At 34.0% G+C, this 125285-nt stretch overlaps 5 protein-coding genes and 2 long non-coding RNA genes across 9 annotated transcripts; 5 read left to right on the forward strand and 2 right to left on the reverse strand.

Moving 5' to 3' along the window:
• The first annotated feature begins 3934 nt into the window (after window positions 1–3934).
• LOC128550774 (uncharacterized) lies at window positions 3935–4757 on the forward strand. Its single transcript, XR_008368436.1, has 2 exons — window positions 3935–4003; window positions 4428–4757. It is a non-coding gene; the product is annotated as an uncharacterized LOC128550774 (long non-coding RNA).
• An 8599-nt stretch (window positions 4758–13356) lies between these two features.
• On the forward strand, window positions 13357–27044 carry LOC123538513 (uracil-DNA glycosylase-like). Its single transcript, XM_053529706.1, has 8 exons — window positions 13357–13444; window positions 19583–19976; window positions 20207–20367; window positions 20518–20565; window positions 20789–20964; window positions 24157–24458; window positions 26152–26228; window positions 26886–27044. Exons 2-8 carry the CDS (start codon window positions 19730–19732, stop codon window positions 27042–27044), a joined length of 1170 nt encoding a protein of 389 aa, XP_053385681.1. The 5' UTR covers window positions 13357–13444; window positions 19583–19729.
• Window positions 27045–27538: 494 nt separating this feature from the next.
• On the forward strand, window positions 27539–39610 carry LOC123537921 (uncharacterized). 2 transcript variants are annotated; one of them, XM_053530523.1, is made up of 8 exons: window positions 27539–27801; window positions 28143–28334; window positions 31700–31812; window positions 32796–33030; window positions 33496–33602; window positions 34014–34265; window positions 35265–35339; window positions 35842–35972. In XM_053530523.1, the coding sequence occupies exons 1-7, from the start codon at window positions 27564–27566 to the stop codon at window positions 35313–35315; spliced, it is 1188 nt and encodes a 395-aa protein (XP_053386498.1). In that variant the 5' UTR covers window positions 27539–27563; the 3' UTR covers window positions 35316–35339; window positions 35842–35972. The 2 variants fall into 2 exon arrangements, with proteins under 2 accessions (XP_053386498.1, XP_053386499.1); XM_053530524.1 differs by lacking the exons at window positions 27539–27801; window positions 28143–28334; window positions 31700–31812; window positions 32796–33030; window positions 33496–33602 and adding exons at window positions 36461–36570; window positions 37100–37649; window positions 37843–39610 and having other exon boundaries at window positions 34128–34265; window positions 35842–36002.
• A 16026-nt stretch (window positions 39611–55636) lies between these two features.
• On the reverse strand, window positions 55637–67813 carry LOC128550832 (sterile alpha motif domain-containing protein 14-like). The gene is made up of 4 exons (XM_053530670.1): window positions 67634–67813; window positions 64252–64343; window positions 63214–63399; window positions 55637–61357 (listed from the first exon to the last, which is right to left on the reverse strand). The coding sequence occupies exons 1-4, from the start codon at window positions 67740–67742 to the stop codon at window positions 61187–61189; spliced, it is 558 nt and encodes a 185-aa protein (XP_053386645.1). The 5' UTR covers window positions 67743–67813; the 3' UTR covers window positions 55637–61186.
• Window positions 67814–73718: 5905 nt separating this feature from the next.
• LOC128550833 (uncharacterized) lies at window positions 73719–86321 on the forward strand. Its single transcript, XR_008368495.1, has 8 exons — window positions 73719–73839; window positions 74091–74181; window positions 76534–76598; window positions 76870–77004; window positions 77770–77898; window positions 78341–78501; window positions 80298–80433; window positions 81411–86321. It is a non-coding gene; the product is annotated as an uncharacterized LOC128550833 (long non-coding RNA).
• Window positions 86322–93714: 7393 nt separating this feature from the next.
• On the forward strand, window positions 93715–108503 carry LOC128550505 (uracil-DNA glycosylase-like). The gene is made up of 7 exons (XM_053529707.1): window positions 93715–93735; window positions 99502–99671; window positions 99900–100008; window positions 100490–100537; window positions 100763–100950; window positions 103062–103246; window positions 105045–108503. The coding sequence occupies exons 1-7, from the start codon at window positions 93715–93717 to the stop codon at window positions 105149–105151; spliced, it is 828 nt and encodes a 275-aa protein (XP_053385682.1). The 3' UTR covers window positions 105152–108503.
• A 3117-nt stretch (window positions 108504–111620) lies between these two features.
• Window positions 111621–122998, reverse strand: LOC128550834 (sterile alpha motif domain-containing protein 14-like). Of its 2 annotated transcripts, XM_053530671.1 has the most exons (5): window positions 122447–122998; window positions 121328–121342; window positions 118905–118996; window positions 117895–118080; window positions 111621–117352 (listed from the first exon to the last, which is right to left on the reverse strand). In XM_053530671.1, exons 1-5 carry the CDS (start codon window positions 122553–122555, stop codon window positions 117182–117184), a joined length of 573 nt encoding a protein of 190 aa, XP_053386646.1. In that variant the 5' UTR covers window positions 122556–122998; the 3' UTR covers window positions 111621–117181. The 2 variants fall into 2 exon arrangements, with proteins under 2 accessions (XP_053386646.1, XP_053386647.1); XM_053530672.1 differs by lacking the exon at window positions 121328–121342 and having other exon boundaries at window positions 122447–122911.
• Window positions 122999–125285: the final 2287 nt, after the last annotated feature.

The following is a 125285-nucleotide window of genomic DNA, read 5'->3' on the forward strand; positions in this document are numbered from 1 at the left end:
TGCTTCAATTATTTGATAAACAAGTTTACCGTATTTCAAACTTCCTTTTTAAATGCATACAAGTGTGTATAATATAATCGATTTTTCTGTAATAGGTCTGCTTGAAAGAACAAGGTATAAATTTCTCATTTTTAAACAAGTAAATGCATAGAATAGATATCCCCTGCGAAACGGGTGTCACAGACAAAACATAATCAAATGGCAATAATTATTAGTGTGGTGTGAACGGCAGAAACAGACTACATTGACAAAAAACTTATTTCACTTAAAAATTTTAGTTTGAGTTTACATTCGCACCACGTGCATAGGGTAATTCTATTATTTCATCGTAATTATATTTTCCAGCAACCTGTCCGCAGTGGAAAAAATGTACATAAGAAGTTTTATGAAAATTTGTATAAAGTCTTACTTGGCCAAAAATGCTATGTAGACCATATTAGTATTGCCGTTTGTGATTCTGGTGTAAGAAACATTTTATTATTTAATTTCTGAATCTTTTTTTCCTTTATTTAGTAACACTTAATGCCCTGAAAATTTCTTGAACAACGTATCCAATGTATTTTAGGATGTACGTCATTATTCTGATATTTCTATGACACCATTTTTTCCTTGATAAAAAGAGAAGGAAGCCACTGAAAGTTTTTGAATTTTGGTATGTGCCACAAGTCATTAATAAATTAATAAATTAATTGTACACACAATATTATTTCTTTTCACTAGGGCCATGGTTAGTTGTATCTTGTTTTGGAAATAGAAATAACTAAACTGCAGAAATAATCTGGTACAATTTGATAAGCGATATTATTACATGATCTATTATGGTCAAATGAGTAATGTCCTTAAATAGCGCATGTACTTCACTAAATAAAAAATCAAAGTACAATTCAACAAGGTTAGCTGCAAAGTATACCAAGGACAGATTACTCTCAGGCTTTAAGGTAACTGATAACCCGGATTGAAAAGTGCGTTTCTGTTACAACATCCTAATAATATACAAATGAGTAAAATTTTGTGCGGAAGATTTCTGTATTATAAGTATATTTTTAGAAATCTAATGATTTTTGTCATCAATTATTTATTAGAAAAAACATTTCTCCACTAACTAATGTATCATTTCAAACTCAGACTGACCTCATATTTGTTTAATTCTGTGAGACATTGCATGCATTTTCAAGTGATTACAAAGCAACATCCCCGTCTTGCTGAAGTCGTTTTTGCGCTTTCGCATCATGGGTAGTAACCCATGACAATCTAATCAATTACAGATATATCTCCATCTGTCTGAGCAATTTAAATCTGAATTTCCTATATTCAGGTATAGTATCAGATATTCGCAGGTGATTCTATTCAGGTATTAGACCGTTTTCAATTATAGTACTTACCTCTGATTCTTCTGATTCATGCGTACGTGTGACTGTTCCATGTAAACATTTGTTTAATGGGTACACTTTGAACACTTTCATATTTCACTCACAGTTTGACTTATGTGCACCCAGTCAGTTGGTATGTGCACACATAATTTTAGCGTGCACTTTGTTAGTATAAAAGCTACTGTTAGCTTTATTCAAGGACCCCAGACTTAAAATTTACGAGCTACAACTTTTTTGGTCATTATTCTACTTCCTCATTTTAAAATAAATATTTCAAGGTTTTGATTTCACATAAAAACAGATCTTTAGACACAAAGGTAAGATTCTTAGAAACTGTTTTTATCATGTAACTGTAAAATTCAATACCGAGGTTTCTTGGCAGACATATATCAATTTTAAAGGTTTTTGCCGACTTGTTTGCTTCTCACAAAAAGTGATTTGCTGATATTCTTTGCATTTGTCATTCAATAGCAGTATTTTATATGTCTTGTTCCAATTTTAGTTAAGGTTTAAAAAACGTAATTCAATTTACTGCTTTAAATTTATTTAAATACAAAACAAACTAAAGATGAAATCTAAAACTTACCTTAGCCTTGTCAGGGTCATTATGAAATCACTTTTTATTGAAAATATCTAAATAGAATGTCACAGTAAAATGAGCATGTTTAAAAATGCCGTGTCGGTACAATAATCTATATAATGGACGAAATAACAAAGAATTCTTTTTCGATATTAGATAAATGTTATGTCTAAACAAAACTATTGTATAGACTAAAAAAACATAATGTCATCTTGGCAAGGTTTAAAAGGGTTTATAATTATATACAAGTCATTACCTTATGTGCGCAATTCTATCACTGTCTGTACACTGCGAGTAGTGTATGATATAATATACATCAAAGTTAGTTCTGAACGTTCGGATCATTTTTTTCTACAATATAGAATTCGATCAAAGCCTGATTTTTCAAAATTTCAGAATATATTTATAAAATTTGGAAAAATAACAGGGTCTTGTGCTTGATTTTTGCAAGATTGATTTGAAAGATTTGGACCATAAACGCGAGTTTTCATAATGAGCATCTATGTGAAAATCACATTTTCTTTCGCTAATAGAAATTTCCCTACTATGTACAAATTAATGAAACGTCTTATAGTCGTAAATAAACATATGGTATGTAATATGATGAAATAAGATGTGAAGGTCCGTTTGTTTTTAATGAGATACTGGCCCATAATTAAAGAGATCAGAACATTTCACGCCGATTTGGAGACATTATTTGGAACTGTTTAAATGGTCAAACGTTTTGATATTATCTTTTATCATTAGAAAGATAGTAATGTTGCCGTTTTGATTTTTTCGCCTACCGAGTCTAGGCCTTATTCTACGTTATCCAGATAAATGACGTTACGCCATTACTTCCGGTTAATCAAACGTACAGAACTTCCTTACGTAGATCACATAGTTACACATATCACAATCTTTCATTGTATTTATACACTTTTGCAAGAATAGTTAATAGGAACAATGAACAATACTTGGTGATAATTTATTTAATATGAATGCCAATTTTCTCAGGTCTATGTTTTATTTCGAAGTATGATGCGTGATATGTTAAACAATAGTGGATCTAATTTCATTTTATTAGATTTAAAACATTTTCTGATGTCATTATGTGTATCAACATTAAATTTTAAGTAGAGATAGCATGTAAACTTTTAAATCTTTAAAATAACAGGCACAGGGAAAAGATGTGATTAAACGAAATACTATTGAAAAGAATTGTACTAAAGCTATTTTTTAATTACATTATCTTCATGAATATTAATTGATAACTGATCTTTTCTTAACAAAATGCTTTAATAAACCAGTTTATGTCAGAATATTTTGAAAGTTTTTATTAACTTGCTACTAATTTATGAATCAATCAACACAAAGCAAATAAATGTCTCTGGTGACAGAATAACATCTGCAGATTATTGGCAATCTTTTTAACAATGCTGCCAGTGAATCCCTTTGGGACCAAACTTTGTATATATATTTTGGATTTAGTCAAACACACCAGTAAACTTTAAAATAATTGGAGATTTTACTGTTAAGTATAGTTGTTGATATGAATGAAGCTGACATATATATTTAAATATTATTCACTGCCAGAAGTGAAATTTTAGATGACATACGTTTTTGAGAAAATAAACAACCAGATACTTATGCCAAACTCTTGTACTAGTAGTCACTGATGTCAACTACTTTAAAAACTGCAATAACATTTTATACATCGAAAACTATTACCTCTTCTGGCCTGACCCACTCGAAATTGAGCTCTTTAGGTCAGGCCAGGTTGGGCCAGGCAAGGTCAGAAATTAAAAGAAGCCCGTATGACAAAATTGATAACCATTGTATATATCTAAACGAAAGCGAGTTGTTCTTACTGTTGAACATTAAAAAAAGAACACGACGATTATAGGCAATGGTGATGTAAATCTTAGTCGTCGTCCGCTCGCGTTACTTTCGTACATATTTCAAGGTGGTTGAAATAGATTACGTATAATAGCAAGTGTTTCGTAACACTTCAGACATTTAACATTTAACTTTCATCGAACTCGCACGTTAAGTATTTAAACGCCTTTATTTGGTATGAAGAATTTTACATTTTATTTAGAATTCAGCTTTAAGTAAAATGATAATAAATTGCTTTCATTTGCACAATATTTTTACTTAAAAGGAAAAATTATTCTCATTGTATTTTTATATGGTAAATAAACAATTCATTTTACATGCATGTTTAGGCAGCATGTTATTAGTCGTAAAATTAAGTCGGTTTTTAATTTCAAGTCGTTTGTCAATTCGTTTAATTATCATATAATTTTTAGTAATTATAACAAATTAAGACAAGAAAAAATGTTTTATTTTGAGAATGAAGGGGAATGAACCTAGACAAGAAGCAGGTAATTTCACGTATAATTAAAGAGAAGACCACTCCAATATATATGATATACAAAATGGTATGTTTAGACACATGAATGATACACTAATATATGAATTGGTAATTATTTCAGATAAAACATGGACGGTTACCAGGGACAAAGTAATCCTAGTTCTACGTCAGGAAACTTTGCAAAAGAAATTCTATCGAGTTAAAAAAGTAAACATTTTGAAGCAAACACCTATGCCAACGGCCTAACTGGCAGCCAAGGCATCGAGGGTAAATATTGCGGTGGACGGTCTGGTAGACATCAGTTCTGTGCAGGTTTCGACGTCAGTCATTCAACAAATGGGACCAGTGATGTTGGTGCTACGGCTGGATATAGATATAACTTCAAATAAATGAAAGGCAGGAACAGATAATACACAAAGAAAAAAGAACGACATATAAAAATGTTTTGAAGGCATATTACATATAAGATTTACTTTCTACGTTAGTGTAACTTCTGCTTCAAGTATTTCATAACAGTCATCTTCTCTTCAAAAAGTGTTTCTCGTTGTTCAAAAATGCTTCTCGTTTCGTCAGCAAGGATAAAGTACACGTAGGATCCATAAGTTTCCCGTACAAGTCATTTTCTGATATCATAAACCAACAGGTTACGGGCCTCCGCTTGAATTAAATTACATCGCTGCAAATATCCATTTTGCAAACGCAGTTTTGAAGTGAAAACTGGAAATAACCGTTGTTTGTCGTAAAAATCATAACATTTTGCTGTCTGCATTATCTTCAGATTTACTGTTTATATGTTGTTTTTATACATGATCATTCCTCATTCTTTCATTGATTCATTTTGTTGTCATCATTGAATTATAAACGGTCTGAATAGAATTTGAAGTGAAAACTCGAACTCATTGTTTTCTTTTTATGGAAATCATAACATTTTGCTGTCTGTGTGTGCCTTTCAGACCCCTGAATAGAACACAAATTTCCCAAATTATATGATATGAAGGGAGACATTTATAGATGAATTATCAGATATGTTTCTGGACATAACTCCGTTTTTCGTTTATAATTTGCTTAGAACGTTTTTGACAAAAATGAAGATTTAAACTCTCAACAGCATCCTAGTGCTCACATTGGGACATTAAACGAATATTTTTCTCCGTATGGAAAACCAGTTACCGGAAAGGTATCTTGAGAATGATTTATTGCTACAGTGAGATTAAAACATTTTACGTTTCTCTAATAATCCTTCTAACAATGCGCATAAAACATAACCAGTTACGAAAGATAATAGGTAAGGGTAGATTTCTCGGAAGCACAGAGCACCGTAAACACAGCCTCAGAGCAAAGGAAGTCTATCAGCTGTCATTCAAATTTCGTCATACACGAATACTTGAGAAGTCAATTATCTTATAAAAAATTCTTCTCGAATCAGAAATTTATGGTTTAAAGTATGCAGATAAATATTATGCGTATTAACTAAAACAAGGTAAATAATATGAAATGAAACACAAAAACAAAGAAGAACAGAAATGCTTATTATTTTCGGATTCCACAGAAGTTTCTTTAAACATAATAAACAAAAATATCTTCTATATTAAATAACGTATAGCAGATAACGACCAATGGAAGAAACAAGTTTGTTTAACATTTGACATAAGCTCTAAATCTTTTAAAATCAAACTAGCCCATGGCTGAAAAGAAAGGTTACAATATTATTTAGTAGATGTGATAAACTTAATCATGTAACTAAAAGTTCCTTTGAAAGCAATATTTCATTGTTTTATTTTTCATAACGTTTAAAATTACTTGTACTTGTTACACATGTTGAATAATAAAGACAAATATTTAACTTGTATTTCTTACAAGCTGGCTTCGGCTAGGTAAAAACATGGTATAAGAATTTTCAAATTTAAAAATGTCTACACTTTACAGTCTCCTTAGTTTGTATAATGCAACTGTAGCAGCTATAACAGCTATGGACACTTCTATTCCCGAGGAAAAGCCTCCAATGAAAATGCTTTTGTAGTCATCATTTCCTTTACAGTCGTACTGTGTAGATACTTTTGTTTTAATTGTCGTTGCTGTGATATAAATGTTGGTTTCAAAATGTTTCCTCATTTCTTACTATCATTTGAATTAAAAAAAATATAAAAGAAGAAATGTATGGCATTAAGACATATAACTTAATGATCCTTGATATCTTCTTCAAAGTAGCTACGAAGAAATGTAGGCTAATTTCAATGATACCTATAGAGAACAGTTTCCATTATAAATAAATATTCTGGAAGGAATGATTAAAGGTATGCTTAAGAAATGTTGTGTTGATATATGTATCAGACATGCTTCAGATATGATGTACATTCTGTAAGATATATTCAAAAATTATTGTTTTGTTTACGTACTGAATTCAGTTTAGCGTATTAATTGACGTCTGTTGAAATATTCATCACTTGTAAGAGTAGGATTATAATCAACATGAATGAAATTTTTTAAATAAATTGTATTTTCGTTTGTTTATAATATAATCACCTTCATGCTTCACAGTTGTTTTGCTTGTAGCAGCAATCATATCGCATTTGTCTCCATCGTATCCGTCCTTACATCCATGTTTATATGTCCCGTTGCTTCTTTAGCATAATTGTGATAAGCTGCTTTTAATACAACCGCTAGAGCAAGACTGATCACAAACAGGACCCTAGAAATTATGTTCACATCCATTCAAACAATATGCATCGTTTAGTCTACACATTTGTTTACCTTCTTCTTTTATACATGACGGATTGCAAGCCACATTACAATTAACAGGGTAATAGTCACCTTTACATTGTTGACAAATGTCACTATTACTTTTATTGCATGTCAAACATTTATCCGAACACTTCACAGAACATCTTTCACCCGTCCATCCTGCATTGCAGCTTTCTAAACATATTCCATCGTCATCACAATATGTAGAACATTCTTAAGAACAGCTAGTTATATTTAGTATGCATGTATTGCCATTAAACCTGGATCCGTCAGGGCAATCTGTGCATATCGAAGCACCATCATGGACTTCGAACTGATTGCAATTTTGAATAGCACAATAATTTGAACAGATTAATCCTAATGAGCAACTAATACAGTGAAGAAAGGGTATTCCATTTAAATGAAACTGATACAAATGAAAACCGTCATTGCAAATTTGGCATGTGCTTGCGTCATTATAATATCTACAGTCTGTCGGACATGTTGAACAAATTGTTTCAGGCTCATTTTGGTACTCGAAATATCCTTGTTTACATTCGAGCGTACATCTACGTTAATCATATTGTTAAGATATTCCGCACAGTCACTACAATCACGTTGACACAGTAGGCCGTAAAGTCCACGTTTACACTGAACGCAATATCCAGTGTCATATTGGCATTCATTATTATAACAACTATATAAACAGGTGAATTGGCATCGGCTATTTGAACCCCATTTACTTGATATGCACGACGTACTATTATCAATGTCGTTACAACTTGTACACTAGAGTAACCAGAGTAGCCAGAGTTCAGTCAGAGTAGCCAGAGTTCAGCCAGAGAAGTCATAACTCTGGTTACTCTGGATGGCCGGAGTAGCCAGAGTTCAGCCAGAGTAGCCAGAGTTCAGCAAGAGTAGTCAGAATTCATCCAGTATCCAGAACTCCAGTTACTCTGGCCGGCCAGAGTAGCCACAATTCAACCAGAGTAGGCAGAGTTTCTAGATTTTTAACATGTTCTTGCTACTCTGGTCAGTCAAAGAAGCCACAATAGCCCGAGTCACCAGGATATCATTTGCTCTAGTTACTCTGGCTGTTGCTAACAGAGTAGCCAGAGTTCAGCCAGAGTAGCCAGAGTTTCTAGGATTTTAACATGTTCTGGCTACTCTGGTCGGCCAGAGTATCCAGAGTAACCAGGTCCCGTGTTCGCAAAATATTTTCTCTTAGCTGAGTTTAATTATGAAACTCAATATGTCATTTCTATGTAAATAGCATATATAAAACTGAATTTCAAGTTAATAACTATTTTCAAGTGGTTAATTAAAGTAGCTCTTGTTACTCTGGCTGGCCAGAGTAGCCAGAGTTCCTAGGGTTTTAACATGTTCTGGCTATTCTGGTCAGCCAGAGTAGCCAGAGTAGCCAGAGTAACCAGGTCCCGTGTTCGCAAAACATTTTCAGTCTTAGCTGAATTCGATCTTGAAACTTAATATGTTATTTCTTTATAAATAGCATGTTTAAAACTAAATTTCAAGTTAATAACTATTTTCAATTGGCTATTTATAGTAGCCATAGTAGCCAGAACTCTGGTTAATCTGGCTGGACGCTAGAACATAGAAGAATACATGCATCCCGAATAATGTTGTACAAATAACCATTAATCAAATCATTCAGTTTTAGTTTTAATATTGCATATGTCATGTTTTTGTGATTTTCCTACATATCTGCGATATGTCACATGTTTAATTGTTAAGCGCCCTTGAACGTATATTTTATATTAAATGGGCACACAACAAATCTGGATTAATAATAATAATAATAATAATAATAATAATAATAATGATGATGATGATGATGATGATGATGATAATAATAATTATATAGTAATGATAATAATCTCATATGCTATGTTTTTTTTTCTGCAATGGATGCAATACGGTGTTACAGTATTCTAATTGTGAGCGGACGTATGTTTTTAGGCAGTTTCTTTAATATCATTGTTATTACATTGTACATATGATATTGTTTAATAAATCTGCGTTTGAAAATGTAATTTCAATATATGTGTCCAAGTAAAGATATCACTAATAGTAATCCCAAGCTATTTAGCATTTCCTATAGTTTTCAGTTCTTCATTAAGTAATTTATATGGAAAGATGATATTTTTTTCTTTTTTTTGAGAATCCTATTACTTCGCATTTATCAGGATTGAATTCCATAGACCAATTTCATTCCCATTCTTCTAATTTTGTCAAATCATCTTGAACATTGTAAGAGTCTATTAACGAATCTATGTTGAGGTATATGATAGTGTCATCAGCAAAAAAGCGTATTCTACCTTTAACAGAGTCAGAAAGGTCATTGATAAAACAAAGGAAGAGACAAGGACCCAACACTGAACCTTGAGGAACCCCTGATAGAAATGGTAAAGAGTGCGAGCCTTCAACTACTACAGATTAAGAACGGTTACTAAGGAAAGATTAAATCCAGGATAGAGATATTCAGTTGACACAAAGTTTCACGATTTTATAGAGAAGGAGTTGATGATCGATCTTGTCGAAAGCTTTTGAGAAATCCATTACAATGATTTCCTGTTTGTTTCCAGATTGGAGCTTATCAAAAGTTTCTTGTGTAAAGAAATGGAAAACCTTAAGGGTTGTATGGGGCCAAAAAATGGAAAACTCTACTTACACTATTATTATTCTTATTATTACTACTACTATTATTATTATTTTCATCATCATCATCATCATCTTCTTCATCATCATTTATTATTATTTTTATTATTATTATTATTATCATAATCGTCATCATTTATTATTACTATTATTACTATATTAGTATGTCTTTTGCCACACACTATACAGAAAGTCTACATCACTGTTTTTTTGGCACCTGCCATGTGTCAGACTAGGTAGAACAGATTGGATGAACTACGTTAGCATTGTATGGTGCAAAAAAGGGGGAAAACTTCATTCCCAAGTGTTTTAGTGCAACAGACATAGAAAACGTTAAGTGTTGTATGGTGAGAGAAACTGGAAAAATCTACTTACATTATTATTATTATTATTATTATTATTACAACTACTACTATCATCATCATCATCATTATCATCATCATTATCATCATCTTCATCATCATCAATTATTATTATTTTTATTATTAATATTATTACTGTTGTTATTATTATTATCATCATCATCATCATTAACATCATCATCATTTATTAATACTATTATTACAATATTAATATGTCTTTTGCCACACACTATACAGAAAGTGTACAACACTGTTTTTTGGCACCTGCCCAGTGTCAGGCTAGGTAAAACAGATCGGATGAACAACTTTAGCATTGTATGGTGCAAAAAATGTGTGTGTGTGTGTGGGGGGGGGGGACTTTATTCCCAAGTGTTTTAGACATGGAAAACCTTAAGTAATGTATGGGGCCAGAAACTGAAAATTCTACTTACATTATTTTTATTACTATTATTACTACAACTATTATTATTATTTTCAACATCATCATCATTTATTATTATCATTATTATTGTTATTATTAATACTGTTATCATTATCATCATCATCATCATCATCATTTATTATTACTATTATTACTATATTAATATGTCTTTTGGCACACACTATACAGAAAGTCTACATCACTGGTTTTTTGGCACCTGCCCAGTGTCAGGCTAGGGAAAACAGATTGGATGAACAACTTTAGCATTGTATGGTGCAAAAAGGGGGGCAACTTCATTCCCAAGTGTTTAGTGCTACAGACATGGAAAACATTAAGTGCTGTATGGGGCAAGAAACTGGAAAACTCTACTTACATTATTATTATTATTATTATTATTTTGATCATCATCATCATCATCACAATCATTATCATCATCATCATCATCATCATCATCATTTGTTTTTTTTTTTTTTTGGTTGGAATTAACGTTGCACCGACACATGATAGGTCATATGGCGACTTTCCAGCTTTAATGGTGGAGGACGACCCCAGGTGCCCCTCCGTGCATTATTTCATCACGAGCGGGTACCTGGGTAGAACCACCGACCTTCCGTAGCCAGCTGGATGGCTTCTTCACATGAAGAATTCAACGCCCCGATTGAGGCTTGAACCTACATCGATGAGGGGCAAGTGATTTGAAGTCAGCGATCTTAACCACTCGGCCACGGAGGCCCCTCATTTGGTATTACTGTTACTACTATATTAATATGTCTTTTGCCACACACAATACAGAAAGTCTTGACCACTGTTTTTTTTCATCATCATCATCATTTATTATTGTTATTATTACTATTATTATAATCATCGTCATCATCATCATCATTATCGTTTATTTTTACTATAACTACTATATTAATATGTCTTTGCCACACACAATACAGAAAGTCTTCATCACTGTTTTTTATCATCATCATCATCATCATTTATTATTATTATTATTACTATTATTATAATCATCATCATCATCATCATCATCATCATCATCATCAGTTAATATTACTATTATCACTATATTAATATGTCTTTTGCCACACACAATACAGAAAGTCTACATCACTGTTTTTTTTTGGCACCTGCCAAGTGTTAGGCTAGGCAGAACAGATTGAATGAACAACTTTAGCATTGTATGGTGCAAAAAATGGGGGCAACTTCATTCCCAAGTGTTTTATTGCAACAGACATTGAAAAACTTAAGTGTTGTATGGGGCCAGAAACTGGAAAATTCTACTTACATTATTATTATTACTATTATTATTATTTTCACCATCATCATCATCATCATCATCACCGTTTATCATAAATATTATTATTATTACATTTATTATTATCATCATCATCAGCAGCAGCAGCATCATTTCTTATTACTATTATTACTATTATAATATGTCGTTTGTCACACACTATACAGAAAGTCTACAACACTGTTTTTTGGTATCTGCTCATTGTCAGGCTAGGTAGAACAGAGTAGATGAACAACTTTAGCATTGTATGGTGCAATAAAGGCGGGCAACTTCATTCCCAAGTGTTTTAGTACAACAGACATGGAAAACTTTAAGTGTTGTATGGAGTCAGAAACTGGAAAACTCTACTTACATTATTATTATTATTATTAATTTGATCATCATCATCATCATCATCATCATTATCATCATCATTTGGTATTACTATTATTACTACATTAATATGTCTTTTGCCACACACAATACAAAAAGTCTACATAACTGCTTTTTATCAGCATCATTATCATCATCATCATTTAGTTCTATTATTATTATTACCATTATTATAATCATCGTCATCATCATCATCATCATCATCATCATTTATTATTACTATTATGACTATATTAATATGTCTTTTGCCACACACAATACAGGAAGTCTACATCACTGTTTTTTTATCATCATCATTTATTATTATTATTACTATTATTATAATCATAGTCATCATGATCTTCATCATCATCATCATCATTTATTATTACTATCATTACTATATTAATATGTCTTTTGCCACACATTATACAGAAAATCTACATCACTGTTTTCTGGCACCTGCCCAGTGTCAGGCTAAGTAGAACAGATTGGATGAACAACTTTAGCATTGTATGTTGCAAAAAGGGGGGCAACTTCATTCCCAAGTGAAATCCGCGTTATCTTATTGGTCAATATCATAGATAACAATTAGTTTGATTGACAGCCCGGATCCATCCATTATCGCTGCTCCAGATGGTCACCGACCCTATTGGATCATCCACTAACAATAATCCTATCATAATTGGGGATTAAATATTTATCAATGACTTGACAGGCGGGACAATCTGCACGAGGGGCTACATGGAAATTAAATATGAAGCTTCAGAAAGCTTAAACAACATGCTAAAAACTATTTAGTTTATACATAATTTATTTTAGGTCGATTGTGAAAGAAGTTCTACAACTTATATTAATCACCCTCGACACCTCATTCCTGATGGAATCCATCGCCACGAGGGTATGAGAGAAGAGGCCAGTTTCCCTTTTAATGCTGGGCGCCAAGCAAGGGAGCTACTGGTACCATTTTTCTTTGGTATGACGCGGCCGGGGATCGAACCCACGACCTCCCGCACTCGAAGCGGACGTTCTACTAACTAACTAATTAACTAACTCTAAAAACTATTTAGTATTATAATTTGTTTTCAGTGTTATAATATGAACACTCATAATGTAGAATTTTAGGTATTATCTCTATAAAATGTAGTTAAACTTTTATGAAAGGAGGAAATAGGATAGCGCTTTATTTCCCTTCGTCCGGGAAAGCGGAAGTTTTAGTCCCTTGTCATATTTCTTTATTCAAAATTAACAATTAACTGCGCAGTTTACCTCAAGCACAGACGTGAAAAGGATATAAAATATAATTCGTAAGTAAAATATTTTGAAGTCCTTCGTAACTTAAATTGTTGGTTTAATGAAGCACAGAAATTGTTGTCTTAAATAGTACATCAACACATTGCGATATTTTGGTAAAGTCAACAAAGAAACAATAATTAATTAGAATATTAAAACAGGAATCATACACTGATGATAAAGTTTCGACATAAGAACTTACAACTTTACATATGTGAAGGATGTTTAAGATCAGTTTAACTTTTATCAAGTGATGTTCAATCTTCAAATATCTTGTATTCATTTAGTTCATTATGTTGGGTTTAAAATCACGTCCACACAATTTAAGGCCAAATCGCGAATATTCTGCTATAATTGTTAGCGAAGACCCCACTTGTCCCTCCGGTCGTTATTTACGGCACGGACGGACACCTGGATAGAACAAACGAATTCTTTTATGGGGTTTTGTGCATGAAAACATTCTAACCACCGAGTGAGGTTTTCGAGCCCACAACGATGATGAGCGAGGGATTTAAAGTCAGCGGCATTAACCAGTTGGCCACGGAGGCCCATTAAATATATCGATTTATACAAAATCTTTCTAGATGTATTCAGTATCTTCAAGCGTTTTTTTTTTCAATTATTTAGATCGATTTATGACATACGAAGGCTAACAGGTCTTACCTGTCAGTATCACAAACATATCCCACCATCTTTCATAATAAAGACAGAAAAAAACTTGCAAAATAAATGCAACTGTGAATAAGAGGAAGCATAATCTTGCAAAGAAAATTAAATTAATTTACCCTTGAGAAGTGCTTTACTCTTAAATAAATGGCTGCCAAGCATCCCTAGAGTTCCATTTTTAGGTTATGTTCATCAAATTTGAGACCATGGAAAGCCTAAATACATCTTTTAGAACATTTTTTTTACAATTAAGAATGTCTGTCAAACAACTTTTGCATGAAAATAATATTGCCAAGCCCGAAATATTTTACTGAAACAGTTAAAAGTTAAAATATAAGAATTATAATCAATTAAAGGGAGATAATTCACTTCTAATATGTACCAATATTCCAATTCTGATAACTTCTAGATTCAATTCTGACAAACTCACTATTACCAGCACTGAAAATAAGTTATAAAACATTTACATCATGCTGGAAAGCTATTTACATATGTATGAACCTATCCAGAAATCATTTTGTTAAAATGACAAATACTTTTTTCCAGCTCTGTCCAACAAAAACAGCACACCATAGACTATCATTTGATCCTCAGAATGCCCAAATAATGTAACTGGGGCCTGAACACTTAAAAGTACAAGTAAAATAACTATATTTTGTAATATGAATTCCAACTGAACCACACAAACAACACCATTTACAGAATAAGTGATTCTGGGGCAGTGTTTTTTTTTCTTGAGCCTATATTACAAACATTGTGTGTCTCTTCAAGTACTTTTTTGACATATATTTTTGAGCAGGAAGCTTAAAGATAACTTAATATTCAAGTTCAATGTTACCCCTGCTTCCAAATTAGCTTTTGAGCAACTGAATCAGTGAAAAACATCTGAAATGAATTAAACATTATCAGTAGTCACATAAAATGACAAATAAAAAAGACAAAAATGGCATCCCGCAGACTGTCATTGCTTCAAGAAAAAGAGACAAAGTTTCCATAAATAATGTAGAAGGCTGTTTGAGCAAATTTAAAGCTATGCCTGCCTAAAAGAATGTGTTTTTCTGTGTCATACCTTTACTAGTTTCCACCAGTAACCACTCTGGCACTGTCAGTACAAAGTTTATTCTACAATCTTGTCATAAAATCTTCATGGAACCATAACCGGTCAAGTCTGCCCAGAGACCTAAATAAAAGATCTATGAAAAGAACTATTCATTCATCTAACACTCCACTCCACCCCTTCTAATGTCCTACACACAAAGAAGTTACTGCCTCTAAGCAGACACAAAGTACTGCCAGTATCACATGCAATCACCTGTTTGAAATATTTACAATGCCAATATTGAGCACCCCTGATTGTGATAATGACTGAAAATATCTACTTACTGGACTGAATTCCTGTAATTTTATTGCTGAGCAACCCAGGAGGCTTTGATTCTCCCAAAACAATCCAACAGAAGAGTGTACAATAACAAAATCTTTCTTCAGAATCAAGTCTTTCAGTTAATTCACAAGTGTAGGAAAATTCTCTTTAGGTCAGACACTGCTATTGTTTTTTCCATAGACTTCCATTATAAGAAATGCCCCTGTCACATGCCCTAAAACTGAGAGATGACCATTAAAATGTGATTCTTTCAGTAAGACAGCATTTCAGATACATAGAAATAGCAATTTTATATAGGCTTATTCAATCCATTTTCTTACAATTTTTTCTGACAAACCTACCACCTTTGTTGAGTGTAATTTAGAGGCAAAATACCAACTGACACCTACTATTCTAAAGTGATAATTAGAAAGTCATGCATATAGCCATACATTTGTAAAATATTCCATATTTCACAGAAAACATGGTATTGCTTAATTTTAACACAAATTTTATGATTGTAAACATAACCTTTTTATCCAATCAGCTTACGTCTCATTGACTCTTACGGGTTTTCAACCAATCCAAAGCCGGCTTTCAATAACAATGTCTGACCTTTACATTGAGAAGTATGCATCCATTCGTTCTTTCGCAGAATTTTGTACTCAAAAAGTCAAGCTGTATTTCTTCTGCAGAACTCATGCATATTTCTCGGCGTTAACAGATAAATGATTTTAGGAAATGTTTGAGTCACTCTAATGCACAGTTGAATATGACTTTGCATCCTTATTAACATTAGTTCAACACGTTTGGTAAACCGGAAGTAATGGGGTTACTCATTTATCCGGATAATGTAAAAAAAAGCCTGGACTCGACATAAGGGAACAAAAATCATTTTATGAATTAATGGCAATCTGTAAGTAAATCTATTAAAACGGAAACGTAATCATCTTTCTTTAGATAAAACATGCTACAAAACAATTGACACACGTTAATGAATTCCAAATAATGTCTTAAAATCAGCTTGAATGTGTGGATCTCTTTAATCGTGGGCAAATATTAAAAAACACAGTCATATACATTTTATTTCACCATCTTATTATCATGTGTTTATTTATAATTTTGAGAAGTTTTATTAAAATGTTCGTAGCAGAAAAAAATTCTATTCGCGAAAATGTCGTAAAAATTCTGATTTTCCTATAGACTCCCAGTTGTATGAAAATTTGCGTGAGGTAAAAATGTTTCAAACCAATCTAGCAAAAAATCAAGCGCACGACCCTGTCTTTTTATTTGCCATATTTTCTAAGTATATTCTAAAGTTTTGAAAAAAGTCATGACATAATTGAATTTTACATTGTAGGAACTTACAGAACTACCTTTAAGATGTTTATTTATATTTCTTGTTGCTGGATCCGACTACCCCTTGTTCATTATGCCAAAGAAAACTGAGATAAGATGTGGTTGAACATGTCTGACTCAAAGAGTCAGAAGATATCTGACCCACTAAGTCAGACGGTTTATTCTATGAACAACGAAGTAAAATAAATTGCAGTATAAAATTAAATGTAACCAGGGCATAAGTCACCACTCTGACCAACCGACTATTTATCACGCTTCTGTAATCCTCTTATGCTAGTGCATATTTCTCGATACAAAGCTAAAAACGTATCAGTATCGTGAGGAAACCATTTATAATCACTATGGACACTCCATAGATGTCTTAAAATGAGTATCGCACTATGTGACAGTTACATTGTTGAACTAATGCTGAGCAAAAGTTTTCTTTTTATACCTTTTTATCACATGTTTGACGTCGTGGATACACTAGTGTAGGTCAGAGACCACCAATTAAAAAAAGTACAGGGAACTTACTGGGAATGAGGTAAGTGTATACCTGGGAATAAGGTAACGTCTGTGCGTTCTGATTGGTCAGTCATGTAAACAAACCCAGGAAGTGATTATTTTTTCAAAATTGATATTCTTTCACTGCATTTACAGTATTTTATTATACATTTTGACAAAATTTGCTACATTTTATGTGTATTGAAAAAAAGTTTTATCGAACGAATTTCTCCCGCCATGTCAATGATGTAAACAGGGGTCATTTCATTCACACGAAAAGTACTTAAATAAAGTATCACTATTCATATGTTTTCGTCCGATATTTTGGTAGAACTAAGATGGTTCTTGAAAAACTTGTAATTAGATATACATGTATCGATGTATGGAAGGCCGTACACGCCATAATGTTACAATGTAAGTCTATGGGAAAACAATTGGTGGTCTCTAACCTACATGTAATAAAGCTTTGATGTCGACGTCGTTTAAAATATCGGAGGCGTTGGTCAAACTGACTTGTTTATAAAAGTTATAGAAAGTAAATTTTTTTTGTTTCGGCTGGAAAAGCTTACAGGTCAGAGACCACCAATTCAAAAAAAGTACAGGGAATGATGTAAGTGTATACCTGGGAATAAAGTAGCGTCTGTGCTTCTGATTGGTCAGTCATGTAAACAAACCCAAGAAATTTTTTTTTTTTCAAAATTGAATATTTTTACTGCATTTACAGTATTTCATTATACATTTTGACAAAATTTGCTACATTTTATTTGTATTGAAAAAGGGTTTCATCAAATGAATTTTTCACGCCGTTACATGGATGTAAACAGGGGGTCATCTCATTCACACGAAAATTACTTAAATAAAGTATCTCTATTCATATATTTTCGTCCGATATTTTGGTGTACCTAAGATAGTTCTTGAAAAAAATGTGATTGGATATACATGTTTCGATTTATGGAAGGCCGTTCACGCCATGAAGTTATAATGGAAGTCTATGGGAAAACAATTGGTGTTCTCTAACCTTAAACTCGTTGAATAAAATTGATAAAATGCTCGGCAGAACCTCGCACTTTATTATTTTATTCAACTCGCTTAATAAATTCAGTATGAAAAGACACTCATTAATATCCTCTATTTGCAAACAGGCAAAATTGGCTACTATTTATCATTATTGTTTTGGCCTGAAGCCAAATGTCCAGGGTGTATAATGAAAATACCATGGATGTAAAATTTATTTAAAATTTCATTTGAATCAAGTAATCTGACCGGCGGATTTATAATTCGTATGCGTAGATTATATTGGGGAAAAAAGAACAACCGAGATCAGTTTCGTTGTGTTCGTATCACGTCAGTACGAATTTTCCAACAGGCTTTATGTATCTGGAATTAATTGCAGGAATTTTATATTTATATTTTGACTGTTAAAGGGACTAACCCATACATTTTAGACGAAAAAAAAATTCACTCAAAAATCCATAAAAAGTGAGTACTCTGAATATGACTTATTGACATAAGCTTTTTGCAAGATAAATAACCAAATGTATGTGCAGAATGTAGTAAACTGTTGCAACGCTTTTAAAAGAATGCAGAAAATTTACATTCTTCTTGCATTTTAACCAATAACTTCTATTTTCACCAACATTATCATTTGTGTCATGCCAAACTTGGTGGAAATGAACCTATTGGAAAATTTCACCAAAACTGTGGGCGAGTAGCTTTAACATAACTAGACAAATAGAAATCTCTCCCTAAGATTAATATACTGTATTCAATTTAGAAAAATAAAAGATAATTAGGTACTGCGCATTTACTACAAAAATTCTTTCGAGACATATCTTATTTTGTCAAATAATGGATATTATGGACTTCCTTGTCTCATACATCTTATTCAATAGTTTGGCATTTGCTTTGTTACAAACAGAGTGTTATAAATAGGTCAAAAGTATATTATTAATAGCGCAATTTAAGTGTAAATGTGGTAAATATTGATATATCATTTTTGATATGCCTGCAAAATGTTTATAAAGTAACATTTTGTACAGGTGACATGCCATTTTTGATAGACAAAATGTAAATTAAGGTTTTCGCTGTTAATGAATTGCATTGAGGTACACAATAGTTATGGCTTTTATTTTTACTAGTTAACCTTTTAATGATTAGCCGTTCCGCGAAATATTCCACATTGAAATATGTGTATGCTGTATAAAATGGTAATGAGGTACATAAACATCTTAGTGATTTTCAAATAAATACAATATACAGAAAAGTCAAACTCCATTCTTTTCAGACAAAACTAATACAAGTAAATTGTACCAGTAGAAAAAGGAGCAATAGAGGACTGATAACAGAGAGAACCAGATAAGAAAAAATGATGACCCAAACAGTTATGCAACCAGCGATGCAACCAGTGATGTAAACATCGGTGCAGCCAGTGATGCACCCAGCGATGCAAACATCGGTGCAACCAGTGATGCAAACATCTGTGCAACCAGTGATGCAACCAGCGATGCAAACATTGATGCAACCAGTGATGCAACCGGTGATGCAAACATCGATGCAAACAGTGATGCAACCAGCGATGCAACCAGTGATGCAACCAGCGATGCAACCAGTGATGCAACCAGCGATGCAACCAGTGATGCAACCAGCGATGCAACCAGCGATGCCAAATCCCTATGCTAGTTTGTGTTTTGAATATTTGTGTAACTGCAATTGTTTTTACACGTGTATTTTTTCAATATTATAATTAGTAAGTTTATTCTATGTCATAGCTATAATATTATATTTTTACATCAGTAAAGAAATTAAACAAACACAAAGAAAAAATAATTGAATTTTCAGTATTACTGTAATAACACTGATTCTTACTCGGGATATACAAATAAATATCTGATTAATATTATAATTTTAGATTTGTCTGTGTATCTCACGGAACCCTCTTGGGGACCATATATTACCCCTTACGTAGTACAACCTGAGCAGAACTTGACGGCTGCTTTTGCAAACGGGCAACAAATATTTCCTGCACCAACGAAAATATTTACAGCACTGAATTTAACACCTCTTAATAGGGTAAATTTACTTGAATGTTGAATTAAACAATAAAACCTTTTTTTGCAAAATTATCAGTTCTTATAGTATTAAATATGCATATATTTGGTAATATCTTTATCAACCAACGTGAAAAATATTTTCATACGATAACTGTTGATTATGTTGTAGGTGAAAGTGGTTATATTAGGACAAGATCCCTTTACAGATGGAAATAAGGTAATATTCTACCCTCTTTTAAAAGTTTCCACAATTCTATTCTTTTACATTTAAAGACAAAGCAAGTTTGATTATTGAATAGCATGCAGTATATATATATATATTTATATTTAAGTCATTTCTTCGTTTTGGCGATCATGTATAGACAAACTTTATAGTTCAAGTAATTACTTATGAATTGATGAAGCAGTAGGAATATACACAAATTTAAAACGCATTTCAGGCATGTGGTCTTGCCTTTTCTGTACCAGCTGGGTGTCCAATTCCACCGTCACTGAGGAATATAGTCACTTGTTTACAAAATGATCCGGATGTGAACTTCACACAGCCTGATCATGGAGATCTAACTATGTGGGCTGATCAGGGTGTTTTGCTGTTAAACACAATTCTTACAGCTGGGTAAGTAACAAGATTGCTTTTAGTGTTTATGTGTTGAAATGGCCCCTGTCTTTTATCAGAAAGGATTCTGCTTTGAATAAAGGCTCAGATTTGTTCTTGATTTATGTTTATTTCTCATTATACACTGTGAGGCATAAATATCATGATTAAGGTAAAAGTTTTCACAGGATTTCATCCTAGTCATTATATTAGGAAAATATATAAAGCTATACATTTTAGGTAGGGCTAGGACGATTTCAAAATTTTGAAACGGTTAATCATTTGTTTGAAATCGAATCGAACCGGTTAATCGGCCGCCATATTGAAATGCTGTTTTCTTACCTGTCGGCCGTATCAAGGTACTTCCAGCAGCTGACTTCATTAGAAACTTACCGATTTTATCGTTTGCAAACAGTATGACAATTAATAAGTCATATTTTGGTGTATTTTATTTTAAATATATCTTGACATGCAAATCCGAGACTATTGAATATGTTCAGTTGATGTGTTTTAGCGGAAATATACTGCGGATCTATGTGCTGGTCAAAGATATGTATAAAGATAAAGTACGATTCGTGATGTTTATTGTTTCAGAGCGATTACCGGTTTTGCAAAATTGAAACCGGTTTCACCTAGTAATCTAGGAATAAGGTCAGTAATTCGGTCGAAAATGTGCTTCCGTGGTTGAGAAGAAAGAAGTCCATAATAATAGATCCTAATTTTCCCATTTTCTGCGCAAATTCGTGTAGAACGAGTGCTTTAATCACACTTTTTCGCTACTAGAATACATTCTGCATGAAATGAGACGGTTTTCGTGTTCATACAACCCACATGGCAAGTTTTGCAGATCGAAACCGGAAGTAGGTGTTTATTGCGCGAAGGAGAGCAAATATGCGCCATTTTTAGGGTAGCAGACCACAACTGACTGGCATTTCACTAGGAACTATTCAACCCCCTATTTTCTTTTCATTTTTTTTGTTAATTTGTGATAGAACTTTCATGAAAAATTGGTGTAGGAAAAAGTGATGTTCTCTAAAGATACGTAAAGACGACATGAAGTTGTCGTTTTTTATATGAAACAAAGAATGATTTGAATTACTGACCTTTAACCTCTAATCGGATCCGATTAACCGAGTAATCGTCCCAGCCCTAATTTTAGGAAGGTCTTTTGTATTTTCAAATAAGTAAAACAAAACTTATCACTAGTGCGAAGATGTATTTTACTTTGTGCGCGTGCGTGTTTTGAGATGCAGTTTTGGGAGGCTGATTATTTGGAACGTGACTTTCCCTTCCTTATTTTTAAGAAATCAAATTGAATTTGTTTTCAATATTTTTTTACGTTTCTTGTTACACAATAATTTGTATAATTATAATAATTTTTACAAATGTGGGACCCTATAACAGAGAGATTATAAGGTCGCTGACTTAGAATCACCTGCAAAAAGCCACCGCGTTGGCTGGCTTTGGAAAGGTCAGTGGCTCTAGCCAAAACCTCTTCCATGTATGAAATAAATATAATTGCTTTATATAGTGAAAAAGATGTTTAAAGAAATAGAGTCATTCAACTTGCCAGTGTAATTGAATTCAGCACACTACCACTCATGACAAGGCTAAATCAAATTCAGACAGCTACTATTTTGGTTACTTATTTTATCTTTATAAACGATCTTATAGATTTTACAATTGTGCCCCCTCCTCCCGAAAGTTTTAGGGGTGGGTAGTCAGATTTTTCTCTTATCCGTCCGTCCGTTTGATTTTGTGTTGTGCATGTTTCAAAAAGTGTTTGACCTAGTGTTATCAAACCTGACAGGATTCTTACTCAACACATGAAGTACAATGTTTTCATTGGGTGTGCACATTGCCAGACCAGAGTTGTAGCTCTTGACTTGTCATTAAAAGTTTGTATCGTTCGTATCTCTAAATGTATTTGATCTAGGACTCAGTGACTATAAAATATTATAGAAAAAGTATCCAGCATTTGAAGCTGTGAAACTTCGGTGTTGTTTGAGATTTCGACTTAGTCAAAATATGCATAAACGGGCAAAAAAGTTTGTGTCGCACGTATCTGAAAACGTATTTGACCTAAGGTCATTAAAAATAACAGAAGTATTATTCAACATATGAATACTTCTGTTATGTTTAATGACCTTAGGTCAAATACGTTTTCAGATACGTGCGACACAAAATTTATTCAACATATGAAGCCCCATGTGGTTCTGGGACGATCTATGTATGAAAAGAATTGGAAGCACTGCCTTACCCTGGCATGATCGTAAGAGGCGACTAATAGGGTCTTAACATTTGGTTTTGCTGTAACTCCGTGATTCCAGCAGGTATGCAAATTTTGATTCCATACCTCATGTTTTTATTTAGATGTAAATGAGATGTGAAACCAAAATGTGTAGTCCTGTTTGGCGCCATATAACATATACTGTGTTGGTGCGCCGAAAAACCCAAATCAATTACATAAAGCAACATATGAAGTTATGCACCTGTTTTCTTTTTGTTTTGGATTTCTGTCAGACAAATGTTTATTGCCCTTGATTTTAATAAAAAGTAGTCATATTCATAAAGGACAAGTTGCTTCTTGTCGCGTGTATTCCAAAAAGTATTCGACTTATCTCATAAAACATGAGAGGGATGTTATAAAACATTTGAAATTTTGTACATTGTGTTCTGTTTGAGATTTCACTCATCCAAAACAGAGTTTAGGTGACTGACTTAGTGAAAAATATATTCATAAATTTAAAAATATTTCACCTTGAGTCCCGAAACTGTTCAGCATGTAATTTAGTGCACTTGAAGTTTTTTCTTTTGTATATATTTTACTCTGCAGAACCAGAGTTATTTCCCTTGACTTAGTCAAAACATGCATTAAGGGCGTTAAGTTTGTGTCCCACGTATCTCAAAACGTATTTGTTCTATAATTTTACACGTTAGATTATTGTTATATAACAAGTTTTACACCTGGTGTTCTGTTTGGGATTTTACTCGGCCATACCAGAGTTTTGGTCATAGACCAAGTGAAAAACACATAAAGTTCATATATTTTTCACCTAGAGTCATGAAACCCTATACAGTGACGGAAAATAGGGCCACTAATCTAATGTCCTATGGACTTACTTGACATAGAACTATGGCAAGACTGTTATCCAAGTAAAAACTGTTAAGTATGTTTACTTATTTTGTTATGTCCTTAATTTTCCATTTCAGACAAACACCATTAAGCCATGAACACTTTGGATGGGAGATACTTACAGACAATGTTATCAAAACAATCAGTGATACTCAACACCATGTTGTTTTTATTTTGCTCGGTGCGCATGCCAAGTCTAAAATCCCTTTAATAGATTCGTGGAAACACACAATACTGACTGCTTCCCATCCAGCTGCCAGGGGTGAACCGTTTATCAGATCTAACATATTTTCCAGTTGTAATCAGGCTTTACAGTTGCATTGGCAATCACCTATCAATTGGCAAATACCGCCTATCAGTTGGCAAAATGATATTACCGGTATGTGTATGTGTTCGCTGGCCTTCATGACCTTTTTTGTTTAAATAAGAGAACCTTTTGTATTTAGTATTAATTTTCATTGGTTGGAAATACATATTCTAATATTGACAGTTATTAAATGCTGTGTATATTTCTGTTTCTTTATACACTGATAAAAACGTTAACACAAGTTACTATATTAAGAACATATTTCATAGTATATTATAATGACTTTTTCAACACGTTCAGCACTGTTGTAGACTTACGATATTTAGGACACGTAACTAATAAGGCATTTTATTTATCACTGTAATACACAATATGTATCAAAATTTGATTACCAATATATGTGCTTAACTCCTCTATGTATACTTTAAAATAAGGGATTTATTTTAACAAATTACAAGATTGTGGTTTAAGGGTTCTGATTAGTGCGAGTTGATTGAAACAAAAGGAGTTCTTACAGGACTTGAATAGAGAAAACGACAGTTAGTTAACAGTCAGTTTTATTGTCTAATTTTATGAGTTGAAAACTACAATATAGAAGAGCCCTTTTTAGAATATCAGCCTGTAAGGTAAACATAACAGCAAACTTTTAATAAGGTCAGAAGTCTTTTTCCACCTGTCAAATTTTGTCATTAGTTTTCACAAGCTGTTAATTAAAATTAGTTTTATCTCTTACCTCTTCATATGCATCGTTTTTTTTTTTTTGCAAGTTTCTTATCTTGTAATATGTAACATAACGATAAATTTCATAATAATAGTTGCTCTAGAAATTGTTTTGTTAAGCTCATTGAAGTCACATAATAATTTCTATTGCTTTGGTTTATTGTTGGTAAGACACATTCTTGAGGCATTAGAATTGTTCCTTTCTGATTGGTTAGAAAAAAAATCAGTGTGACTCTATCATTACGTTATTATTTTTGTAAACAACTGAAAATTATTTGGTTATTTGTCATTCACCGGAAATTTAAAACTTCCATAAGGCTATATGACGGTCATAAAAGTGTCCCCGTTCCCCTGTTGTCTTTTGGGATCTTGATGTATTATTTGGTTTGGATGCTTTCGATTCTTCCAGCCAATATATTTATGTGCAATGCCTCTGGAGATTAAAAGTACGTATTATAGCCATTATTGATAAAATCTTACACCAAGTATTTCTAATGATAGAGGTCCATATAGCTACAGTTAAACTTATGACACTCTAAATGATATAGATTATCCGATATATTATTCATTCCAACACGATCCGATTTATTTTCCTATTAAACAAAGAAGGCTGAAAACAGTGAATTATTATACAACAATTCACTGTTCTGACGTCACAATTATTACGTCAAACGGCATAGCGGCGTGCTGGAAAAGAAACCGATTGAAAACGGGCAAATTTTTAATGAATGCCGTCAAGGATGTACTTTAAAGTCCTTGGTAACGTGTTAGGATCGAAATAATATATCTCATTTAGTGATTTGCGCTTGAATAAAATCATTGTTTGACGTTCAGATGCGTATTATTATATCACTCTGGCTGCGCCCTCGTGATATAATTCCTTCGCATCTGAACTCCAAACAATGATTTATTCAGCGACAAAACACTAACTGAGATATATTATTTCTTAATTATGTATATAATTAAATTCGGCTTTTTTATCCAGACGTAAAATTTATCTAGCGTATAACAAAGAAATTTTAACACCCTAAGGCATATTTTACAGAAATGAATGTTAGACAAGACGCACAGACTTCATCAACAGCAACTGTTGAGGAACGGTTACATAGCAGTAATGATTCAGTAAGTGTTCAATATGTCTCATTTTACTTACCCTGTTCACACTGAATTTTGCTTTTGGCCGTTGGTAAATCATATGGAAGTATGATCACCATGCACTGTGACAAATATGAGTTAATCATTGAAGTTTCTGTATTATAAAGGTCTTTAAAATTTTCTTTTAAAACAGATTACTAAAAAGATATATAAATGACCTTATGGTTAAATATCTGAAAGAACCACCTTGATAAATCATATACTTGAAAGAATTCTAAATTAGCTGAAGAGACATTGGGAAAAGCAAAACGAAGACTAGGTCGTTAATTTGTCATCGTTAGTGGACCTCTGTGTCTATTACACTTTAAATAGATTATCAGAGACAATTACAGTAATGTCCTGGCCAATTTCTGCGTTTTGTCTCGAGGGTTTTTCGAAAATTGTCTCATAAAACTTTACCATCTCGCATGGGATTTTCTGACATTTTACTTTTCATATGATTCGCAAAACACAATATTACATTTACAAGAAAAAATACATCCTGACGCAAGCTATGGATAAATTAAATGATTTATATCGTAAATAAATAAGTGTGACTTTAAACGTCATTCCTAATCAAGGCGTCAATCAGTATGCGACGTATCACGTATTGCACTCTGTACAAATATATCTAAATTCCTTTAGGTTGACAAGATCATATTTTGTGTATATGATATAGACAACTGGGGATGTTATCAGGAGTTAATGCCAGAAATATTCCCACCAAGCGATGAAATAGACACTTCAGAAGGTGAGAGAATTTTGTTATATTTCCTTCTTTCTCTTCGACGATATGTTTATTAAACTATTTACACAATCTGCAATACAATTAGGATAATATTGCAAAACATATGTGGGGAAGAGCAGTTATATCCGTTTTACATTTCTTCAGATACAATTCCCTTAAATGAATTTTAGGACTGTATATAGAGTGCATTCAAAATATTCTCTATACATAAAAGTATGCCAAACTATATTCTTAAGTAGCGTATAGATTATATTTGGCTATAGTTTGTAGAACATATGAAGTATAGAAACTAAAGATTTTTTTTTTAAATTCTTTAAGCCCGGAGTTCTGCAAGCACGTAGTTCTTTATGTCCGTAGTTTTTAATTTAAAATTAAGAGGAGCTTACCAAATTAAAAAAGAAATAAAACGAAATATGCTCAAACATAATAATAAAATAATTTATATATATTCAAGTTTTCTGAAGTATTGAAAGCAAACTCGTTCTTTTTAAAATTAGATTAGACATTTTCGCACTATTATTTTTAAAGTTGTTGTGTTTTTAACAGCGGGTTTGCTCCCTGTTGAAATCCTACGGATGGACAAGAATTCAATTGAACTTTACAAGCGAGCTTTGAGTGAGGGCCAAGAAGCTGTTCACAACATCCGTGTAATGATTGTCGGACATTATGGAGTTGGGAAGACGACTCTTACTAAACGTTTGTTTGGTGAGGAAGTAGATATAAGCCAGCGAGAGAGTACGAATGGAATAGACGTACATGTGAGAAGATGCAAAGTGTCTCTGGAGACTGGCCAATGGAAAATCTTAGACAAAGGTTAATACAAGTATCTAAATTTTCCATTTGCATTTAAAAATAAATGAAATAATGTTCACTTAAATGTCAGCTGATGTTTTGAATACAGTGTTGCGTGAGTATTTACCATACAATGGTTCATTTGACGTGAGTAAATTACTGAGTTCATACAAATAAATCACTGCTGTGTAGATCAGTTGTAATGACATTACATCCATTTTGAACATTTTAGATTTTTTCCCTTCTACTTCTCAGTTTTAAATCATTTTTAAGATTTAATGTTCTTGGTCATGACTACTATGACAAGAAATACAAATCCAAAGACACAAAATGAAGTAATATCAATACCATTACTATTTAAGATCAAGAAAATGTAACGGTCTTCGACCGTTTGATAAAGTTATTGAAAACGTCTGTTAACGAGAATCGTGATATAAGCGGTAATGAAACAGGGACAGGCATGGACGAAGGAGAGGATGTTGTCAATGGCTCTGTACCACAAGAAGAAATGAGTGAAGACGATAATTCAACGAATGAAACAAATCGAAGACATGGTATATTTTTAAGTATATAGTGTGCAGTCACGTTTCACAAAGCTAGTATAACTAGTTCTTATAGATGTTTTTACACAGAGCTATTTCCTTAGCAACGGGAGACAATTTTCGCGCATGCGCACTCTACGTAGGGCAAACAGACATGACCGAACAACATAAATTACGTTAGAGTTATATTGCATTTCAATCTATTCGCTCAATAATGTGTCTGTTTTATATAGGGCTGGGACGATTTCAAAATTTTGAAACCGATTAATCATTTGTTTGAAATCGAATCGAACTGGTTAATCGGCCGCCATAATGAAAATGCTGTTCCCTTTTCTAACGACGGTATCACGGTATTTCAAGCAGCCGACTTCATTAGAAACTTACCTACTTTATCGTTTGCAAGCACTGTGACAATTAATACGTCATAGTTTGTTGTATTTTTTTTAAAATATATCACGACATGCAAATCCGAGGCTATTGATTATGTTCAGCTGATGTGCATCTATGTGCTGGGCAAAGAAATATAAAGATAAAGTATGACTCCTGGTGTTTTTTGTTTAGGAGCGATTACCGGTTTTGTGAAATTAAAACCGGTTTCACCTTGTAATCGAATCGGATCCGATTAACCGAGTAATCATCCCAGTCCTAATTTTATAGTAAGTATCCACCTCAAGACAAAGGAAAATATATGTAGATCTTTGAAAACCCACAGCTTATACTAATGCGCATTATCATTGATGATTTTGGATTCATAATGAACAGGCAATAAACTATATTTTTCAGCTATTTTGATCTGGACAAATTTAGGTTATGAAAAAAAAAGATATTTTCCAAGAATTAAAAAGTTTTTGTTTGATTTCCTAACAAGATCTCAATCTCAGAACTTACCACCTGTCACAGTTGGCATGATACTTGTAACATAATTTAAAGTCGAAGTTGACAATAAATTGTTCAAATAACGAAGTCCGGCATTTGATTTTGCATCTAATCATACCCAAATTGGGATTAATTCATTCCGTATTTGAAAAAAAATAATCATCTTAAAGTTGTTGTTTTAATTTCTATTGATTCTTTGAATGTTAAGGTTTTATTTGACAATATCAAAGTGGCTCGGATGGTGAATGCAGCGGCCAGATTTCTACATCTACATCTACATCTACGGGGATACTCCCAACAATCAATTTCTGATCATAACTGGGAGGTCGGGGCAGTTGTTAAAAACATGTTTCTATGTTACATGATACATGATATACTTTAAAAGAGAGTAAGAGCAGTAATATGTACAGCTTTGTTAAAAATAAATAAAACAGTATGATGACATTAGTACATATGCGAGTCTAGGTCAGATTTGAAGCACTGAAGGTTCACACTGTCCTTGATGTTATAAGGCAAGGCGTTCCAGTATCTGATCGTGCGGGGGGAAAAGGAGTTCATATGATATTGTGTTCTTGAAGATGGAATGATAAAGTTTAAATTTCTAGAGGCTGTCAGGTGGTTATGATCTACAGAGACGAGGTTGTGTGATATTTTATACAACATAATTAAAGATGCATGTATTCTTCTCTGTTCTAATGTCTGCCATTTGAGAATTTCAAGCATTGATGTTACGCTGCTTTGGTATGAGTAATCATTCATAACATATCTGGCTGCAGCTCTTTGTACCTTTTCTATCTCATATGCTAAGTTTTTCTGCCATGGATGCCATATGGTGTTACAGTATTCTAATTGTGGTCGGACGTATGTTTTATAGGCAGTTTCTTTGATATTACGGTTATTACATTGTTCATTTCTTTTTATGAACCGAGAGTGTTATTAGCTTTTGAAGATGTAGTTTCAATATGTTTTTTCCAACTAAAGTCATCACTGATAGTAATCCCAAGATATTTAGCATTTTCTGTAGTTTTTAGTTCTTGATTATGTAGTTTATATGGAAAAATGATATTTTTTCTTTTTTTTTGAGATTCTTATGATTTCGCATTTATCAGGATTGAATTCCATAGACCATTTACATTCCCATTCTTCTAATTTTGTCAAATCATCTTGAAGTTTGTTAGAGTCTACTAATGAGTCGATGGTGATGATTTAAATAGAGAAGGGGCGGGTAGCGGAAAGGGGTGTTCTACACTTCCATTCTTAAACTGTTGCTAGACGATGTTCTATTTTCTTTGCGGAATTCAAGCTTATCATATTAATCATTCTATTAATTAACGGATAATGACTTCTGCACACGATACATTTTCGATTTGATTTTGATCCAGCATGTAAGAGTTAAGAGATAAATACTGATTGAGATTTATATAAGGTATTTTCCTTCAGTATGTAGTTATAGTCCTGGATTGATCCAGATCTTGCGAATTTAGATTGTTTAACTAAAATTTCATCGTTTCAGAAGGGAAGGTCCATTAAAGTTTCAAAGTATATTATTACATATATATTCTTATTATGTCATTGATGTCTGAAGGGCATTAAAGTAAGTCACATCAGAGCCATCTTACATGCTTCAGTAACTTTTATGATCCGCTCTAATTAGGGGGACATCCCCGAAATTATGTTATATTACTTAAAACAGCAACTTCAGTGACATGGAAACGCGTCCCCTAAGAATGAAGATGTCGTTCAAGTCGGAGAACAATATACACAACAACTACTGAAGTTGTGGGAAAAAAAACTAGATAAAATGAAAGAAAATATGACATTTTTAAATGTAAGGAACAAGTTTTATATTTGTATGATGTGTGGAAATAGACTGGAAATGCTTATTCTTTTCCGGCTTTTCAGGTAAGAAATGATTAATAACATGCATGTCTTTAATCAAAGCATACTGTGCAATAAATTCTTTGATTGAAGTCATCTTTACAGTGGCAAAACAATTCGTAATATGATGATAATTTTATGTAGGTTTACTTATTTTTGAGCGTTCATTAGCCACACGTAAAAAGCGCATGCGCGTTAAAATAAAAACATCCGGGAAAAAGCATATCAAACGATAGCTTTTGTAAAAACGTCTATAGTTTGTTTTTGATAGCATATCTTTACAAGCAAAATTTTACAAGCTGTCTGTAGCTACAAAGAGAATACTCCTCAAAGTTTCCTTGATGTGTGTGTTAATGTAATTTTGTCTAGAGCAAAAAGAAAATTAAGCGTTGTAAAGTCTTCACCAAAGTTTTAGACTTTAAACGTTGATTAATAAAGGCAAATAACCTTTCTAGATATGGCATGTGGGTTTTATTTCATACACTGTCAGATCAGACATTAAAAGATATTGAACAGTTGCAACGATCAAAATGTTGCTAAGTATAAATATGAAAATGAAAGCAAATTATAAAACAAAGACAAACGTCCAACATAAAAAGCTGTAAAAGACACATATGTTCCAGCTGCAGAAGAAAAGATCACTGACGAAGTCCCTAAACCATTACAATCAGAAACTACTGCTTTGGACGAAAATGCAATCAAACCCAAAGAGGAATATATCTTCAATCACTTGAAGGTATTTTCATTTACTATCTAATTTCAGCACTTGTTTTTGGAATGTTGTCTTGAATGTCGTATAGGTATAGCTACTTACAGTTGAATGATAATATTGATATATGCACGTGTACAGTGATACATTTTACAGTGTCAATCTAACTAATGTTCTTGATCTTCCTAAAACTTAGATCTGATGACAGCCCATTCAAATTCATGTTTCTGTATAATCGGACTTCCAATATTGCTATTTTCATTTTCATCAATCTATTTTTATTTGAACCAATCAGACGACTTGTTTCAACGAGAGGTTGGCTAAAACAGACTAGATTTTGGCTAAATAAGTTTTCTTTAGAATAAAAGTTTCGCCATATTATGGACTTTGTCTCTAAGCTATTTTAAAAATATGAAATCAAGAAAAAATCACGCCCAAGTCGGGAATCGAATCCGGGCCAGCGTGGCAATAAATATTTTCCTGCGTTCTTGACCAATACACCACAGAGGAACACGTGCTTGTAGATGGTTAGGTATAAAGCTTCATTATTAACTTATGTAGTGTACCTCCAGTACCCCTTAATTCGCTTTTCAATTTTGAATGGAAACAATAGGAAAAACAACTGATTTTCATGTGTTTCGGTAAGTTTTTTAGAATTATATAACGGTGCGTGATAATCGAAAATTGGAATCCCATGTTAAGCATTGATTTTTTTTAAACTTCAACTTTCACTTTCAAAACGTGATCTTCAATAGCCTGTCCTCAGATCCAATGCGTAGCATTTATAGAAAATGATTTTAATCAGACTGACATAGCTTTAATGTTCATTTCTGGCGTTATTAAGGAAAGTATGTCATTTCACAAGAATGTATTATTGTTTTCTTGAAAAGTCAAATATTCTGGTCCACATACCAAAGACGATAAATTTATCAATTTTTATGTTGATAGCCTCATATTATTTACAGGTCATTTACACGTCTATTGTAAGCTTTACACAAAATGTTATCTAGGAATTTATAAAAGAAGTTCAGCATAAATCAGCGAGTGAAGAGGACACAAACACAGCAGATGTCTCAGTTTGGGATTTCGCAGGACAGCATGTGTTCTATGCAACACACCAGGTGTTCTTGTCTAGGAGAGCCGTATATTTACTAGTCACTGATATATCCAAGCACGCGGAGGATATAGTTCTTGATGATGACTGTTTCCCGGACAGCAAGGGCGCTAACCACTGGAAAATATCAGGTGAGTTGTCAAGCAAAAAGTGAAGACAACAACAACAACACGATATAGTGAAATCCTGTAGAAATAGTCATAAACCTAAGAAAAACTTAAGTATCTGATCTCTTTCAAGTCATCACAGCAAGCACCTTCTAACCTAGTATTACTATAAAACTATGTTGCATTTACATTATTTACACGAGAAATGTATGTTTAAGTAGTGTTACAATGTACAAATGGGCATGACGTTACAAACACAAATTATTCAAAGTACAGACAAATAACAAAGCTAACCGATAATCAATAAGTATCTAAACTAAATTTCATTTTATAGATTTCTCAAAAGATCATAGGTGACTAAGTGTATTAATTGATGGGCGCCATTATAAATAGAATCAAGTTAACTTGAAGGATGAGTAATTATAACAGTGGTCTGCAGGAACATATGACTTAAAAACAGTTGTAAAATACAATAATTTGTACCTTCAGAATTTGTTGACTTTTGGTTGAATTCCATTCACGAGTTTTGCAGTTCAACGAAAAGCAAATGTCCACCAGTCTTGCTTGTAGGCACTTTTGCAGACAGATTAAACCAGGTGAAAACTAAAGTACACCATATTTGTTGATTTAACTGCTTTGTCTTCTTAGCAAAGGGGATGTCTTCCCAGATTACTGCTTTTTGTGTGCCAGCTTCCTTCCTGATACATAGAAAGTCATGTCCAAGTAAGATTTTAAGATGAAAGAATGAAAAAAATGAAAGAAACGCAGTTATGTATTTGTTAGTCAGAAAAGATATTTACCTTTATCAAATGAATGTATTGTACAATCAGACACTTGGCTTAAGTCAAATAATAAACTGTTCTTTCGTTAAATTTGTTGCAAGAAAAGTGAGCGTTTAGTATGTTATCGTTTCACATGTACTTGAAGGTATATTTTTCCTTTCGCAACTACTCACATTTCAAGCTTGTAAAGGCTTTCGATAACAAAAATAATAACTTAAACCACAGGAAAAGAGAGAAGAGACCATAGATGAATTCTTCTATACGTTACGACGTTCACTATTGCATAAAGAAACGAGAAATCATCTTGCTGAAAAAGATTTTGCCTTGGACAATTCTGTCGTTGATAGCAATATTGAAATGCTGAAAGATCAAATTTTTAAAACAGCCGCTGAGCAATCCTACTGGGGAGAGCCGATACCTGCAAAATGGATAACACTTGAAAACATCATAGTCAGTTTAAAAGATCAGGGTTTAAAGGTAACATAATGTATTTTGTAACTAGTTTTTCTTATAACATATTCAAATGTTTTTACATACTAAATGTTACAGTCTAAGGATACACAGAGGGACGATACATTAAGAGTAAAGTATGTTCCTGTGTTCGTATATCTTATTAGATGTAAATGCTGATAATGCTGATAATGCTGATAATTTGTGGTGTTAGAGAAAAAACTGTTCTGTTTAATTCTACAAACTATAAGTTCATAAAATACACAAATTCTCCTGTGGATGTAAATTTCCAATTACTGGCACAGCATTGATCTTATATCGTTGGAATATCTACGGCGTTTACATGTCCAATAGTGCTTGTGTGCATATAACTGTTCAAAGTACTTTGAACAATGCTGCGACTGGAAAACTTGCAATTTTTGGAAAGAGACAGTTTACATTTTACTTGATATATCAATGTCAACTAGACTTTCGGAAAACAGAAATACAACTGCATGTCTCAAAATACCTAGCACTTTGCTAGTAGGAACTTTCAAATGTATGTTTATACTTAAAGAGGAGTAAACGAGGAACCCCTGGGAAACAACTTTTATCTCTTTCAGTAGACAAAACTTGTGGGCTTTACAAATATACCAAATGATTATATACCTTTAATTCTAATAATTGGCATGACTTTGAAAAGTCTAGATGACAAAGGTTATCTCATTTTCTAGTAGCTTGTATTCGTCTAGCAAAAATATTTATTATGAGAAAAGAAAGGAAACCTCTGGAGTAAAAAAACAGATGAACATGTAGTATTCTTTTGAGAGCACTTTGCACAAATCTGACATACAGTTTTGCAGCTGATACCTGTATAAAATTTCTGACCGAAAAACTAAGATATTGAGAAAAAATGCACAGTTTGGATTAATTGTTATTATTTGAACAACTGATTAAAGTTCCTGAAAGTATATTTGTTTTCACCTTCATTTATATGCTAAAAGAAATATTATTTAGATTCATGTTGAAACATTTGCAAATTGACAGGTTCTCCACAAAGGCAAGCTTCATGATCCTGTTTTTAAGGTTTCATCATGAATCTGGAAATTTACTGTATTACAGGTAGTATCATCTGTCTGTTCATTAAACTTCATCTTTACTTATTACAGAATTACAGTGAATTTATTTAGAAACAGGTAGTGTACTTAACATGTCCAAATATCATTGCTGGTTTATTCTATGATCTGTATCGGCTGTGTCGATAAGGGTCTCAATGTTGTTCTATCTGGTCTTTTGGGGATCACGGAGAACATTCATTGGTGGTGTAATAGAGTTACGCTTAGGCGTGAGAGGTGTTGCACATTCCATTACCTCTCATAAACAGACTCAATCAAACCGAGTCTGCTATTATGTTGCGTTGTTGCGTTCTATGCTTCCAAAAGTTCTTTTCACAGATTTTATTCTTTTGCCCAGGTTAACTACCTGACAGAGTTCCTTGCCTATCAACATTATAGGCTAGTGTGTCAGTCACTGTATGCAGATGTTCATTTTTAGCGTATATTATAGCCGCAATATAACATGTTGATGTCAATGTTTATCCAACAAAACGTCTTTCTAATTACAGTGATGCCAATCTGAGTGATAGTATTATCATTGACCCTCAGTGGTTGATAGATGCCTTTAAAAGCCTCATTACCGCCAGAATGTTCTGCTGCAGACAGCCGAAAATATTTGAAAAATGGATCCAATTTGACGAGTCGGCTATCTTGACTAGGGAGATTGTTGGTTTGTATTCGCCAAAACATTCAAATGTCTGCGTTTGGACAAATTTTATATATTTGCCTACTATTCGTTCAGCGTGATTATACTAGAAGTAACTTTTACAATGACCATGCTTATTTGTCTTGGGGTTCGAAAAATTATTGGTATACTCAATACATTGACATTTTGCTATGTATTATATAATATATTTTCTATGCTACATCTTTACGTGTATGTCTATATACCTGTAGAGCTGTTGTTACTCCTGGTCCGATGGGGCAGCCGATGTCAACAGGGATCTTAACACACTTTTATAAATTTTGAAATTTATCATATGACCTAGAGTCTTTCATCCTGACTTTAAATACGAAACAACACAAACACATATAAAGTTTATAAGGCAGGAATGAATAACTTGACAACTATTCATTTCCAAATCAGTTATACACAATGCTAAGTAAAGTTATAAAGGCCTTTTGTAGAAGCAGTTTGGGAAAACTCTATGTTTCACGAGCACATTGAACTCTTACTGGACTACCTTGAGAAGCTGGGAATCATAGCTAAACCTCCGCAACAAATTGACGAAACTGAGGTAACTTTAATAAAAGCAACTTGTTTTTACGTAGTAGTAGTATAAATAAAATATTTGTTCGTAAATGAGTTTAAAATATGTTTATCTTCTATGACAATAAAGCAAAGAGTATATTCTAACTGTTTTACCATGTGTACTGAATTTATATTTGAATAAGTGACTTATCAATGATGTTTTTTCATATTTCATTCGGCTGAGATAATCAGTATGAAATAAAATACCAGCTGGCTAACGCAAGGTTGGTGGTTTTACTCTAGTGTTCAACCACGCTTGAAAAAAGGCCTGAATAAACACCGGTTTTCTGCTCAATAATAAGCTGTTTGGACCCAAATGATAACCTGTTTGATCCCAAACGATGTCTCGGTCGATCATGTCAAACGTCTTAAACCCCAACTTCAGCAACCTGTATAAAAGAATGCAATTTTGGTGTCATGTTACTACTTTAGTGTATATAACTATTGAGGGGTCTCTGTATTTATACTGAAATTTATTACTCTGCCCTTCGTAACGTAAACTGGTTTTATTTTAGGTGACAAATTACTATTTTGCCCCATGTTTTGGAAAAAAGCCTCCACCAGAAGATCTAGCATGTAATGATTGTGAGGACCGAAGGTCAACCAGTAAATTGTGTTTCAAGACGAGGTCAGGATTTCTACCCACAGCTGTTTTCAACAGACTTCTAGCAGCATGCATCAGTAAATGGCCTCTGACCAAAATTAACGGAAAGCGCTCAGTCTTTTGCGGATGTGGTATATTTGATCTCAAAGACAACCATATACTTTATGTGTATTTTTTCGACCATGTTATACAAATTTGGATAACAAAATTAAGCGCTAAAGATCGAGAGCCAAGTACGTCCTTGTGTTTAGATGCGTATGCTTTTGTCTTGGATCTTCTCCAAAACAGGTTACGTTTGACAAGTGCTATGGAGGTTTTTCTAAGAAGTCAGTGTTCAGACCTCCATTCCAATCACAAAATGTGTACATTTGATGAGAAAGCTAAAAAAACGGAGGTAGTATGCAGCTGTAGGTCAGAGAAGCACGTGCTAAGAACAAATGAGCTTACTAAATACTGGCAGCGTACGTATTGATTAATCATACTTTCGATCTAAAACTACACCCTATTTGCTATAATGTTGAGCATCTTTATTATTTTATTTGTATAACAAACGTTGTTTAATTTAATGCGAGTTTACGTAAGTTGAATATTGATATGTTTTATTGTCTTCCAAGATATTTTACATTCAATGTAGTGTCTTATTTTCTTTTGTAGTTTCCAAGGCAGATCCAAAAGTCAAGCCAAAAGTTCTAACTGATAAAGACATCAACCGCATGGCACAGCACATCGGGAAAGAATACAAGTCGTTAGGGTTTGAACTGGGTCTGTCTCAAGTTGAAATTGATCATATTAACCTTGATTCTGAAACAACGACCGATAGGACAAGAGAGATGTTAATGAAATGGAAAAATAAGGAAGAAGGGGAAGTTACTCTAGAAATGTTGAAAAATGCCATGGAAGAGGCTGTCGGTATTGATGCACAAGAGGTGCTACAAAAAGCAGACATATCTATTTAAAGAAATATATCGAATTCAAAAAGTAACAATAAAAGACATAATATATAGCTTCAATGAATACAGTGAAAAACAACTTTTGCTAATTTCTGGGATGCTGTTTTATGCCGTATCGGCAAAACAAAATTATCTTAAACGAGCTCTCTTCTTAATATGTTGTCATAAGTTAAGTGTACATTCTTCAAGATACCTGGAGAAGAAAATTCTAATGTTCCTACCTGGAATAGAAAATTGGACCTCGTGATCCATAAACTTGCACTCTAACCTAGTCACTGAATGGTTAGCAACAGCAAGGCTACTGGAACTGGTTTATTCATGTACTATTCGCAAAACATTCTCTCCCGTTCAGTAACCTTTCCTTGCTCACTAGCTCTTAAGAATGTCCCTGCATGTCCGCCATATGAGTCCGTCAATTAATTCTGACATCATTAGAGTAATGCTAGATGAAGAAAACTCAAAGGTCCATACCAGAGATCGAAACCCGGACCTCGTGATCCGTAGGCGGACACTCTTGTTACGTCACTGAATGGTAACGCAACAGCAGGGCTGTTTTAAAAATGGCGTATAAACTCTATTACTTCTCTTCTCTCTCTAGCTGTATTTACATTATTCTTATTTCATAGAGTCCTCTTATAGCTGAAACCCCAAGATATTCATTCTTTGCATAAACGAGTTTTTGTTGCTAGTATTCACAACAAACTAAATCTTATTTGCTATTTATGAATGTTTATATATAGTCTAATCCTCATTTTAAATCATTGATTCTCAACTTGTTTTCTGAAAAAAACTGTCACTTTTTTAGTTTGAGTGCACACTTATCCTTTGTTTTGCTATATAGATTTTAGAGTGTCTACTATTGTGGCGAGATACCTATGTTGATTTGATTTAGTAGTCACATACCTTAAGATTCGTACCTAAAATATTCATACCACGTTTTCGACCCACCGATGAGCCGTCATAATTCAGTAGACTTAATTAAGTAAACATTAATCTTTCATGAATACATAGAAGAGAGAAAGTTCTATCTACTACTACGATAAAACCAATATATTAAGGCGTTAATAATGGAAAATATACAAAGATTAGTCAAATTACGCACTTAGATGATCATTGTACTAAGGAGCTTGATTTTGTCATTATCATTGAGCGCTCATTAATTACAGTTGGGAAAAAGGTTATAAATACCAGGGCAGCATCACGAAGTGATCAGAATCTGCCAAGCTACCGAGTGAATAACATCGCTGAAAAATAAATAATATAATGAATTGTCAAATACTATCGGGTTCTTGACCCCCTATCATAGTCTGGGTTCTTACTCAGAACATTGCGTTCCGTTTAAGTTCCACGACGATAGGAACTCGACATCTGGTGGTATTTAGGTAAAATCTTAATGTATGGTATTCACCTCAGGCATAGTTTGTTGTGAATCGCCATACTACAAGAGATCCCATCCACGAATTTTGAGTGCTCGTCATTAGTTAAATTGAGATAGATTGATTCACATTAATTATTTTATAGTTCACCAATCATTTTAAGAATCATTTGTTTTCAATCAGTAGGCAAGGAAGCCCATAGGAAAAATTATATTATATTTAATATACTGAGCTAGACCGTGCACGCTACAAAATTTGGCGCCCAACGTGAGGCATATTCATAGCTTCATATAGGCTATCTTATCCACGCTAAAAGAGGCTGAGCACACTTTTGGGTTGCCTCATCACGAACAAACCATGGTTGAAGAAGTTGAGAGGTTGAGGAGACAAAATAGGATTTTGATACTTGAACGAGAGATTTCAAAGTTACAACAAGAAATAGATAAGACCTTGAGTGATATTGGCACCTCGACCCCAATACAGAGTGATAAAAAGTATGTATTTGAAATGATACCACCAGGCAGACCTGATGAAGGGTTATCTGCGATACATAAAGGACCATTGAAGCCTAGACGTCTGTTACCAGAAACACCTACATCAGAAGATAAAGAAGAGTCATTAAAACCAGATAGATTGGTGACGGACGCATAAAAAAGGTTGACCATCCACCAAAAATTGAGGATAAGCAAACTTTAGATTCAAGTGATGATACAAAAATATCAAGCTCTAGTAAGACGACTTTGGTGAAGCCAGCCACATACGACGGGACAAGTGCATGGACAGATTATAAGGCACACTTTGATGCATGTGCTACTTTAAATGGCTGGGATGATAACAAGAAAGGCTTATATCTATCCGTATCACTACGCGGACAAGCCCAGGGAGTTTTTGGCAACCTTAATTCAAAGACCACCGATTATCATGAATTAATAAGAGCTTTAGAAGATAGGTTTTCACCGAGAAATCAAACTGAGTTGTATAGGGTCCAATTGAGAGACAGACAACAGAAAGCTACAGAGTCTATGGCCGACCTGGGACAGGATATCCGACGTCTAGCTAACTTGGCCTATCCTAATGCCCCAGCCGACGTTCGTGAGACCCTGGCTAAGGAACAATTCATCGACGCTCTTGTGAGTTCAGAAATGCGTCTCAAGATTAAACAGGCCAGGCCTACGGATCTAAACGATGCCGTCAGACATGCGGTGGAGCTGGAGGCATTCTATCGTGCAGAAAAGAAGCAACAAGGAATTCTTAGAACTGCAGTAAATGAGGGACAGTCAAAAGATATTGAAAATCTCAAACAGGTAGTTTCAAATCTGAAAGATAGTGTAGATAGTCTGAAACGTCAAGGACAATATAATAAGCCTGAAAATAGGCCTATGCATAGACCTTATGGTTATGATCGACGAAATGCTCAACGAGGACAATACCGACATCCACCTCCTCGGCCATACAGATATGATGATAGATCAAGAAGATACTATCCTTCGAATCCAACAGTTAGAAACCCTCCTCCAAAGGATATGAGACATGACCCATATAATCAATCTAAGTCAGGCATCTCAGAAACAAGATCTGAGACAGACAAAAAGAAGGATAAGAATACCGAACACAGTTGTAAGAGGACGAGCGTGCGATCTTCTGGTTTGTACGTAACAGCTAGCATTAATGGGATGTCAGTTGATTGTCTGATCGATACAGGGGCCACGTTGACAATCATTTCTGAGAAGTTGTGGAGTGTCATTGATCAACAATGTCCAGTTCAACCAATTGACTCCCGGATTGTATCCGCCAGTGGAAACTACTTGAATATCAAAGGAAAAACGGAGATTTCCATTTTGTTTGGTGATAAATATTGCAAAGTTGATGCTATCATTGCAGAAATCGACATAGATGTAGTACTTGGCCTCGATTTCATGCAGAATCACGATGTAAGCATAGACGTTGTCAGCAATACCATGAAACTTCATGATCAAACATTTAACATATTCTGTTCTGGCAAGATAGGGTGTTTTAGGATAGTCTTATCAGAACGAACAAGTTGTGATACCTGCTGAAACTGAGATGATAACCAAAGGGATGGTGACTGAATCAGGTATTAAAAGGATAGGATGGGGTCTTATTGAAGCCAGTGATACATTCAGGGAGCTAGGACAGGGGATGGTCGCAAGAACTCTAGTTCGAGCAGATAAAATTGTTCCTGTAAGAATTGCTAATTTTTCGAAGCAGCCACAAACCTTCTATCCTGGGACTAATGTCGCAACTATATGCAAAATTGATAGGGTAGAAGGAGAAGGGACACACAATAATAAAAACAACATTCTTCCTGAGCACCTTCAAAATCTATCTGAACGTTCAACTTCTGGGATGGCCACCGAAAATAAACAAAAGGTCAAGGAACTTTTAACAAGGTATTCACATATCTTTTCGAAATCTGACAGTGATTTAGGTAGGACAGGAATTATAAAGCATCACATCCCAACAGCCAATGCCCAGCCCATCAAACCACCGATTCGGAGGATACCAGTACATTTGCAGGATGAGGTTGAAAAACAAATTGACCAAATGCTAAAGGATGACGTGATACAACCTTCAACTAGTCCATGGGCCAGTGGGATAGTTCTTGTAAAGAAGAAGGACGGATCTAGAAGGTTTTGTATTGATTATCGTCGTTTAAATGAAGCCACGATCAAGGATGCATATCCACTCCCCAGAATTGATGAGTCCCTTGATCAGCTTTCTGGATCCTCGTGGTTTTCGTGCCTGGATCTAGCTTCTGGATACTGGCAAGTGGAGATGGCGGATAAAGATAAACACAAGACGGCGTTTGCATCAAGGCAGGGTCTTTTCGAGTTTAACAAGATGCCTTTTGGTCTCTGCAACTCGCCTGCCACCTTTGAACGTTTGATGGAATATGTGTTGGCTGGTCTTCATTGGAAAATATGCCTCGTTTACTTGGATGACATTATTGTAGTTGGTAAAACCTTTGAAGATATGATCAAAAATTTACAGCAAGTTTTTGAAAGGTTTGAAGAAGCTGGACTTAAAATGAAACAAAAGAAATGTCAGCTGTTTAAAAAGGAAGTCGAGTTTTTAGGACACATAATTAATGAAAATGGGGTAGGAACAGACCCAAAGAAAATCGAATGCATCAAACAGTGGCCAACACCTCACAATGTTACAGAAATACGCTCGTTTCTTGGACTTTGTGGATACTATCGGAAATTCATCTTGGGATACTCACAGATAGCTAGACCTCTTGTAAGATTGACAGAGAAAAATACTCGTTTTTCTTTGGATACAGATTGCGAAGAAAGTTTCAAAACTCTAAAAATTAAGTTGATCACAGCTCCGATATTGGCGCATCCAGACTTCTCTTTGCCGTTCATCTTAGACACGGATGCTTGTGATTATTCTATCGGAGCAGTGCTTTCACAGAAAATTGATGGACAAGAAAGAGTCATAGCCTATGCTAGTAGAGCACTTAACAAGTCGGAACGAAAATATTGTGTGACCAGGAAAGAGATGTTAGCTGTAGTATATTTTATCAAATATTTCCGCCACTACCATTATGGTCGTGAATTTCTGGTCAGAACAGATCACGGATCGTTACGATGGCTGATGAATTTCAAGAATCCCGAGGGTCAGGTAGCTCGCTGGATGGAGATTTTGTCATCATATCAAATGAAAGTAGAACATAGACCTGGAAGACTGCATGGAAACGCAGATGGCGTTAGTAGGATACCATGTCGACAGTGTGGTTTAACTGATCCAGAGAAAATGCAGATTTCAAATACAGTTCCTATCACTGTAAATCAGGCGGCTTTCATTGGCAAGATATACCAAAACGAAGATACACTAGAAACGTTACAGAAACAAGATTACGACCTAAGTACAGTTATTGAATGGGTCTCTTCAAAGAAAAAGCCTCTTTTCAAGGAAATCGGAGCAGAGGGCTACACTGTAAAATCCTTGTGGAACCAGTTTGACAGACTAGAAATGAAAGATGGTCTTTTGGTGAGACATATGGAAGATACAGAAACAAGAAACCAGTCACTAGTGCCAAGATGTCACAGAAGAAAAGTGCTCACCTGTGCACATGACATAAGGTCGGCCGGACATTTAGGGATCAGAAAAACTCTTTCAAAGGTTAGACAGAACTTTTATTGGCCAGGCATGCAAAATGATGTTCGGTTGTACGTTGCAGGTTGTGAGATATGCATGAAACGCAAGGGACCTAACAAAACCAAGCAAGCCCCAATGCAGGTAGTAAGGAGTGGCTATCCTATGGAGAGGATAGCTATTGATATCCTTGGAGAGTTGCCCGAGACAGAACAAGGAAATCGTTATATTTTAGTGATAGCTGACTACTTCACTAAATGGACAGAATGCTTTCCAATGCGAAACATGGAAGCTGCTACTGTTGCCAGAATTTTAGTAGAAGAAGTTATAACTAGGTTCGGAATACCATCACAGATACACTCAGACCAAGGCAGACAGTTTGAGGGAAAGTTATTTAAGGAGATGTGTGAGGTTTTAGGTGTAGTAAAGACACGAACAACGCCATATCATCCTCAGTCAGATGGAATGGTAGAGAGGTTTAATAGAACACTAACGACGATGTTAAGTGCATTTGTAAATGAGAATCATCGAAATTGGGATGAGCAAATACCATATGTGATGATGGCGTATAGAAGTGCTGAACACGAAACTACTGGGATGAGTCCAAATATGCTTATGCTTGGTCGTGAAGTATCTACACCACTAGATTTGATATTTGAAATGCCATCAGGTATCAAACCAATACCAGATCATGAATGGGTCTGGCAGTTGCGCGAAAGGTTAGAAACTGCTCATAACATTGTAAGGCAGAACACCGAAAAAGCAATAAATAGGCAGAAGCAATTGCATGACAAACGAAATTCTTTCGAACAGTTTCAGATAGGGGATAAGGTATATGTATATTTCCCAGTAAAGAAGGTTGGAACTTCATCAAAGTTCACATCCTTCTGGCGCGGTCCTTATGCAGTGCTTGGGAAGTTATCCCAAGTTCTGTATAATATTGACTGTGGACGAAATCGGGCTCCACAAGTCATTCATTGTGATAGAGTTAGAAAATGTAAGAACCAAATCTTACTTGATGAAACAGAGATCAATTTGGATAAAGATAGTGATGATGAAGGTAGTACTGGCAGAAACTCAGATGTAGATTTACCGGGTACAGATGATATTGATAAAAATAACGATTTGACAGACATCCAGAGTAACACTAGAACTCGTAGGAAACCGGTTTGGGCTAAAGACTATGTCTTTTCTCATTTAAAGTCCAAGATGCCAAAAGTAAAGACTACAGTTTGTATAAATCCACTCTTGCCCATATGTCCTGTATGTAAGACAAGCATACAGAAAAATGAGAAGATTGAAGCTCATGTTGAACAATGTAATAGAAGGGACGAACTAGAAAGGACATGTAAAGTCTGTGACAAAGTAATGATGAAGTATACGTATCTTAAGAAACATATGAAGTTTGTACACAAAGTAGACGGATCTGGACGTATAATGAAAAGGCAGAGTGACAAGGAGGACTGGGATAAGAACCCAGATATAGAATTGGATTTTAAGGACAGTGAAAGTGAGAATGAAGAAAAATGTGATGCAAATTATAATACCGAGAGCGGAAGCAAATGTTATACGGTGAGTGCTCCCGATGATACGGAGAAAATAGATAATAGGAAATCAGTGGATGAGAATACAGATAATGAAGATGAAAATTCAGGACAAAGGGAGGTTGAAGTTAGTATCTGTCGAAGTGATGAAGGAAGTAAGAAGAGACAGAAGATTGTTATAATTGAAGAAGGAGAGGTTAATTATGAATCAAACCTTCTATGCCCAGCAAAGCGATCATTAGCTATGGTGGATCTTAATCTAGGAGATTATCTTGACGAGGGTCATGTGAAGCCTACAGATATAAATATTGCTATCAATCAGAATGGTGAGATGACCATAAAAATGCTGGTAGAGAAGTAATTTGTTGTAAAAAAAATTTGAGGAAAGTCTTAAAAAAATAAATATATGAAATGGCTTTGTTAGCCAGGTTTAACTTATAACAAATGTTACAATGGTAATAGAAAAATGAACTTTTCTGAATACAGTAACTATAAATGTTTCAGTTTATATTTGTGTTTCAGGTTGAAACATTAAAATACTGGTCTCATATTTATATTATACTTTGTTCTATAAATGTTAATCAAGTTTAGTGTGACGATTGTTATATATATATATATATATCATGCGGGACGCATTAATTTGGAGGAGGGAGTAATGTGGCGAGATACCTATGTTGATTTGATTTAGTAGTCACATACCTTAAGATTCGTACCTAAAATATTCATACCACGTTTTCGACCCACCGATGAGCCGTCATAATTCAGTAGATTTAATTAAGTAAACATTAATCTTTCATGAATACATAGAAGAGAGAAAGTTCTATCTACTACTACGATAAAACCAATATATTAAGGCGTTAATAATGGAAAATATACAAAGATTAGTCAAATTACGCACTTAGATGATCATTGTACTAAGGAGCTTGATTTTGTCATTATCATTGAGCGCTCATTAATTACAGTTGGGAAAAGGGTTATAAATACCAGGACAGCATCACGAAGTGATCAGAATCTGCCAAGCTACCGACTGAATAACATCGCTGAAAAATAAATAATATATCGGGTTCTTGACCTCCTATCATAGTCTGGGTTCTTACTCAGAACATTGCGTTCCGTTTAAGTTCCACGACGATAGGAACTCGACATCTGGTGGTATTTAGGTAAAATCTTAATGTATGGTATTCACCTCAGGCATAGTTTGTTGTGAATCGCCATACTACAAGAGATCCCATCCACGAATTTTGAGTGCTCGTCATTAGTTAAATTGAGATAGATTGATTCACATTAATTATTTTATAGTTCACCAATCATTTTAAGAATCATTTGTTTTCAATCAGTAGGCAAGGAAGCCCATAGGAAAAATTATATTATATTTAATATACTGAGCTAGACCGTGCACGCTACACTATTTTAAACCTAATTCATAACACCGTTAATACATATAAAATATATATAAACTAAATAAATATTATGTAGTGATTTTCCATATTTTCAGATATGTAATTTGAGTCTAGTATACCTTTAAAGGTAGATAATGATATTTCCAAAACCATCTTTCTTTTTAGGAAAAAATTGAACCCAAATACAAATGACAAAACGATTAAGGCCTTAAAATTAAATACGAATTGATAATATTAAATTTACCAACAATTTTTAACATTTGTATTATAAATTTTAAGGTAAGCGAGTAATCATATAAATTAAAATTCCAAAATGCACACCACCAAAAATACCATTTTAGTTTGAAAAGCCCACGGAGTGTGTGGACACTAAAATATACAGAAGAGATATGATTGTAGTCTGATTAGTATTTAATTATATGCAACCGTTTGGCGGGCTGATAACCTAACCAGTGTTCCTGGATTTCTTTTGTCTGCGCGTAACTGTTAACATCTCCGCATGGATCAGAACTGGAGGACGAATGAGCTCAGACACCGTGTCTTTTTTTCATGAGTTCTTTTATATTTGTTATTAGACAGAATCTGAATAAACCGCATATGTAATCTTGGTGGATCTCCTTTTCCCTGTATTTATATCCGTATTGTTGAATTACGATACATTTTGGATATATATATAATATACTTTTGTTTTTCACCCTTCCGTAAATGTAGGCAGATTGTTTTCAGTTCCAGTACCGTTAGTCTGCCCGTTTTTACGGGTACATCTGCCCACTTTTTCGGTCTTTAACGGATTGAATCTAAAGATCAAACGTATATCTGCCCACTTCTACGGTATAGTAAAAATAAGAACACAGTGGATGCGCTAAATTCAAATACGAAACAATTATTGTTGCTAAAGCAATAGAGTCATGTTGATCCTTTCAGGAAAAGCCTGTTTGTTTTCTGTCAAGACAGACAATCGCAAATATTAGTTGTTCAAAGTGGGTGAAAAATTACATACGGCAATCTAAAAGTCTTACATCTTAATATTTCAAATATGTCTAAATTCGGCAAAAAAAACCCCACAAAATATGCTAATGCAAATAATAACCTCTACAGCTATATTCTTTTGGGAAAAATGATACTCAGCCCTTACACTTACAGGATCAGTAACAACTACTGCTGATTATCAAGATCGTCTTGTGAGGTTCGTACCTATTTCTTTGCATGTTTTTTTTTTTGGTTGATTCTGGGTACTTTCGCGGGAAATGTGAGTGACAATTTGAACATGTCATGGACAGTCGCGTTCTAAACTCGTCACAGAATCATATATAATCGACCCTTACATGTACGCAAACATCCACAATTATACTGCAGCTATAAGTGGTCATATCAAATATCTAATACCTTTACAAGTTGCAGTCGGTGTATTCAACATAAATTTTAAGAAGCATAGAGCTTAAACACTTCGTACACGGATAATATATTTAAGTAAACTACGTTTAGCACATCAGAAGCAGATAGCTAAAAATAATATATAGTAACCATTCTCTAATTTCTCCGAGAAACTTTGTGAATGGTCGCCATACGTTCTTTGCCGTTGACAGATTTATTTCAAGAAAGACACCTGTAATAGCAAGAACTCTGGAATAGAAATGTGTGAAAATTTTCCAAAATGTTTTAAAATGTTGTTTGACAGCCATTGACAAAATTATCCCAGAACTTCCAATGGCAGACAATGGCAAACGTTTCATTAGAATCATCACTCAGTCGTGATACCCATTATGAAAAGTATCCTTTTTGGCAAATTATTTGCCACAGACTGGGCTAAAATGGCCGACAAAAATGGAAACTGTGAACCGCTCTAATACCCCATTATTGTTCAATATAGCTTTGAGATCCTATGGAAACTATTAATCCTCACTTTTGAAAGGCTTTTATGAATAATCCTAACTTTTGAAAGGCTTTTATGAAAATAAAATGTATCTTCCGGGACCGAATTATTAGAAGAAATGTAGGGGCTTATGTGCAGGAATGCTGATCATTACATTTAATCGAGTGCTGAAATTTGAAATAACTGTGCAGTTCAACGCACCAGCAAATAATATAGGATAATGTTCATGTGTAGCAGAGAGTGATGTTTGTTCAAATACAAGCTACATAAATATCGAAACTGGCATGTTAACATCACTGGCAGATAGTCTAAAACACATTTAAAAATCTACAACACTATTGAAATATGATATTCATATATTTTTATCGTATAGCTTATACAAAACAAATATATAACAAGAAAATAATCTGCTAAAATAAAGTGGGTGGGGTAAGATATATTTTGATTATTTCACATCATCATGTTGTTTATATACTTAAATATTGTTTTAAATATTCTAGGATGGAAAATCAAAGATAATGATATTAAATATTGCTTTGACACTTAACGTAAATTTTAAGATACGCAAAGTTAAATTTCAAATTTGGCCACCATTTTATATTGATGACGTCACGTAGTGACATTGTGAGCTTGAGATCGCCCTTCGTCCGTCGTCCATCCGTCGTCCGTCCACAATTTCTTGTGAGCACGAAAGAGACCACATTTTGCAACCGATTAATCATTTTAATCAAACTTGCACACAACTTGTATTGGCATAATATCTGGATTTCTTTCGAAAACTGGCCAGATCCCATTATGGGTTCCAGAGTTATATCCCCTTAAAGGGCCAAAATTTGCTATTTTGGCTTGTGAACACGATAGAGACCAAATTTTGCAATAGATTTTAATCAAACTTGCTCACGTCAGATCCAATCATAGGTTACCGAATTACGGCCCCTGATTGGCCCCTGAAAGAGCCAAAAGGTGTCAATTTTACCTTGTGGACACGATATAAGTGACATTTTACGTTCGATTTTAACCTCACTTACACACAACTTAAGTCACAATAGATCTCGGTTCCTTTCGAATACCAGCTAGATTCCATCATGGGTTCTAGAGTTACTGCCCCTAAAGGGGCAAAATTTCTATTCTGGCCCTTTCAACCAATATAGAGGTTGGTTTCATTTATGCTTTGATTCGAAATAAACTTGCATAGAATGTTTATCTTGATGATCTATATGCCAAGTTCGAAATTGGATCATGTGGGGTCAAAAACCAGGTCACCAGCTCAAATCAAAGGTAAAGCTTGTTAACACCTAGAGGTCACATTTATGACCCTATCTTCATGAAACTTGGTCAGATCTTGATGCTTCCTATGCTAAGTTCAAAACTGGATCATCTAGGGTCAAAAACTAGATCACCCTTATCAAAGGGAAAGTTTGTTAACACTCTTGAGGCCACATGTATGACCCTATCTACATGAAACTGGTCAGAATGTTTATCTTGATTATTCCAAGGCTAAGTTCGAAACTGGGTCATGTAGGGTCAAAAACTAGGTCACCCGCTCAAATCAAGGGAAAAGCTGGTTAACACTCTAGAGGCCATATTTAAGAACGTATCTTCATGATACTTGCCAAGAGTGTGTATCTTGATGATTCCTAGGCCAAGGTCGAAACTGGATTATGTGGGGGTCAAAAACTAGGTCACCACTCAAATCAAAGGAAACGCTTTTTAACACTTTACAGGCCACATTTATGACTCTATCTTCATTAAACTTGGTCAGAATGTTTATCTTGATGATTCCAAGGCCAAGTTAAACAGGTGAGCGATATAGGGTCATCGTGACTCTCTTGTCAACCCCCAGTTTGAGCGGCTGACACCTTTAATTATCTTTACAAAATTCTATCAAAACAGGTAATTGACGAAAAGAACTTATAACAATTAGTGTATTTGTTTTGTGTAGGAGAATCCACTTGTAAAGACAAAACAATAAGGGTACACTAAGCGTACACCTTTCTGTGATTTCACAGAATATTAGATATTTTTAAGAATATAAAATGTATCGTGTTTTAAAATAAAATTTGTGTAATATTAGGCATTTAAACACGTATTTTTCAAAACAACCGCGATAACAATGCATGAAAAAATACCAATTTCAATTTGACAAAATCAAATTTCATGGTTTTAAAGCTTTTCAGTAACGTATGCTACTGCACTATATTTTCTCCAAAATAGCTGTCGCGACATCATTTATGACCACTTTTCCTTGCTATGGCTTATTTTTGCCATATTTAATCATTTTTACACTAAACTGCACTCAAATCACGCACTTTTACTTAAGAAATAATAAGTTCCCAAACGTGGTTTATCGTAGAATAACCCGAGTATTGAATTGTTATGCGCAAGAATATATCACGAAGGCCGTAGGCCTGAGTGATATATTATTTCGCATAAGAACGAAAAACGAGGGTAATTTTACGATAAATCACACTTGGGAACTTGTTATTTCGATTCTAACACAGGCGCGTCGCGAGGTGTATGACATTGGGGCGACGGGAGACATTAATGGGGTGGGTATGTGAGGGGTGTCCCCTCCCAGACAGTGAGAAAAATTTTGAAATTTGCATCAGAAATAATGTGATTTCTTTGTTTTTAGAGACCATGTAAACATTTTTATCATGGAGGCGTTTACTTCGAAATAACAAAGTGTTTACTGAAATTAATTCAAAATTAGTTCAATGGGATTTTGAGTGTCTGCCGAAACCAGGTGTTCTAATCCTGTTATTTTGAGTTGAACTGTTCTTGTGTCAATACCGTTTAGGAGACTTTGAACGCTTTGAAAATTATTCCCTGATTAGAATTAACTATTTCTGATTCACGACAGATGATCTGTTGATATATTAAATTCATTTTAAAACTTATAGTAATTACTTATTAGCATCGGATTTGGAAACAGCTTTTGTCGGCGCTTAACTTGTATTGAGCAAAACTTCACTCTTTACATTCAAGTAGGGCCTATAACCAGCTCTTTCAATTTCGTAATTGACGTGTCGCCGCCCCTATGTAGACTTTCACACTCAGCAACCTTTTAATTCAATTTAAAAAAAAGTTATTTCATTGGCGGCTTCTTGTTGATTCCCGCCGTTTCGCCCCTCTAACTTTGAGCGTTGGAAGATACTGAAAAAATCTGAATATTTTCAAAATTATTGAATCGCCGTATTGCCGCTCCAGGACGAAATATTGGGCCGGCGGTCGCCGCTGCCGCCCCACTCGCGACGCCTCTGTAACACGACATACCAGTATCAAAAGTGTTAGAAAAAATGGTAACTACTTTTTACAACCGTGCTACGCACCTGGATCGGATGACGTCATTGCTCGCGAGTGGTATATTGCAGAATAACCCGAGTTGATAGAAAAAAATATATAGATGAATATTATTTTAAATTTCCAAATACTCTCAAATTTTCTAACCTTATGAACAATGGCAATAAGAATACTTTGTTAAAACTGGCTGTTTTCTGTAAGAAAATTATGTCTACTTTTAGATAAATAGTTAGTTCTCATCCTCTACATTATCAGTTACTTCTGCAACAATTTGTCATGTTTTACATGCCGTTCTGATTTTGTTACTATGACTGTTATTGTTATAATTGTTGTCAGATGCCCTTATGGGCCTTGACTTGATTAATAAACTGTAAACTGTAAACTGAGATAGATTTTGCTCTACATGTATGTAGGTTATTTGCTGGTCGTATTAGAATGTAAAATATACTCAATCTCAATTTGGTGTAATCAGGCTGTTCCAAAAGCGCACAGGATAGAGCTGTTTTGATATGTCTTTCGATCTGTTTCGACGCGCCCTTTATGGTATGTTCCGTATTGCTTTCCTTTCTGTAAAGGCATTGAATGCATGTGTAGCTAGATTTTATGTGTGTTTGATATACTAGTTTTACACTAGCATTTTTGTGTTTTATATCAGATTCACATGACGAGGATTACTTTAATTACTGGTACTGATGATAAACCCGAACAGAAAATGAGTTTTTTTACCTGTAACTTTTTTTATTTCTGCAAATTGTAATCAATGGTCGGTATCAAAATAAAGCTTAACCTTTGATGAAAACTTTACATAATTCAAACTTAAATTTAGTGAAACAAACTCACACGAAGTGAGGCCCTGAAAGGGGTATGTAAAAAGGGGACTGTATGAACGTTGACTGATGATAAATTCGAACACTTTGTCATTTACAAAATTTTCTTGGTATTATTATATTGAAACTTTCCCCAAAAAGCTGCAACCGCCATTCCTGATGAAGTAATGTCAAGTTACCAAATGCCAGGCCTTCATGTTTCCACAGTGAGCAATGCGCTAAAAACACCCTCTTCCCCAGTAATTTTGGATAAATATTTTTTATACAAATTTATGTAAGTCATTTATTTAAACAGAATATTTACCAATTTTGTTTTTGTTTACACCAGATGGTGTTGTAAGTGGAAACTATTAGATGGTGTATTCAATTTTATAAATAACCGAGTGCAATCGAATATTTCCAAGATGGTCGACTTCATCATCTGTCCGGATTTATCATCAGTACCAGTACACTGTCCTGAAACATAGTGGGGGTTGTGAGTTCGTGTGTACATAATTAGGTGGTTTAATGCCACCGACCGTTTCGAGGCGTGCCACGGTGTCCCTTTGTGCTTTTTTGTCCTATTTTTTTCTATGTAATTATGTGTAAATGTCTATCGTTTACATATCTGTACTTACAAAACACCACAAACACTGTAGTGTTTTGTTATGGGTTCTTACAATTGGATCTTTGTCTCATAAATCATGGCGTGGGTCAATCGAAATTAAAGATAAAATTCATTTTGAAAATAGCATTTGATGAATCAAATGTTGAAAATGTATAAACTTCTTGCACCTAAGGATTCTTGTTTAAGTACTTTAGTTATACATTCCATTCTTATTTCTATACAGAAAAGAGCTCGTAGAACACGAAAAGTTTCGTGATCCTAGACCCAAGCGTTCTCAAGTTATCGTCCGGAAATGGTTTAACTGTTCCGGGTCACTGTGACCATGACCTTTGACCTACGGACCTCTAAACCAATAGGGGTCATCTGCTAGTTACATCAACCTCCCTATCAAGTTTCAGGATCCTAGGCCCATCGGTCTTATGTTGTCGTCCGGAAACGGTTTAACTGTTCCAGGTCACTGTGACCTTGACCTTTGTCCTACGGACCTCAAACCATTAGGGGACATCTGCTTGTCATGACCAGCTTCCCTATCATCTTTCATGATCCTAGGCCCAAGCGTTCTTGAGTCATCATCTGGAAACAGTTTAACTGTTCCGGATCACTGTGGCCTTGACCTTCGACTTACTGACCACAAAATCAATAGAGGTCATTTGCTGATCATTACCAACCTCCCTAACTTTCATAATCCTAGGCCCAAGCGTTCTTGAGTTATAATCAGGAAACCGTTAACTGTTCCGGGACACTGTGACCTTGACCTTCGACCTACTGATCTCAAGATCAATAGAGGTCATCTGCTAGTCATGACTAACCTCCCTATCAACTTTCATGATCCAAGGCCCAAGCGCTCTTGAGTGATCATCCGGAAACTGTTTAACTTTTTCGGGTCACTGTGACCTTGACCTTTGACCTCAAAAATCAATAGGGGTCATCTGCTGGTCATGACCCTAATCCTAAACGTTCTTGAGTAATCATTCAGAAACCGATTGGTCTAAATACCGACCGACGGACATACCCCTCCTTCTTTGAAAGGAGGCATAAAAATCTGACCGCTGTCGATTATTGGCCGGAGGAATATTCTTCAGAATTACTGTGTCCTATTTATTTGTTTTACTATCGCCTGTACACTGCTAGGATTTTGCTTTAAGGGTTTGCGTTCTTGAAACATTTCTTTTCTGTTCTTAAAGTACTACCTATACTTTATTATTCTGAATTTGAGGAACAATTCCAGTTCTGCTACAACAGTGTCACAGCGCTGCTGGAGATGTCAGACACTAATACCTGCTGCAATATCAACAATGTGTAAATAAGAAAAATACTAGACAGATATTTTCATAAACTCTGCCTTAAGCTGATCATGAATTTCCTATTCGATGTGAAACATACAATAGCCTTTAATGTGTCAATGCCTTTTGAAGAGGCAGTCATTCGCTCGTGCTTTTTTTTTTCAATTCGAGAAATGGATTATCGTACATGAAAATGAGATAAGCAACCTGTTTACGTGCCATAGTATATAGATCAAAGTTTAAATGATCGCTTCCTTAACCAGCACAAGTAATACAAAAAGTGATCGTTTCCTCGATGGCATTCTCGCATACCAGAGGTCTACCATGGTTCCCAGGATGAACATTTATCTCGGGATTTTGACGAACCTCAGACGGATGAGAATGGTGATACCATAAATGACTGTTTCCCTTCCCTGCCAAAATGATACCATGATTGTTTCCCTTCCCTGCCAGTGATACCATGATTGTTTCCCTTCCCTGCCAAAGTGATACCATAATTGTTTCCCCTTCCCTGTCAAAGTGATACCATGATTCCCTTCCCTGTCAAAGTGATACCGTAAATGACTGTTTCCCTTCCCTGCCAAAGTAGATCTAACACCATGATTGTTTCCCTTCCCTGCCAAAGTGATACCATGATTGTTTCTCTTCCCTGCCAAAGTGATACCGTAAATGACTGTTTCCCTTCCCTGCCAAAGTGATACCGTAAATGACTGTTTCCCTTCCCTGCCAAAGTGATACCGTAAATGACTGTTTCCCTTCCCTGCCAAAGTAATATACCATGATTGTTTCCCCTTCCCTGCCAAAGTGATACCATGATTGTTTCCCTTCCCTGCCAAAGTGATACCATGATTGTTTCTCTTCCCTGCCAAAGTGATACCGTAAATGACTGTTTCCCTTCCCCTCCAAAGTAATACAGCAACAGTCTGTTTCCTTAAATAAAGTATTTCCGGGCAAAGTTATACAGTAAATAATCGTTTCCTTAAAACGCATTCCTTTCCAAAATTCCAAAAGCTTTACACCCTGTTGTTGACTTTTGTCATTCAGAAACCATGGATCACCTATCTTTCACTAGGTTACTTTTGAATGTTCAGACACATGGTATGTATCTGTTACAGTGTTCTTACAAATATGTGTGTAGAAATTGATGAAACAGAAACAAGCTACATTGTGACATTAGTTTTATTATCACATATTCCCTAAATCCTTTATACATGTAATATGATACAATAATAGTCGTGACAAAAATATACATGGAAAATAAACGACATTTATGATAGACTACATATTCATGCCGATGGAATTACTCTGCATGTGTGTCATCTAGAATATTTCTTGATGAAAATAACTAAACTTTAAAATGTATGCGCTCCGACTTTAAAGTATTTGTCCTATACATCACATACTAGGAATATTCTGTAATATTAAACAGTTCCTGTTCCAAATACATCAAATCTAAATCACCCAAAAAAAAATTTCAGAACATTATATTTTGAAAACATGCTGCAGTTCATAACTCCACATATTTTTTTTTTATACACAAGCCTTAATGTTTTGAATAATACCATCATAAATAAGATTGCTATAGTGTATATCATATTAATTCTTAGTATACTTTTGTATCTTTTTCATATTTTTGAGACAATCGTATAATGTAGAACTTTCTTTCCATTTCAATGTCTTTTCTGTTCAAACGAACAGATATCCTGTATAATGTATATTTTCCTTGAGTATACAACATGTATTTATATATATGAAAATATATAAAAATCAATGAATTTATAAAAACAGAAATATTTATAAATCAATATATTAATGAATTTCATTTCATTATTTATCCATATTTTATAATATATAATACAAATGGAAATTATAAATGCACATATCATTAGTATAGTAGGTTTACGTGTAACTCTAACTATTTTGGTGAAAATCAGTAAATTTTACCTATGCTGCTAAAAAAATTGATTCTCTTTAGCAATTACATTAGATCTATTTTGTTCTTAACTTTCAAACTCCCTTTAAAAATTGGTAAAATAAAAGACATTCTCATGTACATCCAAAGAATAATTCACAGCTTGATTAAAATTGTGCAGAACAGAACTTTTTTGTTACCACAGCCAGAACATTTCCTTATGTCAATACAGTTATCCACTTTTTAAACCGACTGGACAATTTGTACAATAATAAAGTAATAGCTTTCAACTCTGGTTAAGTTTTAATACAAAAGGACATAATGTCTACCATACAGTACAAGTTTACATATGATTAATAATATAATTGAGCCGCGCCATGGGAAAACCAACATAGTGGCTTTGTGACCAGCATGGATCCAGACCAGCCTGCGCATCCACGAAGTCTTGTCAGGATCCATGCTGTTCGCTAACAGTTTCTCTAATTGCAATAGACTTTGACAGCGAACAGCATGGATCCTGACCAGACTGTGCGGATGCACAGGCTGGTCTGGATACATGCTGGTCACAAAGCCACTATGTTGGTTTTCTCATGGTGCGGCTCATATAGACATATAAGGTCAAATAATCCAAACTGCACTTGCAAATTATTTCACTAATCAAGTGCATATAATGCCTAAGATAGCACTGTTTCAAACATCACACTTTTCTGCTTTACCTTCTACCAACCTCAGTGAATAAAGGTGAGAACAGATTTTCAAAACTGATGTTTCTATATTTAGCATGTTACTATTACATCAAGATGAACTTGTTTACAGGACTAAATTTTTGCAACAGGTCACGCATGTTAAAATTTTCTAATACTGTCGTGCATTTGGATAAAATAATATTTGCAATAAATAATTCAACATTAATTCCTTTTTAAGAAAATAAATACACTAACCTAGGAACATCTTTAATTTAAAAAAAAAATCACAACCAAAAGTTCTTTTACAGAGACCATTGTGCTTACAGTACTAAAATCAAGGACTTTTCAAGGATCGGTATGACATTTAAGTGGAGAACTTTTACATATTCCTTGACCAAATATTTAAGCAAACAGAAAGCCACCTGCATTGTAAAGACCACTGCCATACTGAATAAACTCACTTGTTGACTATGTTGCAAAAGCCACTGCCATACTACATAAAATTTACTTCTTAACTAAGTAACAATCACATACTATTTACTGGCACTATCACTACTTTAGACACAGTTTTAGTTTTGAATAAAAACTCAACATTTTACATATAAAATGAGCCGTGCCATGTGAAAACCAACATAGTGGCTTTGCGACCAGCATGGATCCAGACCAGCCTGCGCATCCGCGCAGTCTAGTCAGGATCCATGCTGTTCGCTTTCAAAACCTATTGCAATTAGAGAAATCATTAGCTAACAGCATAGATCCTGACCAGACTGCACGGATGCGCAGGTTGGTCTGGATCCATGCTGGTCGCAAAGCCACTATGTTGATTTTCTCGTGGCACGGCTCAAATACCTCACAGCATCTAACAGCCACTTTAAAATTCTACACAAAATAATTTACATTTACTTGTATGTACACTCATGTGTACATATTTTCATGTGCAAGTGTGTGCATATATAGTATACACACATCTGCACATATTTCCCTGCTGGGAGCCTCCACATATTGTACTCAGGATTTCTAATGTATTACAAACTTTCTTGTAACACTGCCTGAATTGGTCAATTCAATCTTCCTTTATTATCAACTACCATCACTAGTTAACCTAAATAAAACAAATCTCTGTTCCCTGTTATCACCTCCACTTTTCTCAACTATAAGCTGCATTCCTGACAAGCTAGATATTAAAAATAGTCCCCATGACCATTATCAACCCTACTTCTCATTAATGTAATACTACACTACACGTTATCCGTAGAAAAGTAGCTCCGACAAAATAAATAAATTCAGGCTGTTCTTATCATTAACACTACTTAACACAATTCAATACCATTTAACAGTGTATACTGTATTTCGATGTTTCGATATTTCCCACGTGTAGGTCATTTGCAAAGTAATGTTTTGAAAAAAAATATGAATATATGTGAATAAATGATACCGGCTATAAATAATACTTTTTATTATTTATCAATACATATGAACTACTACACCATTAAATTTTACAAATATTTTTTATATACAATTTAAAACGCAACAATGACATCACAGAGGTGAAAATATACAAATTCCCTCTTGACAAAGTACCGAGTTGCAGAACGCACTTTTACACAAAGATTATTAGTTATCATACATGACTATGTACAATCGAAACAAACAAATGACCTACTAAGGAACGAAATTTTTAACTCTTACATAACATTTTTTCCTTATTTAGCAAGTGATCACTTACTTTCACAACCCATTTTAATCATCTTCTTCAATTTTTACAGGAATTATACAAAGACATGTCACTTTTTCCTACCTTCTATCATATCATACATCAACTACCCCTGATTTTCTGAAATGGACTCTCCTTTCTTTTGTTATTGAATGTTCTACTATTTATTAAAGGTATATATACCTTATCTGTTAACAAATCCTTACAGCAACCACTACTACATATAGCAGCCAATAAACTGATCTTGATGATAATAACATATACAGTAATTTTGTTAACTACCTGTTTTGCTTAAATACTTGGCCCATAATACTTTATCCAAAAAAAAAAATCAAATCAAATAGCTGTAAATAATACGGATCAACCAGACCAATCATCATATCTCAGATACAGTGTAAAGTTAGAACTAATAGAAAAATCTGTATAACTGCCATTTACAGGCTATACCTATTTACAACGGCTATAGAAAATCTCAATTAACTACTGCAAATTTAATTGGCACATGTGTTTAACAATTAATAAATCTCGAGTTAAAACTAATGTCAATTTATAGGTAATACATACAATTAGGAAATTCTCTAGTAAAACCATTGCAAGGAAGTGTTCAATTATTTCATATACATTTAAGAAACAAGAATCAGTTTATATATATTTATACTCTCTGTTTAGTTACAATGAAACTGGAAACATCAATATTTTTCCATATTTACATCTTGATTTTCATACTGTGGGCATGACGTCATTCTAATGAGTGTTGTTGTGTTCATTTTTTTTATTCACATCAGTATTTTAAATTTTATTCTGGCTATTCAACAAATTCTGATTTATAACAATTCTATAATATTAACATGTGTAGATACCTATGTAATAAAAAAATTAATAGCACAATCCATACTTAAAAGTCCTATACCAAATCTGGTATAACTTACATACTCTTATATAAAGTCCCACCATTCTATACTTGATAGCACCAACAAAATCTAGCAATATCAATAAAAGTATGAGCTATGTGATCAAAACTCACAAAAAAAGGTTTTCACTGTAATCTGCAGAAAAACCTCTTTAGTTTTTTTTATAGGTAATCTATATATATAAAAAAAATCCATGCATTAAACTTATGTATATATATTTAAACATACAGATGTATTAACCTCAATTTTGCCTGGTTTTGATACTAGGTTGCATTTTCTTCATTTGGTGTGACAATAAACCTATGTCAAGGCAAGATGTGTATAAAATGCATATATGAAATGCCAAGGAAAGGCACAACTTACTATTTGCATATTAGATTTTCAGCTTTTGACAAAAATTAAACAGTTTGCCTGATAGAAAATCGACAGCTACTTAACAACTGACTTTAGATTAGGTAGGCAGCACAACAATCAGTGTTGTCTTCAAAATGTGACTTTTGACAGAACATAAATTACACCCCTGTCCTTGGACCTCCGACAAGAAATTTCCCATATTCTGTAAGTGTTATAACATGCCATGATTTTGCAATAAACTGCTACAAATAGATTATTTATGTTTATTCTGTCTGATTTTTGTTTCAAAAGTTAAAAATCTATAAATTATTTTAACATTTTTTTTTATACAAAAATAAAAATATGCAATTAACATATGATTCATACAGTTTTAGCTTTTTTGATTTAATGCTTTTGTGCAGTATGTCTATATGAAACAACGAACAAACAAGTTTTCATTTTTCAAACAAACTTATATAACTCTATTCAAACGAAGTAAAAAGAATTATTTCATTTTTTTGAAGATATTTTATCCAAAAGAAAAAAAAATATACCCCCTCCCCCCTCTAAAAAAAACTCCAAAACACAAGTTTAAAATTGGTCCAACCTGTTGTGCACACAAATTGTTTATATGTGTTAAGTGCATGTGCACTTGAAAGTACCATATTCAACTATGCATATCAATTATCCCAATTTAGCTACTGCCAATTGGAAAATATTTTTCATGTAAAAGGTTTAAGTACACATATGCCAAATATTCCATTAACTAATATCAGGTACAGTAGCACCTAAAACACAGCATAAAGGTGTGTAGATACTAAACATGTAACCTGTGTAAAATTCTGCTAATTTCATCAGTCAAATGTGTCCTCTAAAAGGAAGTTTTATAATCACATGACCCGACACTGGAACTTTGCTCCAACATTTAAGAAGCACTTGCTGGCACAATAGAAAAATTCAATGTCAAGCATTTGTATAAAAATGTCTATAATTATGTATTTTTCTTATTTCATTTTTGTGCAAAAAAACCCTAATAAATCAATAGCAATTAATAAATGAATGCATACATGAACAATTCCCTTGTTCATTTTTATATATATCACATATTTTTTTTTTCATAAATTTTATTTCCTAATTCGAAAATGTTAAACATCCTCTCATTTCTTCTTAGATAATTTCTTTTGTTCCTTTTCTCGCTGCTTTTGTTCTTTTTCCATTTGTTTTCTTTCTCTCTCCATCTGTTTACGTTCCTTTTCTAGCACTAATTTCAGCTCTTTAACTTTCTTTTTCAAATAGTCCCTGTCTTTTACATTTGATATGCCTAGAGCCTGTAACAAAAATAACTTCTAAGATACATGTACTGAAAAGTAATTTTGATATAAGAGAGACTCTTCAAGGTACCCTTTAATAAAACAAGAGCTGTCACAATTCATGTAAATGTACCAAACTTTCACATACATAACTATACTTCACAAATGCTAACTACTGCAGTGTACAAAAAATAAAACCCATATCTTTGTAACGTTCTTTCCTTCATGGGCAGACAATCATTAAATCAAAGGTCTGAAGGGCCTGAGTCGGCTAATGATTGATGTACTGACAGTATAGTCTACCAGTTTCAGTTTGTTTTTAGTTTTTTTCTTAAAATTTCATAACACAGCTCGATATTTACCCAAAATATTATATCCGGATACGATTACACTTTTCTCCAGTTTCAACAATATATTTTACAAATTGTGATGATACGAAGACATTTAGCAGCAATTGGCAGTATCTGATATTGAAGTTTACGGTTAAATTACCTCTTATTTAAATCTTTTCATAAAAAAGTTGTTTCGTTTCGTGAAAGCAGCCAAACATAGACGATCTACTTTCGATTTCAAAAACTACAAGAAAATACAATTTAATGTTTCGTTGATTTGTTTATTTCTCGAAAAATAAGAATTAAAATCATTTTTAATATCAGTAGTAACTAAACAAACCAGTAAGAGCTTCTTCTTTCGATAATTTATCCGTTTACTGACTCCAAAATTCAACCCACGCACAGTTTATAGAAATCATACGATGCGTGTTTACGTTCAATGTGGGAGAATTAAGGCTGATCGGCTATGTTACCTAACGCATCCAGACGATTCAGATTTTGTTTTTAAAAAAGCATTGTGTGCGTTTCTGTAATTTTATATACGTTTTTATACGCTTAGAAATTATTAGACATGCGTATTTGCATTATTTCTATACGTAATTTACGCTAATACGCATCTTATCTGGAGCCCTGTGGAACTATTTTTTGTCTTTCGCTGGATGTTACCCAAGCTTTGTAAGTCTGCGCAATTCTTAAAATGCACATTTATGCTTAATGAGTTACATTCGAGTATTGCACAATTACAAGTCATAAATATGACAGATTACATCGTATATTGGTCATAGCAAAGGGAATTGACACAACTTAACTTCATTCATGCAGTGAACTGTTTGAAGTTTGAGAAATCTAATGGAAATACATCCCTTCACGTGTTATTCGGTCCATTTAGAGAATCGCTGAACAGCAAGGACTCGTCAAAAGGCTTTCAGCCTTTAGCCGACTCAAAAATGAAAGATTCTTTCAACATGGCACTTTGCTTTTTGGGTTTAACGCCATTTTCCAACAACATTTCAGTTATTTAACGGCAGGCAGTTTACCTAACTAGTGTTCCTAAGCTGGCAGGCTTTCTAACGGCAAACCTGCTTCTCAGACTGGTATCCAGTCTCAAGTTTTACAACCTGGGAACTCGATTTCCTTTAAAGTATTCCACAGTATGCAATCTGTAAGACCAGAACGTACCTTTTGAAAAAGAATTAAATAGCAGACAGATCCTTTAGTAAAATTTTAATTTAAAAAGGGGCCTCCGTGGCCGAGTGGTTAGAGTCGTTGACTTCAAACCATTTGCCCCTCATCGATGTGGGTTCGAAACCTCATTTGGGGCGTAGAATTCTTCACGTGAGGAAGCCATCCAGCTGGCTTACGGAAGGTCGGTGGTTCTACCCAGGTGCCCGCTCGTGATGAAATATGCACGGAGGGGCACCTGGGGTCTTCCTCCACCATTAAAGCTGGAAAGTCGCCATATGACCTAAAATTGTGTCGGTGCGACAATAAACCCAACAAAATAAAAAATAAATTTAATTTAAAAAATGAAAATACATGTACCTTTAATCTATTAGAATCCATGGCTATGAGTTGAGGTCCAGTCACCGACTTTTCGGTAAACAATGGAGCATATCTTTCCATCTCTATACCAATCAACCAATGTCGAACATTCTCATTGTTCCACTCTGTTATCTGACCGGAACTAAACTGGTTTAATGTATGGTGACCTGGTTGTGAAGGATGGTCCTAAAACAGAAAACACAAGTTTGTTTTTCTTTTCATGTCTGTAATTTAAGTTTCTTTATATTTGCAAACTTTCTTCCATACAAATGTTTTGTTCTTTTTGGACGGGGTAGGGTTGCATGTGTTGAAGATAGTGTAGGATTGTGAAGACATAATTCCAACAGCTTTCTCCAATTTACAGGATTTCATTTAAAATCTTGTTCCAAATGAAACAACATTTTAGTTGCAGGCACTTGTAGTATAAGACTTAGCAGGTCTTACTTCTGTACTACATACAGACAGCTTCATTTATTATTAATTTTTTTATTTTTTTTAATTTTTTTTATTTAATGTCACACTGACACATGATAGGTCATATGGCGACTTTCCAGCTTTAATGGTGGAGGAAGACCCCAGGTGCCCCTCCGTGCATTATTTCATCACGAGCGGGCACCTGGGTAGAACCACTGACCTTCCGTAAGCCAGCTGGATGGCTTTATTAAATTTTATTCTTACTGTTCGGGTGTTCAAACTAACTGTTAGGATTCATATGGAAACTAAAATTGGCAGAGATATTTGTTTTACTTCAAACATTGACAAGAAACTGGTTAAAAACAATACAACTTATTAGAGCACTGCAATGTGGAGTAATATATGCCCGAAGGTATGACCTTTGACCCCTAAGTGTGACCTTGATGTGAGCCATCCAGAACATGAGCTCTGCATGACGTCTTGATGAAGTGAACATTTGTGTCAAGTTTCTTCGAAATCCTTCAAGGGGTTCAAGAGTTACAGAGTGGACACACAATTGCTAATGCACAAAAAGACAGATGTATAAAAAGTCTTATCTAACTTTTAAGTAATAGAATAAGGTACCTCATTGGCAGGTGTTCCTGAGAAACTGTACGATGTCTGCTCCATTTCTCCTACCATATATCCTGAAGATGCGTCACTTACAGTACTAGCACCTGAAATATTCATTATTCAATTAACAATATCTCAATTAATTATAGTCCGTTACTTCCAACTTGTATAGCAGTCCTAGCATTGAACCTTGATATAATCAAATTTACCATGTGACATCTCTTCTATTGATCTTCAAATTTATACTAGTTTAAAATTTCCACTGTTCTTTTATTACATATAATTCTAGTATAAGACTTCTTTTTTATCAGACTTCCACTTTATATATGAATATGGAGTTGAAATGTTTCCTGTTTAAAAGAAAAATATATAGCAGTATTTTGCTCCCGGCAACAACTCCTTTGATATAATATATTTTAACTTTGTAGTAGATTCCACATCCGCCATGAATAGAATCAAAGTCTGGAAATGCAAAACTGATGTACTGCAATGTGGTGTCATCTTCTCAGTGTAAAACGAGATGTTCAGTAACTTTTGATATATACTGGGCAAAACTAACTAAGTGTCAGGTATAAAATAGTAAGAAAACTACAGCGCTTGCTAGAGGTGGCTAATACCCGCAGACGCCACTTTGATAAAGGGAAGGGGGTCGGACCTATTGACATATCATATTAATGAGATAAATAATTTATCCTAGTTTATGAAAATTGAAAATTCTTTCTGCAGGTTAGAAGATAAAGAGCAGATATGAAGTAAAGCTATTTGACCTTTGACCTCATGAGACCTTGACCTTGGACCTAATGACCCATGCTTTGCACTCTGCAAATAGTCTTGATGAGGTAAACTACTGACATAAATGCTGTGAAAATCTTTCCAGCTGTTAAGAAGATATGGAGTGCCTCAAAATACAATTTTCTGAAAATTCAAGTTTGACATTAACTTTAAATTTAATGACCTGGTTTTTTTTCATGTTTATCTTAAATTAAGATAATGAAAAAACATTTTTGTGAAGAATTTTGAAAATCTAATCATAAGTCTACCTCTGGAAAGGAATTATGGTAAACAAAATCATCAGTGCATATGAGCTCATTATATCCCCTATATACTTTGTATGTTGAGTTACCATACTTTGGAGAGTTTTTTTTTTTTTTTTTTTTTTGTTCATATTGTTATCAAATTCAGTATCATTATGACATTGTTTTATATGTACACTATAAATGACAGGAAATTGACATGTAAAACTGTATTTCGTAGATTTTCTCAACATTTTGCTCAACTTTTTTTGTTGAGTATAATATATAGAAACTGCTGACTAAGTAAATTGGAACATTTAAGACGGCTTTTGTTTGTAAATAACTTTATCGACCACACCCTTCACTATAACTAAAGGCACTATTAAAGCTAGTGTCTCATGTAGTAGTGTTCTGACTCAGAGGTATATACACCCATAATCCTTAGTAACACTTCTACTTTAAGTATGGTTGTCATAAAATCTAATTCTAGCAGCTATCTCAAGTTAAACCTTAACATCTATAAATGCCTGTCAGTCATTTGTATCCTGTCTTTCTTCTTGTGGTCATTAAACTATCTTGTTTTCAAGTTAATCCTGTAAGTTTTACACTATCTTGTTTTCAACTTATTTTAATAGTCTTACAACTATCTTAGTTTCTAATTATTCCTGTAGACATAAAGGCTGGGGTCGAGGCATTTTGAAAGATGTGTGAGTCAAGGCATTTTAAAAGACATAAAGACTTGGGTATAGGTATTTTAAAAGGCATGAAAGCTACGGTAAAGGTATTTTGAAAAACATAAAGTCTTGGGTAAAGACATTGTTGAAAGAAAAAATAGCTAGGGTAGAAATAAGATGAAGGACATAATGGCTAAGGTAGACATATAAAGGCTGGAACAGAGATATCTTGAAAGAAATAAAGGCTGGAACAGAGGGATTTTGAAAAACATAAAAGGTGTGTGTGTGTGGGGGGGGGGGGGGGGGGTCGAACCCATGCCCTCCTGCACTCTAATTGAATGCTCTTTATCTAGGGATGTGAAAGCAAAGCTGCTGTAGCACTATGATATATTACATGTGTGCAACCATTTTGTTATATCCTCGGAAAAGTATCTATTGACTAAGTTAGGTATATGTTTTCTTTCTAACTGCATTCTTGGGACTGTTTGTGCACTATGGCCCAAGGGTAAAAAGGCACATTGTTGTATACATTGGAAGACTTTAAGTGCAAATACCTTTTGGTTCTTCTTCTTTAAATGAAAAAGTAAAAAAAATATGAAATAATGAAATATACGTTTTAAGTTTACACAGTGTATAAATGTCTTATCTTATTTGCAATGACTGTATTAACTATGCAACTTATAGAACCAGAGCAAAGTAAGATTTTTTAAATAAGTATAATATTAACTATACTTAGTAATTAGTCATTGAAGCTTGACACTTAATTAAAACCCAAGTCAGTGGGTTTAATAACATTTTGATAATTCTTGCCACAGGCACATTTCAAGTAATGCATGATCAAGTTTCTAAACTGCATGTATACTGAGGTTGAGAAATACTTAAAATATTGTAGCATCATGGCATTGAATGTTAGTGTTACTAACCAAACTACTAAAATACTAGTTCATAGACATGCAATTCATGCTGTTATTCATAACAACTGAGATTGTGGGTTTTTTTTTTTTGTTTTTTGTTTTTTTACAGTCATATGTTCAAGTTATAATGGTAGCGAAATACTACAGGAGCACCTCCTGCCATTATTTCAGGTAAGGGCAAACACCCGAGTAAAACACCGACCTTCCCTGAACCAGATGAATGGCTTCTTCACATGAAAGAATTCTATTTCAAACCTATGGAAATAAAAGGCTAGTGGACTAAAGTCAGACCATATCCCCACCACAGAGGCCTCTGTAGTTTTGTTTTTCATATTTTACACTTATGCCTAGAGATTAATGAATGAGTCATAGATCTGTTTGATTCTAGAAAAAGATAAATTACACACTGGTGTATAAATAAACCATTCAGTTTAAATAGTGTATCATTCCAGTGAAGAATGGACCTACAGCCTTATAAAACGCCTATGGATGAGGGTAGATGAAATGCTTAATGTAGTTTTTTGAGTTTTAGTCAAAGGAAAAGTTAGTATTTCCGGATATATAATGCACAGTCATAAGTTTAAAACTTTAATAAAAATTCACCAGATAGGAGCAATAAGACATCTGAATTAGTTAATAATTTTCTTGAAAGAAAACTTTTGTAGCTTAATTAATGAGCATATATATTAATATACTCCCTAGCCAAAGTGGCAACAAGAGTATTCAAAATAGAAAATTGAAGGAAAAGTTGGTATAAATGTGAAGCAGTGTGCACTTCAAACTATCAGCTTACCATCAAAGTCAAGTCCTGTATCAATTTTCTTTTTCGAAATAAGGGTTATTCCCCCTTCACCTGCAAGGGTGGGATCATCTGAACCAATGGAGCGCTGTGAAACAAGCATAACTCCACCCCCTTTATCTCTGCCACTCCCACCAAATTTGAAAGGCAGTTTGGGTAAAATCCCTGTAGCGTATAAAGGTTGTTAGTTCAACAGGTTAGTAACAACTACAACAACAACAACATTCATATATTCATATAAGCATAAAATAGGAGCAGTGCAACAGTGTAACTTATTCAAATATATATATATGCCCATTATTATTCAAAGGTGTGTTCACTGAAAATTTCCTGACTGAATATCAAACAGTGCAGACTAAGATCAGACTGCACAGAGGTGCAGGCTAATCTTGGTCTGCACTGGTGGCAAAGGCAGAATAAGCTAAAGGCTAAATAAATTCAAGCAATTTTGATTTTGCTTTTAATTTTCTTTATGCAATTTTGATTTTTTACAAAATGAATGTGTTAATACCTCATATCAAGCCTGTAAAGAAATGCTGCACTGCTCTATTTTCTACATCATGTTTTCAACCATCAGAACTAGATGTTACTTGTATTTTCATGCCACTATGATTTTCAAAAAATATCTACATTCATCCTTTACTGAAAATAACTAATTTTACATTAACCTTAAAGAAACTGCTCCTAAAGTGCTAGTCCTACATGTAAACATTTTTCATTTTGATTCTCTTCTTTTTGTTAAAGGGACATGCCTCCTGCCATAAACATCACAAAATCAAACCATTTAAAACATGAAGCATTGTCTATAGAATATCAGAATGCATAAATCAGTATCTAGAATATCTGAATCTTAAATCAATGTTCAGAATATCAGAATCCATAAATCAATATCTAGAACATCTGAATCCTTAAATCAGTATCTAGAATATCAGAATCCATACATCAATGTGTAGACTCCAGAATCTATGATAAGTACATATATAGAACATAAGGACCTATAAACTCATATCTAGAATATCAGCTGTCTAGACAATCAAAATCTATAAAATATATAAGTCTAGAATATCAGAATTCAAAACTCAATATCATTTCAGCTGATAGTTTATAAGCGTGATATCAAGCACCTTCTTTATTACATCACTTATTTCACTGAGTGACTAACACAGTCACTCTTCTTTATACTTTTGAGTTTTTGTTTTTTTTTAATTCATCCCGTAATGCTTTTACTCCTTGATTTTTTTTTTTTTTAAATCTTAAAAATTGTTAAAAAATAAATGTTGTAAATTTTACAATAAACTGACATAAATCAGCCCCTTTAATTTCTGTCACTGCTGGGAAACATAGGCAAAACGTAGTGAAAAAAGTAAAAAGAATATCTTACAACATGCATCTATTCATTCACTTGTTCAAACATACAGAAAATATAGCTTTAAAAAAGAACTTTTCAATTTGTGATTCAGCACTTAAACTACCTTAAGCTGAAAAAAATTCTATACATGCTTCTCATGCGACATGTCTGGAGGCTGCAATTTCAGTGTCCATGCACACAGCATAAATGCATTTATGCAAATCAAAAGAGTTCTACATTAAATACAAAGCCTTACGCAAGAACAATCTGACTCCCATGCTTTCATGTACATATATACTAAAACATATTTATGTGTGGCCCAATTAAGGCTTCAAGTTTTCTGTCCCATTCTGTTTGTGCATGTTCACAGAAAAAATATGCTAGAACAGCTGTTAACATGCTTTTTAGGAATTTTTTTTATTTCTCAATAGATTTTGCAAAACTATTTAAAACAAGGGCTGCGTTCAATAAACGCTTGATGCCCCCAGTGGCATCCTTGTTGATAATTTTGCATCTAAGTCCAAAACGAGGTCAAGGTCAAGGTCAAACTGAGGTCAGGTGATGTTTGAAGATGAGGAATGGTCACAGTTTACATATGTATTAGTATCAATTCATTCTTGTAAGGGGTATTGATGCTAGACGAAACGGTCCCATTTGGTGAACCAAGAGATGGCCCAGATAAAGAAACCTAAGTCCAAAATGAGGTCAAGGTCAAGGTCAAACTGAGGTCAGGTGATGTCTGAAGATGAGGAATGGTCACATGTTACACCTGCATTAGTATCAAGTCATTCTAGTAAGGGGTATAGATGCTAAACGAAACGGTCCCATTTGGTTAACCTCGTACGTACAGACAGACGAACAAACGAACGGGTGGAAAGGACAATCACTATTATCGCATAGGAGATGTAAAGAACTACAACGCTGTGCCCAGGTTCTACCTTTAATCGTTGAAACGTATCTTAGAATCATGTAAACAACAACGGATATGACGTAGACGTCACTAGCGCGACGTCGTATGTTAAAGCGCGGTAAATAACGTTATAACATTTTCTACATTTATATGCCTTCCACATCAGTAAAACTGTCTTTGTGCAAAAGATGTTCAAAAATCTCAATACTGCATTCTAAATGAAAAATAAAAGAAATGGACAAAATTGCTTAGTCTACATCAAGAAACCTTACTGAAGGTAGAAAAATCCATTCGGCCAAATAATGCAGACACATGGACCGAGGAAAAATCTGCATAATGGGTAGCAAATAAAAAGAATAAAATTATCAAAACTAACAAGATGTGAAAGCAACATCCATTCATGAAACTTTGCAATCATTTGTCATAAAATGATGACATGCTATTTACCGTACATTCGGGATGTAAGAAAGTCACTTTTTGCCAGTTGTATCGATGTCTTACGTACAGTCAACTATGTCTTTAAGGGTCACCCTTGTAGGAGACAAACATGACTTTATTAGTGGGTGGTCTTTACTCACAGATTAAAATAAACTGTAACTGTTAAAATAGGAAACAAAACCAGCTGTCTTTAAGGCCAGTGGTCTCTCTTCCGAGATTGTCGTTTTCACTGGTTTGACTGTATTTAGTATTCATACACGTATCAATGCAAAGTCTCGTATTTCAGATGATGCGATTCGTGTGCTACTTCAAAGTAAGGACTTCATCAATGCCAATTATATTGATGTAAGCATCATAGTCCTGTTAAAGTCAGAGCTGTTTTTCTGTAGTATAATAGTATTTCAATGCAATGCATATATGTGCAGAAATGTATTCAAATTCAATAAAAGATAATAGGTAAGTGTAGATTTCTCTGAAGCATAGAGCACCAAAAACACAGCCTCAGAGCCACGCATTTGCAAAGTAGGCCCACAACAAAAAGAAGCTGTAATGGAAAAATATACCAGACGGGTTGCTTCAAAAATCTAACAAGTACATATGTTTATGCCAAATATAGATAGAGGGGATGGAAGCGGTAAGGGGCAAAAGGCGGGGATGATGGAGAGGAAGCCGAAGGGTAAAGCAGAACAAGGACGTACACACAAAGGGAACGCCACGTTCCTCAGTCACAGCCACACCACAACGTAAACCACAATAGCGCAGACTTATTCTTTGTTGACATTTTGTCATCAGAAAAAATATATCTAACATGCTTAGAAAATGTAGAGACGGGTTTAATTTTGCTACGACTAAACGAAAAAGGGATACTTGCTTTTAAGAGGATAAATTATTTCTGTTAACAGCAAGTTGTACGACATGAAAGTTGTTTTATGTTTCAGGGACACAAGACGTCGCCAGCAAATATTGCTTCCCTCGGTATGTTACGGTTACCATAGTTAATTTTATGGACATTGATAACCAATGTATGATAGGTGGGAAAAGAAATCCTTTTCAATTAATTCCCCTATCATTATTGTCCGTCAGTTTTGATGTTTATTCTTCTCTTTTTAAGCTACATTTTATATATATTTAAGTTATAATACAACTAATTATTACTGAATTTAAGTCCATTTGTGAGAACAGACCCACGAATTTACAGATATGACATTTAAAAGAAGCTAATCTAGTAAGTTAAATTACTGAAAAAGTTTCTTGGTTTTTTTTTTCTGTTGTTTTTTTTTGTTTAGGACCAACAAAAAATTTAGTGACATTTTGGGAAATGATCTGGCAAGAAAAGACAGATAAAATCATCATGTTGACAAACTTGGAAGAGTTAGAGTTTGTGGTATATTTCTTGAATTTCAGATTAGAAAAATGTGTATCGGCATTTGAGCCGCACCATGAGAAAACCAACATAATGCGTTTGCGACCAGCATGGGTCCAGACCAGAATGGGCATTCATCTACGCAGTCTGGTCAGGATCCATGCTGTTCGCTAACAGTTTCTCTAATTGCAATAGACTTTGAAAGCGAACAGCATGGATCCTGACCAGACTGCGCGGATGCGCAGGCTGGTCTGGATCCATGCTGGTCGCAAAGCTACTATGTTGGTTTTGTCATGGCGCGACTCAGATGAGGTAATAATCCTCCAAAGCCAGATTACAATTGCTACACAAGGCACTGACAAATTAATTAAAAAGATGAGAGGAATAGTGAAATATTAAGGACATGTTCAGTTTCAATATTTGTAGAAATTTAAAGATGTCGATAGCTCAGTAGGTAAATAGATTTCATTAAAAATTAAGCAATTCACCTATAGAAAATGAAATGTGAACAATACTGACCTGAGGAAGGAACTAACAATATATATGGTGGATACAAAGTCACATGTATTGCTGAGAAGAAATTTGCTGAATTCGTGGTTAGGGATTTCACCGTTAAACGGGTAACATATTATCAGATGTACCTGAAATACGTGTTTGTTATATTTGAATGATATCTAAGTATTCTTAGTAAGTTTTGCACATTAATAGACATATGAAAGATTATCCTTCTTTGTACTGCTTGAAAACAACATGTTTGTAGACACGTAAGTTTGTAATATCCCGTTATCGTGTATACTTCTCATTAAATCGGCAATATGCATTCTAAGAAATATTTCTTTCGATAGAAGACAAAGTCTCCTGGTGTCTGACGCACCGTAATATTAGCATATTGTTGACAGGTTAGACAAAATCACAATTTAGTTATAAATAATCTGTGAAACTTAAGGTACATACATGTATATCATTCAGAATTCAGAGATATGAAAAGTGACACAGTATCATTATAATGCATGGCCTGATAAAACGGTCCCACACAATATGTCTTCCTTGATTGAGTGTAGAGACATTGTTGAACGGACTTCTTCAGAAAATGCTGGTCCAACAGTGGTTCATAGCAGGTAAATATTTTTAGCTTGAGTAATTTACTTTTACTACGTTTTATAATATATACTTGGTATATCTTTATAGTCTGAACTAATTGTCATTCGGCAGAATTTTAAGTTGCCGGGTAACGGATCTAATATTAATCGTTTTATTTTCGTAAAACTTTAAAAACAGACTGACCGTTGAATTCGACTCATTTGTGAAAAGTAAAAAGCATAATCTACATAACACAATCAAATTTAAAGCTTAAATCGTAAAACGCGAATAAAATATCAATTAACAAATTGTAAAATAAAATGAAAATAACACGAAAAATATCCATCGTACAATGTAAAATGCGTTTCTTTGGACAATGTTGCATAGTTAGACGAACTTTTTATATACTCGTTCTGTTAATACGCTGTTTGATTTACGTTTATTCTGTTTTCATTTACATTGATTAGTGCTGGAATTGGTCGGACGGGGACCTACATTGCGTTAGATATTCTAATAAGGGAAGGAAAGGAAGAGAACTCAGTTGATACATACGGCTGTGTCATTGCTCTCCGAGGGCAAAGGTACATATGGTACAGAATTTGGTATGTACTATTGATGCTATTAAAGTCGATATAGTAACCCAAATTGTACTTTTGATGATTGTTAGAAATAATACTCTTCAACTTCACCTAAAACCGTCAAATACCTGACAGATCTATTTCTTGTACGGTTTACTTGTCTCACGAAAGGTTGTCCCAAATATATTTCATTGAAATATTAAATTTTCTTTGAAATACATTTGCAAGAACATTATATTTGGGCGAATAGCTTTACATGTATAATTACCAACTACTGCGTTCTACTTTAAATTATTCTTGGAAGAAAGTTTATCAAATAGTCTACTATAAACATGTCAATTTACTCTTGAAATATGTTTATAGGAATAGTATATATGTCTGCATCACTGTGTTCTGTATGCACTGACATGTGACCCTGACTCACATCCTGTCACTGCTATCCCTCATTTCTTCACAGATGAAAGAATATCAACTCAATTTCAGGTATATCTTATCATTATTACCACAAGTATTTAATTACAAATTGTTAACGTATGGTATTCCCATTTTAAAATACCACAAACAGTACGTCAACATAATATGTGGGTCGCACAAAACATGAAATATACAAGGACTAACTGGCCAGTCAAATATACAAAGCAAATACTGTTTCTACTAAGCAACGTGACATTATTGTTACTTCATTGACCGCAGTTTAAATATGAGAAGTTGAGAAATTTATTTTTTCTTTCGAGGCATTTTCCAATGTACAAATGTTGCTGAAGAACAGAATTGATGAAAGAAACAAAAGCAGAAAAGAAGACAGGAAAGCAGACGATATCCCTGGTATAACAATTTATTTTATTCGAAAGTCTAATGTCTTCAAATAAATGATAACTTTCGACAATGCTATTACAGAATAATTTTTGCTATTGATTAAAATTTGAAAAATAATACTTTGAAGATATTCTTTCTGCCTTGCATCCATATAAAATGATAAAGGAAGTATATCCCTTTAATGAATTTAAAATAAGCTAATTCAACACTTTGAGGAAGAATGATACATCTCTTTTACGTTTAAAATGCAATTAAAAATATCAAATGAGGTTTTAACAAGGAAGAGTTTCTCATTCACGTGTCCTTGATCAAGCGTAGAGTGCATACAGTGTACTTCTAACTTCCTACTTCTAATTCACCATCAGTTACATTTCGGTGTACCCATTATAATTCTATCATTGAAAGTAGTACTTTCAGGACAAACTTTTGATATACATTTGTACATTTTGACGGAAACTAAGCTTTTAAAGAAGTCATTTACCTTATTGATAGTAACAAATGTATTATTCAGTAAACGGCTAAATTACCAAAAGCGTCTCAAAACTGATGAATAGTTATAAATTCTTTATGGATCAGTCATGTTCTTCACATTATATTGACCAAGATTATGAAATAACTCACGCTTTTAATTGATGACAGTAGAAAAAATAATAAGTACCTTAATCGCTTACGTGATAGACTTTTTGTATACAGAAGTTAAAACATTGCAACAAATCAGTAATGTCGTTATTTCCTATTATCTATTTTTATATGTTTTCTATAGGAAGTGCGTTCGTCCTAGACCTGAAGTTAATGTATTTTGTATTTTATATTCGTTACGGTATTTTTGTTGATCATGCAATATTATGCATTTATAACATGTATGAAATCCGCAATTCAACGTAAAGTCGTTTCGACGTTACATAACTTCCATTTACTTGTTTATCTGGAAAAGGGCAAATTATTGTTACTATCGTGTTGGTGTTGATCTTTTTTGTATCATGGCTTGTCTGTTAGTATATTGTTGTTCAGGATGCCCGAAGAAAATACAATAAAATTTTGAAAAACTTTCTCCACTGAATCTTAATACAAAAAAAAGATTTCTGCCGACCAAATATTTACTTATTCATTTATGTAGACAGTTTTCTCTATTAATGTCACATATTATCTGGCAAGTATAAAATTTCATTTTATCCAGATGATATATGGCATAACTGCCTGTTAGTGTCCACTACTTCCGCCATGGATTCACATTAATAAGTAGATATTATGATAGCTAAGGTGGCATATTTCTGCCAACCACATATTCACTAATTTATGCTGACAGTTTTCTCTAAAATGTTACATATTCGGTTACTTTCCGGCATATATAAAAGTTACGAATTACCCAGATTATTATCTTATCAGGACAGAATTGCCTGTTAGTGTCCACTCCTGCCGCGACATATGTACATAAATGATTGGATATTTTGTAAGTTTTCCTAATAGCCAGTTGACTAAAAATAGATTATGTTGAGCATTATTTGTTTCTTATCTTTTATCATGGTTACACAAGAAGGACTGAGAAAGTCACTAAATTTCCAGGCGGTTCAATTTACACCTGTTTCGTTTCATCTGTATTGACACTGTGTTGCATAGCATAATGCTATGTATTTTTTGTAAAATAGATATTTTTGACTTCTTAATCTCCGCTTCAAATAATTCGCGAGAACTCAAAATGTATAATAGCTTAATCACATCTTGGTGCTGATTTAGACAAAAAGATTCTTGTTATCAGCAAATAAATGTCTAACTGGAAGAAATCAAGATAATTAGTTAAAGAAAGTGTATATTTTGCATTGTTTATTATCTATAATCATGTTAATACCAAGAGGAACAAAGACAGTTATTCGGACGGATGTATTGTTAATTTCATTTGGGTGGGGACTGAATTTCCAGGCTGTTTTATTCAAACCGGTTTGATTTTATGTGTACTGACACTGTAGCGTAGCCTCATATTACGTATGTTTTCGTAAAATAACTATATTTCACTTGTAAATCTTCTGGTGAAATAATTCATGTGGTCTCAAAATGTGTAGTTTAGTCACATTTTGATTGATGCTGATTTAGATTACAAAATTCTTGTATATCATAACGTTACCGACTAAATGACAGGAATCAAACGATCTAGCTAACGTACTATGTGGATAGTAGTAGTGATCACTAAGAGGCAGTTTTGTCCTGGTAACTAAAGATGCTTGTAAACATGGATAAAACGAAACTTTTCTACTTGCCAGATAATCACTGAATAATTGACATTTTAAAAACCTTCGAGATAAATATGTAGCTATGTAGTTGACAGAAATATGCCAATATATGTACCGAAAACTTTATGTCTTTCAGATGAAGTTCATCGAGTTCGGTTGACTTTGACAAAACACGATAACATAAATGCTGTATATATTAATGTAAGTATGCTTATATACAGATGTAATGATAATGTCTTTCTTCCACGGTTTAAGGAATTCTAGCAGGCAGATAATCTTTTTCAGGTGAAACATATGCACTGACCACCTTTGAATTTTCAAAAAGCTAATAAGTCTTTCCGAAATAAGAGTTAGTAATGAGGTTTAACACATGTAGACACATATTACACATTACACGATAATGGCTATAAGTTTAAAATGGACACAACTTTTACAATTTAAATCTAAAATATAAAACCACTTTCCATTTCAGGGATATATGAAAACTAATAGATTCATCGCAGCTCATACCCCTTTACCGAATTCTATAGAAGACTTCGTATCAATGTTATATCAGGAAAGGTGCCCTTGTGTTGTTTGTCTCGATGAGGAAAATATCAAAGATAAGGTACGACTTATCCTAGAACGTGAAATATTATGCAGCTCTTTTCAGGAAGTCAATTTATACACTTATTTTGTAGAGTGGTATACATGTACATGTTTCATATGCTGTTCAGTTGTCATGTAAAACATCCCTTTCTTTCTATGATTTGGTGTGGGTTTTTTTCTCTCTCTCAAACTACTGGGCTAACCATTAAAATGAAGATGAAGATATAATTGAAAGTGTTCTACGTGAGCATTCAGTATCACTTCGCTGTGAAAATTATACGATTTTTTTCACTGATAGAAAGGCACTAACTTAACGGGTTTTTTTCACAAAAAATATTTATGACCGTTTTGCAACCTATTTTATTATAAATGTACTGGTTAAAATCAATCCCGAAGAAAAAGATTCCGAAAAACTAGACGCTTTAAAAACATTGAGACTTTTATTTTCGTTACATTGTATCAAATAAATAAAACTTTGGTCAATTAATGTTGACTACAACATAAACTTTAAATTACAAAATAATCAGTATCAAGTCATTGGAGAATGAGGGTAGATATTGAAACTTTGTCTAGTAGATATTGAAAACATATATATTTTATATTAATGAATTCGATCGGCATTACATCAGTCCATGCAAAGCAATTTGTGAGGATACATTTTGTATATCATTCCAAACAAAGTTAATTTGTAACATTATGCAAGCACTACTTTAAAGTGGATACAATTTATAAGTTAAATTGATATCCGATGTTTCAATACATTTACCTCATATGTGTTCTTCAGACGGTAGGGCAGTTTCTTCCACCAACCAACAAAGTTTCTATATTTGGTCATTTTCAAGTGTCATGTTTGAAGAGTGACTAGAGAGCAAATTTTGTCATCCGGAAGTTGAAAATCTCGCAAACTGGATCGGTTCGTTGTGATGATTTCTTTTTAAAAATTATTCAGTCGTTCAAATTATGCACATGTTTCCATTAGATATTTTCGATACATTTCGTTTTGATGGTTGTAAAATTGTTTCTGCATTCTATTAGAAATAAACACGATATTGCTGGAGTAGGTAAAATTTGTAAGACGATCCTTTCGAACTATAGAAAGCAATCATAGAATGCAACTTAGCAAAATAAATGCAGACTCGATTTGACGGTTCGATCCTGGGTAATGGAAAGTGCAGCACCCTTCACGCCACCTTACACCGATTCAAACGGAATTATTTTGATATGATATTAAAATTCTCTACCATAAAGCTTTTTCTTCAAACTTTAGATGAGTATATTATATATGCCTATCGATTTATCAAAATACACGTGAACGCTAGATATTTTCTTATTCGGCATTTTGTTCTACATTATAGCCGACAGAGGAGGAATTGTATATCCGGCACTACCAGTTCAAAGGTTGGAGCAACGCTGAAAGTGTCCACTCTAGTGTCAAACCTTTCTTGAATCTTATTTTAGAAATTGAAAACAGTATAAAACGCCATAACTCCAAACAACCCGTCATAGTGCATTGTTTGTAAGTACACTTTGTTACACTTGTCCAATTGTCTTATCCACTTCAAGATTTCAAGATGTTTTTCACCCTGGACCCACTAATGTCATATAATCATAACACGAACATATTAATAAGGAATGCAAACAAAGTGATATGCACAACGAATTAATGAAGAAAGCTATATGATATGTCAGACAAAACACGTTATAATGCATCAAGTAATGGAAAAGTATATATCAGCCAAACACAGACAATATCATCTGACTAAAAGTGTCAGATGTATAGATACACAAATTAGAGTGTGTGTAGAAGTAATGAGGCAAGTATTTTTCATGAGAATCGGAATTATTTCTCTGAAAAAGATAATGCTACTTGTCTCCTAAAAGATTAGACTTGTAAAGATGACAAACGCGTGAACCTCTATCTAGTGACATAAAACGACCTTCGGAAGCTTGCAAAGTGTGTTTCATACACTTCAATGCACATAAAGTAATAGCTTAACAAAAGTGTAATCAATTCAAATACTGTTCAAAACAAGTCTTTTTATTCACATATTCCAAGTATCTTTAGTAAAAACTGATCTTTCAATCTTGTTTTAACAACTAATTTGCAGCTTCGGTAATGAAGCATTTTAATTTTCCAGGTTAATAATTTATACATATTGGTAAATGGCCTTTTGAAGTGTTGCTTTTCATATTTCTTTATAATTTTTCCGAGTTTCTATTGATTGACGTATCATGCCATAATGTGCATGTGTATCTGTATTGTACTTAACGCTAACAAATGTAGGAAAGCATCAAGTATGTCGTAAGCTGAACTCGTCTAACACTCACTGGCACCAAACCAGAACGAAATTGTCGTTGTGCAAGTTATACCTTACCTACTGTGTATGCTTTTGTGTGTGTACGCGTGTATGTGTATGTGTGTGTATGTGCTTGTGGTGTACGCGTCTGCGTGCTGTGGGTTTCGTTTTGTGGAGGCTGCGTGTTTGGTACGTGGCATTCCCTGTTTGATATTTGCCTTTGTTTTTTTTGAGAACCATGGTACACAACAGAAAAAATATGTACAATCATTTCATACGAGTGCTTAAAATAAAACGCGCAGTTCGGCAAATATATCCTATATGCATATTTATCTCTCATCGTCCAGTCATTTTTGCATCGCAGAAACTCTCGGCGGATGTCTTGGATAACCTTCCCTATTGACTTTCCGTATTAGGTGAGAAATGTGCGATTGAAATTGGCAAGCATATTTTCCCGTTGTGTACCATGGTTCTTATAGTATACCCAGTGGTAGATTTTAACAGACTCAATCAAACTAAGTCTGCAATTTTCACTGTTTGCCTTGTTCTCGGTGTTTCCGAGGGATCTACTTTTCAGATTATACACAATATATTTACTTCACAACAGCGGGTGTTAAGTGCTGTGTGGCAGCCGTAAAATGTCGACCCGACTTCATCTCAGTGCTGTTATATTTTCTGGTCATTCGGATCATTGATTTCAACTTATTTAGATTTGAAGACTGAGTACTGCTTAAGCCGGTGCTAGGGGCGTGGGCAGTGTTGCATTTTCCATTACTGCTCATGAATAGACTCAATCAAACCGAGTCTGCAAATTTTCACTGTTTGCCTTGTTCTCGGTGCTTCCGAGGGATCTACTTTTCAGATTATATTTAATATGTACAGTGGCATTTTCTTTCGGGTCTGGTGCCAGTGGGAATACCAGCCGATATATTTGAAGCTGGGTATTTGTGCCTTTGATGTGTAAATGATATTGATGCTTCAAGTGCACTTTTCACTTAACGCATTTCATCTATAGGGATGGAACAAGAAGATGTAGCCTTTTCTGTGTAGTTTCCATACTTATCGAGAAGTTTGCTACCATGGAAGAACTAAGCGTCCTTAATACAATATGTCAAGTTTGCTCGAGACAGCCGTCCTCATTTCAAAACATCGTAAGTAATGTTTGCAGTCAATCCTGTGAGGTTTGATGACTTTATGTCAAATACACTTTTAAGATATGTCCGACACAAATTCGAACGGACGAAATGACGATTTGGTATTATGTGGTCTAAGGATCGCGGGGTCGTGAGTTCGATCCTCGGATGGGGCGTATGTTCTCCGTGACTATTTGATAAACGACATTGTGTCTGAAATCATTAGTCCTCTACCTCTGTTTCATGTGGGAAAGTTGGCAGTTACTGGCGGAGAACAGGTTTGTACTGGTACAAAATCTAGGAACACTGGTTAGGTTAACTGCCCGCCGTTACGTGGCTGAAATACTGTTGAAAAACGGCGTTAAACCCAAAACAAACAAAAAACAAACAAACAAATATATCGTTTCCCGGTCGAAGATTACTTAAATTTTATTTTTTTAATATATTATTATCATTTTTATTATTATTATTATTATTATAACTATATCATCGTTAATCTAAGTTACTTAAATTACTTAAATCCTGCTACAGTTGGGATAACGAGTGAAAGTTATGTACAGATAACCCATTTAAATCTAAAGGACTGGTGCTGTTTTGGCATTGACGTCTAAATAACTTTCTTTTACATATGTATGCCTATAAAACAGTAGTGTTTTGTTTTTGGTCCTGTTTCTACTGGATCTTTGTCTTTCATTTTGTTACCAATATGTGAAACGGATTTACCTGCTTGAAATCATTTTATCTACACTTTCATGCTACAAGATATGATTGATCAGGGGCGGAACTGTATGTTCATTAAATGCATGTATATAATCTCGTAACTTTTATGCCACTCACTGTTCCAAGGCAGTGCACCACTGTGTACTGTTTGTCCCGCCTGTACACTGCCAGAGAATATTACTTTTAGGGGTCGCGTCCTTGGAACTTGTTTTCTGCTGTGGTTTTTTTTTTCAGTACTATCAGTACTACCTGTATATTTTTATGCTAAATTACAGGAACATTTCCAGTTCTGCTACGACTGCGTCACTGAGCTGTTGAAGATGTATGACCGGAATACCTACTGCAATATCAACAACGTGTAAACAAGTCAGACAAATGGTAGACAGATACACTCTGCTTTGAAGCCTTTCATGAATTGTCTATGTGGATTTAATAATTATTTCGATGCACAACATACAATAATCTTTAATGGTGCCAATGCCTTTTGATGTAATAGCCATTTGCTTGTTGTCCTTTGTTTTCCAATGCGAGTAATGGTTTATCGTAAACGAAAATGAGATAGGAAACCTGCTCGCGGACTTGCAGTAGACAGATGCATTAAATGATGCTTCCTTAACTTAAAGTTATGCAGAAAATGATTGTTTCCTTGAACGTTTCCCTTCCCTGACTAAGAGATAATGTAAACGATCGTTTCCCTCCCCTGTCATGTGATAGTGCACAACTTCACATGGTGAATGATATTTCTGTAATGTTTCATGATCCTAGGTTAAATACGTTTTGAGATACATGCGACACAAACTTAAATACAATTTTATGCAAACGTTAATACTAAGTGAAGGGTCATAATTCTGGTATGTCTGAATGAAATTTCTAACAAAGCCCAAGATGATCAACTTCACATGCTAAATAATAGTTCTGTAATGTCATAGTTTTAGGTCAAATACTTCTTGTGATGCATGCGACGCCAAATCTGAGGCCCTTTGTATGCATATTTTACTAAGCGAATGGCCATAACACTGGTTTAGTTGTGAGAAATCCTGATTATAACACCAGGTTTACAATAGAAGCTGTACTTTGTATTGTGACTTTATTGGCCCAAAAAGATTAATTCTTTGGTACATGCCAAAGACATTTGCGCTTTTTAAGGTATCTGATCCACAAATAGGTAAACTTTCTATGCCTGGTGACCCCATATTCACTGCGAAATGATATATTTTACACTGCAATAACTGGATTTCTGTTGGAGTATAATTGAAGGATATAAAGTAAAAAAATATTCTTTTACATATTTTGTCATGTAATATATAATTTCTTTTTCAGTAGGTAATACTTTTTCAAATAATACATAAATTATTTGACCTTACTAAGCGTCAATATATGAACTATTTCAGTAGCACTGTTATATAGAACTTGCTTATTTGTGGATCGGATACCTTAAACAGTCTGGTGTACACCAGGTGTCATATACCTGTTTTGTATTTATATGCCTGTATGTTTGTGTTGTTTTTAATACATCTTACTTGTATGTCATGTACGTACTAACATTGTAAATGAAATGTAACAAGGCAGTCTGAAATACAGCTAGATCCCCCACAACTGCTATGGATAGTGAAAGGGTAAACATTTGACCTTTAGCTGTGACCTTGACCTTGAACTGACATGGCTGACTCATGAATTCTGCACAACGTCTTGTTGAGGTGATCATTTGACCCAAGTTTCATGAAAATCGTCCAAGGGGTTTAGGAGATACAGAGCTCAAACCTTTGACCTTGAGTTGTGACCTTGACCTTGAGTTGACATGGCTGACTCATGAGTTCTTGATGAGGTGATCATTTGACACAAGTTTGATGAAAATCCTTCAAGGGGTTTAGGAGATACAGAGTGGACACAAAATGGAAGGCTAAAAAATTTGACCCTAAGTTATGACCTTGACCTTAAGCCGGCATGGCTGACTCATGGGTTCTGCACATCGTCATGATGAGGTGATCATTTGACCCAAGTTTTATAAAATTCCTTCAAGGGGTTTTGGAGATATAGAGCGGACACAAAATGGAAGGCTCAAATATTTGACCTTGAGTTGTGATCTTGACCTTGAGCCGACAAAGCTGACTCATGGGTTCTGCACATTGTCTTGATGAGGTGATCATTTGACCTAAGTTTCATGAAAATCCTTCAAGGGATTTAGGAGATATCGAGCGGACACGAAAGTGTTACGAACGGACGGAAAGACGGACGGACGGACGGACGGAAGGACGGACGGAGACCATTCCTACAACCCCCACCACTTGTGGCGGGGGATTAAAAATGTGTTGTCTTTTGTTGTTTCCCTTAATAATGGAACACTCATGTTTGAGCTACGTGCCATAGCACCGCCCTTTAAATGCACCAAGATAAAATATATCAAATAATCGGGAGGTAAATAGTAATTTTATACCAAAATAACTATCTTCTGCGGTTAAAATTGTGATGATATGTTTAGGTGTGCCGTTATTTGTCAACATTTACTATAGACACGTGCCAGATTGATAAAGGCACGCGCCTATTACACTACATACCTTATGAATTTAACACTGTTGAACAAAAAAAATTGACTGCTCCCCACCTTATAACCTGTATAGATGTTATCTCGATGGTGTGTATAATTTGATATTGGCAAAACGGATATCAATGTCTAAGATTTAGATAAATGTTGAAATATGAAACGTAAGCTCACGATAAAATGTAAAGATATACATATTTAAACGTTTTGATTGTGAATGTATTAGACTAGCCACTATGATTTTTTCTTTTTTTATGTTCATAGAGACAAAAGTCAGTCTATTCTAGAAATTTTCTAAGACGACTGTTGTTAAAATTATCATATGATATTGGACATATGATATAGACTAGCTCAGTTCACTACATTATATTATAAAAATGTAAAAAGATTTATATCATAGTCTAGGAGCTAGTCTATGAATGTATAATTATGTGAAGTTGTGGTACTAAATAAAACTCTTTTTTTTTCTTGAGATACTTCAAGGAACACATTCTTCTGTACACAGTGCCTAATAATCTATATAATTATGTCTTCTGGTACGCTAAAGAAAACAATAGGAAGCTTTTGCTTTGAGCTTATCGCTGTTTTTCAGTAGCATTTCAGTTATGTGACGGCGGGCAGGCAGTTAACCTAACCAGTTTTCATGATTCTGAACGAGTACTAACCTGGTCTCTGCAAGTAACTGCCAACTTTTCCACGTGAGCCAGAGGTGAACGACGAATGATGTCAGATACAATGTATTTTATCAATCATCATGCAGATAAAAAAAATCGCCTCACCCGAAATGCAATAAATCAACATGAAATAAAAATCAAAAATACTTGTCAAAACAATTGCGAACAAAAACAATATTATGTAAATTTATATTATTGGACGTTTTGGACTTAAACTACATTAATCTTAGTTCGACTCCCAAAATCAGTAGTGTAAGCCTATATTTGTATTGTTTTTTTTTCTTGTTTTTTTTTTATCTGAAAAAACTACAAAATAAATCATGTAAGTTAATTTAATCCTGATAAGATTTGTCATTTCTGATAGAAAATAAACGCACATACTAATGTTTAAGTACATATTGCCGTTGAATACATATACGGATGTCTTGTATTTTGGTTGTTTTAACATGTGCAAATGTTGAGTTCTGCTCAACCCAAGGCTAGAAGACGGGGACAGTAGAATGCGTTTCCAATACTGCCAATCAAGCGGAGCCTGTGACATTTTCACTTTTGTTCTTCCGAGCGATCTGTGCAGTTTTCCTTTTTTGTTTTATATGATTTATAATGTTATTTGTTGTTCTTTTATATTTTAAAGCAAAATCCGGTCATCAACCTCAGTAGTAAAATCTAAAGCTACTGCCGCTTATATACGGAATCAAAGCGCTAAAAGCGTTGATTTTGGCTGCTAATCAATGTGTAAAATATTGGAAAGAAAGTGACATCTGAGGAATTCTTAAGGACACGTCACGGCTGAGATAGTTTAGCATTATTACAATACACAGTCGGTATTGAAATTGTGTTTCCAATACATGTGCTCATTAGATAAATCCTCAATATCTATGTGAAAATAAGGGATGTGTTTTGTATGATTGCAACACTGTGAGTTGCTCTAATTACTGACAAATGACTGAAACAATAGGAATTCGTACGAGACATGGATAGACAAAATGACAGTATATATATTCTTATATAGTTTTAATGTATGAGTTGTAAGCTACAATATAGAATACCCATTTTATGAAAATCAAACTCGAAGTTAATAATAACTGAAAAAAATTAATTAGGTCATGAGTCATCATATACCTGTCAAAAGTTGTCATTAATTTTCACGAGCTGTCAAAATTATTTTTATCTCTCTATTCTACAAATGCATTGTTTTTGAAAGTATCTTGTTCGGATATTGTAGTGTTTAACTTACTTTAAATTCCACATTAATATTTGTGCTTGAAATTGCTTTGTTGAGCTCACCGAAGTCACATATGAATGTCTGTTGTTTTAGTTAATTGTCTGTTATAAAGGTACCAATTCTCAATATCAAGATATAAGAATTGTTCCTTTCTGGTAGACAAAGGAAACTATTTGGTTGAATCATAATATAAAGGTTTATGAAAAGAACTGAATATTTTTTGTTTTTATTTGTTTTTTTTTTGTTTTTTTTTTGTTATTCACCGGAAATTCAAAATGTGACATCACCTTAATATAAACCAGAAAAAAACGTTTTTTTTGCAAAATATCAGCTATTGTTTTGAAATTAATCCTTTTTCACAGCCAGTCATTGTTTACAGACAAACTGATTCAGTCTTGGTCCTTTTTGATTATTTGTGACGAAAAAAAACAAAGACAAATATCAAACAGGGAATGCCGAAAACTACAAGATAAGTTACAACGACGGTGTTTTTACTATTATAAATAAATAATATATATAATTTCTTTCGTTTGAGCAGACGAATTAGAAAGAAATTATTTTTCCTTAAAGCAATTAAAGTCTCCGCTAGGGGTAGCTATATCGCTATATATGTTTCTCACGAAGTTATCGTGCGTATCAAGAACTGATTGTTAGTTAGTTTAGCTTTGGGTTTCTGACAAATCACTACACGGAAAAAGTTTTAATTTTTTTGAATATTTAATGTTATTACTGGTTAGACGGAAACAAAATTGGCTAAATAAGATGTGGTCAAGTTTGTTGATCTGGAATAAAGTTTTCAGTCATTATGTTTTGTATTTAAGTTTGATTGTATATCTACAAATATGTAATGAAGTTTTCTTTTGTTCGTCTGCAGTACATGAGTTTTACAGGTGATTTTTCATGATCGTCCGGTGAACGCAATCTTATTAGACTACACGCTTTTGATGAAATAGTACGAGTTTCGCAGCTCACTGTGCAAAAAACGGTTTATGACAGCAAGAAATGAATGAGAATGTTTTTGTGGATATTTATATTTAACCTTTACCTTGCTAATTTTTTAAAATGGACTGGTTCATCTATCATTTCGGGCAATACCATTTATCATTTGAAGGGGAAAATTTATTGACTGAATAGCGAACATTGAAGACCATGATCAGACTGCACGGATGTTTAGGCTGATCTTGGTCTGAACTGATCGAAAAGACAGAATCACTTGCCGCCAGCAAGCTGTGATGATCGTCCGGTGAACGCGATCTTGTTAGACTACACGTTTTTGATGAAATAGTACGAGTTTCGAAGCTCACGTTGCTAAAACGGTTTATTACAGTAAGAAATGAGAATGCTTTTTGTGGAACCTTATATTTAAGCATTGTAAGGGCGTATTAGCTGGTATTTTAACGTAACAAATGAGACTTTTACAGCAGTTGATAATGACCATATACCAAACATTGCCATTTTGACAGCTGGATCCCTTGTCTATATACAAGGGTTACTATATTCCAGACCACCCCAAACCCTTAATGTGATGTACCCCTTCGTATTTAAATAGCTAGTGTGAATTATTTTTGCCATAATACTAGGGATTCAAATGCTGAGAAGTGGATGAATAACATTGCGAACACGAATGTCACTTTCAGTTGTAAACTGCTAACAATATCGGACAAGAATAAAACGAGGCATGAGGATGTATAATGTTATTGGTTGGTTGTTTTATCTTGATCAACACACATGTGTACAATTTTGTGTCTCATTGCCTAGAGCTTACAAAGAAATGTCGTTTAAAACAGTTTCTATCACTGCTCAGATGATAATGTACTCACTAGAGAAAATAAATAAGTAAGTTCCAGTTATTGCTGATTATGTCAAGGCATGTATTTCTCAAAATTATTCACACGTACAGGAATGACAAGACATTCTCTTTTTACTAGTACTTTAGTACATGGCCAAAGTAAAATACAAGTAGTTGTTTAATAAAATTGTCAATAAATAAATGATTTGATATGTGCCCTGTTATTTGCCCTCGGGACAGTCATATTGGCCCTTGGCCCTCGGCCTCTGGTCAATACGACTGCCCTCTGACAAATAACAAGGCCAATTCCAAATCACTTATATATTAACATATAATATCAAAGCCTGAGGAAATCCATGTCACTGCTGATTATCGATTTTCTGTACATGGCCTAATTAACATGTGGTCATGTTTTCGCCTGTTTAAAATGAAAAATTCGGCAACATTTGTAGATCACTATCAGGGTTGTATTGATACAATATCTTACAATTTGATAGCTATGACGAACATTTAAGTTTATTTTGACATATTTCATCAGAACTTGAATTGTCAGTCTGGATTCCCAAGCTAGGTTTCCACCTTTTCTACGCTATAAGCTACGTGACATCTAGGAAAGTATTATGGTTTGATACGATGATAAGGCTCAAGGTCAGGTGACATGAGATCAACGTTTATTCACGATTTGCATAATCGTATTCATACCCGTGGTTGTAATAATTAAAACGTTGACTTCAGTTTTATGCTGATTTTAGTCACCGAATTTACATTAAAAACGGTATTGAGGCATACATTGTAGCATTGCATATTCTGCACGTTGTGTAGATAATTATTTCCCTGGAAAGCCTGGAACTATATTTGGTTGTTAGGATGGTCTTAAGAACTAACAAGATTTCTCAAACTTAGTATTCTTTTTGACACTGGTGGTAGCAGCCACCAAAATCTAAAAGATAATGAAGACTCAGTGAACAGTGCAAACCAGAAAAAAACTCAGTAACAAAATATATATAATCAAATATAAAAAGTAATATAGATTTACTTCGAACCGTCACAAGGATATACATATATTTCATCATATAGCCCCCATAAAGCCAACTATTGATTTACCCTCGTATATAGATTGTTTATAAACTAGAATACTATACGTAAATAAAATACAAAACACAATAATACCGTACGGAATCTAGTACAGCCTGTTCACTCATGATTATTTCACATGATCAGTACAATAACGCAAAAATAAAAACATAAAACATCAGGGATCAATAACAATGACAATCACGAATGGAATTAGGATGGTTTGATGAATGAATATTAAAAACAATAATATGTAAATACTTTTTACGTCAATGATATGGAAATAATTCCAATACTACGAAATAAAACGTTTTAAAAATAAAACTGACATGGTCTTACAAAATAAACATTACGTATCTAAAGTCTAAGAATATAAACTGATATAAAGTAGCTTGATGGTACAAAATAATAATCATCTCGACTATGTAACCTTAGGTTACTTTATGCCTGATACACACATTTACATTTAATATTATCGAAGAGGAGATCTTTGGATTTTGAACGGTACGTATTAAAAATTGTTATTATATTGTGTTTTGCGATAACTTGACAGTGTCATTTCAATTTAGAAAAAAAAAAAAAAAAAAAAAAAAAAAAAAAAAAAAAAATGTTAGTGTATCAAATATTATTCGAGTTACTGTTTTATATCACAATTAGGCAAAAACTACTATAATAGTGTGACGGTAACGATCACTAATTCAATTTGTCTGTTATATTTATTTTTATATAATTTATAGCCTGTCTGGATTATACGACTGGGGATTTTTGTATCTAATTTGCATCGTTTACAATAGGAATAGCCACAGAACACTTTGACAGAAACGTCAAAGAACAATTTAAGAAGCCAAAAAGATATTGAAAACAAACAGTTTCCCAGCCTCGATTTGAACCTACTACTATATACATTCGCTTTCCAGTAAAGTATAAGGTAAGTTACATTATATATAAATAGGCACATTGTCTGCAAAAATCTTGATGATTACATATAACACTTGGTTTACCTGTGAAAAATTCCGAATTATGTGCAATCAAGTTATCATGAAATCACAGTATTACTGAATTCTATCTTAGTGTGAATACGATCATGTGAATATTGACAGGACTGACACAGTTGCGCTTTGTGTTTGTCTGTCCTCATGACTATCGTAGCTAAAAGGTCCCATGCTTTGATGAAATATTATTAAGGACAGCAGATTATACGCTGCTAGTAAATGATTCGATAAGCATAGGTAGAATGCATATATGTGGTTATTTCAGATCTCATGCGATTCGCTATTGGGTATTCCCGGTGCTATTTCTGCAATCATTCGTAATATTGAGACATTTGGAATGATACCAAATAATGATTATAAATTAAGACCCATTCTTTAGTTCTGTTTCAGTTTAGATTACATTACTACGAGATTATTGTATTTGATTAATTTTGAAAAATACAAAGCGTAAAAATAAGTTCTGTCAACTTATAATACCACTTTCAGTGAAGATATTATTTCATTCATGTGAGTAGTTTTGGATAAGTTTCATTTTAAAATTTGAGAAGGTTTATTAAGTTTGAGTTGTCTATATTAAATGCCAAGTTCAAAACATACGTACTACATTCGTTTTGTAAAGAAACTACAAGAGAGTAATTTTCCCCTTAAACAATGAAAGGTCTATAAATTAGATATATTTACAATATACATCAACAGATGTTTCATTTGAGTACAAATATATATGATAACTGTTCAGTAAAATCAAATACAGAGTTCCTCCAATATATCATTGGACAGATTCAGGTTTAATTAAATCTAGTTTCCTACAAAATAAAGGAAAATGTCAGCTTAACGTTCACGTTGTAAATCTAACTCCAGTTTAAGATTTTCGAGTACGGCACGGAACATAGGATAGTACTAGTATCAGCTTAACAATCAGGTTAAATAATAATTCAAGTTTAAGATAGTTTCCTACAAAATATAGGACACTATGTCTGCTTAATACTCAGGTTGAATAATAGTTTCAGTTTCGAGATAGTGTTATTTATCCTGTCACTTGCAGTATTTTCAACCCGATATCAGGGTGCCGTATATCTTTCTTGATATACTGTCAGTTGACACGTGTCCAGTGATATACGGTCAGTTGATCATGTGACCTTATGATCGATATTGTTGTCATAAGAAATTTTGCATTGAAACCATCACCGTTGTGTTGGAAATGTCCGAACTAAGAAAATGAGTGGTCAAATAATGAGTTTTTATTCAAAAACGAAGAAGTTATTGCGACTTTGTCGGTGATTACGTCATTATATAAGTGACGTCATTACGAATATGACGTCATTAAAACGGTTGTCGCACACTTATTTTTGTCAAATAAATTGCCAAATATCGGAAAATGAAGTAATGACAAGATAAATAGAATAATAGGTTAGTGCCTAAGATGGAGAAAGTTTATCTGGCTCGGCTCCGGACGTTATCAGGTTCGCCTTCGGCCAATCTGACTAAAGTACATATCCTATTACGCTACGCATAGGATCTGAGAACGACCTATTCATGGCCTCGTTCTGACGACCCTTTCGCTAGCCAATCAGAGCCTAGCTTACAACATTTTGCAAATCTACCTGTAGCCTTGACTTTTAATATTTTCAATTCTTATGTCGTATTGTGTCAGATGACCGGTTAGCTCAGTCGGTAGGCCACTTGCTTTGTAAGCGAAGGGTCCCGGGTTCGAGCCCTGAAATAACTGCATATTTTCTTACTCTTTGGCATTCGAACAAGTCGTCTGATTGGTTAAAATAAAAATAGCAATACTGGAAATCCAAAATATACAGAAGACGTATGTGAATGGGTCGTTCTCAGATCTTCGTTTAGAAGATCAAGTACTTCAGTCAGATTGGCCTTCGGCTCACCCGATAACCTCCTCCACCTCGCCAGATAAACTTTCTCATCCACGGCACTAACCTATTATTCTCTATGTATATGTCATTCTCCTTTAAATAGGTTTTACTTTATTAATGAGTCATTGTTTATTGATCTAATTTTGAGACATCATGTAAATAAGTTCTTTTATTTTCTACTAGGTTCCAGAATATTCTTCCATAATACTGATACACAGTGTGTAACATTTATTTTTAGAAAGAATTGTTCTTGATTTTTCCAGAATGTTCTTTTTATTCTTTAGTGTTACATGAAAGTTCTGGAACATTCCATTATATAATAAATAGGGTGCTTTCTGACACAAGGCCAGAACTAAGAGTTACAGTATTATTGAAATCTTTCCTGTATTTCTTAATAACAAAATATTACCAGTTTGGATATTTAACATTTAAAGGATTTAAATTAAATTTTGGATTTAAATAGTTATCTTTGAAGAGAGGATTTATATATTCTTTGGATATACTAAATTCAGTGTTGAACTATTGTAAAATATTGTGGATTTTATACTGATCAGATTTAGATTTTGGACAGCATTTGGACTATTTTTACATATTAGATTGGATTTTACGGCTATTTGACATTTTTAAAAAAAGGGTATTTGATTTTTGCTACTTTCTTGAATAAAAGTTTGTTATTTAAGAAATAATTTATAGCAAAACAGTGCTTTATCACTATTTATACAGGATGGGCGGTTATACGTCGGGCGTAATAATTTCACGAGGGCGCAGCTTGGTGTTGCTTGGTTTGTTTTTTTTTTGTTACTTTTATAAATGATTGTTACCCTTTGACGTTACATTGTTTCCTACAAAACATAGGACAGTGTCAGCTTAACATTCAGGTTGAATGATAATTTCAGACGATAGTTTCCTATCAGAACATAGGACACTGCCAGCTTAACATTAATGTTGAATAATATTTTACGTTTAAGATAGTTTCCCACAAAACATAGGACAGTGTCAGCTTAACAATCAGGTTGAATAATAATTTCACTTTACGATAGTTTTCTACAAAACATAGGACAGTGTCAGTTTAACAACTCGGTTGAATGATAATTTCAGATTAAGCTTAACAATCAGGTTGAATCAAATTCTAGTTTAAAATGGTGTCCTACAAAATAAAGGGCTGTACAAGCTTATCATTCAGATTGAATCCTATATTAGTTTGAATAAGTCTCTTACGAAATACAGGGCAGTGTCAGCTTAACATTCAGGCTGTGAATCTAAATCCTCTTTTAAGATAATCTCCTAAAAAACATAGGACAGTGTTCAGTTGTAAATCTAATCCTAATTTAAGACTCTCCATTATATCATGGTATCACTAAAACGATGAAATTCCTTTACAAATATATCCTGTGAAATTAATATGTATCCAAGGTGTAGCGGGGTGGGGTGGGGGTGGGGGGAGACATTTCGTATTGTCCGTCAATCTGTCAGTTTGCTGAATTTAAGAAAGTGGTGGTTGTTGATGAATTACTTTAATGGAAAGTGACAGTAAGATGCAAGCGGAATTATCGAGTCCATTTCTAAATAAAAACTCGTAATTTGATTTACAATACATAAAAGGTATACTATTTTCCTTTTTTCATTGTTTGATTTTTTGGTATGTATATACTGTAATAATTACTATGCCTATGTTATCTATCAATAGTGAGACCGTGAATAAAAATCAATGTTACCATGGAAACGATTCAATATGTCTAACTTAAAAATTCAAGGGTTTTAATACTGATATATCTCAGGAACATTGTTACAGCTTTTTAACCGTATTTCAGTATGGTCTAGAAACTTTGATAATCAAACTACCAAATTTTATTTGCTTTACACTGAAAAATATGTTATCAACATTGAATAACATTGAATATAGTTATGATAGAGAGAATGAAAGCGGATATTTTCACTGTCTGCTAACTTTTAATTTTTATAATGTTTGTAGTGGTAAAATAGTAAGAATGAGTGAAAACTAGAACTTCTTCCAGTCATCGCGATAGTTGGTCAATTCTATATAGAATAAAGAAGGCCTTTCTTTGTGTATAAATTTCTCACATCTTCCTTGTTTTAGGCTATAGGTAATAGTTTCACCTTTCCAAACTTCTACAAAGCAGCTTTAATTTGTGTGTGTTAAAATTAATCATCCTTGATACAATAACAATGATGGAATACCGATTACCGTTAACTTGTTTTGCAACATTTTAAAGCCAGTCGGTCTAATGGCTTTTGTACATGAATACATTCCACATATCGAGTGAGGTTCCGAGCCCACAGCGGTGAAGGGCAAAGCATTTAAAAAGTCAGCGGCAGAGGCCCCTCAAATATATCAATTGATATAACATCTTCAAGTGTTTGTTTATACGATATAGATCGGTGTAACATATGAAGGCTAACAGTGATAAAGTAGGTGGTCTTAAATGTATATACCCCAGTCTTTCATATTTACTTGTGGATAACTCCTCCGCTATATCTTTCCGCTACAATTTCTGTTTGTGTTTGGCCTACTGTCGATGTGTGGCTCTGGCCGTGTTTGCTGTGCTCAATAATCCTAGGTTAATTTTGTCATTAATTTCACAAATTCTAATGCGTAGATTATTTTTTTTGGGAAAATGAACAACCGAGATAGATCTAGAACAGTTTCATTGTATTCGTTTTCCGTCAGTACAGATTTTTCAACAGGTTTATTAATTGCAGAAATTTTATATTTATATTTTGATTGTTAAACCCATACATTTTAGGCGAAAAATAACTTCACTAAACAAGAGGGTCATGATGACCCTGGATCGCTCACCTGAGCAATATGAGCTACATGTTTCAAATGTCAAACTGATTTTAGAAATTTTTTGGAAGATTTTTCGATGTACAATCAAGTAACCCCTGGGGCGGGGCCAATTTTACCTCGGGGGTCATGATTTGAACAAAGTTTGTAGAAGTCTACTAGGCAATGTAACATATCAAATATCTAAGATCTAGGCCTTCTAGTTTATTTTTAGCAAATTTATGAAGATTTCCCTATGTAAAATCAAGTAACCCCTGGGCCTGGGCCAGTTTGACAATGGAGGGTCAAGATTTGAACAAATTTTGTAGAAGTCTACTAGGCAATGCTACATGTCAAATATCTAAGCTCTAGGCCTTCTGGTTTAATTTTAGAAAATTTTGAAGACTTTTCTATGTACAATCTAGTAACCCCATGGGCGGGGTCAATTTGACCCCGGGGTCATGATTTGAAAATTTTTTGTAGAAGTATACTAGGCAATACTACATGTCAAATATCTAAGCTCTATGCCTTCTGGTTTATTTCTAGAAAATTTTGAAGATTTTTCTATGCACAATCAAGTAATCCGATGGGGCGGGGTCAATTTGACCCCGGGGTCATGATTTGAACAAATTTTGTAGAGGTCCACTAGGCAATGCTACAAGTGAAATATCAAAGCTCTAGACCTTCTGGTTTGTTTTTTTTTTTAATTGAAGATTTTGCTATGTAAAATCAAGTGACCCCTGTGCGGGATCAATTTTATCCCCGGGGTCACGATTTGAACAACTTTAGTAGAGGTCCACTAGGCAATGCTACATGTCAAATATCTAAGTTCTAGGCCTTCTGTTTTTTGGGAAGAAGATTTTTAAAGATTTTCCTATGTAAAATCAAGTGACCCTTGGGCCGGGGTCAATGATTTGAACAAACTTGGTAGAGGTCTACTAGGCAATGCTTAACACTAAATATCTAAGCTCTAGGGCTTCTGGTTTTTGAGGAAAAGATTTTTAAAGTTTTTCCTTTCGGTTGCCATGGTAACCAGAGTTCTGCATGGAATTCAATTCTTTGAACATTTTTTGTAGAGCTTTATCCAAGGAACATTCCTGTGAAGTTTGGATGAAATTGGCCTAGCGGTTTATGAGAAGATGTCGTTTAAAGTAAAAGTTTACGGACGACGGACGCTGGACAGTGAGTGAATAGCTCACCCTAAGCCTTTGGCTCTGGTGAGCTAAAAATTCAAAAACTTAGTACTCTGAATGTGACTAGTGGTACAAACTTATTGACATAAGATTTTTGCAAGATGAATAACCAAACATATTGTGCAGAAGTAAACTGTTGCTACGCTTTTTAAATAATTCAGAAAATTTACATTCTTCTTGCATTTTAACCAATCATTTTTTCTGTTTCAAATATACATAATATGCCACACTTAATTTAAAGGTACCAAATAAATACAAATAAAAAAAATAAATTAAAAAAAAAAAAGACTCCATATTTTAAAATGCATCTAAATATTACGATAGCCGCTCAATCAAAACATGTTCAGAGAAACGAATGATGTTTTTTTGCATTTTCTTAGGTCATTTTGTCCTACTTTCGTGTTTATCGTTTTTCCGTAACCGATCGGAAATTCTTCTGTCCTACTTTTGTGTTTATCGTTTTTCCGTAACCGATCGGAAATTCTTCGGGATCACGTGATTTTATAATTGATTCAAACGAATGTCCGTTTAAAGACGCGTCACAAAATAACTGTATATTTTGTCTATTTCCATGAAAGTAGTTACACATGATTTGCATGAAAAATATGAGATACACTAGCTTTTAGTGACATATATTAGGCCAAGACAATGTGTTTAATGTATAAAATTTTATTGAATTAATATAGCAATATGTACATAAATCAGTGTATGTAGGTAAATTTCAATCACATTTTTCCTAAAGTGTAAGATAGTTATTCATCTATGTTCTTAAAATTATTCTGAAAAAAAGATTGACTAAATAAGTTTGCAGATCAAGTTGTGAAAACACATTTATTCAGGAAGGGCCTAAATTGTCCACCCGAAAACTTGTAGTATTATACAATTATTGATTTTTTCATAGGTTGATATCAGGATTTATCAACCCGAAAAGAGTTATATTCACCGAGCCGAAGGCGAGGTGAATAAAAGTTTTTGAGGGTTGATAAATCTTGAAGGTTGATAAATCTTGATAACAACCTATGAAAAAGTCAATAATTGTTTTATTACATGAATAAATGTAAAGTCAGTCTTGTAACTTTAATAAAGAAATAAGGAATAAATTTAGACCAAATCAGGTTGATATTGGTTTTCCAAGCACCTACTTCGATCTATTTTTATTTTCGTTCTATTTATAACCCAAGAGAAGTTGATATGATATGTACTCATTACTTTTCGAAACGTTTTCAGCCAATCAGAAAAACAATAGAATACAATCATGTAATAAAGCTGTTTACATAACTGTTATATTGTTCTCTGCGGGTTAATAACATATTACCTGTATTATAAGTATGATTTTCAAGTTTTTTTGAGTTACAAAAATGTTGAATTCCCTATGCTATCTTTGTAAACATCACATTATCGTTGGATCTATTTATAAATCATAATCTCGTTTCGGAGCATTCTTCCGAAAAATCCAAAGATGCGCGACGGGTTCGTAAGCAGTCGGAAAACATATACTTTCGGTTTGAAATAGGAGAACAAATTTTGTTTATTTGTTAATTATTCTTGAACATATCCGCGGCTATTTGGTCAGATCCGATACAGTGGATCAAATTTTCAGTAAATATGAAGTCTCAGCTACAAACTCTGGTTTTCATATAATACTCGTTCGCGCTTTAATAGTGGACCTTTAAAAGGTGTTTCGCAGAAAATATACTCACGGTGTATACTGTTAAGCTGAATTGCTTATTATGCTCACTGCTACAAGTAGATACCGTCGTTTATATGACTGAACAATTGTTGAAAAAGACGTTAAACCCGAACACACACACATGAATTGCTTATTCTAGCATAAAACTGCTGTTCTTGTCACATTTCGGGGGTGTTTTAACAGGAGAGAAAACGTGTGTTAACAGAGAGATTCTCGCGCTCGCGTGCTGTTATAACACCTTTTTATATATGCGAGTTCCGTGGCAAAGCGTAAACGTCATTCGGCCCCAAAACGGATAATTCAAAACAAAATGACGTCAACGTAAAAAACAACTCAGACATTCCCGCGCATTTCATGAAAATTTAATGACGTTGAGGTAGGATGTATTCATTTATTAGTATTTTTTCCGCGTTTTATGCTAGAATAGCGTTAGTGCATGTTCATTTCGTGTTACAACATCTGCAGAATCCCTCGGGATACGTTGGTACCCTCGCCCTACGGGCTCGGGCACCAACCAATCCCTCGGGATTCTGCAGACGTTATAACACGAAAAAACATGCGTTATCCCTCAGTCTAGCATAAAACTGCTGTTCTTGTCACTTTTTGGGGGTGTTATAACAGGAGAGAAAACGTGTGTTAACAGAGAGATTCTCGCGCTCACGTGCTGTTATAACACCTTTTCATATATGCGCGTTCCGTTGCAGAACGTAAACGTATTACGGCCACAAAACGGATAATTCAAATGGAAATGACGTCAACGTGAAAAAACAACTCGGATATTCCCGCGCATTTTATGGAAATTTAATGACGTTGAGGGATAATGTATTCATTTATTCGTTTGTTTTTTTTTTTTTTCGCGTTTTATGCTAGAATAGCGTTAACGCATGTTATTTTCGTGTTATAACATCTTCAGAATCCCTCGGGATACGTTGGTACCCTCGCCCTACGGGCTCGGGCACCAACCAATCCCTCGGGATTCTGCAGACGTTATAACACGAAAAAACATGCGTTATCCCTACATTAAGATATAGGTCCAAAGTTCGAACGTCATCAGATCATAGAAAGAAAGAATTGTTTTACATGAAAATTTAACAGCATATAAAACAATAATATTATTCTACAAAACCATTGTCAGTTTACTCATATATGTATTTACTCATATATATTTACTCTGTAGATGCACTGAATTCCGGAAAGGGACTACATGAAGGGGTCACACTTCTGGACAGTTCAGCGCCTTTAAAAACTCACTATTTTTAAAAAGCTGTTCATCAGATCATAGAAAGAAAGCATTGTTTTACATGAAAATTTAACAGCATATAAAACAATAATATTATTCTACAAAACCATTGTCAGTTTACTCATATATGTATTTACTCATATATATTTACTCTGTAGATGCATTGAATTCCGGAAAGGGACTACATGAAGGGGTCACACTTCTGGACAGTTCAGCGCCTTTAAAAACTCACTTTTTTTAAAAAGCTGTTACATGTCTTCGTTTTGATGCATTTGCAACATCGTACGAGTGTTTAAACTTTATATAAGTAGGTAAAACATCGCTTTTGACAATTGCTGACATTTATTTATTTACAAATGGCATTCTTATTTAAAGGGGGACAACTCATTTAGAATATTTTAAGTATCCAACTCTGTGGGACAAAACAGTAAAACAATGTATTGGACAGATAAGTTGTTGGTCAAGATGCTGTTTATTTACTAAAATAAATCTATTGTTTTGTGATATACTGCTAAACCTTAAAGTAAATTATTAATAGATATGATAGTTAGCGTTATTATGTTTCCAACGAATAGCTCTCTTTTCATTTATTTATACATGAAATTTTCTCTGTAATGAAAATATAAATAGTAATAACTTAATAATTACATTTGATCAAGTAGTATAATTTAAATCTGTCCCAATTTACACTGACCATTTAGATTATACAATACCAACCAATGATAAGGTATTCCAGTTCATGATAACATCGCTTTCCAGCTTGTCATTTAAGTAACTTTATATGTGGCCAGTAGAATACATCTTACATTATTTGCTTCACATACATGTACATCTTTTTCAATAGTTTGGCATTTGCTTTGTTACAAATATATTGTTACAAATAGGTCAGAAGTACACCATTAATAGCGCAATTTAAGTGAGATATTTATCAAGTAAATATTGTGTATTTTGATATTTCATAGTGAAGATTTGTTTTTGATATGCCTGCAAAATGTGTACAAAGTTACATAAGACAAAATGTAAATTCAGATAGTCGCAGCTTTATCCCAGCTGTTCATGAATTGCATTGAGGTACACAATAGTTATGGCTTTTATTTTTACTAGTTAAATTACTAGTTACTACTTAAATTGATTAGCCGCCCCGCTACATATTCTGCATAGATTGTTCTCATAAAATGGTAATGAGATACATAAACATCTAAGTGATTTTCAAATAAATACAATACACAGAAAAGTCAAACTTCATTTTCTTTCAGACAAAGCTAATACAGGCAAACTGTACCAATAGAAAAAGGAGCAACAGAGGACTGATAACAGTGAGAACCAGATAAGAAAAAATTATGACCCTACCAACGATGCAACCAGCGATGCCACCATTGATGCAAACAGCGGTGCAACCAGTGATGCCACCAGCGATGCACACAGCGGTGCAAACAGCGACACAAAATCCCTATACTGGTTTGTGTTTTGAATATTTGAGTAGCTGAAATTGTTTTACACGTGTATTTTTTTTTTCAATATTATAATTAGTAAGTTTATTCTGTTTCATAACTATATCATATATTTTTGACTCGTTAAAAGAATTTAACAAACACAAAATAAAAAAATGAATTTCAGTATTGCTGGAATAACACTGATTCTTACTTAGAATATACCAATAAATAAAAGCTGTATTACCCCTGATAGCTTACAGCATTATCAGGAGTGCTTGCAGCTTGCTTATCGAAAAGAGGAACATATATCTCCTGTACCAGATAAAATATTTAGAGCGCTGAACTTGACACCTCTTGATAAGGTAAATTTGTTTGAAAGTTGAATTTAAAACAGAAACGTTCTTTAAGGATTATTAGCTCCATATTCACGTAATATAATCATAATCACTATGTTATGATCTTCCGAATTGTTTTCGCTATGTAGTACAATATGGAAAATGAAAATGCTGTAAAACTTTACATGGAGCTCCGATCCATTTATCTCTAACTGCATTTGAAACCTTTTAGGTCTTTGTAATTCATAGAGTTTGTCTAGTTTTATTATGTATTAAAAAGATATATTTTGTCGTGTTGTTTAACATTGCAAAAATACATTTCAATATAATTATCATTTTGATGGTTTTAAAGCTTATTATTTGTAACAATGAGCATTTTGAGATTAATGTATAGCTCTCATATAGGTCTATCAGTCCTTACAGTATCAAATATTCATGTATTGGGTTATTTCTTTATCAACCAACGTTAAACAATATTTTGATATCAAAATTGTTAATTTTATTGTAGGTGAAAGTGGTTATATTAGGACAAGATCCGTATCCGGATGAAAATTTGGTAATATTTTCTCATCTTTCAAAAAAGTTTCCACAATTTTATTCTTTTACATTTTACAATAAAGACAAATCTGTTACATATGTTACACATATGCATATGTATTCATTTTTAAAGTCATCTATTAGTATAAGCGATCAAAATGTATTGACAAACTTTATGGTTCAAGATGTTATTCATAAATAGATGAAGCAGTCGGAATATACAAAAAATTAAAATACATTTCAGGCATGTGGTCTTGCTTTTTCTGTGCCAACTGGATATCCTGTTGGATTGCCTTTTCCACCGTCACTGAGGAATATATTCACTTGTTTAAAAAATGATCCGTATGTGGACTTCACATGGCCCAGTCATGGAAATCTAAGAAGCTGGGCTTATCAGGGTGTTTTGCTGTTAAACACAATTCTCACAGTTGGGTAAGTAATAAGATTGTTTTAGTGTTTGTGTATTGAAATGGTCCGGTTTTTTTGTTGTTTTATCAGAATGGAAGTCTGCTTTGAACAAAGACCCAGATTTGTTCTTATTTTATGTGCATTTCTCATTATACACTGTGAGGCGACAAAGTCAAGGTTAAAGTAACGACATGAACGTCGTCACACGTTTTCATCCTTGTGATGTTTGGAAAATATATACATCTATGTATTTTGGGAAAGTCATTTGTATCTTCAAACTAATAAAACAAAACAACTCATGATATGTATGACTACAAACATATTTAACTTTATGCATGCTGTGAGTTGCAGTTTGAGGATGCTGCGTGTTCGAAACCTGGCTTTCCCTGTTGGGTTTTCATCCTTGATTTTTAGTACAGTTTTCTTAATATATAATGGTGAAATCTTGTTTTCCGTTAGAATTATAATAATTGTTTCACAGTTGGGGCCCTATAACACAGTGATTAAGGTCCCTGTATAACTAGTGGACACGGGCAAAATATATATAATTGATCTTTGTAGTGAAAAAGTGTTTGAAGAAATGGAGTCATCAACTTGCTTGTATCATGGAATTCAGCTCACTAGTAAGGCGGTATGAGGGGTATTGCCCATTTCACTACCACTCACGACAAGGATAAACCAAATTGAGACAGCTTCTATATTCTGTTTTGCTTTCTAGTTTTTTGCTTATAAATGATCTTATAGATTAATCAGTTGTGCCCCCTCTCAAAAGTTTTAATGATGGGGAGTCACATTTCTGTAATCCGTACGTCTGTCCGTTCGTCCGTCTGACTTTGTGTTGTGCAATTCTCAAATATTGTTTGACCTAGTATTATCCAATGCGATATAATTCTTACTCAACTTTTGAAGTTGTGCTCCTAATGTTTTGATTGGGAGTGCACACAGCCAGACCAGAGTTCTGGTCCTTGACTTTGTCAAAAAATAATCATAAAAAAAATATATCGTACGTATCTCAAAAAGTATTAGATCTAGGACTATGAAACATCGTGGGTATATTATTCAGCATGGGAAGCTGTGAAACTGCGGTTTTGTCTGAGATTTCTGACAACCAGACTAGAATAATACCTTCGACTTAGTCAAAGATATGCATACACGGACAGAAAAGTTTGTGTCGCACATATCTGAAAACGTATTTGACCTAAGGTCAAGAAACCTACTGGAAATATTATTCAGCATATGAAGTTGTGTACTTGGGTTTTTGTTTTGGATTTCTGTCATTTCTGTGAGACCAGTGGTTATCGCCCTTGATCGCAATAAAAAATATTCATATTAATAAATGACATACTGCTTCGTGTCAATGCATTTCAAAAAGTATTCGACTTATCTCATAAAACATGAGAGAAGTGTTATAAGGCAGTTACAGTTTTGCACATTGTGTTCTGTTTGGGATTTCACTAATACAGACCACACTTTAGGTGACTGACTTAGTGAACAATATATTCATATCTCTTAAAATATTGCACTTTCAGTCATGAAACCATTCAGCATTTAAATTTGTGCACCTAAAGGGTTTTTTGTTCTTTTGTATTTATTTCACTTTTTCAAAACCAGAGTTATTGCCCTTAACTAAGTCAAAACATGTATTAAGGGCATACAATTTGTGTCCCATGTATCTCAAAAGGTATTTGATCTATATTCATAAAACGTTAGATCACAGTTATACAGCAAGTTCCGCTTAAGCCGGTGCTAGGGGGCGTGAGAGGTGTTGCACATTTCATTATCTCTCATGAACAGACTCAGTCAAGCCGAGTCTGCTATTATTCTTATTAGTTGCATTCTTTGCTTCCAAAGGATCTTTTTACAGATTTTATTATACCTGGTGTTCTGTTCGGGATTTTACTCAGCCAGACCAGGGTTTTGGTCACTGACCAATGAAAAACACATAATGCATATATTTTTCACCTGTAGTCATAAAACTCTGTACAGTGACAGAAAAGTGGGACACTAGTGTCTAAGGATCAGCATATAGTTATGTCTAACTTGACGTAGAACTATGGCAAAGTAAAAACTGTTTACTGTCAATAAGTATGTTTACTTATTCTTTTTACAGTTATGTCCTCAATTTTTAATTTCAGACAAACACCATTAAGCAATAAAGGCTTTAGATGGGAAATGCTTACAGACAATGTCATCAAGACTGTCGGTGATACTCCACAACATGTTGTATTTATTTTGCTCGGCAAGCATGCCCAGTCTAAGAGACATTTAATAGATTTGTCGAAAAATACAATACTGACTGAATCCCACCCAGCTGCCAGAGGTAATCAAAACACATTTCGTAATTCTAACATATTCTCCGATTGTAATGGATATTTGCAGTCATCTGTCAATTGGCAAATATGACGATCTACTACTATGAAGCTTTACAATAATATGGACAATCACCTATCATTTGACAAGTATGACGATCTGCTACTTTGAACGCAGTGATATGTAAATAATTTTTCAATTGACAAATTGTCTTTGTGAAAATAAGAAAACCTTTTGTATTTAATATCAATTTCATTAAAGCGTAAACAATTGTTTGTTTCCGGTATCCCGACTTACCCTAAATTTTTGGCCCGACCCTAATTGTTTTATGGCCTTGGAGAATATTTTTTCAACTTTTTAACAAAGGTGTGAATTTTCATCTCTATTTCCAAGAAAGATGTAATACCAAACATATTGCCAAGTTTCATTGTGAAATTTCGAGATTTTAAAGAAATATAGACATTTAATAGAAGCCACCATCTATCCATTTACAGGGCTAAATTTTGGCCTTATGGACCTTTTATTGTATATTTTGGTAACAGTTTCACTCTTTTGCATCATTTTTCACCGGGATTCTGAAATATCATTCATTCCGTCATGAATAAGACCCAGAAGGACGCATTTTGTGCATTTTCTGACATTCTGGAGACAAACTATTGGCTTTTTATTCCCAAAAATCGCTGCTGAAATAGGCGCATCTACATAAAATAAGGTCAAAATTCAAAATTTTTCAAATTTAATTATTATTTTGCTCTGGAAACACTCTTTTATATCATATACAACCGATTTATCGCTATAAAGACTAATTGCGATGTGTTTCGAGAATAGTCTTATTTCAGCTCCTTTGATCTGACCTACTGACCTAGTTTTTGACCCCACATGACCCAGTTTCAAACTTCACCTAGAGATCATCAAGACTAATGTACTGACCATGTTTCATAAAGATTAGGTCAAAAATGTGGTCTCTTGAGTGTTCACAAGCTTTTCTATTGATCTGACCTACTGACCTAGTTTTTGACCCCACATGACCCAGTTTCAAACTTGACCTAAAGATCATCAAGACAAACACCCTGACCAAGTTTCATAAAGATTGGGTAAAAAATATGGCCTCTAGAGTGTTCAAAAGCTTTTCCTATGATTTGACCTACTGACCTAGTTTTTGACCCCACATGATCCAGTTTCGAACTTGACCTAGATATTATCATGACAAACATTTTGACCAAGTTTCATAAAGAATGGATCAAAAATGTGGTCTCTAGTGTTCACAAGCTTTTCTATTGATCTGACCTACTGACCTAGTTTTTGATCCCACATGACCCAGTTTCGAACATGACCTAGAGATCATCAAGACAAACATTCTGACCAAGATTCATAAAGATTGGGTCAAAAATGTAGCCGCTAGAGTGTTCACAAGCTTTTCCTATGATTTGACCTACTGACCTAGTTTTTGACCCCACATGACCCAGTTTTAAACTTATCCTAGATATCATCAAAACAAACACTCTGACCAAGTTTCATAAAGATTGGGTCAAAGATGTGGTCTTTAGAGTGTTAACAAGGCAAATGTTGATGGACGACGGACGACGCACGTCGCCGGACGCCGGACAATGGCCGGTGACAATAGCTCACCTTGAGCACTTTATGCTCTGGTGAGCTAAATACTAGACCAACAACAATGCTGAATCGATCAATAATATACTGACAATAGCCACTGGCTGGAAACCACGCCGAACTAAAGACTTAATACTGAAACTCTACAATGTCACAGAAATGCATTTCCTCGATTAAAGGTGTGCTTTACATTGTAGTGGCAGTTACGAACTCTCATCGGTTGAACGTCATTACTTTGTGCAGGATGCTATCTGGCGTTGTAAGAATGAAAAGGAGAAACAGTTACTGTTTTCTAATTTTCTGAAGGATACCAAACGAAAACAGAAATCAAAGTACATATTTTCAAAAGATGGGCAATTCACTGTCATAAACAAGGCTTAGGGCGTTGCAAAGAAGCCTGGGCAAAGAAAACGCCCAATAAATGAAAGGACACAAAAACGCTGATATTAACTGACAGAGTGCTTTAACAAAATGCGTCTTGTTCTAAGTGTGAAAATTGAATTTAAAATACGACCTTGTGGCACCAATCAGGTAGCCGGTCAAAGTGATTACAGATTGCTGTAAAAATTGTGGGTTGTTACAAATGTGTAAATCAATTTCAAAATACGACCTTGTGGCACCAATCGGGTAGCCAGCCAAAGTGATTACAGATTGCTGTAAAAAAATGTTTGTTGCAAGTCTGAGTGATAATACAGTGTACTTGCTTTTGTTGTAGTTTTCTGTTTCTGCAATATTACATGTAGTTATATTTAGAGCCAAGCAAGCTGAAATGATACAGAATAAAACAATTCAATTATTTCATTATTATTTACTTGAACACATTTGTATACACATTAATATACTAAAAAGAAACCTTGCAAGTATTGTCATTAATAACATTTAAAAATGATTAGAAACGATTTGTTTTTTTTCAGCTTGCTTAGTTCTCACATGTGTACAAAAAGATGCATTCTGCAAAAAAAAAAAAAAAAACAAAAAAAAACAGAGCACATTCATTACATGTTTGTATCAATATGTCAACTTATATGTCAAATTTGTACAAAAAGATGCATTCTGCCAATAAAAAAATGTTAAAAAAGCAAATAAAAAAAAAAAAAAAAAAAAAAGGCAGAGCACATTCATTACATCTCTCTATTATCGTTTCTATATGTATCTTATGTATTATCCTTCTTCATTATTTCATAATTTCATATTTGTATAAAAGATGCATTCTGCAAAAAAAAAAAAAAAAAATTAAAAAAAGCAAAAAAAGCAGAGCATATTTATTATGTTTATATAGATCTTATTATTATCTTCATTATTTCATATTTGTATAAAAGATGCATTCTGCAAAAAAAAAAAAAAAAAAAAAAAAAAAAAAAAAAAAAAGCAAAAAAGCAGAGCACATTTATTATGTTTGTATATATCTTATTATTATCTTCATTATTTTAAATTTGTACTAAAAGATGCATTCTGCAATATATGTATATAAAAGAAAAAAACAAAAAGCAGAGCACACTTATTACACTTATTTACAAGAAATATCGTATCTATCTGTATCTTAGGTATTATCTCATTTCTTACTTCATACTTATATTTCATGGGCCACGATTGAAAGCGCCTCCCTGAGGTATGGCCTGGATGTAGTTGAATACAGCTATTCAACCGGATAGGGTTGAATACTGTTATTCAACTATAACAGAACGCTTTCTGTAACTTACATGTATTATACGATGACAACAATATTGCACATAGACATAGACATAGCCTTTTCCTAATTCGAATTTTGATTGTTCCCCTTTGAGTTATTTATGTTTTTGGTTGCGGGTTTATCCCGATACCAAAGTTAAAGTGTATTTCTGACAATCACAGCATCTTTGATTCCAAATCACATCCAAAAGATGTTCATGTGCTACACAAAATTGTCCCATTCGTGAACAATGTGGATGAATTATCAATGAACAAGCAGTTCTTATTCAACCTTTATCCACTAGCACTGACCATTTAGATTATATAAGATCTATCAATGATAAGACATTGGGCTATTCCAGATAATATCTGAAACCCCCCCCCCCACCCATGGAAGGCACTTGTTTTTGTCCAAGGGGGGTATTTCCTGACAGTTGTCCAGGGGGGTCTGTCCAGGGGGGTGTTCTGGAAACGGTTTGTCCAAGGGGATCTTTTCGGGCAAAAATGCCTTCCATAGTCCTGTCCAGCGGGGTCTGGAAACAGTTCGTCCAAGGGGGTCTTTTTGGGCAAAAATGCCTTCCATAGTCTTGTTCAGGGGGGTCTGTCCAAGGGGGGTTCTCGAAAGAGTTTGTCCAAGAGGGTCTTCTTGGGCAAAAATGCCTTCCATAGGCTTGTCCAGGGGGAGGGGTCTGTCCAAGGGGGTTCTGGAAACGGTTTGTCCAAGGGGGTCTTTTCGGGTAAAAATGTCTTCCATAGTCTTGTCCAGGAGGGTCTGTCCAAGTGGAATTTCTCGATAGAGTTTGTCCAAGGGGCTCTTTTTTGGGTCTGCCCAAGCTGGAATTTCCAGCCCATGGTTATACATCACAAGCTGGGTCAAGCAGAGTTCATCTTAGATATGAGGCACATTAAATTTGTATTTGTTTCTCATTCATGTATATTCATAGACTGGCATTTAAATAGAAAATAAGTTTACCAACAACCCGCAACCATCGGACATTTCAAGGCTTTGATTTTTTTCAGTTCTCTTTATCAAAGAAGTATAAAATACATTTATTTTTAGGCAGTGGCTACGATTACGGCACCGTAATCCTAGCCTCTGGTTCTAGTATTACGGAAGTTCCGTATTCCTAGACAACCCTATGAGGATAGGCTAGGATTACGGAAGTATTTAAGAGGCATCAAATATATGTTAGGACATGCATAAATGACGTTGTAAAATTACTTATTTCACTATTATTTCGTGCTATCGATCCACTGTTTTGGGTTAGTATAATCTTAATGGTGGCACGCGGAAATATTATAGAATTATCTATGTTTCATATATACCTGCAATTTTTGTCATCAAATCAACACAAATGGTCTTTAATAACATACATTATTATTCAACTTTACAATATTACACACTGTATTAGATCAATTGCAAACATCATATGAAACAGACAGAGCTAATACAAAACATAACTGAGCCAATATGAGAAAAACAGGGCCAATACGAAAAAACAGGGCCAATACGGAATTCAAGCATTTTGATTGGTTCAAAAGAGAGGGCCAATACGGAGAAGCCACTTCCGTTTGATTTTTAAATGACGCCATTTTGTTTTACATCAGAGTTATAGATTACATCTTTTTTTTCACATTTTGATAAAAAAAGTCATCCAACATGTTTGAATTTAATAACCAAGTATGACTGAGCGGGATGTACGTCTTCGGAGATTACAACGGTACTTTCGCTTATTCGGTATTGTGTAAAATGCAAGTGTTTCCTGTCAGAAATTCTAGCAGTTGTCAAGGAAAATAATAAGAAAATATGGAAACTCAGATTAATTAAAAGGATGAGACTTATCTTTAACAGACATTTTGATAGTGTGGACTATTTGTGCAATGATAAATAGCGATTCAAGTGCTGGAAAGTGGATGAATAAATTGGCGAACAAGAGTGTCAGTTGTGAACTGCAAACAATTTCGGATAAGAATTAAACGAGGCATGGGACTATATAATATGTGCTTGATTGGTTGTATTATCTTGATCAACACATATGTGTATAATTTTGTGTCTCGTTGCTTGCAGCCTAAAAGGAAACGACTTTTAAAGCAGTTTTTATCACAGTTCAAATGGTATGGTACTCGCTAAAGAAAATAAATAGGAATTCCAAAAAATAAGGTATGTTCTAGTTACTCTTGATTTTGTCGCATTAAAAGTATCTTTCAAAATTATTCTCAAGTACCTACATACAACTCATTCTGTTTTACTGGCGAAAATGATCATGATTTCTAAAATACGTCTAAGCTGTAAACAACTTGTCAAAGAATGACACGATCTTTCACCTGAACGTGCATAGCTGTCATAAGGTAACTCACAGAGTTCTTATACTGTTACCGCCAACAGTTGAAAGTTGAATAATAATATTATCATTAATCAAGCGATTTCATATTGGCCTAGTTATTTGTCCTCGGGCAGTCGTATTGGCCCGAGGCCGTAGGCCTCGGGCCAATACGACTACCCTTGGACAAATAACAAGGCCAATATGAAATTGCTTGATTAATAACATTATAATATGGTTATAAATAAAAAGAATCAAAGTATAGAATATTTTTTTAAACCTAACTTTTACCCTCATATTTCTATATTTCCGCGGGCCGCCATTAATATAGCGTTTAAGATTATATTAACCCAAAATGGCGGATAGGTAACACGGAATAATAAGGCAGGCATCAAAAATCGCTATTTTAATAAAGTGAAATAAGAAGTTTACAACATCATTTATGCATATCCTAACATATTTTTGATGTCTCTTAAATACTTCCGTAATCCTAGCCTATCCTCATAGGGTTGTCTAGGAATACGGAACTTCCGTAATCCTAGAACCGGAGGCTAGGATTACGGTACCGTAATCGTAGCCACTGCCTTATTTTTATAGCTCTGTCTTTATGAAAAGAAAGAAAAATTTTCCCAAATAACTTTAATATTTGTATTATTATGACATATTAATACTAAACAATAGGATAATTATTGATTTTTTATGTGTCTTGGGGGGTTGTGGGGTGTCTTGGGGTGAAAAGACCTTCCAAAGACATTCTAATGTTCCGTGTTCTACTTATTTACGAGCAGCATACCTATTATCATGGATGACAGCTCGATTTTCCGCCTCCTCTACCGACCTGGACATTGTTTATAGCAAAGAATAGCCGGTGCCAATGCAAAGAAACCGATGATATAGCAGATTTCGCCGAGTCCGCCGATATGGATATGCACCATGTATTTATAATATATACCCTTGAATAGTCTATAAAACCATACTGAAACAAAATCCATCACGGCCGCCATATGCAAATACAAAACAATCACAAAATATGCCCGTCACTGAACCTGGCCTAATTCAAGGGCCATAATTTATTTATTTATTTATTTTGTTGGGTTTAACGTCGCACCGACACAATTTTAGGTCATATGGCGACTTTCCAGCTTTAATGGTGGAGGAAGACCCCAGGTGCAAGGGCCATAATCAAAGAGTGCCTATGGTGATTTGGCCGTTTATCGAACTTGGCTGAGATATTATGCCCACAAACATTGTCACCAAGTTTGGTGAAGATCGGATGAAAACTGTTGGACTTAGAGAGCGACCAAGGCTAAATTCTCAGTGTTTTCGAGTAATTCAGGGGCCCTAATCCAAGAGTGCCTGGGGTGATTTGGCTGGTTATCGAATTTGACCAAGATATTATGCCCACAAACATTATCACCAAGTTGGTGAAGATCGGATGAAAACTGTTCGACTTAGAGCGCGGACAATGCTAAAATTGCAGATTTCGAGTAATTCAAGGGCCATAACCCAAGTGCCTGGGGCGATTTTGCTGGTTATCGAACTTGGCTGAAATACTATGCCCACAAACATTGTCAGAAAGTTTGGTGAGATCGGATGAAAACTGTTCGAGCGCGAACATGTTTTTGGACGGCGACCACCCGCCACGGGTGTTCACATAATGCACCCTGTTCTTTCAGAGACGGGCGTATACTTGAAAAGTATGGCCAGCACTAGGAATCAATTTATGGAATCATTACTAATATTTATTATATTATTGTTTCCCTTCCCTGTCAAAGCGATACCATAAATGATTGTTTCCCTTCCCTGCCAAAGTGATACCATAAATGATTGTTTCCCTTCCCTGCCAAAGTGATACCATAAATAATTGTTTCCCTTCCCTGCCAAAGTGATACCATAAATGCTCGTTTCCCTTCTCTGCCAAAGTGATACCATAAATGATTGTTTTCCTTCCATGCCAAAGTGATACTGTTAATGACTATTTACCTTTCCAGCAGTAGTGATTCTATGAATGACTCCCTCTCCTACAATAGTGATACCGTAAATGACTGGCAGCCAAAGTGATACCATAACTGTACTATTTCCCCTTCCCACAAAAGTGATACAGTAATTGACTGTAACATTTCCTTCTGCTGCCAAAGTGATACCGTAAATAACTGTATTGTTTCCCTGCCCTGCCAAAGTGATACCGCTAATGATTGTTTCCCTTCCTGCAAAAATGATACTGTAAATGACTGTACTATTTCCCTGCCAAAGTGATACCGTTAATGATTGTTTCCCCTCCTGCAAAAGTGATACTGTAAATGACTGTACTATTTCCCTGTCAAAGTGATACCATTAATGATTGTTTCTCTTTCTGCAAAAGTGATACTATAAATGACTGTACTATTTCCCTGCCAAAGTGATACCATTAATGATTGTTTCCCTTTCTGCGAAAATAATACTGTAAATGACTGTACTGTTTCCCTTCCCTGCCAGAGTGATACCGTTAATGGTTGTTTCCCTTCCTGCAAAAATAATACTGCCAAAGTGACAAAGCAACTAATCTGTTTCCATAGTGTTTCCAGGCAAAGTTATACACTAAATGATAGTTTCCTTCAAATGCATTCTTTTCCTGTAAAAGCATGGCAAGAAATTCCAGAAGCTTTACAGCCTGTTCATTCACAAACAATGGATCACTTTATTTGTCATTAGGTTACTTTTGAATGTTCAGTCAGATGGTATGCAACTATTACAGTGTGTTCTGGAAAATATGCGTGTAGAAATGGATGAAAAAGAAACAAGCTACATTGTGACATTAGTTTTATTATCACATATTCCCTAAATCCTTTATACATGTAATATGATACAATAATAGTCATGACAAAAATATATATGGAAAATTAACGACATTTATGATAGACTACATATTCATGCCGATGGAATTACTCTGCATGTGTGTCATCTAGAATATTTCTTGATGAAAATAACTAAACTTTAAAATGTATGTGCTCCGACTTTAAAGTATTTGTCCAGTTCATCACATACTAGGAATATTCTGTAATATTAAACAGTTCCTGTTCCAAATACATCAAATCTAAATCACCCAAAATTTTTTTTCAAAACATTATATTTTGAAAACATGCTGCAGCTCACAACTCCACATATTTTTTCTATACACAAGCCTTAATGTTTTGAATAATACCGTCATAAATAAGATTGCTATAGTGTATATCATATTAATTCTTAGTATAATTTTGTATCTTTTTCATATTTTGAGACAATCGTATAATGTAGAACTTTCTTTCCATTTCAATGTCTTTTCTGTTCAAACGAACAGATATCCTGTATAATGTATATTTTCCTTGAGTATACAACATGTATTTATATATATGAAAATATATAAAAATCAATGAATTTATAAAAACAGAAATATTTATAAATCAATATATTAATGAATTTCATTTCATTATTTATCCATATTTTATAATATATAATACAAATGGAAATTATAAATGCACATATATCATTAGTATAGTAGGTTTACGTGTAACTCTAAACTATTTTGGTGAAAATCAGTAAATTTTACATATGCTGCTAAAAAAAATTGATTCTCTACAGCAATTACATTAAATCTGTTTTGTTCTTAAATTTCAAACTCCCTTTAAAAATTGGTAAAATAAAAGACATTCTCATGTACATCTAAAGAATAATTCACAGCTTGATTAAAAGTGTGCAGAACAGAACTTTTTTGTTACCACAGCCAGAACATTTCCTTATGTCAATACAGTTATCTACTTTTTAAACCGACTGGACAATTTGTACAATAATAAAGTAACAGCTTTCAACTCTGGTTAAGTTTTAATACAAAAGGACATAATGTCTACCATACAGTACAAGTTTACATATGATTAATAATATATGAGCCGCGCCATGGGAAAACCAACATAGTGGCTTTGTGACCAGCATGGATCCAGACCAGCCTGCGCATCCACGAAGTCTTGTCAGGATCCATGCTGTTCGCTAACAGTTTCTCTAATTGCAATAGACTTTGACAGCGTACAGCATGGATCCTGACCAGACTGCGCGGATGCACAGGCTGGTCTGGATACATGCTGGTCACAAAGCCACTATGTTGGTTTTCTCATGGTGCGGCTCATATAGACATATAAGGTCAAATAATCCAAACTGCACTTGCAAATTATTTCACTAATCAAGTGCATATAATGCCTAAGATAGCACTGTTTCAAACATCACACTTTTCTGCTTTACCTTCTACCAACCTCAGTGAATAAAGGTGAGAACAGATTTTCAAAACTGATGTTTCTATATTTAGCATGTTACTATTACACCAAAAGATGAACTTCTTTACAGGACTAAATTTTTGCAACAGGTCACGCATGTTAAAGTTTTCTAATACTGTCGTGCATTTGGATAAAATAATATTTGCAATAAATAATTCAACATTAATTCCTTTTTAAGAAAATAAATACACTAACCTAGGAACATCTTTAATTAAAAAAAAAATCACAACCAAAAGTTCTTTTACAGAGACCATTGTGCTTACTGTACTAAAATCAAGGACTTTTCAAGGATCGGTATGACATTTAAAAGGAGAACTTTTACATATTCCTTGACCAAATATTTAAGCAAACAGACAGCCATCTGCATTGTAAAGACCACTGCTTTATTGTATAAACTCACTTGTTAACTACATTGTAAAAGCCACTGCCATACTGTATAAAATTCTCTTCTTAACTATGTAACAAACACATACTATTTACTGGCACTATCACTACTTTAGACACAGTTTTAGTTTTGAATAAAAACTCAACATTTCACATATAAAATGAGCCGTGCCATAAGAAAACCAACATAGTGGCTTTGCGACCAGCATGGATCCAGACCAGCCTGGGCATCCGCGCAGTCTAGTCAGGATCCATGCTGTTCACTTTCAAAACCTATTGCAATTAGAGAAATCATTAGCTAACAGCATAGATCCTGACCAGACTGCACGGATGCGCAGGTTGGTCTGGATCCATGCTGGTCGCAAAGCCACTATGTTGATTTTCTCGTGGCACGGCTCAAACACCTCACAGCATCTAACAGCCACTTTAAAATTCTACACAAAAAAATTTACATTTACTTGTATGTACACTCATGTGTACATATTTTCATGTGCAAGTGTGTGCATATATAGTGTACACACATATGCACATATTTCCCTGCTGGGAGCCTCCACATATTATATTCAGGATTTCTAATGTATTACAAACTTTCTTGTAACACTGCCTGAATTGGTCAATTCAATCTTCCTTTATTATCAACTACCATCACTAGTTAACCTAAATAAAACAAATCTCTGTTCCCTGTTATCACCTCCACTTTTCTCAACTATAAGCTGCATTCCTGACAAGCTAGATATTAAAAATAGTCCCCTTGACCATTACCAACCCTACTTCTCATTAATGTAAAACTACACTACACGTTATCCGTAGAAAAGTAGCTCCCACAAAATAAATAAATTCAGGCTGTTCTTATCATTAACACTACTTAACACAATTCAATACCATTTAATAGTGTATACTGTATTTCGATGTTTCGATATTTCCCACGTGTAGGTCATTTGCAAAGTAATGTTTTGAAAAAAAATAATATGAATATATGTGAATAAATGATATCGGCTATAAATAATACTTTTTATTATTTATCAATACATATGAACTACTACACCATTAAATTTTACAAATATTTTTTATATACAATTTAAAACGCAACAATGACATCACAGAGGTGAAAATATACAAATTCCCTCTTGACAAAGTACCGAGTTGCAGAACTCAGTTTTACACAAAGATTATTAGTTATCATACATGACTATGTACAATCGAAACAAACAAATGACCTACTAAGGAACGAAATTTTTAACTCTTACATAACATTTTTTCCTTATTTAGCAAGTGATCACTTACTTTCACAAACCATTTTAATCATCTTCTTCAATTTTTACAGGAATTATACAAAGACATGTCACTTTTTCCTACCCTCTATCATATCATACATCAACTACCCCTGATTTTCTGAAATGGACTCTCCTTTCTTTTGTTATTGAATGTTCTACTATTTATTAAATGCATATACCTTATCTGTTAACAAATCCTTACAGCAACCACTACTACATATAGCAGCCAATGAACTGATCTTGATGATAATAACATATACAGTAATTGTGTTAACTACCTTTTTGCTTAAATACTTGGCCCATAAAACTTTATAAAAAAAAAAAAAAAAAAAAAAAAAAAAAATCAAATTGCTGTAAATAATACGGATCAACCAGACCAATCAACATATCTCAGATACAGTGTAAAGTTAGAACTAATAGAAAAATCTGTATAACTGCCATTTACAGGCTATACCTATTTACAACGGCTATAGAAAATCTCACTAAACTACTGCAAATTTAATTGGCACATGTGTTTAACAATTAATAAATCTCGAGTTAAAACTAATGTCAATCTTTAGGTTTATACATACAATTAGGAAATTCTCTAGTAAAACCATTGCAAGGAAGTGTTCAATTATTTCATATACATTTAAAAAACAAGAATCAGTTTATACATATTTATACTCTCTGTTTAGTTACAATGAAACTGGAAACATCAATATTTTTCCATATTTACATCTTGATTTTCATACTGTGGGCATGATGTCATTCTAATGAGTGTAGTTGTGTTCATTTTTTTTTATTCACATCAGTTTTTTAAATTTTATGCTGGCTATTCAACAAATTCGGATTTATAACAATTCTATAATATTAACATGTGTAGATACCTATGTAATAAAAAAATTAATAGCACAATCCATACTTAAAAGTCCTATATCAAATCTGGTATAACTTACATACTCTTATATAAAGTTCCACCGTTCTATATTTGATAGCACCAACAAAATCTAACAATATCAATAAAGGAATGAGCTATGTGATCAAAACTCACAAAAAAAGTTTTTCACTGTAATCTGCAGAAAAAGTTCTTTAGTTTTTTTTATAGGTAATCTATATATATAAAAAAATTCCATGCATTAAACTTATGTATATATTTAAAAACACAGATGTATTAACCTCAATTTTGCCTGGTTTTGATACTAGGTTGCATTTTCTTCATTTGGTGTGACAATAAACCTATGTCAAGGCAAGATGTGTATAAAATGCATATATGAAATGCCAAGGAAAGGCACAACTTACTATTTGCATATCAGATTTTCAGCTTTTGAAAAAAATTAAACAGTTAGCCTAACAGAAAATCGACAGCTACTTAACAACTGACTTTAGATTATGTAGGCAGCACAGCAATCAGTGTTGTCTTCAAAATGTGACTTTTGACAGAACATAAATTACACCCCTGTCCTTGGACCTCCAACAAGAAATGTCCCATATTCTATAAGTGTTATAACATGCCATGATTTTGCAATAAACTGCTACAAATAGATTATATATGTTAATTCTGTCTGATTTTTGTTTCAAAAGTTAAAAATCTATGAATTATTTTAACATTTTTTTATACAAAAATAAAAATATGCAATTAACATATGATTCATACAGTTTTAGCTTTTTTGATTTAATGCTTTTGTGCAGTATGTCAATATGAAACAACGAACAAACAATTTTTCATTTTTCAAACAAACTTATATAACTCTATTCAAACGAAGTAAAAAGAATTATTTCATTTTTTTTGAAGATATTTTATCCAAAAGAAAAAAAAATATACCCCCTGCCCCCTCTAAAAAAAACTCCAAAACACAAGTTTAAAATTGGTCCAACCTGTTGTGCACACAAATTGTTTATATGTGTTAATTGCATGTGCACTTGAAAGTACCATATTCAACTATACATATCAATTATCCCAATTTAGCTACTGCCAATTGGAAAATATTTTTTCATGTAAAAGGTTTAAGTACACATATGCAAAATATTCCATTAACTAATATCAGGTACAATAGCACCTAAAACACAGCATAAAGGTGTGTAGATACCAAACATGTAACCTGCGTAAAATTCTGCTAATTTCATCAGTCAAATGTGTCCTCTAAAAGGAAGTTTTATAATCACATGACCCGACACTGGAACTTTGCTCCAACATTTAAGAAGCACTTGCTGGCACAATAGAAAAATTCAATGTCAAGCATTTGTATAAAAATGTCTATAATTATGTATTTTTCTTATTTCATTTTTGTGCAAAAAAACCCTAATAAATCAATAGCAATTAATAAATGAATGCATACATGAACAATTCCCTTGTTCATTTTATATATATCACATATTTTTTTTTTCATAAATTTTATTTCCTAATTCGAAAATGTTAAACATCCTCTCATTTCTTCTTAGATAATTTCTTTTGTTCCTTTTCTCGCTGCTTTTGTTCTTTTTCCATTTGTTTTCTTTCTCTCTCCATCTGTTTACGTTCCTTTTCTAGCACTAATTTCAGCTCTTTAACTTTCTTTTTCAAATAGTCCCTGTCTTTTACATTTGATATGCCTAGAGCCTGTAACAAAAATAACTTCTAAGATACATGTACTGAAAAGTAATTTTGATATAAGAGAGACTCTTCAAGGTACCCTTTAATAAAACAAGAGCTGTCACAATTCATGTAAATGTACCAAACTTTCACATACATAACTATACTTCACAAATGCTAACTACTGCAGTGTACAAAAAATAAAACCTATATCTTTGTAACGTTCTTTCCTTCATGGGCAGACAATCATTAAAAAATGAAAGATTCTTTCAACATGGCACTTTGCTTTTTGGGTTTAATGCCATTTTCCAACAACATTTCAGTTATTTAACGGCAGGCAGTTTACCTAACTAGTGTTCCTAAGCTGGCAGGCTTTCTAACGGCAAACCTGCTTCTCAGACTGGTATCCAGTCTCAAGTTTTACAACCTGGGAACTCGATTTCCTTTAAAGTATTCCACAGTATGCAATCTATAAGACCAGAACGTACCTTTTGAAAAAGAATTAAATAGCAGATAGATCCTTTAGTAAAATTTTAATTTAACAAATGAAAATATGAAAATACATATACCTTTAATTTATTAGAATCCATGGCTATGAGTTGAGGTCCAGTCACCGACTTTTCGGTAAACAATGGAGCATATCTTTCCATCTCTATACCAATCAACCAATGTCGAACATTCTCATTGTTCCACTCTGTTATCTGACCGGAACTAAACTGGTTTAATGTATGGTGACCTGGTTGTGAAGGATGGTCCTAAAACAGAAAATACAAGTTTGTTTTTCTTTTCATGTCTGTAATTTAAGTTTTTTTATATCTGCAAACTTTCTTCCATACAAATGTGTTGTTTTTTCTGGGACGGGGTAGGGTTGCATGTGTTGAAGATAGTGTAGGATAGTGAAGACAGGATTTCTTTAAAATCTTGCTCCAAATGAAACAACATTTTAGTTGCAAGTACTTGTAGTATAAGACTTAGCATGTCTTACTTCTGTACTACAGACAGACAGCTTCATGTATTATTAATTTTTTTTTTTTTTTTTTTATTTAATGTCACACCGACACATGATAGGTCATATGGCGACTTTCCAGCTTTAATGGTGGAGGAAGACCCCAGGTGCCCCTCCGTGCATTATTTCATCACGAGCGGGCACCTGGGTAGAACCACTGACCTTCCGTAAGCCAGCTGGATGGCTTTATTAAATTTCATTCTTACTGTTCGGGTGTTCAAACTAACTGTTAGGATTCATATGGAAACTAAAATTGGCAGAGATATTTATTTTACTTCATTTACTTCAAACATTGACAAGAAACTGGTTAAAAACAATACAACTTAAGAGCACTACAATGTGGAGTAATATATGCCCGAAGGTATGACCTTTGACCCCTAAGTGTGACCTTGATGTGAGCCATCCAGAACATGAGCTCTGCATGACGTCTTGATGAAGTGAATATTTGTGTCAAGTTTCTTCAAAATCCTTCAAGGGGTTCAAGAGTTACAGAGTGGACACACAATTGCTAATGCACAAAAAGACAGATGTGTAAAAAGTCTTATCTAACTTTTAAGTAATAGAATAAGGTACCTCATTGGCAGGTGTTCCTGAGAAACTGTATGATGTCTGCTCCATTTCTCCTACCATATATCCTGAAGATGCATCACTTACGGTACTAGCACCTGAAATATTCATTATTCAATTAACAATATCTCAATATAATATAGTACGTTACTTCCAACTTGTATAGCAGTCCTAGCATTGAACCTTGATATAATCAAATTTACCATGTGACATCTCTTCTATTGATCTTCAAATTTATACTAGTTTAAAATTTCCACTGTTCTTTTATTACATATAATTCTAGTATAATACTTCTTTTATCAGACTTCCACTTTATATATATGGACTTGAAATGTTTCCTGTTTAAAAGAAAAATATATAGCAGTATTTTGCTCCTGGCAACAACTCCTTTGATATAATATATTTTAACTTTGTAGTAGATTCCACGGCCGCCATGAATAGAATCAAAGTCTGGAAATGCAAAACTGATGTACTGCAATGTGGTGTCATTTTCTCAGTGTAAACCGAGATGTTCAGTAACTTTTGATATATACTGAGCAAAACTAACTAAGAGTCAGGTATAAAACAGAGAGAAAACTACAGCGCTCGCTAGAGGTGACTTAAACACCCCCAGACGCCACTTTGATAAAGGGAAGGGGATCAGACCTACTGACATATCATATTAATGAGATAAATAATTTATCCTAGTTTATGAAAACTGAAAATTCTTTCTGCAGGTTAGAAGATACAGAGCAGACATGAAGTAAAGCTATCTGACCTTTGACCTCATGAGACCTTGACCTTGGACCTAATGACTCATGCTTTGCACTCTGCAAAAAGTCTTGATGAGGTAAACTATTGACATAAATGCTGTGAAAATCTTTCCAGCTGTTACGAAGATATGAAGTGCCTCAAAATACAATTTTCTGAAAATTCAAGTTTGACCTTAACCTTATATTTAATGACCTGGGTCTTTTTTCATGTTTATCTTCAAATATTAAGATAATGAAAAATCATTTTTGTGAAGAATTTTGAAAATCTAATCATAAGTCTGCCTCTGGAAAGGAATTATGGTAAACAAAATCATCAGTGCATATGAGCTCATTATATTCCCTCTATACTTTGTATGTTGAGTTACCATACTTCGGAGAGGTTTTTTTTCCCATACTGTTATCAAATTCAGTATCATTATGACACTGTTTTATATGTACACTATAAATGACATGTAAAACTGTATTTCGTAGATTTTCTCAACATTTTGCTCAACTTTTGTTGTTGAGTATAACATAAAGAAACTGCTGACTAAGTAAACTGAAACATTTAAGACGGCTTTTGTTTGTAAATAACTATCGACCACACCCTTCACTATAACTAAAGGCACTATTAAAGCTAGTGTCTCATGTAGTAGTATTCTGACTTAGAGGTATATACACCCATATTCCTTGGTAACACTTCTACTTTAAGTATGGTTGTCATAAAATCTAATTCTATGCAGTTATCTCAAGCTAAACCTTAACACCTATAAATGCCTGTCAGTCATTTGTATCCTGTCTTTCTTCTTGTGGTCTGACATTAAACTATCTGAGCCATGCCATGAGAAAATCAACATAGTGGGTTTGCGACCAGCATGGATCCAGACCAGCCTGCACATCCGCGCAGTCTGGTCAGGATCCATGCTGTTCGCTAACAGTTTCTCCAATTCCAATAGGCTTTGAAAGCGAATAGTATGGATCCTGACCAGACTGCGCGGATGCGCAGGCTGGTCTGGATCCATGCTGGTCGCAAACCCACTATGTTGGTTTTCTCATGGCACGGCTCAATTCTTGTTTTCAAGTTATTCCTGTAAGCTTTAAACTATCTTGTTTTCAACTTATTTTAATAGCCTTACAACTATTCTAATTATTCCTGTAGACATAAAGGCTGGGGTCGAGGCATTTTGAAAGGTGTGCGAGTCAAGGCATTTTGAAAGACATAAAGGCTGGGGTATAGGTATTTTGAAAGGCATGAAAGCTATGGTAAAGGTATTTTGAAAAACAAAGTCTTGGGTAAAGACATTTTTGAAAGATAAAATAGCTAGGGTAGAGATAAGGTGAAGGACATAATGGCTAGGGTAGACATATAAAGGCTGGAACAGAGGTATCTTGAAAGACATAAAGGCTAGAACAGAGGGATTTTGAAAAACATAAAAGATGGGGGGTTGAACCCATGCCCTCCTGCACTCTAACTGAAGGCTCTTTATCTAGGCATGTGAAAGCAAAGCTGCTGTAGCACTATGGTATATTACATGTGTGCAACCATTTTGTTATATCCTCGGTAAAGTACCGTATCTATTGACTAAGTTATGTATATGTTTTCTTTCTAACTGCATTCTTGGGACTATTTGTGCACTATGGCCCAAGGGTAAAAAGGCACATTGTTGTATACATTGGAAGACTTAAAAGTGCAAATACCTTTTGGTTCTTGTTCTTTAAATGAAAAAGTAAAAAAAAAGTTTATGAAATAATGAAATATATGTTTTAAGTTTACACAATGTATAAATTTCTTATCCTATTTGCAATGACTGTATTAACTAAGCAACTTATATAACCAGAACAAGTAAAGATTTTTTCAAATAAGTGTAAGATTAGCTATACTTAGTAATAAGTCATTGAAGTTTGACACTGAATTAAGAGCCAAGTCAGGGAGTTTAGTAACATTTTGATCAATTCTGTTCACAAGTTTCTAAACCGCATGTATACTGAGGTTCAGAAATACTTTAAATATTGTAACATCATGACATTGTATGTTAGTGTTACTAACCAAACTACTAAAATACTAGTTCATAGACATGCAATTCATGCTGTTATTCATAACAAGTGAGATTGTGTTGGTTTTTTTTATTGTTTTTTTTTTACAGTCTTATGTTCAAGTTATAATGGTAGCGAAAGACTATAGGAGCACCTCCTGCCATTATTTCAGGTAAGGGCAAACACCCGAGTAAAACACCGACCTTCCCTGAACCAGATGAATGGCTTCTTCACATGAAAGAATTCTATTTCAAACCTATGGAAATAAAAGGCTAGTGGACTAAAGGCAGACCATATCCCCACCACAGAGACCTCAGTAGTTTTGTTTTTCATATTTTACACTTATGCCTAGAGAGTAATGAATGAGTCATAGATCTGTTTGATTCTAGAAAAAGATAAATTACACACTGGAGTATGAATAAACCATTCAGTTTAAATAGTGTATCACTCCAGTGAAGAATGAACCTACAGCCTTATAAAATGCCTATGGATGAGGGTGGATAGAATGCTTAAGGTAGTTTTGAGTTTTCAGTCAAAGGAAAAGTTAGTATTTCCGGATATATTGCACAGTCTTAAGTTTAAAACTTTAATATAAATTCACCAGATAGGAGCGATAAGACATCTGAAATAGTTAATAATATTCTTGAAAGAAAACTTTAGTAACTTAATTAATGAGCATATATACTCCCTAGCCAAAGTGGCAAAAAGAGTATTCAAAATAGAAAATTGAAGGAAAAGTTGGTATAAATGTGAAGCAGTGTGCACTTCAAAATATCAGCTTACCATCAAAGTCAAGTCCTGTATCAATTTTCTTTTTCGAAATAAGGGTTATTCCCCCTTCACCTGCTAGGGTGGGATCATCTGAACCAATGGAGCGCTGCGAAACAAGCATAACTCCACCCCCTTTATCTCTGTCACTCCCACCAAATTTGAAAGGCAGTTTGGGTAAAATCCCTGTAGCGTATAAAGGTTGTTAGTTCAACAGGTTAGTAACAACTACAACAACAACAACAACATTCATATAAGCATAAAATAGGAGCAGTGCAACAGTGTAACTTATTCAAATAGCCTATCACGTTTATCTGCTTAATCTTAACCCTGCTGAATTTTTAAAATGGGCTGGTCCACCATTCAATTTGGAAAGTGCCAATTATTATTCAAAGGTCACAGTTTTCACTGAAAATTTCCTGACTGAATATCAAACAGTGCAGACCAAGATAAGACTGCACAGAGGTGCAGGGTAATCTTGGTCTGCACTGGTCGCATTTAAGGCAGAATAAGCTAAAGGCTAAATAAATTCAAGCAATTTTGATTTGTTTTTTTAATTTTCTTTATGCAATTTTGATTTTTTACAAAATGAATGTGTTAATACCTTTTATCTAACCTGTAAAAAAATGCTGCACTGCTCTATTTTCTACATCATGTTTTCAACCATCAGAACTAGATGTTTCTTGTATTTTCATGCCACTATGATTTTCAAAAAATATCTACATTCATCTTTTACTGAAAATAACTAATTTTACATTATTCTTAAAGGAACTCCTTTCTAAAGTGCTAGTCCTACATGTAAACATTTTTCATTTTGATTCTCTTCTTTTTTGTTAAAGGGACATGCCTTTTGACATAACATCACAAAATCAAAATATTTAAAACATGTAGCATTGCCTATTAAATATCAGAATGCATAAATCGTTATCTAAAATAACTGAATCTACATATCAATGTTTAGAATATCAGAATCCATAAATCAATATCTGAATGCATAGATCAGTATCTAGAATATCTGAATCCATAAATCAATGTGTAGACTCCAGAATCTATAGATAAGTATATAGAATATAAGACCTATAAACTTATATCTAGAATATCAGCTGTTTAGACAATCAAAATCTATAAAATATGTAAGTCTAGAATATCAGAATTCAACTAGAAATGTGACTATGGGACACAGATGCCCCCACTACATGACATTAAAATGACAATTTTTTCCCAGGTCAGGGGCCATAACTCCTACAATACTGAATGAATCTGGACGCAAAACCCCAGGTGCACAACTGCACATGCTGACCAACATTCCTGTAACCTTTGGTGACTCTAGGTCAAATACTTTTGGAGCTACGCACAACACAACATTAAAATGACCAATTTTTAACTAAGTCAGGGGCCATAACTCCTACATGACTGGATGAATCCGGACGCGAAACCCCAGGTGCACAACTACACATGCTGACCAACATTTCTGTAAAGTTTTGTGACTCTAAGTCATATACTTTTGGAGCTAGGCGCGACACAACACTAAAATGACCAATTTTCACAAAGTCAGGGGCCATAACTTCTACAGGACTGAATGAATCCAGACACGAAACCCCAGGTGCACAACTGCACATGCTGACCAACATTCCTGTAAACTTTGGTGACTCTAGGTCAAATACTTTTGGAGCTATGCACGACACAACATTAAAATGACCAATTTTTAACTAAGTCAGGGGCCATAACTCCTACATGACTGGATGAATCCGGATGCGAAACCCCAGGTGCACAACTACACATGCTGACCAACATTCCTGTAAAGTTTTGTGACTCTAAGTCATATACTTTTGGAGCTAGGCACGACACAACATTCTCGGAAGGACGGACGGAAGGACGGACAGACGAACAAGGGCAAATCTATAGGCCCCCCCCGCCCCACCCCAAAGTGGGGGCATAAAAATCAAAATCATTTCAGCTGATAGTTTATAAACGTGATATCAAGCACCTTCTTTATTACATCACTTATTTCACTGAGTGACTAACACAGTCACTCTTTTTTATACTTTTGAGTTTGTTGTTGTTGTTGTTTTTTAATAAATACATCCTGTAATGCTTTTACTCCTTGAATTTAAAAAAAAATCTTAAAAACTGCTAAAAAAATAAATGTAGTAAATTTTACAATAAACTGACATAAATCAGTAGGCATGCCCCTTTAATTTCTGTCACTCCTGGGAAACAGGCAAAACTTAGTGAAAAAAGTAAAAGAATATCTTACAACATGCACCTATTTATTCACTTGTTCAAACATAAGAAAATAGAGCTTAAAATTTAAAGAATTTTTCACTTTGTGATGCAGCACCTAAACTACCCTAAGCTGAAAATATTCAAAACATGCTTCTCATGCGACATGTCCAGAGGCTGCAATTTCGTTGTTCATGCACACAGCATAAATGCATTAATGCAAACCATAAGAGCTCTACATTGAATGCAAAGCCTTATGCAAGGAAAACTTCAGGCCCATGCTTGCATGCTTTCATGTGTATATATACTAAAACACATTTTGTGTGTGGTCCCACTGAGGCTTTAAGTTTTATGTCTCATCAATTTGTGAATGTTCATGAAAACAAAAATATGCTAGAACAGCTGCTGTTAACATGCTTTTAAGGTAAGATTTTCATTTCTCAAAAGATTTTTCAAAACTGATTTAAAAAAAAAAAAAATTTCATGGTGCAAACGATGTTAAAAAAAACTCAATACTGCATTCTAAATGAAAAATAAAAGGAATGGACAAAATGCTTGTCTACATAAGAAAAACCTTATGAAGGTGAAAAAAACCATTGGCCCAAAAAATGCAGAACATGTTGAGAATCTT

This window comes from Mercenaria mercenaria, chromosome 18, assembly GCF_021730395.1.
Source record: "Mercenaria mercenaria strain notata chromosome 18, MADL_Memer_1, whole genome shotgun sequence".
In the NCBI taxonomy this organism is placed as follows: domain Eukaryota; kingdom Metazoa; phylum Mollusca; class Bivalvia; order Venerida; family Veneridae; genus Mercenaria; species Mercenaria mercenaria.

Coding starts and splice junctions, on each gene's coding strand:
- LOC128550505 (XM_053529707.1), top strand. CDS start 93,715: ATGAAGGCTAACAGTGATAAA. Junction 100,538..100,762: donor CGTATCCGGATGAAAATTTG/GTAATATTTTCT, acceptor AATACATTTCAG/GCATGTGGTCTTGCTTTTTC. Junction 100,951..103,061: donor AACACAATTCTCACAGTTGG/GTAAGTAATAAG, acceptor TTTTAATTTCAG/ACAAACACCATTAAGCAATA.
- LOC128550832 (XM_053530670.1), bottom strand. CDS start 67,742: ATGCTTGTTTCACAGCGCTCCATTGGTTCAGATGATCCCACCCTTGCA. Junction 64,344..67,633: donor TACAGGACTTGACTTTGATG/GTAAGCTGATAG, acceptor TGAATATTTCAG/GTGCTAGTACTGTAAGTGAC. Junction 63,400..64,251: donor CAGGAACACCTGCCAATGAG/GTACCTTATTCT, acceptor TTTCTGTTTTAG/GACCATCCTTCACAACCAGG.
- LOC128550834 (XM_053530671.1), bottom strand. CDS start 122,555: ATGCTTGTTTCGCAGCGCTCCATTGGTTCAGATGATCCCACCCTAGCA. Junction 118,081..118,904: donor CAGGAACACCTGCCAATGAG/GTACCTTATTCT, acceptor TTTCTGTTTTAG/GACCATCCTTCACAACCAGG. Junction 117,353..117,894: donor TGGATTCTAATAAATTAAAG/GTATATGTATTT, acceptor TTTTTGTTACAG/GCTCTAGGCATATCAAATGT.
- LOC123537921 (XM_053530523.1), top strand. CDS start 27,564: ATGGACAAGAATTCAATTGAACTTTACAAGCGAGCTTTGAGTGAGGGC. Junction 31,813..32,795: donor ATATCTTCAATCACTTGAAG/GTATTTTCATTT, acceptor AATGTTATCTAG/GAATTTATAAAAGAAGTTCA. Junction 34,266..35,264: donor TAAAAGATCAGGGTTTAAAG/GTAACATAATGT, acceptor GCAAATTGACAG/GTTCTCCACAAAGGCAAGCT.
- LOC123538513 (XM_053529706.1), top strand. CDS start 19,730: ATGCACCCAGCGATGCAAACATCGGTGCAACCAGTGATGCAAACATCT. Junction 20,965..24,156: donor AACACAATTCTTACAGCTGG/GTAAGTAACAAG, acceptor TTTCCATTTCAG/ACAAACACCATTAAGCCATG. Junction 24,459..26,151: donor TTGGCAAAATGATATTACCG/GTATGTGTATGT, acceptor CATATTTTACAG/AAATGAATGTTAGACAAGAC.